The sequence below is a fragment of the Peromyscus leucopus genome, chromosome 7 (genome assembly GCF_004664715.2).
Source record: "Peromyscus leucopus breed LL Stock chromosome 7, UCI_PerLeu_2.1, whole genome shotgun sequence".
NCBI classification, from domain to species: Eukaryota; Metazoa; Chordata; class Mammalia; order Rodentia; family Cricetidae; genus Peromyscus; species Peromyscus leucopus.
The window spans coordinates 61056336-61200514 of NC_051069.1; the positions used below are offsets into that span (position 1 = coordinate 61056336).

At 40.5% G+C, this 144179-nt stretch overlaps 1 protein-coding gene across 3 annotated transcripts; it reads right to left on the reverse strand.

Annotated features, from left to right (window-relative positions):
* Positions 1-5367: 5367 nt before the first annotated feature.
* On the reverse strand, positions 5368-110783 carry Trpc6 (transient receptor potential cation channel subfamily C member 6). 3 transcript variants are annotated; one of them, XM_028890952.2, is made up of 13 exons: positions 110335-110524; positions 53001-53775; positions 45151-45333; positions 41922-42086; positions 29161-29377; positions 23546-23779; positions 20569-20833; positions 19197-19392; positions 17989-18192; positions 16366-16440; positions 8210-8290; positions 6532-6607; positions 5368-5696 (listed from the first exon to the last, which is right to left on the reverse strand). In XM_028890952.2, exons 1-13 carry the CDS (start codon positions 110499-110501, stop codon positions 5545-5547), a joined length of 2790 nt encoding a protein of 929 aa, XP_028746785.1. In that variant the 5' UTR covers positions 110502-110524; the 3' UTR covers positions 5368-5544. The 3 variants fall into 3 exon arrangements, with proteins under 3 accessions (XP_028746785.1, XP_028746787.1, XP_037063660.1); XM_028890954.2 differs by lacking the exon at positions 110335-110524 and adding an exon at positions 61472-61811; XM_037207765.1 differs by lacking the exon at positions 16366-16440 and having other exon boundaries at positions 110335-110783.
* Between the last annotated feature and the right edge of the window lie 33396 nt (positions 110784-144179).

Sequence of the window (144179 nt, forward strand, 5' to 3'; positions counted from 1 at the left end):
ACTTCCTGTATACCCACGCCTATATGCCTTTCTGTTCTGCTATCTCATTTGCTCTCTGTGTTCAGCTACATCACTTCCTCTTCCTGCCCATCTGTACAGACTTCCAGACCTCTATGGTTAGTGCTGGGAATAAAGGCATGTGTCACCACACTTGGCTCTGTTCCCAGTGTGGCTTTGAACACACAGAGATCCAGACAGATCCCTGCCTCCCGAGTGATAAGATTAAAGGTATATGCTACCATTGCCTGACTTCTATGTTTAATATAGTGGATGGATTTTTCCTCTGATCCTCAGATAAACTTTATTGGGCCGCACAAATAAAATATCACCACAGTGGATGAAAAGAGACAGAGCCTTTGGGAAGTATTAGTGCAAGGGTTGGTGCCTCATGAATGGAATTAGGGATCTTGTGAAAGAGACCCCAGAGAATGGCATGGCCCCATCTACCATGTGAGGACACAGTGAGCAGGGGCCATTCATGATGCAGGAACTGGACTCTCTCTGACAGTCTACTTACTTCTTTCCAGAGTGTGAAAAATACATGTGTTATTTACAAGCTGTTCGCCTTAAGGATATTGTTTAATAGCAACTCAAAAAGACTAAGACACATCCCATGTAATGGTATAATTTCTTATGATGTATTATTGCTAATATAAATATTTGGCTTCTTCCCTTTGCTATCAAACAAAATGGCCTCCAACATGTCATCCTCAAAAGAATTTGTAAAATAGGAATCACCATCCTGGTCATCCACTCACAATAATTATCTATAAAATGGTGTAGTATTTAAAAAGGATGATCACACTGTTGGATAGCATAAACTTAATTATGCACAAATCTCCATAAAAGTTGATTACAAAATAAGAGATCATTTTATAGTTATTATGCCCAGCTTCATTCTGAGGATGTGTGCATGGCTCTTCAAAATTGGTTCTGCTGGGATCTGGAAATAAAAAGTTTTAAATAAAATGTATAGTTGAAGTTGATGAAATTGAAATAGCTATACTAGATGGAGCAAGTCACTGCTTTTGAGGATTATATGCAGTCCATGGACATGGCTGTTCGTAACAAACTTTAAAATCCACCCAAAAATCAGTGCACATAAAAGCTTGAAAGATTTGAAGAATGGAAAAAATGATCTCTTGAAAGTTCTATATGTACAAATACTGAATAAATGAGAAAAGTCAAGCAGATACATGAATGATTTATACACACACACACATGCACCTAAACTCACACATACTCACACACACACACTCACACATACACACATGCTACACACACACACACACACACATACACTCACTCATACACACATACACACACTCACATGCTACACACATGCACACACACACATACACATACACACACACACACACACACACACACACACACACACACACACACGATGCATTTGCTTTAACAATCCCAGTTTTTCAAAGTTCCCGGTGTGTCAGCTGAGCATACCACAGCTGAAGGTAAGGACTCAGGCCATTTGCATTCCTTCATGATTGGCTGCCTTTAAAAGGCCATTGTCTGCTTCTGGACTGGACATACAAGGGGAAATCAGGTGTAGGGTACAGCCCACAGTTCCTTATCAAGAGATTAAACACAATATGAGACTACACCTCCAGCCAATGGAGACAACCTATATAGTTGAGGGACATGTACGTTTCACTCCTGACCTTATCACTTCTATTTGCAAATTATTTATACTCCTAAGAACTTCTGAGTTTTTTCTCATTCCCAAAATAATTATATGGTTTTTATAAGGATGAAGTTTGAGCAAATTAGATAATGATGTGGTGATATTAGTCATCAAATTCACACTATTGGATCATCTTGAAAGAGAGTCTCAATGAGGGATTGCCTAGATCAGACTAGCCTATGGGCATGTCTAGGAGAGATTATCTTAATCATGCTTATCAACATGTAAAGACCCAGACTACTGTGGGCAGCACCACTCCCTAGGTTTGGGTCCTAGGCTATAGATTAAAGAGAGAAGCAGAGCAAGAAGGCATTCTCTTCTTTCTGCTCCTGACTATGGATGTGATATGACTAAGTCCCTGCAGCATTGACTTTCTGCTATGATGGATTGTAACTTGGCATTGTGCACTAAGATCAACCCTATTTCCCCACAAGTTGCTTTCTGTTGGGATGTTTTTGTCACAGAAACAGAAATAAAACTAAGGTAGAAAACATGTGTTAGAGCCTGGCATAAGGATCATGCTCAGTGAATGTTTCTCCCAGTTGTATGACATCTCAGCTCTCCATTTAATGTCAGACACTGAGTGGTGGATTCTGGTGATTTGTTCCCTGTACCTAGTGCAGGAGCTAGTTTCTTGTTGCTGTGACTAAACCCCTTACAAGAAGCAATGCTATAGATGAAGGATTCATTTCAATTCATGGCTTGAGGGAGTGTAATTCCACCATGGCAGGAATCTCATGCTGGCAGGTGGCTCATTGCCAGCTGCAGTGTGTGCCTGGGCCCTTCACATCACATCTGAGAGGAACAAGAAACAGAGAACACTAATAAGGTCAGACCTATAAACCTTATGCCTTGCCTTCCAATGACTCACTTTCTCCAGCAAGGTATCCCTTACAAAGTTCTACAACACCCCCAAATAGCATAGTGACCAAGTATTCAAATAAACAAGTCTGTGGGAGATATTCCACATTCAAAACACAACGTCTAGTAAAATCACCCTAAATTTGTGCCATTTCTCAGATTCAGCCATGAAATGAGGAGGTAAAACCATGCATGCACATGCAACAGCTTTTGATCTGCTCACTGGCAATAAAGCCGCTGGTACTAGGTAAGAAGAGGGCAGGGCTAGCCAGAGGGAACAACTATTTGTTATATCAAACTTCTTAATCACTCCTCCAGATGGTACCCAGATCTCCAAGAGGAAAGAGCAACTGGGATAGATACATTTCAACTTTGTTTTAGCAGGTGAGGTGTCTGCGATGTGAATAATGGTCTTTGATGATTTGTGTTCATAAAAACCAGTGATCCTGAGATCTTTGTCATGTTAGGGTCAATCTTTAGCAATATGCCTAAAAAGAGGTTGCTGTTGGAATTTTTAAACTTTTAATATACTTTGGTGTCTTTCTTTAATGTTCCAACTGAAAAGAAACCAGAACACGTTCTTATCCAGCTGCCCTCTGCAGAAACTGCTGAAACATGTAATAGGAGGTGCTTCCTGGGAACCCACAGCCATGACACCTTCTCCTGGGGACCCACAGCCATGACACCTTCTGCTGGGAACCCACAGCCATGACACCTTCTGCTGGGAACCCACAGCCATGACACCTTCTCCTGGGGACCCACAGCCATGACACCTTCTCCTGGAGACCCACAGCCGTGACACCTTCTCCTGGGAACCCACAGCCGTGACACCGTCTCTTGGGGACCCACAGCCGTGACACCTTCTCCTGGGGACCCACAGCCATGACACCTTCTCCTGGAGACCCACAGCCATGACACCTTCTCCTGGGAACCCACGGCTGTGACACCTTCTCCTGGGAACCCACAGCCGTGACACCTTCTCCTGGGGACCCACAGCCGTGACACCTTCTCCTGGGAACCCACAGCTGTGACACCTTCTCCTGGGAACCCACAGCCGTGACACCTTCTCCTGGGACCCACAGCCGTGACACCTTCTCCTGGGAACCCACAGCCGTGACACCTTCTCCTGGGGACCCACAGCCGTGACACCTTCTCCTGGGGACCCACAGCCGTGACACCTTCTCCTGGGAACCCACAGCTGTGACACCTTCTCCTGGGAACCCACAGCTGTGACACCTTCTCCAAAGTGCCTTCTCCAGTTAATCTCCTTGGAGACACAGGAGTCTGACCATCTCTTCTGGAGCCCTTTGCAGTTCAGCCTAGTCACTGTCCCACAGTCCTTGGCACAGAAGCCAATCTCTTGAACAGCACAACACACAAAGTCTGTGGATGTTGCATTATTTTAACTTGCAGACACAGCACTTGGTATGAGGGTGTCTTTTGGTTCTTGTTTTTCACAATTGCTATTTAAATATTGTCACACATGATTTGAAGATGGACCTCTGCTTTATCAGTGTAATTTTATCGATATGAAACAACTACAAATATCAAAAGCACTGAATATAAATTTTCAACTGTGTGCTCTAAGCTGGTTCTACAGATGTTCTTTGATTCAGCCACATTTGGTGCTGAACAGATTTTCTGGTTTTGCCACCTATAAGGGAAGACATACTTCTGCTGAACTCAAAGCAGCATTTCAGTCAGTTAAAGCAGGCAGCATCTGAAGATTGAGTCTTTGGGTAAAATGATGATCCTTAATTGCTGGTTTCTAGTTATTTAAGATACTGGATCACAGTGTCAATAAATATAACAACCACCACTTAGTGAATAGAAATGAATGCAAAACTTTGTTTACACATTTGGGGAACAGAGTAGACTACACTGGAGATAACAGTGAGTGTTTGCCAATTCCCACATGGCTGCTTAAAAGGCTGAATATTGGGTTTGTCTGTAAATGCCCTTAGAAGTGGTGCAGAATTGTGCTATCACTGAACCAAAGAAATACAGTGTTTGGGACTTCGACACTATTGTAACCAAAAAAAGTTCTTATTGAATAGTAACTTTTGGTTACAATTTTAAAAAGTCATAATAAAGGGCTTTTGAGTATTTACATTAGTTACAAAAGAAGGCAATCGTGTTGTGTATGCACAAACACATAAATTCACACACAAGTTCAAGAGTGTATGCACATGCACAAACACACACACACACACACACACAAATCAGAGAGAGTGGGGGGATAGAAACAGAGAGAGACAGAGAGAGAACTGGGTCATGTTTCTGGCATTAGCTGAGAAAACACGTTTTCATTGTTAAATATAATGTTTTGAACAGATGAGGCAGAAAATTGAACACAGGCATAAGCTTATTTTGTTTTGATTTTTAGACATAGTCTCATGTAGGCCATGGAATCTCACTGTGTAGCCAAGGCTGACCTTGAATTCTAAACCTCATTCTATCTGCCAAGTGCTGGTGTAACAGGTGTTTGCCACCACCTGGGGCTCTAAATTCATTTGGAACAGGTAGTATCAATCATATTAAGTAGCTAGATGATGGCTACAATGCCGTATTCCAGGGTTGGAAGTCCCCAACAGGGAAAGAAGATGCCTGAACTCACTTTGTCAGAGGAGCCACACAGGGAGCAAGCTAAACCTGCCCCCTGCCATCTAAGATCCATTCCCAAGACGTTCACAGGAGCACAAGTTACTCTCCCTCCCCCATCTCACCCATCCCCACCCTACAAGAAAACTATCCAGAAAACAAGCTCCAAGGAACCAAGCGGACTTCTCAACACAGTCTGAAATCTTTAGCCTCAACAGTGCAATTTAATCACCAAAACATGTTGACATTAGGACTCTAGATGATCCAAGTTATCATTCAACATACTGTTTATCATTGGCACTTAAAAAAATAAATCAGAAAATAATATGGCTTCGAGTGGAGAAATAAATATGCATTTCTGAGGGGGCTTCACATTATCTGTGACTTTCCTCCTGTTTGGCCTCTAAGGACAATCTCTCCCCCAGTTTTCGAATAAGTTCTGCTAGGTCTTCTGTGTTCTGAGATTTTTCTTCTAGGAGTTCATAACGAAGGCTTGAGATGTCCTGCTTGATCTCCTTCAGTTCCCCTGGAAAGAGGGAGAGAGAAAAGACGTCAACCATGACTGTGAAAGCAAAGCAGTGATTCCAGGGTAGGATAAAGGCAGCCCTGACTGTATTCTGAATCTTTTCAATGGAAATAACTTCCCAATCAGAGTAGGTTTCTATTTCCTCAGGTAGGAAAAGTAATTACAGCAGAATTTTAGTAATTTGGAGAATATTGCACTTGGGGTAGCAGCCCCTCACCTTTTCCAGGGACTTTCACCAAGGACCCCATAAAATAAGGACGTTTTATCTAAGTCTGTACCATCTGCAGACAAAGGACTTGTTCCCTGGTATTTTGTGGCCTTGATGGCTGCGGAGAGGACTAACACTGACTGTCAATTTGACAAGCTCTAGAATCACCTTGGAGACTGACTGGCATCTGGACTAGTACGGGAGTAACCTGTGGGTTGGAGTAACTGTCATGGGAAGAGGCATCGAAACTGTGGGCAGCACTATTCCCTGGGCAAGAGTGCCAGCGGAGAAAAAGGGAGAGCGTGAGCTGGGCGTGGACAGTCACCTCTGTCTACTTCCTGACAGCAGACACACAGTAGAACTTCGCTCTACCCTTCCTGCACAGCACTCCTTCACCGGCATGGTGGACTGACCCCTCAAGCTGCCCCCCGCAAGGTGGGTGACCCCCAAACAGTGACCAGAATAAAGGTCCCTAAAGTGTTCTGTCACGCATGCTGTCCCAGCGATGGAAAAAGCAAACACAGGTGGAGAGAGCCGATTCCATAGGCTGCCCGAGGCTCTCTCAACTCTACATCAGGACACAGCCCCAGCTCACACAGGAAAGCTTTGTCCCTATGTTCAACTCACCTTCATTCACTTCATCACTCTCCTTATCAATTTGAGCCTGCAATACATATCTTTTAATGAGTCTTTTCATGATTTTCTAGACAGGAAAAAGAGAAATCCATTTCAGCAGCATGTTCATGCAAACATCTCATTTGGAATAGGCTTCTGGTCTACCCATCTTTAGAAGTGATAGCTATCAAAACTCAGATAAGATTTAGCCCACAAGGAGTATGTATCTCCATATTTTACTTTTCTTATGAAAGCAACTGTCATGTTACTTGGGCTAATGACTCAAAAGTTAATTCTCAAAAAGAGGAATACCAGAAAGCAAACACCAAATACTTTGTGCCTCTCTTGTATGATTTGAAGGCAGAGCAAAGACTTCCTGTCAGATAGGTCCAAGATTGTGCAGAGCTCTTTGAGGAAGTAAGGAATTAAACAATGCCCAGTTGTTTATTTCCCCTACCCTACCAAGAATTTTAGCCACCTTTGATTGTACAGTTGCTTTAAGAACCACCAGTTTCAACGTAATAAGGTTTCTCTAGTTCTTCGGTTTATGTATAACTATAAAAATATATTAAATGCAATTTAAGAAACACAACAATAGTGCAGGAAGTTCTTACATTATGAAACCAAATCTTACCACAAATTAAAAGGTGACTAATACAGTTCTGTTGGAGAAATTCACATAAGGACATAGTTTGGTGTGTAAAAGGTGATGAATACAATTCTGTTAAAGAAATTCACATAAGGACAGTTTGTTGTAGAGATGTGTGTGTTTTCAGTAGTGTTAACTTGGGCTATTGACTCAAAAGTTAATTCTCAAAAAGAGGAATACCAGAGAGCAAACACCAAATACTTTGTGTCTTTCTTGTATGATTTGAAAGCAGAGCACAGACTTCCTGTCAGAAGTTTTACAAAAGCAGTAAAGGAAAACTTAAATGTTCATCAATGGTGAATTGTTTCAGTAAACTGTCATTTATTTCTATAAAAGAATACATCATAGGTATGTATGTTGTAGAGTGAAAGCACACACTATAGAACTATGTACAGAAAGCCTTACTATTAATTCATTTGTATGATATGCCACAAATATTACAGAATATTAGCATATATAAAACTGTACACATGAACACATGTATACAATCAGTAGATAGATCATTCACAAGTAAGCCATCTTTATTTCACAGTAGGAGACTGTAAAGTAAATTGTGCTCTTTGGTTTTATTTTTAAAGATTTAGTTTTACTTTTAATTGTGTATATGTATGTGTAAATGTGTGCAGGTATATACACAAGAGTGTAGGTACCCTTTGAGGTCAAAAGAGGGGTCAAATGCCATGGAGCTGGAGTTTGAGGCAGTTGTGAGCTGCTGTGGGGTGCTGGGAACCAAACTTGGGTCCTCTGTAGGAACAGTGCATACTCCTAGGTTGAGATATTCCTGTAGCCCCTCATTATTGTTTTGAAAGATTAGCCTTTTAAAAAGAACCTGGTCTCTAAGCTGTATGATTATCTACTTACATATTCCTCACTTAGAAAGTACCAGGCACATGATAGTTACACCATAAGCCGTTGTTAAGTAGATGCATCCTTCTGAAGTTTAAAACATGTCCTGACATTTTATTTTAATTTAACAAAGTGCAGAGCTTGAGAACCCGAGCTGAGCAAAGAGCTAGCCTCATGTCTTGAGTTTGTGCTTACCTGGTACTGCCTTGGAGGGCTACTGAAGCTGTTTAAATGGAAGTCTTCTGAGCTCCTTATGCTTGACTGTTTGTGTGCCAGCTACAAAAGGAATCAGAAATCCTCATTAATTCTCATTGTAAGCAATGTGTAAGAGATTAGTCATATGGGTGCACTAATAGTCTGGTGTATTCAAATGAGCATATCTGTATGGATAGGGCCATTTTTCTTAATTGCTACATTCTGCTTATAAGAAACAAGAAGTGGTCTCGCAAGGGTCTTGAACCCCTCTGTTGCTGATGGAGATTGTGTGTGGAGCCTCTCAGACTTGGTGGCCCTCATGACATTGTTCTATGAGTCTTGTTGCAGCCTTGCAACAGGTAGATGAGTGGTGAATGGAGAAGCAAATGTGTAGGGACTTCATAGTGCTGGTAACCCAGTCACCGGTGAGAAGACAGACACTGTCTGATCGCCACACTCACACCTGCCCTCAAGTCTCACCAGGTCACCAGGGCACCTAACCAGACAGAAGTCAAGTGCCATGGCAGCTCTTACTAAACCATTTCAATTTGGACATCTGGACAGTGTCCCCTCCCAACTGTACTCTTCGCTAAAGCTTCTGCATTAAGTAGAATGTCCACACACGTATCTCTGGAGCAAACATGTGCCCAGGGTTTTCTGCCCAAAGGGAACTGTGTCAGACTCCAGATATTGAAAGAGGAGCATAAATCATGCTGGCCCAGCAAAATGCCACCAGCAGGCAGATGAGCACAGTGACGCTGATGAGCATCACGGAGACGATGTACCATTTGAAAGCAGCACTTCCTCTTTTTTTCATCTCCTTTGAAAATTTCAGCAAAATATCCATGTATTAATTCGTGTTGACTTTTAAAATCATTGGGATACTGTGCTACAATTTACCAAATTAAGCAAGAATATGCAGTAAGGGTAATTGAAAAGAAGACCTGGTGGGAACTTGGAGACAGGTTCTAACGTGGCTTCTCCATCCCTCCCCCATTTGCTACAGAACCCTAGGCAGAACACTTAGCCTTGCTAGCATCCCTTGATAATGAAGGGTGTGGTCTCCTTGATGTCTACTGTCCCTCCCTAACTTAGGAAGTCATGAAATGACAGGAAGTTTCAACACAGCATCTCTGGCCTTAGGACACAATGGCTTTTAAGGTACAGTTCGTTTCTGAAAGCAGCGTTACATTGGGAGCTTGGGTTCAAGCTAGCATCCACCTCTCTACCACCCAAGTTACTAGACAGCATGGACGGTGAGGGCAGGCTCATAATCCAAGGGAAGAACCTAGATAAAAGGAATCCTTATGATTCATGCTTTTGGTTTATTTACAGTTTAGCAAACTTAGGGTCATGATCTTTCTTATCTTAAACATCCCAGTACCACAAACAGTAGGTGGAAATGAGACAGCAAAGTGAAAACTTCTGCATATTAGAACCTTTGAGAACGAGGATCTCTGGTCATGCATACTCTGACATGTCAATCCTCTGTGAAGGTAGACCTGAAAAGATAATCTTTCTTTTAACCTAGTAGTTTGTGAATGTCACATGGGTCATCTTTCACTTGCTCTCCAAATTAAAGGCCATTGTGTTTGCCATCCCTAAAACCTTTCCTTCCTTGTGCTAGCAAAATTGCTCAGTCAGATCATTGAGATTTTAGCTTAAAGCATAAGCTCTTTAGAAAAGCTTTCTTGCCCACCTCATGATAACAAAAATACTGAACTGGCCAGGCCTTTTGTTTTCTTCCTAGCACCTGTCGAACTGCTCATGATTCTCACACTGGCTTGGTTGCATGGTTGTTTTTGTTGTTGTTGTTGTTTTTGGTCTTGGCAGAAGTTTATTTCAGGGCCCCTGTGGCAGCACTGACATACAGCAGGTGCTCAAACGTTGCTGTCTTGTGTAAAGAATGAAATGATGGGTGTTTTTCATCACTAGTGGGATGTACTGGGGTTGTGGAGTTTTTGTTGAGTTGGACATGTCCAATATGAGATCTTAGCCAGGTAGTGGTAGCTTAGCTTCATGGTAAACATGTATTGGAAACACAAGGAGTAGTTTCAGTGAATAAACAGATGTGTTACAGGCTGTCATAGACAGGTTACACAGAGATGGTAATAGTGCAAGGAAGGTTTGTGTGTGGAAGAGCACAGATGTGGCTTTTTAAGGTGCTGATCTTAAGGCCTGGGGGACCAAAACTATGGTATATTCCCACATTTCCTCTCAAATGCATGCCAGGTGGACAAAACCTTGCTTTTTCAGACACAGCAGTATCAAGATCAATATCATGGTTTGGAAAAGTCTTCACTGTGGGCAGTGTCCTATGTATTGTATAGTGTGCCTAGTTCCTAAGCCATAGATGCAGATAGCAGGCCCTACTCCTGTGTAACAAGCCCAGATATCTCCAAACCAAATGTATCCTTGTGGGGAGATCAATGGCAAAATCGTTCCTGACTAGGAACCAACTAAGACTGATGGTTCACAAGCAGGCAGATGTTAATGCATACCAATTGTTTTGTGGCTAGTTCTGTTTTGAAATATCAGGTTTGGGATGAAATGTTATTTCAGAAAAATGATATTGTTATTTTTCCAATATAACGACTCAACAAATTAGTTTTTTAATTGAATAAGGCAACAAAATAATGTGTAAGAGGAAATGTACCCAACGTGCAAAGAAGCATTGTTACCACTTGGTGGCACAAAATCCTCATTTATCATCTGGCTCCATGGCCAGCTTCCCAGCCAGCTTAGAGTCTAGAGAGAGGGCACCGCAGCTTGTTTGCCCTTCAGCTCCTACCAGGGAATTCAGTGGGCAATCTGAAGAATGTTTAAATTTAGATTCGCAGCCCACAGCAAAGGCACAAAGGACTGAGTGTGAGCTTTGTTCTTACTGTCTGTAAATATTTACCCTCCAGTTCAGAATGAAGCATGGGCTGCTCTTTAAAAAAAAACCAACCTATTATTAAATTTTATGCATTTTTGGAAGAGATGGAGCTCAAATTCATAGGGCAGTGCATGCTAGGTAGATGCTGTGTCATGAGCTACACCTGCCCCAAGTCCGTTTCTGCATTCTTTATACCTTTCCTTTCTCATTTCATGTTTTATATTAGCATTTTTAAACTACAGACCACAAAATATGCATGAGGAACATTAAATAAAATGTTTATGATTAATGTGGAGAAGAAAGTAAGTTCCTGCCTTCCTGAACTTACAGATAATTTTGTAAGTCTGTCTTATTTTTGTAAAGACTAAATTACAGGACCCTGGGAAAACACAAGGAAATAAGACAGTGGAGGCGATGTACTCAGGCCTCACAAAATGCAGATGTGAGGTGGACCATAGTGTGCACTGTTGGGAAGCCCCTGCTTTAGAACTAAGTGGCTGTGGACTTGGATTTCAACTGTCACTTGTCTAAGGCTGAAATCTAGGCAAAGTACTTCATCTCTCAGAGCTCAGCAACCTCAGGTACAGAATAGAGAAAATAATATTGCAAAAGAAAAGCTGTATGGATTTTCCAGCTTGGAATGATAGGTATTGCCAATATCCGTTATTATTGTAGACAAGCATGCATATCTACTATATGGTTTGAAGTCTGTTCATAGATGGTCCTGATCTAGTTCATATACACTGGGGATACTCTGCCAAACATTGCTTTTGATTGCTGCATCCAAACCCATGACTAAGTCATTTAGAAAATTGTATAATGTGGTTCCCCCCCCAATGATGTCTTAAAGTCTTTTCTTTTAGACATGTTCTTACTACATAGCCCTGGGTGGCTTAGGACTCACTATGTAGACAAGGTGGACCTTGAGTAGCAATCTTTCTGTCTCTGCAACCTGAGCACTGGGATTAGAGACATGAGCCACCACACTCAGCTTCCCCAGAGCTTAGTGAGTTCACACATTTCCAGGACCCTCTGTCATATTTTAATGTATAAAGGAAATCATATGAGAATCCTCACAAGATCATGTAGAAAGATGGGTCAGCATTGTACCTGCTTGCTTCTTTGGATTATTTCATTTTAAGTAGCTCCTACCCTAAGTAGTGGCTAAAACCATAACACACAAACACACACACACACACACACACACACACACACACACACACACAATATATATATATATATATATATATCCTCACTGAACCCAGGGCATAGCAAACTACCCAAAAGGCATAAAACCCACTGTGATATAAACAACCTGATAGTGACCTGTGCTGAAACAGGAGCAGAGCAGGAATTCAAGACATCACTCTGCATTAGCAGGTTTACTTGTGTAATGGTGAATGGTAGAGACTGGTTTTCAATTACACTCTTCTTTTGCACTGTATGTCTGAAAAGCTAACACTAGCCTCCATCGAAGCCAGGAAACATTTGAAATAAAGGATGTGACAGAAGATGAGAAGGCCTGCTCAGTGAGTACTAAGAAGAAATTTTACTTGGCTCACCCTGTGGATTGTATGGTATGCCTGCAGCAAACAAGAAGACAGCATTTCCATAGCTAATTAAACACTGCCATCTTCAAGCAGTCAGAAGAGGCCTTGTATAAAACACAAACTGCCATCCTAGAGGCCAACTTCATGAAAACACCCAAGCCAAGCTGTGGGGTAATGCAGCCTGAACCATGGAGTTTGAATCTGTACCTACAGAATGGCGTGTTCCCAGAGGAGCCTCCTTCAGCAACTCTGGGAAAAGGTTATTTTCAAGATAAACAGGATAATTTAAAACTATTTTTTCAAGTAAAATCATTTGAAACCAGATGTTCACGTGGTAGGAAAATGGACATTTGTGTTTTTTGAGCATCTGGGATGCAAGTGTCAAAGACTGCACTAGAAGATTGAGATATATCCAGAATTGCATGTATGAGCCTGTCACATACAAATAATGGGTTCTATATATGACCCTTACATATGTGTATCATGTGCTCCGCTCATTGTATCCCTCATTACCCTCTCTCACTTTTCCCTCCATACACTGCTCCCCTCAACACTGAGGGTTGGCTGGCCTGTGAAAGCAGGAAAGGCATGAAGATTGTCTAGAAGAGCAGCCAGCCCCATGGAGTCGAGCCCAATTCCAGCGTCTTGACTTCATGGGGTGGAGGCCACTGTGGGACAGAAGCACTTAGGACCTAAAGGGCACAGTCACAGCAAGGGAGTGACAAGATCTCAAAGACTCTACAGCTAGAAGCTGCCAGGTGACCCCAAGACGACCAGACTCCGTCTTGAAGAAAGATATGAACGCCACATCTCTGTGGCTGCCATAGTATACGACCTCATGAAAAGGTTTTCCAGCTGTTAAACTGACATCAGAATCAACATCTCACCCCAAACTCCACAACTGGATCAACTAAGACACGGCCTATGCTGCCTAGACATTCACACCCTCTTCTTGACCCGGGAATTGGTTACGATGCCATGACCAGTATGATTTTACCAAGGAAAAGAGAGGCAGGTACTAACACAGAAGTAACAAAACAACTTCACATCACATGCCTTACTACATATTTTATTCCTTTAGTCATCGTTTGAGAGTGTAGTAGCTTATGCAACTTTTGCAAATTCTTAGCTGGAATGTAATGGGAAAATCAATATAATGGTGATGAATGTGTGTGTGTGTGTGTGTGTGTGTGTGTGTACTGTCAAGCATACCCAACATATGCTAATGCTGGTGTCATTTCTCAATTAATGTATGCTGGCTTCCAAATGGCATGATGATTTTCCATTATCATTACTGTTTTTCCACTTGCTAATTCACTTATTTCCAATTATTTTTTTCCAGATACACCCACTTACATTACTCAGCTGGACTCCTTTCATTTTCTGTTTGTACCCTTTCTCTAGGACTTTTAGGCCGAATCCCATTTTCGTTTCCCCATGTGACTGTAACTGTGTGCCTGTGTTTGTTCTTCCCACTCTTGCGATGATAATTAAGTAGCTCTGTATTCTACTCTGCCTCAGATATTGTCGTAAGCACTTTATCTGCACGGACTGATTTGATGTTGCAAACACTCTGGGATGGCAGCGTGTTTGATGTCTACATTCTAAAAACAAGGAAAGTACTGTCAAGGTAGTGTTTGTAAGCATCCCTCCTACGGTCATGAAGAATGCCTTACAAAATATTCGATATGCTCTGTGTCTTCAAAGTGTTCTTGTCATAACGTCCCCACAAGCTGAGGAGCAGGAAGCTTCTGCTGTGAACAGATACTAAATACTTTGGAGTTGTGAGCCACATACTGTCTGTGCCACATTCTTCCTTTGTTTTTCCTGTAATTCCTTAAAATGTAAACACCACACACACACACACACACACACACACACACACCACGCACACGCACACGCACACGCACACGCACACGCACGCACGCATGCACGTGCTGAACTACCTCAGTCTGAGCAAAAACAAGTTGGAGAGCAAGCATAGTTGAAGGAAATGCGAGTCCCTCCACTTCCCCAGCCAACACACCAGCTTCTCCACGGAGAAAATGGACCTTGTAGATCTCTTATTATTTATTTCACTCCATGACTCCCTATCTATACCATTTTAAAATGCCTGCTGTCTCAGTGGCGACAGAAACAGCAACTTGAATAGCAAGACTGCCATTTCCCCACAATCCTTAAGGATGGCTGCCTTGAGGACTACAGGTTATTTCACTGCACCTGCTGCTATTTCACTCCCAGCCCCCATTGCTGCAACTAAAGCCCCAAGTTGCAACAGGCCTTCTGGGTTCCTGGGTGTGTCATCACACACACACACACACACACACACACACACACACACACACACACACACACACCTCCTTCCACTACCATCCTTCCTGCTTGGGATCCTGTTCCATGAAAATTCTTCCCAGTGAGATTACTAATGAGAGCAGGGCTGCTGACCCATGTCCTCTTATTCTAGATTTGTCCTTTAGGTTCTGGTTAAAGTGGGAAATGGTTGACAGACTTGTGGCTGAGATAGTAGCAAAGAAAGCTGGGAGGCTGGGAATCATGGTCACACAGACCTTAAGTATACATGTGTTCTGCTATGGGACATAAAATATTCAGTTAAAAACAGAACTCGGTGGCCTCCTCTGGGTCTTTGCTTTCCTTGGAGTAGCAGCACAATTCATTTCTGGCCGATCAGAATAATGAAGTTATAAGGTACTTCTGGAATTCAGCTAGCCAGCCATTCTTATTTGTACACATTCCTCTTTCATACCTCAACAGGGAGTGTAATGACAGGAGGTAAAGCTCTCATCTTGTATCCATGACAAGAAAACTCCAGGAGGGTCCCAGCCACTCACCCTTAACAAGCACCGCACACTGTCTCTCAGGGCAGGTTAAATGAGAGCAGAATCAGGAAGACAGCTGCCTTGCTTTGCCCGCCATGATTTGGGCTTTTTACTATATGCAACTGAACTTGGTTCCTTCCTGACAAAATGCTCTTCTCATTTCTTTTGTGAGTTTCTCTTTGGTGTCTTTTAAAACCCTGTGACTTATAACTGACAGGGAAGGGAGTAAATATCTTATCACTGAGGATTTGGTGACTCCAAATTAGGAGGCTGGTGTATCTCGAGATACCTATCTCATTACGAACTGTACTGGCCACATCTGTTGAATCCTCACAGTACCTCTGCAAACAGCTTCTTGATGCCTGACAGATATTGCTAGCTGTGTGCTCTGCACGGTTAACAAACCCTCTGGCCTGGTGCCTTGTCTCTCACTACCCGTGAGGACCCACAAATTCATGCTTAACACACTGCTTACATGTACACTAATTTCCTTTTGCAAACAGACATAGGTGCATTCTCAATTACAATCTTTGATATAATAGTTGTTAATAGCATAACTGTGTCTGCTACCTATTTCTTTTTTACTTTTTAAAATGTGCATTAGTGTTTTGCCTGCATCTGTGTCTGTACATACCCAGTGTCTGTGGAGGCCAGAAGAGAGCATCAGATTCCCTGGGAGTTACAGAAGGTTGTGAGCCATCATGTGGGTGCTAGGAATTGAACTCAGGTCCTCTGGAAGAGCAGCCTGTGCTCTTAACCACTGAGCCATCTCTCCAGCACCTGCTACCCATCCCTTAATGTTGCTTCTAAACATTGATCTTTTTCTGTGACAAGACAACTGTGATCATAGGCAACCTAAGTGTGGCCTTCTATTTTCAAGTGTTATCTTACCTGATTTTTGTCAAGTGAAAATTTTGAAAGGTCTTCATGACTTCCCAAAATTCCAAATTTCTTTTCTTCATTTCTCTTTTAAAGATAGATATTAAAATGAGTCCAGTTGCATGGCTTTTTTTTTACTCTTCATTTCATATTCCAAAAGCTACCTGCTCTAATTCCCCAGCAAGTTTTAATGAGAGAAACGTATTCTTTTTGAGTCTTCCTTTTGGCAAGTTCTTGGACATTTATTCAAACACTCAATTTTCTCAGGTTACAATTCTAATCAAAGCTGACAACTGTACATTTAGTTACATTGAGTAAAGAAAAATGTGTTCTACTTAACCCACTGATTCCTGCAAATCAGCCATCTGGAGGAAGGCCATCAATGCTGCTTCCTCCAAATGTCTATGCACAAGCATTTAGAAGTTTCAAAGCACTTTTAATATTTATTTTACTTAATCTCTGCAACCCAGACAGAATTTTGATTCCTATTGCTGGAGAGGAAAGGAGAACCCATGAAGCTTGCCCCTGACTTAGAGTCCTACACAATTGGTGCAAAGGGAGCACTAACTTCACCTTTTCCTTCTGTCCAAAGACAGAGTCCTAACATTTCAAGAATCCTCCAACCATTTGGTCCAATGGCCCACCCAGGCTAGAGAAACAGCTTTGGGTTTCTAATGTCAGACATTTGTAGTTTACTGGTTAACTACAATCCCAGGGGCACCCAGCTTCCAAAGATTATCCACAGCTCTGCTGGGAAGATCTTATCAATATGAATTTGTTCTTTCATAAAACTGAGATTTAACTATTTATAACTTTTGCTCATTGCCTTTCTTCTCATTTTTGAAGAGACAAAAAAAAAGCCTTTAATCTCTAACTAAAAAGTGAATGCTCTAAAAAGATTCTTGTTCCTTTCAAATTCCCTTTTCAGAAGAAACTGACAGCTCTGTTAATTATTTGAATACATTCCATTCTATCATACATGTCCCCATCCTGATCCACCTCCACTGGAAGCAGCTAGTGTAACACCCCTCCTTGGTTTATACTCAGCCCATGTCTCCAATCCTATGTATACACAGCATTGTATATGTGTTTGAAATATATCTGAACATACTAAAAGCCTCCTACCCCACTATCTGAGCACCACTCCTCATCTGTGCTTTCTTGAGATCACCTTGCCTACTGAGATTATTATTTCCAATAAAGCACCTTGCTGCAGACACAGGCCTCCCACGTTGTGTGTGAGCAGTCATTCCTGAACTTTGCAATACAGATGCTGTTAGATGGCCAAATTCCTATCAGCTATTGATAACTGCTGGCACATCACTAACAGCAAAGTGAGAAACTTGGGGTGCCAGCAGCACAATAAAGCCTCAAATGCTCTCAATTTCATTGTCTGCACCAGACAATGCATTAATTTAGTTACACTTCATTTCTCTTGCATGTTTTCACATAGGAAATGTCCAGTATGTCCTTTATAAACCATCACCAGACCAAGGAGCACCATATATGTAGTTACTAGGGACGAGAATGGAGGGACATGGCTTATCCACGGAAAGCTTCTTTAAAGGCTATTGCTCAGTGGTTACCATGGTGGTAACAATTATGACTGTAGTGATAAATGATCAGGCTAATCACCTTGTTCATCTCTGCATCTTCTTGGAAGCCTTTCTTATGACCCTGGACCAGGTCAGACATCCATTTCTTAAATTTCAATAGGAGATAGAGCAGGGACTTTGGACTTGGCACAAGATTGAAGGGGACTGGAAGTGTTCTTCCCTCCTCAAAATAGGAAAACCATAATTTGGCCCTTGCAAACTTCCACTCTACGTCAGCATCATCCTGTACAAATAGACATGATTGTTTAGCATAGAAATATGGAATTATCAGGTTCTTCAAACACTGTGTGCATAGAAGGGGCAATGGCCAGAGGTAGACAGCCTGGCTCCTAAGGCTGAAGGCTCCACACGCTCGTTCTGAAGTCTGCTTCAGACTTTACTAGGCTTCCTAGACTGCTGACCTCAAAATTCACATGAGTTTATAAATACTACGCAAGGTATCAAGTGTGCTTTCTAAAACACTGTGAAAATGTATCCTTCATTCAATCACTCATTCATTTAGGATATTTCTGGAATCAATATTTCTAGAATACAAACTTACACAGTCATCATCACCAATTTGAGAAATAATAAATTCTAAATGTAACTCAAAAAAGATTTGGACAGTATATTATTTGTAAACAATATTTTTCCTTTGTTGCTGTTATTTTGAAATAGAGTCTTATTGTATAGTCCAAGCGGGTCTGAAATTCATGTTGCTCCGTCTGCCTCAGTCTCACAAATGTTGGGATTAGAGGTTTAGGCCACCACAGTTGGCTGATAGCAATAATTGTGGACTAAAACATTAATTCATCACTAGGTACAGTAGTAGCATATATACTTGGAAGGTAGAAGTTAGAAGATCCAGAGCTCAAGGCCATCCTCTGCTATATAACAAGCTCCAGGCTAACCTGAACTACATGAGACTGTATCTAAAATAAGTAGAACAACAAAACACCACAAAAAAATAAAATTTCATCTTGATACAGTGTTTTAGGTTTTAAGAAACAGTAATAAATTAGACAGTGCTATGCTATCCCTTATCCTCTGCTGATTCAGCATACTCCATCAATACTCCACTTAAAAGAAAGTGAAGCCTGTCTGCATTCCTAGATCAACACTGTTCAAGCAAGCATGGACAGTGGAGAAATAACAAATCATGGAGAGTACACTTCATTCCACTGATTAGTTGATCCTTAAAATACTTGAAACATGGACATGGGCTATAAGAACATATGGATTTCATACCTCAATTTCCTGGAATGAACTGTTGATCATCGCAATTAACATATTTAGCAAAACAATAACCATTGTGACATTATAGACACCATACAGAACATAGCCAATGTTTTCAATGAACTTGTGATTGTAGTTGATGACCACTGACTTCACTTCTGAAAGCCCAAAGATAGCCCAGAACAGTGTCTTGAAACTTTCCTCAACTCTGGGAGAAAAATAACAGAAAAAGAAATATAAGAAAAGATGTTAATACATAATAATATCATCATAATTTTGAGCGGTTTCAATATTCTTATAAACTATTAGCTATTCATGAGAAAATTATCTTCTTGTCTGAATTTTCAACTTCCTTTCTGTAAAATGGGCAAAACAACAGTTCTAGGTTCATTGCAAAGGTGTAATGTTGAGCATATGGAGTGCATAGCTTAAGATTTAGCATTGCATAGACGCTTGTTAAAGGCTGTGGGATAAGTTCATGACGACAGATGTTGGTATTTAAATGACTGATGGATTTGGCAATAGAAAATTTAAATGAATTACTTAATAAAATTACAACTTGTTAGAGTCATTTTAGTTTCTTGTTCATCTGTAGTTCCATTCACACAAAATAAATAGAAAATAATGATATATATAAGGAAATATGACAATATAAATATAAATATGGCACCAAAATTTTTGGCATGTCCTAGGAAGAATTGTGATGCTTTAGGCATAATCATTTGTCCAGAGTTAAGCTCATAGGTTTAACTCAGTTGGTTTAATTTTCTACTGAAAAAAATGCACTTTAGAAGAATATGAAAAACAGTAGGTTCCTCTTCAGATGTCACTTGTCATGTGCCATAGACACTGACATTTAAGACATCTATCCCAGCACAGTTTATTCAAACTGTATGTGTGTGTGCTGAATGCAAGTCATAATCTTGTCACTGTTGCTACTTATAATCTGTCCAGTGATATAAGTTCTGGTTAACTGAACTAGGAAAAGAGCTGTCCTCACACCAGTGTCCCAGCAGTCCCCATGAAAGAGGAATAGGACAGTGGATGCTACTTAGTAATAATGTCAGCACTTATGCAACATCTAGAACATTGTTTAGCTTTTGTGAGCTTTAGTTTGTTCTTCTTGTGCATTGTCGATAATAAAGGTGTGTGTAGGAGGATTTACCATATAATATAGCTCTAAAAAATGTTATCATTATTTTATATTAGGAAGATTTCTGTATGTTGGTCTTCTTACAAGTCACTCTGAAAACATCTAACTTGCTAAAACAGACTTAGAGAGGGTGTCTGCATCAAAGCATGGGCTTATGAACTGAGTGCTATTGAACAAATCTCCCTTTGAGCCATCATCAAATTCTGTAAGCAGAATACCAGGACCACTTACGTTGTGAAGGCTTCATTCTGTTTTGCGCCAATGTAGTAGGAGTAGAGGTTGAACATTCCAATCATAAAGGCAACAAACACCATGATGAATATGACCATGAATTTGAAGATATCTTTTACTGTTCTTCCAAGTGAAATCTGCAGTGGTCCGAAGCTTTCGTTTGCTGGTAAAATGTAAGCTATTCTGGAGAAACTTAAGACCACAGCAATTGCATAAAGACCTTCAGAGATGATTTGAGGATCAGAAGGGTCCCACTTTATCCTGGCTAGAAAAAAATATTCAGAGACAAGTAATTCCTATGGGTTGCTTATTCTTTGTAAATTCTTTTCTGATAATAATAAGTGTATGCTCAAGTGAAAGTCTCCATTCTGACGAACTTATCAAGTGCCTGCCATATCTTCCAACCTGACTGAGATGGTTTGCTATGAATTCTCCACAGGGTATAATTCTTAATCTGGCAAACCCATGGAAGATGCGTTGAGCAACTGTCCCTATTGATAGCTATGTATCTCCAACTGAAAGAACTTAATCATTAACCCCTCTTAGGTTCACTCCTCTCTCCCTGCTCCCATGGCTCTCAGATGCCTTTGAAAATTCAATAAGTTCACATACAGACAGTGCTCAGAAACATCTGGCACTTACTAAGTTATATCATTTATTGTTCAATCTTGAACTATAACCACAAAATAATGTCATTTGATGCTTATATATTTCTTATTATTTAAACCTACTAGAAATACGGTTATTGGTCAGTAAAACAAGTCTATTTTTGCCACAAATTTTTCTACAATTCATTAATAATTTCTTCTGGCATCATTACATTAAGCCATCAAAAACCACTTAAGAAACCATTATGAAGAAAAATGCAAAACAGTGTGTAAGAATGAGGAAAATATGATTACAAATTTGCATTTGGTTATTTTCAGAGAAGTGGAATTAGGAAAGGATAACACAAAACTTATGAATATGGTTTCTTTTTATAGTGTTTTGAGTAGTGTCTTTAAATAGATGTCTTTGAGTATATTTTGAAACTCCTTAAATAAAAACCTAGGATTGAAATAAATACTAAAATCCATAATGAAAATGAGACTTTCGTGATATAGACGTTAAGCCCACAAAGATGTCAGTTAAACATTAATAGATTTATTTTCCCCAAGCCTTTTCTATGGGAGAGATTATTTTACTTGGGTGAATATTGAAATTTATTTCCTTTCCTTAGTCAGTTTTCCCCTGGGGAAATAAATAGCTCACCATTTGTTAACCTGGGATAGTAACCATGTTGACTTTGATCATGGGGTTGGCATTGCCCTCTTTCTTGTAAAACTTCTCTGGTCCCCACAGAAGCATCCCACAAGATCAACCATTTACATCATCACCATTCTACCCCTCATTGAGAATGCTGCCCTGCTCCACTGCTAGCTGAAAACTGGATGATAGTTCTTACAAATTTGGAGAATCCAGTTCAGGGATCCACCTAGCTCTGATGTATGACATCTGCCCTTTTATCGGGTTTAGAGTTGAAGTCTCCTAGAGACTTCAAAAATTATTTTGCTTTGACACATTTTATATGTCTTAAAAGAAAAAAATCATTCAAAAATAAACTTTTAAAACTCATGTGTATGTGAGTTCAATGTCATATATGTTGACATGTCATGCTGATTAAATTAATATAGTTAATATATAAATCACCTCATCACATACTTTTTCTCTGTGGTAAAAACATTTAAAATTTACTGTCTCAGCAATTTTCCCATGTGTGGTACACTGGTTAACTACAGCCACCATGTTGCATAGCAGAACATCAGCATTTGTCGCTTGTGTCTGAGTACAGCATGTTCTCTCCGGCCCACACATCTCCATTCCTGCTTACCACCATTATGCTTTGCTTATGTGAGATACATGTAAGTGAGTTCATGAGATTTTTCCATGCCAGTTTTATTTCATGTAGCATGATATTCATTATGCTTTTGCAATAATCTTTTGCAATAATCATCTCCTTTCTTATTTAAAGCCAAGTATCATTTCATCATGTATGCATAGTTCACATGTGAACTTTTCTCTTTCTAGTTTAACATTTCACAACTGATGAATATGTTCAATTAAAGAAATGTCTGATGAACTTCTGCCATCAACATGTGATCCTGTCAAATGCTCAGACAAAGCCTGCAGGAAGAGGCCATATTTAACCCACGGTCATTACTAAGAGCTGCTCTTACAGAAGCCCAAATGGAGCTTGTTCAGCTCTGTGCACTAGGCAAACACACAGTGAGTTTTAAAGGCAAAAGAGCTAACTTTACTGAAGTAGATAGGGACACACAATATGGTCTCTGCTTTCTTTACATCGTTACAGACAGAAGTGCAGCCAAAGTAGGAGCTTTTATTGGAGGCTTTAGAAAGAAGGGAATTCTTCATGATATGGAAGACATGATGGGCAGAGTACAGATATCCTATACTAGCATTTTTTGGATCTCTGTCTCATGTGAACTCTCTTAATAGACAAGGAAAATAGGCAACTGTAGAGAGGGCTCAGCAGTTGAGAGTGATTGCTGCTCTTATAAAGGACTGAAGCTCAGTTTCCAGCAACCCATGTTGAAAAGCTCACAGTCACCTGTAACTCCAGCTTCAGTGGATCTAACAACTTCTTCTGGACTCTTTGGGTACTCAGTGTTATATGAGAAACACACACAAAGACTCAGTAAAAAGAAAAAGACAACAGAAAAATACATAATTATAAGATATGGTACATTCAGTTGATTTAAGAAGGAATGGGAGATGAATCCCATTAATAAAGGTCTCCATGCAGAAGATAAACCAAATGTAGAGGCAGAAACCATGAACCTTCAGGTGATGTTATTCTTCAAATACAGATGCCATCAACAAACGATTTTGTGTGAACTGGGGGGAAAAAGCTACTACTACTTCCCCTTTACAAGAAAATATTTTACCTTCAGTAATTTACACAGTAACATAGACTCACCCAGATTGTAGTACTTGACGTTGTCTCCCAGTGTGACTTTTGTCAAGTCCTTCAAAGTGTCATTTGCATCAATGATGCTCTGAGCTTTGGATGCATGCCAGAATGCCATGAATCTCGCAATGAATGATGCTGCAAAGATTGCCAACATCCCAAAATCAAGCATATTCCATAACTCAAATAAGTACTCTTTGGGGCCTTGAGTCCAAATTTCTTTACATTCAGCCCATATCATGCCTGCATCAGTAAAGGATTAATATATCAGCTCAATTTCATTCTAACTTTAGCTCTTCCATGAAGACAAAACAATTGGAAAGGTCTCACCTGATATTCACAGCTCTGTAAATTTCCCCTACCTTCCTCTCCAGTCACAATTTCCCCACCCCCAGAAACCCAGTCCAACTATATCACCATGTTACCTGAAAGCAATCAAATGAAATTAATCAAGAATCTCAAGTGAAAAAAAACACCACATTGATCTTTTATTTCTAATCATGGAAAAATACTTAAGATGTTCTTTTGAATATCCTAAGCACAACATATCTACATACTCAAAATGGAAGTGCTCACACTTTCACAATGAAATTATACAGATATTTGATATGATATCTTATAAATTGTTGTGGGTTACAGATCATGGGAACTACCTGCCGACATCCAACCATCTCCACTTTTCCTACTGTATGCCCCTCTAGACAAAGACTGAGGAACACATAGGACTTCTCTGATGGGGACTTTGATTCAAAGATTAATGGTCTTGCCATACTTCTTAGTCTGAATGAAAGTTTGGACACATCTAACCAAAGATGCCTCCCTTCCATTTCCAACCCTCAGGGCTTAATACGCACCAGGTTTGAGAGTACTTTCCCCTGTCTCCCCTATCTCCACATTTGTTTTCTCACAATAAAATTCTCCTTAATAAAATTACAGTTCTTTCAATGTAGATATTATGTGTTTAGTTTGTCCATGTGTGTCTTGAGGAACCAGAACATACACCATCAAGTAAAATTCAAAAGTTTAAATGGCATGCAATCTGTGAACAAATTTAAAATGAGCATCTTGAAAGAATAGAGGAAATTACAGTGGCTGATTGCATCACTGCACTAACAGTGATTGAGTTTTTGATAAATTATTAACAATATTTCATGGTTTTTCCAAAACCTTGGTGCAGCACTTACGAGCATTGGTTGTGAGATTTTGCTTCTGCAATAATTGGCTGCAGAGTCATTGGCAAAGTGTTTAGACTTTCTGGAATGTTGGTTGCAAAATGAGAATGCAATATGTACCTACTTTACAAGACCACAATGTACAAATGAAATGAGATGTGTAAAATATCGAGCACGGTGCTGGCATTTGTGACAAACACTTGGAGCACTTGCTTCTTTGATTTACTTGTAACTTTCATGCACCCTCTTTCTTAACTTGAAGGATATTACTTGATTAAAAAGAAGTTAAAAGTGCTGTCCTCTCTGACACCCCATGCCCTGCTAGAGCCCTGTGCAGAAACACAATCCACCAGCTCATTCAAGTCTTCTCTCACAAAGAACTTCTACACAGACTTAGAAGCAGGCCTCTCCCCTAACCTTCAGCATCTCTTGCCCCAGTTCCCACATCCATCTCATGTCTATCACAGAACATGCTAGTCCAGTGGCTGAGCAGCCCTGCCAAATGAAGAAAATGCCATGGTCATTACTCTTATTGTTAGGTAATTTCAGGTTAAGGGGACATTAGCATTGACTTATAAGTTTATAACAGGAAATAGTGCAAGACACACATTCACACCAAAACATTAAACAGTATGGGAAAACCTAAAGACATCTATGTTCTTGGTATGATCCCCAAGTTTTCCCAACTTTAACAAAGATTACAATGATTCAGAGTAATGTACAGGAACCAAGTGGACATTGGAACTCACACAGTCCAGTCATTTTGAAACTGTCTCTTTCTCCTCATACCTTTGCTCCACCTTTTTTTCTGGTACAAATGGTATCTTGCTGCATCTGACAAACTACAGCGAACACTCAGACCTATTCAGGAAGCGTGCCTGTCCAATTCCCTCTATGCCGATCCCACCCTCTGGGTTGTTGCTTAAGGGCCTTTGAAATTGTCCACATGTAGTCTGGCTTCTCCCCCATGCAGGAGAGTTTTCCATAGGGACCACACTGCTTAAACAGCGCTGGGTTGAGTGACTTCCTACTTCTAAGGGAGACTTGATCTGTTGCCAACTTGTGAGGACCATCTCTTCAAAGAGAATTGCTGGTTCTATTTCTGTTCTCTAGAGCAGTGGAGAGTGTGCCAGCTCCCTCTGCATTGAACTTCTCTAACGACCAGCCTACTTGTGTGCTCATTGCGTTTGCTCGACTCCAGCAGAGCCATGCTTACCTGTGAAACTAAGGCGGCTTGGGCTTCAACGCCCTGCTTGCCCCTACTTCCAGGTATATTTCACCTTCTTCTCTAAGTGGCCCCACCACCACCACCAATGGAATAAGCCTCAAATTATAATATTGAAGCCCTCCTTTCCATCCCTTTCAATGATGAAAAGTAAACTCCCCCAAATCCTCTGAGGACCACCGTGTGGGGTCACTCTCGAAGTCATGATCTCCACAGCAGAGCAATGACAGCCCTGACCCTGCTCTCACCCTGCTCAAGTCAACCCAGGATCGCTTGTGCTTTCTCAGCAACTCACTGTGGGTGACAAATGACAAATGATCCTCGGACTTCTGAACATGAAGTCCCTCACACAAAACCCCTGCCCTGTGTTCCTGCCAGACCCTGCACCAACATCGGTCTGCAGTTACTCTGCCTGGCCACAGTCTCTTGGAATATCAGTTCTACTCTTTGGCTTTTCAAATTTTCATCAAACAAAAATCACATAGATTTGCTTGCTGTTAAAAACAACAAAACAAAAACCATGTCTTTTCCACCAACACTAAAACACATCTGGCCTGTGACCTACATAGCCTATTTCTCGTTAATATTTCTAGAAGCTTCTGTGAGTTTCTTGCAAGAATGAAAATACAAGAAAATAGATAGTAGTGTCAGAGACTGACCCAGGAGCCCACATAGTCTACATGGACACAGCTGTCTCTTTGATTTATTTTTGTTTTTCTCTTCAAATAAACATTGTAAGGTAATTTCTAACGTAAAACACAAAGGTTATCAGGGCAGTTCTTCCATGGAAAATGTGTTTGTTCATAACGTTAAATATATTCAATATTCTCAGCTTTGGTTTCCCATTGAAAAAGTATCTAAGTCTATACTAAAAATTATATATTACATGAAGAATAATTATTGATAAAGAATGAAATGAGTATTCATTATCTCTAATACTATTAATAAAATTTATTTTCTTTTAAAAATTATGTCTTGTATTTAAAGAGATATCTCTTATCTAATAGGAAATGCTTACCATATTAAAAAAATACATAGTGAAAAGTTTAATAATTATCTGAGACTCTGAGCCTGTTGGGTGCTCTAATTCCTTATTGTATATTTTACTTATACTAATATATTAAAAAAAACCTCATAGCTCTTAGTGTAATAAGATAGAGGCTATAAAATAGTATTTACCCTTACATCATAGAGCAGAGATAGAATACATCTCTTCCAGTTTGTCAATTAAATTAGAAAAGAAAGAGTTAAAGAAAAGTCAGGTTCTGCCATGTGTCCAAGATCATCATTACTTTACTAAAACCAAGGGGAAACTATCTATGAAATCAAGTGGTTTAGAAGTTTTCAATAATTCAGTAGCTGATGAATTACCTTACAAAGGTAAAAATAAGCATACTGTAATTGTTACACTACTTCCTAATATTTCAGCTGGTCATCCATTGGGCTCAAACATGAAGAAGCCCAGAAGACAAGGATGCCCAAAAAGTGACATGAAATGACCGCAGGCACTTCTCTGGGTGACTAAGAGGGACAGCTGATGGAGCAGACCTAACATACTGTGGGAGGTTCTGTACCAAGAGCCTTTGCGTCTTCTCTTTATACTTCACACAGTTCCAGAGGGAATTTCATACAGTCAAGGCCTTAAGAGTCATGTGAAAGTGAAGAATTTCTGGAAATTTATCTATGGCTACTATGGCCAGACTTATTCCAGGAGTTGGTTTTCATATGACTCAGTTGACATTTATCCCTGGAAATGCTAGGACATTTCAGAATTAACATTGAATTTAATGAGCAGTTTTTTATGGTCCCCATTCTGACCCCAGGCATCTCTGTCCCCCCAGCCCCTAGAGGACAGTAATCACCTTCTAATACACAACCCTCCCTGTAGACACATAATAATTACCAAGTTATTCACAGTTTAACCTTTAAGCCACTCCCAGGTCTTCTCCCACAGATGCTGAACTCAGGTAACTCTTGTCATTAGGCTCACTGCAGTTGGACCCAGCCTCTGGGCTCACACCCCCAACCCCACCCCTTCAAGCCTCCCTCTACCTCAAAACCACTGAGACATTTCTAAAATGTGCTCTGACCCATCAGCAGCCGCCACTGGAAATCACCCTCTGACCATTTACCCACCCACCTCTATCAGCCACATCCACAAAGCCCCCAGACACCAGCCAGGAAGAGTTCACAATATTTCAAGTGGTCCAGTCTTATTATAGTTCCACATCTCAACACTTGATGCTCCTATGCCTCTGTGTCCGTATCCCCCAAATGCTTGATCTGGTTAGCATGTCTTTATCCTCAAAGCCTTAATTAAAGGTGCCATTGACATTTAGGGAGGACTTCCCTGCTCCTTCTGCATCCTACCTCACTAATATTTAAATGCCCAATCTGTGCTTCTGTAGTATCTTAACAAGTCCTCAATTGTAGCATTTTTCATGAATGAGATTTAACTATTGACTTTTTGATTTGTCACCCAGATGACTTCCTTGAATGGAAAGACTACATCCCACTCAACTTAGTATCCTTATTACCCAATGACAGCTCAGTAGCTGTTGAATGTGTTTATTCATAAATATCCAAGAGAGATATTTTTCTCACATGCATTGTATTTAGTGACAATCCACAAGTGTAAGTGGATTCTAAAGACAAATCAAATCCTATAGTGCTTCAAACTAAATTCCTCATCTTTCACAAGCACCTGAGGAAGTGAGTTACTTAATGCCCACATAATTCAATAAAATAGATGTTATTATATATATAGAAGATTGGATATCTGAGAGGCTGTGTGGCCTGATGTATGGTAAGGGCTTTGAACAATTCCTGCTACATAATAAATTTTCAATCAAAATGAGTGGCTCCTGGTTTTAGTTTCTCTTAAATCCCAACATAAAATAATGCAGTTGTTTTCAAGCTTGAAATCAAAGCATCCCAAACTGCACATGGGAGGTTGTCCTTACTGGTGGTGGTTTTGATTAATGGTACACTGCTGGTTTTCTTCCTTTTGGAGAGAGGGAATACAATTATCACAGGGCATATGAAGGGACTGACGTTGGTAATAAGGACACCATAGCAACTGTGTAAGATCACAAAGAAAGTCACGGTGCATGGAACACTTTTTCCTACTGCATACATTTGTATAGCTGATTGTGTGGGAGAATCAGCATGATTCAGTCCAACTGCTAAGGCTGCAAAAAGGAACAAGACAGAAAATCAGTCTTTACCTATTACCCAGGATATAATGAGCATCTCCATCCATGAGAAGCAGGATGTTTTCATCCTGAACAGCTGTCTTGCATTATCTGTGCTGGTTTCATTAGGGAGGAGCTTGGTGCCTTCAAATCTGTCAGCTGCATTCATGACAAGCAGCCCCAGGAAAATGGTGAAGGAAGCTGCATGTGCTACAAACTTCATGAATGGTCCACGCATTATCTTCCCCATCTGCCACAACACACAAACAGAAAAATCTTAATAATGTTCTCTCTCTCTCTCTCTCTCTCTCTCTCTCTCTCTCTCTCTCTCTCTCACACACACACACACACACACACACACACACACATACAAACACCTGCATATTTCAATGCTCTCCTAAAATAGCCATATATATTTTTATGATTAGTGACAGAACAATTATTTTTATGTTGTTGTAAAATTTTGGCCGTGCTCTTCTACATGCTGATGTTTCTAATAATTGAAAACTAATTTCACGATCAAGAAATTCTTGGGCTGGAGAGATGGCCCAGTGCATTAAGCACTGTTTACTGCTCTTCCATAAGACCCAAATCTACATCCCAACACCCTCATTGGGTGGCTCACAACCACCTGTAACTCTATCTTAGGGGATCCGATGCCATCTTCTGATCTTCTTCAGGCACTCACACATACATGTCAGACTCACAGATGCATATACAAAATAAATCTTTTAGAAAAAGGACACTTAAATTCTTGAGGTGTTGTTAATGTTGGTTCAAATGAAGAGGACACCATCAGCACACTCATAAGGAGCAAACTCATTTAGTGAGCCTAAGCATGGAAGAAGCATCAGTGAAAACATTAAGCAAATCTGCGTTAAAAAGCATAGACCCTGAGTTTTGTCTTCTGAGTAATTCACTGACATACATGGAGCTCAGACTTGGGATGATGCTGATGTGTTGTGGATACTGTCAGGGCATAAAAGTCATGAAGATCAACACAATGTCTCCCCAGAGGACAGGACACATTGGAGCCACAGGCTCAAAGGACACTGACTTTAAAGTTCAGCATTTGGGGATCAGGCTTCAGGTTCATCATTTTGTTTGCTGGGTGACAAAGAGTACATTTCTTGCCTAGTGTGAAAACTGAATGCTTCCTATGAAATAGATAGATGGTAAAATCTACTATGTCACTGCACTATTGGATTAATTTCTGTCTGAAATGTGGCCTTGGCAGTGGGAGAGTCTAGGTATGGAAATCTCCCAAGATCAACTTCTTGGAGAAGGAGATTATGCTAGTGTAGAAAGGCAATCTCTATATGATGAGCACACCCTGGTTTTATGCCGAATGGCAGCCTTGAATACTTGGGACAGAATGAAGAAGTAGGAAAGAAAATTGAGTCATTTACAAAAGTTATGCAGGGCCCAAAAGAAACCTTCACCAATTTTTTACAAAGGCTGTCTTCAACAGTAAACAGAATGCTAAAAAATTCAGAAGCTAGTCAGATAATAATTAAATATCTGGCTTTTGAAAATGCTAATACATAATGCAAAAGAATAATTAAGCCATTTAAAGGCAAGCTTAGCACCCTTGGAGGACTGGATCCAAGATACAATGAGTATTGAATCTCAAGACCATGATGATACTTGGATAGGAGAGGTGATTTCCAGAGATTTGAAGAAAAACAGTAATGTCAGATGTTTTAAATGTGGTAAACAAGGTCACCTAAAAAGGGACTGTAAGCAGGGTGTTCCTAGAAACAATGTTTTTTCAAAGAATAATCCCAACAGAATGCCCCTCCCTTGTAGAGTGTGCAGAAGGTGTGGCAAAGGTAGATATTGGACTAATAAATGTAGATCAACAAGGGATAAATAAGGTAATCCTTTCCCTTTGCTATAAGGAAACTCCCTGACAAGTCTCTCGCAGGCCCCCATGACAAATTCAGTTCAGTCCTTTCATGCCATCATGGGTGAAACCCATTCTCAGAGCAATTTAAGAACCTATTACAAAACACATACTGCTCAGGATGATACAATAGCTATAGAAGAGAGAACAAAATATTCAGGAGAAACCATGAAGCCAATTTTTTGGCAAACTTCTATGAATCAACAAAGACCAAAATTAAAAATACAAATAAATGACATTATCACTGAAGGTCTTATTGACACAGTTGCAGACATAACAATAATTGCACCAGAATCTTGGCATGCAAATTGGCCTCTTCAGGAGATAGATGTTCAGCTTTTAAGGACTGGAACATTATCTCAAGTAAAACAGAGTGCAAGATGGGTCAAATGTATAGGGCCAGGAGGACAAGAGAAGAAAATTTAAGCCATATAGAGTTATGAATCTATGGGGCCATGACTTATTGCAACAATGAAATACTCAGATTAACATTCCTTCAATCTCAGAAACAAACCATAAACTAACATATGTTTCTGGGAAAAATATTAGAAGGTATTATAAAGAACAGTCACCGACCATCCAGACTGTACAAAAACAGGGCACAACAGCTGCTGATCTTTCAAAGACACCAACAGCCTTAACTTTAAAATGTTTAACAGACAAGCCCGTATGGGTTCAGAAATAGCCTTTAACAACAGAGAAACTACAGGCCTTAGAACAGCTGGTATAAGAGCAGTTGAATGCTCAGTATATTGAATAATTAACCAGCCCTTGGAATTCTCCTGTAATTGTTATTAAAAAGAAATCTGGTAAGTGGATAATGGTAACAGATCTAAGAGCTATTAACAAGGTTATTCAGTCACTGGGCTCTCTACAATTTGGAATTCCTTTTCCTACTCTGTTATCTAAAGGATGGTCTCTTACAGTTATCAATTTAAAAGACTGTTTCTTCTCAATACCCTTACAAGAAAAATACAGAGAAAAATTTGCTTTCACAGAGCCTGCTTATAATAATTCTCAGCCTGTGAAGAGATATCAATGAAGGTTCTCCCACAGGGAATGTTAAATAGCCCAACACTGTGCCAATATTTTATATGACAGCTGTTGGAAGTAATATGTAAACAATTTCCTCAATCTATAGTTTACCATTTCATGGATGACATTTTACTAGCTGATTTAAATGTAGATACTTTAGAAAGAATGTTTGAAGAAGTAAAGAAAAATTTGCCTTGTTGGGGATTACAAATTGCTCCTGAAAAAACACAAAGAGGAGATTTTATTAATTATTTAGGATATAACAGAGGATTACAAAATTTAAACCCCAAAAGGTACAAGTTAGGAGATATCAATTATGGACTCTTAATGACTTTCAAAGATTTTTAGGAGACATTTCCAATCTACAGACCATTATTGGGGTAAAAAATGATGAACTGAGTAATTTGTTCAAAACCTTAGAGGGTGACAAGGACTTAAATAGTCCAAGAGAATTATTAGCTGAAGCTGAGAAAGAATTGGCCTTGATGGCAAAGAAAATACAGGATGCACATGTGGATTGTTTGGATCCAAAGCTTAATTGCATTTTGGTTATTTTACCCTCTAAGCATTCTCCTACAGGAATTTTAAAACAGAGGGAAGATATATTGGAATAGATATTTCTATCAAATAAACAGAGTATAAAATTAAAAATTTATGTAGAAAAGATCGTTGACTTGATTTTAAAAGGAAAATTGAGACTTCTCCAATTAGCAGGAATAGACCCAGGAGAAATTATAGTAACTTTAACTAAGGATGAAATTGAAAAATTATGGGCAGAAAGTGAATCTTGGCAAAGAGTTTGCACTAATTTTGGGGGAGAAATTAACAGCAAATATCCCAAAGAGACAGAATTCAACTTATAAAGATAGACAAATGGATCATGCCTTGTATTATACAGGAACACCAATATCTGGATCCCCTACATTTTATACAGATGTAAATCAAAAAGGAAAGGCAGATTACAAATCAGAAAATTTAAGTAAAGTGGTTCAAAGTCCTTATAATTCTGTCCAAAAATCAGAATTATATGCCATTCTGATGGTATCATTGGATTTTTCAGAATCTCTCAACATAATTATTGACTCTCAGTATGCTGAAAGAGTGGTCTTATATGTTGAAACTGCTGAATTTATCTCTGATGAGTCAGAATTAACTTTGTTATTTATTCAGATACAAGAAATAATCAGGAATAGGAATCATCCCTTATATATAACTCACATCTGATCCCATATGGGTCTACCAGGCCCTCTAGCACAAGGTAATGATGAGATTAATAAACTATTGATAGGAAATGTGCTGGAGACTTCCGAATTTCATAAAAACATCATGTCAATAGTAAGAGTTTAAAAATTGATTTTTCCATAACCTGGCAACAAGTCAAGAAAATTATAAGGAAATGTCCTATTTATTCTTTATACAATCAATCTCCACTACCAGCAGGATATAACACAAAGGGAACTCAGAGGAATAAAATCTGGCAGATGGAAGTGTTTCATTTTGAAGAATTTGGAAAATTGAAATATGTGCACCACATCAATGATACCTATTCAGGATTTCAATGGGCAACTGCTCTGTGTTCTGAAAGAGCTGATCCTGTAATCAAGCATTTGCTAGACGTTATAGCCATCATGGGTATACCTACACAAATTAAACCTGCCAATGCTCCAGTATATGTCTCTAGTAAAATGAAACAATTTTTTGTTTATTACAATATAAAGCATATTGCAGGTATACCACACAATCTTACAGGCCAAGCAGTCATAGAAAGATCAAACTGAATTTTAAATGATATGCTAAATAAACAGGAAGGTGTAACAAATGCCCCCCCCCAGAAATAGATTACATAATGTTTTATTAATTTTGAATTTTCTCAATACTAAGGAGAAAGGAAGCTTCAGAGAGACATTGGATAATAGGAAAAACTATAGAATTAAATCAGCCTATATACTTTAAAGATGCGATGACCTCAGAATAAAAATTAGGATATGTATTTAATGGGGATGAGGTTTGGCTTTTGTTTCTACAGGTGAAGAAAAGCTATGGATACCATCAAAATTGATAAAGGTTCAATTTGAACAAGAGAGACCTCTTAATTAGAAGAGGTGATAGCTCATCAATCAACATGACCATTCAATTTAAATTAACTTATACAACTAATAAATGCTTTTCATTTGGTCAGATATAACTTGCCAAAAAAAAAAACCCTCCAAATTTAGGGTTGTGGAAGGGTTTTGTTTTTGTCTTTCAGGAAAATGGAAGCATCTAACTACGGAATCTGAAGACCACTGGATAAATGAGACATCTGAAGAAAAACGACAAGTCATCCAGAATAAATGTCCCAAGAAAAAGATTTTCTGCAGGGAATCATGACCATGTCTAACAGCAAATTTGAAGTCTCCAAAAATATGATGGGACCCCACAATGACGATTCCATCAGGATGATGGTAATGGTATTAAGCTGAAAAATACCACCCAAACATTGGCATTGGACTACAAACTGCTCAGGACATTTTCAAGATAGCTAGCTGAGATTAACCAGCCTCACAGACTACTTACGCAAGAACTTCAGACAAGCCTTGTACTTTCCAATTATGCAGAGACTAGACAAATGATACAGCAAACTTCCTCAGGACTTGACAATTAACCCCAAATTTTCTTTTTGAGATTTTCTAAGGATGCCTTTGCCCCCTGACAGCAGGAAGTAATTTTAAGAACACAATGTCCACATTCCCAAGAGATAGGATGAATAGGTTTTTTTTTTTTGTTTTGTCTTTCAATGGGTTATGGTTTATTGTCATTGTTTAGGATGGTTGGTTACAAGCTGTTAATTGTTATTGGTCAGAAAAAAAGTTAAACAAAAGAAATTAGATTTGGGGTTCTTATTTAAAAAAAAGAAAAAAGATGCTACAGATATGATAAGATAAAAGGTAGATTAATGAAATCTACTCTGAAAAGAAAAAAGAAAGAATTTGGATATGAAAAGATAAAAAGGTAGATTATTGAATCTACTTTTAGAAAGCAACTACTAGTTTTAAATATTTTATATAGGATTGAATTTTTGTATACTGTATACAAATTATATATATAGATACAAATTTGAGATTGATTTTGTTAGAAAATACTGTACATATGTTTCTAATCTTGTTCACGGTATTGTACCTATACAGCTCATTTAAATGGATAAACAAAACACAAAAGAAAGGACTGCCAAACCTTGCCAAGAGAAGGTAGGAAGGCCCTTTAGAAAATCCGTCTTCACAGATGAGTCTGTCAGATATGCTAGGCCTGTAGGCCAAAGATGGATGCCCCAATGTTGCAGAAAAATCTTGGATAACTGTCCAGGCAACTGGCTGTTTCTGTCTTTTCTCATATTTTCTGGAAGTTGCTTGTTTACACTTCCTGCTTACTTAGGTATTATTATTTCTTTCTTGGGTTTTTGAGGGAGTTGAAGATTAGATAGTTATAGTTTTCCTATTTAACAAATTTAGAAAAGAAACTCACTAAAGATGTGTAAAGTGTGTAAGTTTGGAAGACATCAAAAGATATTTTTGGCTGGTAATACAAGTTAAGATAGAAAGTGAATTAGGTACAAAAATGGAGTATTTTCTCTGAATTTGTCAAATGTTAATAAAATGGACATTGTTAATGTAGTTCTTGACTGTAAATATTGTATATACTTATTTTACTTATTGTATATAGTTTTTCTTATATTAGTTATAACCTTCTATTATTATTTTAGACAAAAAAGGGGGAAATGTGGTGATATACTGTGTCTTCTGAGGATCAGAGGACAGAGCCAGCCACTAGTTCAGACATAGAGGTCAGGCAATGGTGGCACACACCCTTAATCCTATCACTCAGGAGGCAGAGATCTGTCTGGATCTTTGTGAGTTCAAGGCCACAATGGAAACAGAGCCAGGCAGTGGCAGCACATGCCCTTAATCCCAGTACTAGGAAGCACATATGCCTTTAATCTGGCCTGATGTCTGGGCAGAGAAAGGATTATAAGGTGTGAGGAAACAGGAACTCCCTCTTTTTAGGCTGAGGATTTTGTAGAGGTAAGAACTAGTGGCTGGCTGCTCTGCTTCTCTGATCTTTTAGCTTTCACCCTGATATTTGGCTCTGGGTTTTTTATTATAAGACCTTTTAAAATTTGGGTTACACCCAAAGGACTGGACATCCTATGTCACATAAACTTGCTCATCAACATACATAACCACCTTATTCACAATAGCCAGGAAATGGAACCCTAAATGTCCTTCAAAGAGATGAATTAATAATAAAATAATTTGGTATGTATACACAATGTGAAGACAAATGAAGTCATGCAGTTTGCTGGTAAATAGATGGATCTGGAAAAGATTCTATTGAGTGAAGTAATCTAGACCCAGAAAGACAAGAGTTGAATGTTCTCACTCATCTACCTTCCCTAGCTCCAAATCCTTAGGTGTGAGTATAAAATACTGAGTAACCACAGAAAGTAGGAAAGTATAAGGAGACCATGGAGAGATCTTGGAAGGGGACTAGCAGAATGTGAATAACACGAAGTGGGAAACTGGAAAGGGGGTTTGAACTGGAGAGGATAGAAGAAGGTCAATACAAGAAGAATAAGAGACAAAGAACAGATAACACCAAAGATATTTGATGAAGCCTCAAGGAATCATATTGTTTTAATTTACCAAAAATTGCACTATATATACACACAATATATAGGAAATTATAATGCCAATATGCCACCTGAGCTGACAATACTCTCCACAAGAACCATAAACTAAGAAAAACCCAAGTAAACAAGCATAAGAAACTGCCTTTAAAATGTTTACTCAAGGCAGTCCAAACTATTGCCCAAACAACATAGATTGGAGATGCAGACCTTGGTTCCCTCTCAGGGCTGTGGGTGGTCCCTACCCCTGAAAATAGCACATGCTTAAGACACAGGACTTGGATGATTTAAGCTGGGTCTGACTTGAAAAGCCTTTGCTCTGTGATGTAGCTTCCCATATACCGTAAAATATTTTTGCCAACTGCTAAGGGAGGGAAGCAATTAAACAGTCTTACCAAACAGCAATATCTATGAACCATGACAGCTACCAGAAAGGCAAGACATCCATAAAGTTCCAATAAGTGGCACTCACATGTTGGTGGTAACCAGAAACTGTCTATTTGGAATTAAGGACCACTCAGGAGAAGGGAAATCATGCCTGGTACTAGAAACCTGGCCAATTTTCCATAGCTTTTCATAAGTCATGAAGTTTAGAAAAGAATATGACCTCCACTTTCTTAAACTATCATTATTCCTTACTACATCCTAAATTGTATCTTTATACTCACAGGTAAGTGTAGCTACCATCCCTCACAAAAGAAGCCATACTCTATAGCAAATGGAGACCATCACAGAAAACCACAACTGGACACAACACAGAAATCAACAGATCAATCATGGAACCCAGGCCTAATGGATGCACCTACATCACAGCTCCCGCATCCATGGCTCAGGGAACTTCATGGAAGCCAGGCAAAAATATTGTAAAAGTCAGAACACCAGAAAGCCTGCTGTGAAACAGCCTTTCCTAGAAGTGTCTATATAAACAGGAAAACAATGGTACACAAGAACTACAGGCAAGTATTGACGTCTGGGAGAGGGAGAATCAGCCCCTCTCAGGGATAAGGCCTCTTATTGGTGGTTCAAATGCATAGTGGTTGGTCCTGAAATCATACACACACCACCACCATCAAAACAGTATTTCTACATATTTGTGCATATGTATACATATATATGCATATGCACACATATGAATGTATGTAACAATAATAAAGAAAAAGGGGATACCAATTTAGGAAATGTGGGGTCATGGAAGGGGTTCAGGCAGGGTGGTTGGGATTGGATAGAGAGAGAAAGGGAACTGGGGAAATTAATGTAATTCTATTTCAACGAAAAATATATTTTAACAAAAGAAAAATTATGTATTTAAAATAATTTAGAAGAAATGCTTCCCTTTAAGCATTATCTACCACAGTCTTGTAGTTTTTCACCAATGAGCAACTGAAAGACAAGCAAGAGCTTTGTGAAGATATATTCCTAAAATTTTATTTTTGTGGATATGTAAGAAAATCTAAAACATTTTAAATAAAAGCATCAATTTAGCCAAAGATGCCTCTCACTATTAAAATCAATCAGTTCTATGACCCAATAATAATGTTCAGTTCATTGCTGATGAGAAAAGCTACACACTTTATCATCATGATTCTCAGGATAAAGAATAGACAATAAAACAGCTTCAGATATGAGGAAAATGCTTTGATAATGCATATTTAACCTATGCTTGCCTCAGTGTTTATAGATCAGAACTGAAAACAGATATAGAAAGAATTATAACCAGAGAAGAAGAAATGGTGAAGGAAATCAGATAATTAATATTCAATTAAAATTGGAGAAATGTGTAAACCCGAGGCAAACCACAAATGGCCTGAGTCAAAGCTTGAGGAGCTAAGGAAGGTATCATGATCTTCACTTACTGCTTATAAGAAAAGAATATTATTTGCTTTAGAAAAGTTGTCACAATTACATGGCCGCTGTAGTGGGAGCTGTTTGAGCCATGTTCTGAAGCCCCACCCCTAGTGAGATATCAGTTGGGGGTGGATGGCCAACCCATGCTCCCACATGGAGGAGTTGGGTACCAGATAATGGGATTAATCCACGGAGTCTATTTAATGAGCAAAATAATTTATTTGGGGGTTAACTCACAACCACAGGAGATTTATTGTAGGGTCCAGGAAAGTTGAGCTATGTCCCACGCTGACCTGCCTGGTCCAAGATCTCAGCATCTAAAACCACGAGGTAGGAAAGAGAGAGAGCATACAAGCATCCCAGGTCTTAAGGGTGCCCCAGCGGCCACGCCCCAGGGGCATGTACCTCAAGGTCATAGGGAGGAGTAACAGCTACCTGCTACCTCACTGGGAGCGGTGCTTCAGGGCATGGCTCAAAAGGCCACGGAGTGAGAACAAGGATAATTCAGACACTGCTCTAACTCTTGAAGACTTGGGAAAGAGCAGTAGAAGCATAACAGACTACAGACACAGTTGCAACCAGTGTTCAGAAGAGAGTTAGAACACACACTGGCAAGAAATTCTCACTCAAAAGGAGAGAGAAAATAGAAGATGTTGAAAAATAGTATTCAGCAGTTAGCTGTAAACCATATTTTCTGAAAGTTAAATCCTAGATCTACCTATTATCAACTGCAACTCTGGGCAGATTTCTTAACTTTTCTATGCTCAAGTTTTCCTTAGCTGTAGAATTAGAAGTTAGCATGAAAATTCAAGATTCTGGAGGTCTTTTATTAGTATTTGGCTACGGGGGGGGGTGTTTGGGGAATATTTTTTACTATTACTGTAAGGGACCAGGGGAGTTTTAAATATTGAGTAATGTAGAGCTTTCAAATCTTATACTAAAGTAAGGAGGGGGTGGGTAAAAATAACTAAAATTCATTATATAAATATATGAAACTGTCAGACAAAAAAAATTAAATTTAAAATGAATTTATCACTCCTGTAAAAAACAGGAATGGTGCCAACAAGACTACTAAGCAGGGAAAGGTGCTTAGGTTGTTGTTGCTCAGACCTGACTCCCTGGAACCCATATGAGGGTGAAAAGAAAGAAGAAACTTCGCAATGGTGCCCTGTGATCTCCCAACATGTTCTATCACACACACACATATACACACACACACACACACACACACACACACACACAACCACACACACAGAGAGAGAGGGGGGGGTAAATGTTTTTCAATCAATTGGAATGGGAATATAACCTTTATAAGAAAACCTGCACTACAAATATCATTTCTAATAATCTATTATTGTTAATGTCATCAATGTGTACTTTATATATGGTCAAGTTTTGGTCTCATGTCTTCTAAGGGGGAAATTCCATGATGATGAACTTTACTCTCATGAGAAAATACCATGTTTCCAGTAATCCCTAATGTCATCATTGTAAATAGTCAGGAAGTTCTTGCTGTGTAAGAGACCTTGTAGCAGCATCCTAACACGAGTCAGTGTGAGGTTCCTCAGCATGGTAAGACAACGTGCTGGAAATGCTGATGTGTGTTCTCTCCCTCATAACAAATGCCTAAAATGAGTCCTGCCTGTGTCTACAAACTGCACTCATTACCTGATGTGTCTGCCCAGAAGAGATGGAAGAGATGGCCCAGATGACGTGCATTGCTGAATTATTTCAGTCAGCCTCTTAGATTTGTGACTTACAAAGAACTAGAGAGTGGCTTCAAAAATGCGAAGAAAAGTTTGCTAGCAATGCAGCCTCTGAACCTATGTGCCTGTTAGCAGAATGACAAGTCAGTGTTGCCCAGGCTTAGTGGGAGGGACTTGTAGGTCCAGCTATGGCACAATTTCAGGGGAAGATTGCAAGGTCATGGCCTGAATGGGGAACTTGGTGAGGCCATCTCCAACAGTTCAAAGAGAATTAAAGATGCAGCTCCATGTAGAATGTTTGCCTGCCATGTCCATGGTCTTAGATTCAACACCCAGTCCAAACAAACAAACAAATAAAACAAAAAAAAATCCTCTTCAGTCTTATTTGAACATTCACCAGAAAAGCAAGGCCCAGTTTTCACAAAAGCCTGGGCAAACAGAGTATGCTTAGAAAGTGGGTGACCGCTGCTGCATATTTCCAGTGAATTTTCCCCTTGATAGAGCTGGTCTTTACGAAAACACGCCTCAGAATAGCATTTGTACTCTTGTTCTCTGGTTATATAAGGTTATATATACATACATACAAAATATATCTCTTATCTCAAATAATATCTCAGGAAAAACAAAAAAAGGAATAATGATTGAATTTTATGAAACCTTTGATAGATGAGCTCAATAAAACTAGGACTATGTTAAAATGCATAAATTATGTGTATCTATATGCCTAGAGAAAAAATAAGGAAATAACTTAATAGAGTGACATTTTATTTCACACATAAATAGTGACAGTATTTTATTTCAGGTGAATTTTCTGGGTTTTTTTTTTCTTTTTCTGTTTCCCATTGGAAATGAGCAATATTTTTAGAATATTAAAAAGAATAAGTCTGTGAAGCTTGTTCCTAAATAGGATATTTATAACACACTGTCACCTCCCAAGGCTCAGGAATCATCCTGATAGGAAGGGAGAAAAGAGTGTTTGAGTCATAGGTGGTGAATTGCTGCAGCCCAACAGTGTCTTCTGGACATGACAGGGCCATTGAGCATGTGAGCTCAAAGCAGTTGTGCAACTTCCACAAGACCTGCACAAAACAAGCCAGATGAAACCTCAGCATGTTGTTGGGGTGGAGGCAGGAGAATGGCATGGAGTCCTACGGTAGCTGAAGGGCTATTGGCAATTGATGGCTGCTGAAGTGGGACATTTTCTTCAGAGATGGAGCCACTGAGAGGCTGCCCATGTTCCAGTAGACCATCTACACCCATGCTCCAGTAGACAGCCTACACCTGTGCTCCAGTAGACAGCCTACTCCCATGTCCCAGGAGACAGCCTACACCCGTGTTCTAGCACCCATGCTCCAGGAGACAGCCTAACCCTGTGCACACACTGGCAACTCTAAATTAATTCAGTGGGTTTTTAAAAGAACACATGACATGAAGTTGGGAGGGCAGAATGGTGGTGTAGACAAGAAAGGAATGGGGGTAGATTTGTTCAAAAATCATTATATGCATGTATGACATTCTCAAACAAACAAGTAGATTATTTAAACCTGTGTACTTCAATCAGATTTTCATTTTGGAGCTACAACTTTGCCAGCCGGACAGAATTTCAAGTGCAAACAGATAGCAGGCCTCACAGACATACCTTGCTGCATGGAGCACACCAGTATATGAGAGCCAGGAAGGGCAGTCCAATGGCAACCGCAAGGACCACGAGAAACTTGACTGCCATGGTCTGCTGCCGTAGACCAGAGAGGTTCTCATACCATATGGACAGGAGCTGTTGCTGGCAGTTTGGATGAGCTACGAACTAGCAGTGAGACAGCACACAACAGTTTGATTAAAGACAGGTGAAGTATAGGCTAGTCTCTGGAGTCTAATACGTCTTTCTACACTTTCCCATGAAAAATGTGATTAGAATTAACAACCAAACAAGCCATCTAACTAGCAGGCATCAATCAAAACAGTACTCACTCTGTACACAAGTTCAGATATTCAAAGCACAGAAAATGTTTGGGTTTTTAACACTATAAAAAGATTCTCAAGTATTTTTGCCCAAGTGCTTTTATGAATTCTATATAATTTTTTAAACAAGAAAGAGCAAGATTAAGGTCATCCTAGGTTAGATGTGGAAATATTGTTTATGAAGATTTGTTTCTAAACGTGTGTGTGTGTGTGTGTGTGTGTGTGTGTGTGTGTTTGTGCATGCCTATGTTCCTGGTGTGTATGTGTGCATGCATGAGTCCACATGCCTTCAGAAGACAGAAGAGGGAGGCATCAGGCCTGCTAGAAGCTGGAGTTACAGGTAGCTTGTGAGCCATCTGATATGGTGCTAGGAACTGGCATTGGTTATTCTGGAAAAACAGTGTATGCTTTTAACTACTGAGCTATCTCTCCAGCCTCAAATCACTGTTCAAAGCAAACCACATCGTCCCTTCACTTAGCTGGGATGGCGTGCTTTCCACAGAGGTAGCATTCTGTACCTGTGCCAATTCTACACATTCAGCTCCTCTGGGAGACACCTGCTATCTCCTTTACTCTTTCAATTATAATTCTTTTATAGAATTCTTTATTCTCACATATTTAATTTGAATAATGTATTTTCTTATATTTATTTATATTTTATATAAGAGCAGTTAACTCTAGTCAGTATACAAAAAAGCAATCTTCTAAAATAAAAATTCATAAGGAAAAGATCAGGTTATGTAAAAAACAAAAAACATTTCAGATGAGTCTTAAGGATAGTTCATCCCAAAGACAGTGAAAGTAAAGTGTACAGTTCATCTGTTCAGAATGGCAAAGCGTGAGAACGTCACTGGGGGGGGGCCTCTGCACACTGTGGGGAGTGAGCCTCTGCACACTGTGGGGGGTAGTGAGTCTCTGCACACTGTGGGGGGTGAGTCTCTGCACAGTGTGGGGAGTGAGTCTCTGCACACTGTGGGGGTGAGTCTCTGCACAGTGTGGGGAGTGAGTCTCTGCACACTGTGGGGAGTGAGTCTCTGCACACTGTGGGGAGTGAGTCTCTGCACACTGTGGGGGAGTGAGTCTCTGCACACTGTGGGGGGAGTGAGTCTCTGCACACTGTGGGAGTGAGTCTCTGCACACTGTGGGGAGTGAGTCTCTGCACAGTGGGGAGTGAGTCTCTGCACACTGTGGGGAGTGAGTCTCTGCACACTGTGGGGAGTGAGTCTCTGCACACTGTGGGGGGGAGTGAGTCTCTGCACACTGTGGGGGGGGAGTGAGTCTCTGCACACTGTGGGGGAGTGAGTCTCTGCACACTGTGGGGAGTGAGTCTCTGCACACTGTGTGGGGGGAGTGAGTCTCTGCACACTGTGGGGGGGGAGTGAGTCTCTGCACACTGTGGTGGGAGTGAGTCTCTGCACACTGTGGTGGGAGTGAGTCTCTGCACACTGTGGGGGGGTAGTGAGTCTCTGCACACTGTGGGGAGTGAGTCTCTGCACACTGTGGGGAGTGAGTCTCTGCACACTGTGGGGAGTGAGTCTCTGCACACTGTGGGGAGTGAGTCTCTGCACACTGTGGGGGGGAGTGAGTCTCTGCACACTGTGGGGAGTGAGTCTCTGCACACTGTGGTGGGAGTGAGTCTCTGCACACTGTGGTGGGAGTGAGTCTCTGCACACTGTGGGGGGGTAGTGAGTCTCTGCACACTGTGGGGGGGTAGTGAGTCTCTGCACACTGTGGGGAGTGAGTCTCTGCACACTGTGGGGGGTGAGTCTGCACACTGTGGGGAGTGAGTCTCTGCACACTGTGGGGGGGAGTGAGTCTCTGCACACTGTGGTGGGAGTGAGCCCTCTGTCTTTTTTGGAAGAACAGTTACAAAATATTCTGAAATATAATAAAATAATATTATATTATATTATAATAAATATAATAAAATAATATAATAAATATAATAAAATAATACATAAAGTAAAATTCTAACATATTAATTTCACATCCAAGAATTATTTGCAAATTTAAAACAAGTAAATCATTTAAAAATGACTACTATATAAAAATGGTCAGTGTCTTTATGACTGAAGTTTTAAAAAAATATAATAAGCATCATTGCACAATAACTGATTACATGTGTAGAATGACACCGCACAGCCACAGAACAATGAAGATAAGAACTTGTGGAAGCAGACAGTAATGGTCAATTACTCTCTTATTTTAACTGGGCAGATTGAGAGGCACCTGATTTACATGGAATAATTACCATAAACATATATTGCTTTTATATTTTAAAGAACTATTTAAAAAAAAACAAAACCTTTTTTAGTAGCTAGAAATGGCTCTGTGCTTAAGAGCACTTGTGCCTCTTTCAGAAGAACAGCCCCAGTCCTCACATCAGATTCAAGCTCCTGAAACTGCAGCTCCTGGGAGTCCAACACCCTCTTCTGGTTTCATTGAGCACGCACGTACACACACACACGCGCACACACATACATACATACAAACAACTTAAAAAAAATCTTCATGCCCAAGAAAAGAGGTCAGAGGAGTAGGGATCAATGTCTAAAAAAAGAATCTAAAGAATATTCTACAAAGATCCTAGGATTCAAACCAAAAGAAGAATTGAAGCCACTGTTTCAAATTGTAAACTAGTGACTGATTAGAGAATAGAAGCATCTGAAATACTGTAACTAAGTTCGTTCTCTTCATACAGAAAATGCCTTCGGGTTTCCATGTATGGAGTCATTGTTGTTATTATCCGAGTGATGCAAAATGACTGTGATTCTCTGCGTTAAAGACTGACCAACCCTGTGCCATTCTGTGCCTCACTAGAGGCTTCCCTGTTCCTTGAGATGCCTTCCTGCTTTGCATATCCACCCAGAGGAACTGAAGCAACGAAGAGGCCTCAAGCCCGACCTTACTTTTTTTACTTCATATTTAATGGCAAGTTTTAATCGGCTGAGATTCGGACGGCCGAGGTCCCCGGGCTGACGAGTCTCTGCGTCCCCGTTCAGGATGGCCTCGACTTCTTCCGTGTTTCTGCAGAGATCCAGAAGACCAACCACGAAATCTTTGCACTGCATGGACAGCTTCCTGTAGTCATTCTGGGAAGATAGGCACAATTAAAACAAGGAAGAAGAGGCTCATTTTGCCATGCTTGGCAGAATTTTCCAGATATTTGGGGGGGGGGTTGTACATTTCAAGAGGAAAAATCAAGTTTTAGGTTTGCCACTCCTGATTTGTTCTGGCTTTGGTTTTGCTTTGAGAGAGGGTGTCACACTGTAGCCTAGGTGATATGAAACCTACTGGTCTCAGATTTGCAGCGATCCTCCCCCATTAGCTGCTCACGTGCTGAGTCTAGGATGGGCACCTCTGCCCAGCTTGGTTTCACTGTGTTTTATTTTAAACACATTTTGATCCTGTTCTGCTGTCTGCCCCCTGAGCTACATTGTCACCATGAAGATTTTTCTTGAGACTCTAAAATAATGATATTTGCCCAAAGAATCACTAAAATTATTTTGAAGGATTTTGTTGTGCCAAACTCACTACCTGATCTGGGAGAGATAAAACAGCCAGCTTTCCCCGCAACATGACTACCTTGCTTTGCATAGATCTGTCCTATATGGTATAATTTCACCATTAAGTTATAAAATATATGCTTGATAGAACATTGGAAGACTATGTGCTGTGTTGACACACCTGAGACTCAGAGCATTTAACACTTACCTGGACCTTCCTTCCTTTTTTTTTTTTTTTCTTTTCTTTTTATTTTTTTAAGACTAATTCTCAAGTACCTCAAGATGGCTTGAATCCCTGATCCTTTTGCCTCCACCTCTCAGGCACTGGGAATACAGATGTTGTGTTTCACAACAACTGGCTCATCAATTATCTTTTTAATGAATTGTTATTCTTATTATGAATTCAGCACAGGGTCAAAATATAAGATCTATGTACAGATTCTGAAAACTGATATTCTCTTTAGAGAAGAAAAAGTTTAGTCGGGTGTGAGTGTGTATGTGTGTGTGTGTGTGTGTGTGTGTGTGTGTGTGTGTGTGTGTGTTGGGTGTGGGGGTACCTGTAATCCCAGCACTTGAGAGACAGAAGCAGAGGGGTGGTGAATGCCAGGCCAGTGCAGGTTAAACAGTGAGACACAAAACCATGTTCCGTGGAGAAGCCTTTACTGTGGTACTGTATTACCCAGTGAATTAACATTCTTCCGAGAAGGAGTTAGAATGCAGGCTTGAATGACTGCAAACTACTGCTGTCGTTCTGCACAGCATCTCTTCACATCTTCATTAGCCTCTTCCCTACCTTCCTCCCTCCTTATTTTCTTACCCTGAACTAAGGTCATACACATATCACGAAATGTAACCAAGAAAACCTGCTGTGGTGGTCTGAATGCAAATGGCCCCATAGGCCCATAGGGAGTTGCATTATTAGGAAATGTGGCCTTGTTGGAGTAGGTGTGGCCTTGTTCGAGTAGGTGTGTCAATGGGTGTGGGATCTGAGTCTTCAGACAGTCAAGCCAAGCCCAGTGTAACTCTCTCTTCCTGCCCTGGTGGATCCAGAGGTAGAACTCCCAGCTCCTCTCCAGCACCATGTCTGCCTGAGTGCCGCCATGCTTCCCACCACAATGATAATGGACTAAACCTCTGAACTGCAATTCAGCTCCAGTTAAATGTTTCCTTATAAGAATTGTCATGGTCATGGTGTCTCTTCACAGCAATAGAAACCCTAATTAATACACCTGTTATCAGAACCTGCTGTGCAGCAGGTAGATATAATATCATTTAACTGTCATATAATTTGCTGAAAGTAAATAAGATGTCCTAATTCATTCACTTAGAACTGTTGACATCCGACCTTGGCATAAATCTGTTTGGCCTCAAACTCATTCATTGCCTTTGAGGACACCACATCATCTCTTCTTCACAAACGCTTTCTCACTTTGAACTTTGAGATGACAAGCAAGCAGGACAGATGCCATTCCCATCTAGGATGTGAAAAAAAAAAACAACCCTATTTCCCAATTGCACAGTCTTTCCAGCAATGCAGATCTAATCAGCTGTTTCTCCATCCTAAAACTGTCCTGTGCTTCCAATTGAAAGGTCCCTTAGAAAGTCACAAGGGGAGAACACTGGAGAAACCTTGTGGCTCCGGGTGCCAGTCAACAAGATCATATTTTAGCGATGCTGCTCTGGAGCACAGCTTCGTAAGTGATGCATGAAAAACAGCTTCATAATGTGTGCCAAGTGACCCTCAAAACTCTCAGTGACCATGAAATCTGCTGTCTTTGACCAGATTCAGCCCCATAAAAGGTGAGTGAGAAGGGAAACATTCTGCACTCCAGGACCATGCTAGAAGCCACGGTCTTGCTAAACTACGAGACCAGAGGGGCGATGCATCTGAAGATCAGGATAGGGCAGAGTCTTATCCTCCAGATAATGCCAAGTGCCCTGATATGCTATGGGAACTAGTTTCAATCTGGGATTCCCTATCTTTACAATAACAGTCACTAAAGGCACACTGATCATACCTCTGCCATAGTTGATATGAGAAGGGCAAAAGAAAAATGAAGACTACCCTATCGGAAATGTAAAAATAAATTATATACAATCTAAAATAAGAATTAAGGAAAGACACTTCCCAAGATGCTCCTAACTTTTCTGTGTGTTCAGCCTCAGCAGTGGACCCCATTTCACTTAACACCTTTGATGACAGCGTTTATCCTTTGAGGTCCCATGGCCACTGTGAAGTTGAAGGAGCAAGGAAGGAGACAGACACACACGGGATTCCCAGTGCAACAGAAGCCCTGAGGCAGATTGTCCTGACCGTCCTTTCTCTAACTGTGAGCTATCATCTGTTGAAAATCTGTTGGAAGGAGACTTTCTCTGTCCATTCATTTCACACTTCAGCAGGAAACACAAAGGAAAAACACACTGTGTGCACACGAATGAGACACAGGCAGAATTTTACTGCATTTGTTTGTTTACACTTCTGTCTCTTTTCAACAGACTCACAAATTTCCCCATTTTTATTTAATTAAAATATAGTTATGTAATTTTCCCCACTCCCTCCTATTTCCTATGCGTCCTATTTACCCTTCACACTCCCTCCCAAATTCATGGAGCATTAACCATTGTTGTTACATATACTAAATGAATAAAAACATAAATACAGCCTGGTGAGCAGCTCTGTGTTGCCTGTGTGTTTGTTTCTAGGTCTAAAGAATTTTTCTTTCATAACCATCTCAGGGGGCTCATCGCTGAGTCCTCTCTCTGTAGCTGTTAATCTGTGATCTACTTTTGGTGGATTGGTCGTTTTCCCACCCCGAGTCTACCAGTTCATGAGCATGAAAGGTTCCATTGTCGAGGGTCTTCCTCAATCTCTTTCTTCAGATAGTTAAAGTTTTCTTTGTAGAGGTCTTTCATATCCTTAGACAGTTTTTTTTTTTCCTAAAATGTGTTCTGAGACTATTGTGAATGGGAGTGTGTGCGTGATCTCCTTCTCAGCATGTTTTTCGTTAGAAAGGCTACTTGTTTTTTGTGAGTTGATTTGATTATCTTTCCAGACTTCTTACTTTTCTTTTGAGTCTACACAAGCTGGCACAATATGCAATCAGCAAACTTTGCTAGAGAATGTAAAGAGAGGAATGTGGAAGGATAGAAAGTGTAGCCTTATCTGAATTCCTGCTTACTGCCTAATAGACACGTGAGGTAGGATATAGTAGCTCACTGTCTGGTCTCCTGTAGACACGTGAGGTAGGATTCGTAGCTCCTTGTCTGGTCTAGTGAATGCTGTTCTGTCATGAAGTTAGAGTGGGAATCATGAATCTCAACAAGAGTACGTTTTCTCCTTCCTCTTTGGTCAGGACTTCAGCCCTATGCTCCCGGTGCTGTGAGTCTGCCTTGCAGGATGTATCTCAAGTAAGCGACAGCCTCTGTTCACTTATAAGATCTGATAATAGACACATGACTTTACTACTAACCAATACTTCTTTTCAACCCAGCCAGTTTCTTGGATGATACTGATCTTTCAAGCAGGCAAATGGCCCGGCATTTTTAAATGTTCTACAACAGAACATAGCAATGATTTAAAAATAGACACAACAGTCATTTCTCTGCCATTCTCTTTCCCCATTCTGCAGCAGAGGCATCTGGAGGGCCATGTGCGTGTAAGTGCTTGGACCTCTGGGGAGACATAATGGAGCTGGAAAAGCTGCAGAAAAACTTCCTCTTCAGAATTACAAGAATGCTGAGAGTCCTTGCTGCTTAAAGGAAATGAATGGGGAGCTGAGGGGCAGTAAAGGGAATCGCTGCATCACTACAAGCAACCCAAGAGGTAGAGGGACTTAGAAAAGAATTTAGAGACAGAGCTCACAGGAATACATAGAGACACCAAAAGGAAATTGGGACACTGGGGACGTGTACTTGTGGACAAGGCCACCCTGTCCTGACCTTTCCCTTTGAACTCTCTCACTCCCGGTCTGAGCTTTGACTTCAGCTGGAAAATATGCTCTTCTACAGTATTAAAACAAAAGTTCTGGACCTCCGTTTTTTGGTTGTTTGTTTGCTTACTTGTTTGTTTACTAATTTTTCTGTCTGCTGCCATGTCTTAACTCTGATTTTAACCTTACAATAGTCAAGATCTCACATTATTCTCTAAAGCCTATTTTCTTAATATATTTCATTCCTTTACAAAATAATATCACATGTACCAAGTAATAAGGGATCTTCCTCTAATGATTAATCTATTTCTGTAAACCCTGAAGGTGTCCTGTGTCTCTCCACATTCCACCACCTGCTAAAGAGGATGCCTGGTGGTAGAGATGCATGTGAATTAGTGTTAAAATGATTCACATGTGTGCTCAAGTGAAGCAGCGAGAGCTGGGATCATTCTTAATGTATTTACCCTTTTGTTCTCCACCATTGATAAGTAATATACCTTCCTTGAGTGAAACGCCGGCTAGAGTGGGGTACATAGGAATTAACAAGGACCACTGAGCACAGTAGCCCTTCTCATCCCCGGCTTTTACTTTCCAAAGTTTCAGACTCCCATGGTCAATTGCTGTGGGATGGTCTGTATGTCAAATTGCTCTGATTGGTCAATAAATAAAACACTGATTGGCCAGTGGCTAGGCAGGAAGTATAGGTGGGACTAACAGAGAGGAGAAAAGAAAGAACAGGAAGGCAGAAGGAGTCACTGCCAGCCGCCGCCATGACAAGCAGCATATGAAGATGCCGGTAAGCCACGAGCCACATGGCAAGGTATAGATTTAGAGAAATGGATTAATTTAAGCTATAAGAACAGTTAGCAAGAAGCCTGCCACAGCCATACAGTTTGTAAGCAATATAAGTCTCTGTGTTTACTTGGTTGGGGTCTGAACAGCCATGGGACTGGTGGGTGACAGATTTGTCCTGACTGTGGGCAAGGCAGGAAAACTCTAGCTACAGTCAATAGTGGTCAGAAAATACTAAATGGATGGAAAATTCTAGAAATAAAAATTTCCAAGTTTTAAATTGTGTGCATATCCTGGTAATGTGATGAATTCTTTCTTTCATCTCTGTGGCTATACCTCCCCTGTGTCCTGTGTTCAGTAATAATGGCATCAAGGAGCTTCCCAGAAGAGACTGGACTGCAGTCTCTCAAGCTGAGGAGAGACCATCTTCTCAAGGTGTATGGACTAGAGACAATTAAGTTATCATGTGCTTGGATAAAATACTGAGTTCAATGAACTGAATTGATTCAAGCTGCATAAGTTTATTAAATTGAACAGTGATGAGGTGCAGTGGGGCGATAACTCAGTCCATCAAACGTTGGCTATGCAGGCTTGAAGATCTGAGTTCAGTCACAGCACCAACATAAAAGGTCAGGCCTGAGCTAGGAAAAGGTCTAATCCCAATGCTAGGAAGGAAGAGGCAGGCAAATCCTGGGAACTCTCTGACCAAGCCGCCTAGCCAAATAAGGAGCTCCAGGTACAGTGAGAGATCCTGTCTCAAACCTAAGGTCCAGGGCTGGTGAGATTGGTCAGCAGGCAAAGGTCCTTGTCACTAAACCTTATGACTTACGTTCAGTCCCCAGAATATGCATAATAGAAAGATAAAAGAGACTCTCACAAGTTGGCCACTGGCCTCCATATACATTCCATGGCTGGAGAGCATGTGTGTGTGTGCGCGCACACACACACACACACAAATGTTAAGAGTAACTGAGTAAGACACTCAAAATCCACCTCTGGGAATCACATGGTCATTAACACACACACACACACACACAAATGTTAAGAGTAACTGAGTAAGACACTCAAAATCCACCTCTGGGAATCACATGGTCATTAACACACACACACACACACACAAATGTTAAGAGTAACTGAGTAAGACACTCAAAATCCACCTCTGGGAATCACATGGTCATTAACACACACACACACACACACACACACACACACACACGCACACGCACACGCACATGCACACGCACATACAAACATATACACAAAGCAGTAAAAAAAGAAAATGAACATAATCAGACTGGAAACCCAGGAGGAAGTTCAGCAGCATGTGGATGCTCTTTGGCTTGGAATCTGAGCTTTCACCTTCTCCAAATGTGTCAGGGACCATGTAGACAAGGACTGGATCTGATATCATATCTTTTCGTAGCCACTTTTAATAAGAGTCTGCTTATAGTTCGACATGCCTGCTTCCCTCATGTGTACAGGACTATTCTGCTTCTTGTCTCATTCTTGGCCTTCCAAAATCCCATTCATTCTTCCACACATGGAAGTACTGCCTTCCAGGCCAGTTGGCTGAAGCCTACTATGAATTGAATCCTTTTCTTTAACTTCTATAGCACAATTGTCAAAGCTCAACCTCACAGTCATGCTTTATTTTTATGTCATGCTTATTCATGTATTCACTGCCTCTCAAACTGTGTCTTTCTGTCCCAGTGGCATCTGTCATGGTATACTGCACACAGACATAGTATGTTTTAAGAGAAAGAAGCTGAAAATCAGAAGGAAACTGTATTCTGATCCCAGCTCTGCCATTTACCAGTTGTTGAATTCAAGTCCTACTAAACCTTCCTATCCCCCAGTTCTCAAATAGAATAGAAAAATACCTACTTGGGGCTATGATAAACACAAAACATCTGGTAGAAAGTAGATAATTGCAGCAACAATTATAATACACTTATTCAATCAAACATAAATTGGGAATGGGCAAAGGACTCAGTCAATGAAGTCCCAGCTTCACAAGAATTAGGACTTTAATTGAGATTCCCAGAACATGTCGTTAAAAACACAACAACAACAAAAACTGCACACTGACACATCTTTGCAACCCCAGCAGTAGTTCAGACAGGTGGAATCAATGAGCTCTGAGAATGCTCAAGGAAGACACCCCATGTCAGCTGTTGGCCTCTACACATATACACATGTGTACATCCACGTTTGCATAAGCTCACATGAACACATACACATACACCCCACATACACACACCCATAAAGTCCCATCATGCACAGTAATTAGCACATCATGGAAACATGGAAACAGAGCCTGGCTTTGACCTTGCCAACATCATACTTTCTCTCACTCTGAGCCTTCCAAATTCTGGTCCATTCTTCCACACATAGCTGACATGACAGCTTCTGCAGAACTTTGCTGAAACCTGGGAGGAATTAGATGTGCTTTGCTCTAATATTGTGCAGCACACTGCTCATAGATCTACTTAGTGTTTGAACTTTGTGATGTTGCTGCTGCCAATGACCTACCTTGAATTCTTTCTCAATGTTGGCAAGCACAGCCAGCTCATTGCTGAGTTCTAAAGCTGTCATGACTGGATCTTCACTGGACAAAGACAGGTATGCTGGACTTGCCAGGCCTTTGTAGGCATTAATCCTGGATCTGGAGTGACTGAATGAGTCATTCTTTTGTTTCTGGCTGCATTCTGTACACTTGCAGAAGTAATCATGAGGCCGTTCAATCCGGGCACCCTTTCTCAGGAGTGTGTGCACTATTTCATATTCCTGGCAATGAGCAGCCAGAATGATTGGTGTTACATCATGGGAGAACCTAGTCCCATCTTCATCATAGGCATAAAAGTCATCTTGCTGGAGTTCAGACTGGCTGGGGCTTGTGGCTAACCTCTTACCTTCAGCAAAAGCTGGATGGTTGAGGATTGCTTCCACAATCCGTACATAACCTTTACTGATAGCTAAAAGCAAAGCATCCCCAACTCGAGACAAGTTTTCCTTCTTGAGCAACAGCTCTGTAATTTCCAGGTGCTCATTGGCTACTGCCAATTGCAGGGCATTCTGGCCCATGTAATCCACACAGTTAACATTGAGGGAGAGACACTCCTCTAGCATTTTCCGCACCACCGGGATGTTGCCATATTCAGCTGCATCTAGAAAGCGTTCCTCCTCAATAGACAGGCTTGTTGAGTGATCATTAAACATGTATGCTGGTCCTCGGTTAGCCAGTCTTCTTCCCTTCTCACGGAGAACTGTCTGCCGCCGGTGAGTCAGTCTGTTCTCATTACCCCGGCTGCAGTAAGACAGAAAGATGATGAAGAAATCATATTAAGAGCAATTTCTTGTGCCAAATGACCTGTCATTCATCTAATGCAATCCACAAGTATATTAGATGTTGCCTCAGCATCTCTAGACCTACTAGCTGATAAGATGAAGATGAATTTATTTGTTAATGAATTCTAAGAACTTCTTATTTAAGAAAGATAAGTACTTTATAGAGCTTAACTTTCCAATTCGAGGTGGAGACCTTGGCGATGGCCATCAGTTTCCTTATGTCATTCACTTAGAGATATTAGTGAGCATTTCTGAACTGCAGATTGCAAACACTTGGGAAAAGCTATTGGCCACTGTGGTGGTTAGTTTTAAATGTCAACTTGTCACAACCTACAGTCACCTAGAAAGAGTCTTCATGAGGGATTATCTGGATTCACTTGGTCCATCATGACTGTGGGGGTTTTCTTATTGATAAACTGACTCAGCTCAGTGTGAGCAGTACCATTCCCTGTCCCAGACCCCTGGATTGTATAAGAGTAGTGAGGGCAAGCAGAGTAACAAGCAAGGAGGTATCACAAATGCATTTCTTTCTGCTCTTGTGTGTGGCTAGGCTGTGCGCAGCTGTCCAAAGCACCTGCCCCCATGACTTCCCTCCAGGGATGGACAATAACCTGGAATCATAAGCCAAATAAACCATTTATTCCCTAAGTTGTTTTTGGTCAAGGTATTTGTGACATCAACATAAATGAAACTAGAGCAGAGAGCATGAAAATGTTTTAAAACGGTGAATAGAACAGAAAATTCATTCCAAGTCTTCAGTATCTACTGAGTCATTCCCTATGATAGACTAGTACATTACTCCAGGAAAATTGATAGTGAACAATACACTTTTTATTTCTTTAAGTCTTATCCTCTAAAAGCAGAAATAAGTATAATGCTCCATTACCAACTGCTTAGCTGTTGTGATGAGCCTATAACATAGCCATCTAGCCTAGCTGCTAGGAGAAAATGGCATGCCAAAAATGGAACCATGACTGGGTCACATGAGTGTGTGTTTGGGAGCTTAGGCTTGAGGTGGGAGTAGATGGGAGCTTTCTTCAGCAGAGGAAATGTACTGAGGAAGAACTTTACTGAGATAATTAATGCTTGGACTCTGTTAACCTGTAACATCACTGTAAACTTGGAGTCATGATCAAGAATATAGGAAGAAAGGAAATCTTAATGGTGAGGACTGTTTCCAAAGGGGCTGTTGGCCTTTACTGAGGCCTTTAGATTATCATAAGAAACTTAAGTAATCCTTGTCCTGATCAAAATGCTATAAGAAGAAATTTATCCTTTATGGATCCAAAATGTGTCAGAAGGTCTTCTTGAGGTTGAAGGACCCTCATTCAACTAAAAGGTTCAAGCCTTATTACCTACTGGAAATCCAAAGAGGAACAGTGTTGCAGAACTGAGGATGTGCCTGGTTATGGGAGTGGCTTAAATGAAGGAAACAGAGATGACAAATGAGGAGCTTCCTTGTTATAGATGTTCAATGGGCTATCCTCTCTAAAGACTGCCAACAGACCCTCCAGTATAAAGAGAGCACCAGTGGGTGATAGACTTCACAAGCCACATCTCTGAATGCATCCAGGTCTAGGAAACCTAATAACCTTTCCTTCTTGGAATTCATCTGCTTTCCGGGGGTGTTGTCTGTAGCAGTAATGCCCACTAGAGAATGGAACTTAGTGAAACTTCATCAGCTCCAAAATTCATCAAGGAGCTTGTAAAGTGCACTGCCATGTTCACAATGAGCTTCATTTTCATTCATCATTGATTGTCAAAGGCATCTTCTAAACAAACCAAAACTATGCTTTGCTAAAGAAACAACTCAGTTTTTCCAGGTAAGATAGTAGATGCCTTTGTGTTTGGTTGGGAAAAAAAGTATCTTATCAAAACAGATATTTTTGGTAACCTTATTTCTATGAAGAAACAGACAGTAGACATCAGCCTAAGCAGGATTTTCTCTGGTGTGGGTGTGGGGAAAGGGGAACACTTACTCACTGCTAGTGGGAGTGCAAACAGTTGCAGTCACTATGGAAAAAGTATGGTTGTTCCTCAAAAAGCTAGGAATAGATCTACCATATGATCCAGTTATACCACTTCTGGGCACATTCTCCAAAAGACTCTATATTTTACTTATTACAGAGATACTTGCTCACCCATGGTATTTCTGCTAAACACAGAAGCCAAGGAATAGAATCGGCCTAGATGTCCATCAGATGATAAATGGCTCAAGGACTGCTATGGAAGAGGGATCAGAAAGATTATAGAGCCAAAGGAGCAGGAAGTAAGTTGTGACATTTCAGAGAGACTGTGCCCATGAAGTCTCATCAACATGACTGCCTAAACAAGACCTGGTAAGGACAATGCCAATAGATATGCTAACATGGAAGTGGGAAAACTCCTATGTGAAGCCTCAACTCTGGACAAAGAACTGGAGAATGCTGAGAGCCAGAAAAATGCTCTTCCTCATGGAAAGGACTTCTCCCATAGTGGTTTTCCAATAATGTGGTAGTTTGAAGAAAAATGCCCCATAGGTTTGTGGTGATATTTTTATTGTGCTAAAATGTGTTATTATTTGTATGTTAATAAATAAAATTTGCCTGGAGATCAGAGGTCACACAGTGAGGTCACATAGTGAGCCATAAGCAGAAGTCCAGTGGTGGTAGCACACACCCTTAATCCGATCACATGGCAGGCAGAGTCTCTATGTGGTCAAGGACACAGCCAAGCATGGTGACACAAGCCTTTAGTCCCAATACCAACCATAGAGACCTGGAGTTCTGTATAGACAGTAAGTGATGAGGAAGTCATGTGGTTGGGCTTAGAGCCAATGAAAAGGAAGAACAGGAAAGCAATAAAAACACAAGTCACACAGGAAGAAGCTCTCTCTGAGGAAGTGACAATGGCGAGGTGGTGAGGTAAGGCAGTTATGGCTCTTCACTAGTTCTCTGATCTCTTTGACTATTACCTCTGTATTTGGCTCTATGTTTCTTATTTAATAAGACTGTTTAGAAGTTTGACTACATAGGTTCATATATTTATTTGCATGACTGGTCCACAGTAGATAAATTATTTAGGAAGGATTAGAAGCTGTGGCCATGTTGGAGTAGATGTGTCCTTACTGAAGGGGTAAGTTTCAATGTTTTAAAAGCTCATGCCAGGCCCAGCCCCCCTCTCTGCCCGTTGCCTGTGGATCAAGATGTTGCTCTCAGCTACTTCTCCAGCACTGTGCCTTCCTGCCTATCCACCTCCCTGCTGCCATGTTCCCTGCCACCACATTCCCACCACAAAGATGACAACAAAGACTGAAGCTGCAAGCAAACCCCTAATTAAATGCTTTCTTTTATAAGAGTTGCCATCAGGGGGCATCAACATCATGAGGGGAAAACCCACAGAGACAGCTGACCTGAGCTTGTAGGAGCTCAGGGACTCCAGACAGACAGCTAAGGAGCTGACACTGGACCGACCTAGGCCCTCTGCATGTGGGTGACAGTTGTGTAGCTTGGTCTTTTGTGGAGCCCCAAGCATTGGGACCAGGACCTGCCCCTGATGCATAAGCTGGCTCTTTGAAACTTATTCCCTATGATGGGATGCCTTGTTCAGTCTTGATGCTGGGGAGAGGAGCTTGGTCCTGCTGCAACTGGATATGCCATGTTTTGTGGATTCCCAAGGGAGACCTTATCTGAATGGAGAGGGAGGAAGAGTGGATGGGTGGGGAGAGGGAACAGGAGGAGAGGAGGGAGGGGAAACTGTGGTTGGTGTGTAAAATAAAGGAAAAAATCTATTTTAATAAATTCCAACTCTGCTTCAAAGAAAAAGAATTGCCATGGTCATGGTATGGTGTCTCTTCACAGGAATAGAACAATAACTAGAAGAAATATCAAGCAATCAGCCCTGAGATCATATACATGCAAGTAGCATTATACAGACTGAGAAAGTTATATTTATGTATTTAGGATTACGTGTGTGTGTGTGTGTGTGTGTGTGTGTGTGTGTGTGTGTGCGCGCGTGCGAGAGAGAGAGAGAGAGAGAGAGAGAGAGAGAGAGAGAGAGAGAGAGAGGAGAGAGAGAGCAAGAGGGTGCATAGGAGGGGTTGAAGAGAGAAATATGAATGGGAGAATAATGTAATTATTTTATAATTTCAAAACATATATATGGTACATTTATATGATGAAATATTTATTATCCAACTGTTGGGGAAAATGAAATTATGAAATTTACAGGTAAATGGAAGCAAAATTTTTGTAGATGAGCCATGTTTGAAATGACTTAATCATCTCACCAAATGTAACTAACAGTGTGACTGAATGAAGAACTCGGTTGACAGAAATCCTGAAGTCCTGACTCTGTTGGGGTCTAGGATTTGAAGCCACTGCTGAGAAGTACAACGTGCCTTGAATTCTTGCTCACTTCTTTGTCTCTTTTGCCCTCAAATTAAGTGTTGGCTTGTGGAGAGTCCTTTCTCCTCCACAGTGCTGAGGAACATTCTTGTCATAGGTTTTAGACAATCTTATTTCCTACTTTAGCATTCCATTTTCAACTCCTTGTGTTTGGATGTTGGACATTTCATAATTACTCTTTAATTTTATTACCCCTTTTCTCTCATTTCCAATTGTGCATCATATTCCAGATTGCTTCAATTTTATCCTGTGATATAGCTAATGAATTTTTTCTGCCACTACATTTTTAATTTTCAGGAACCTTTTCTCAAATGTTTCCTTTCAAATTTTATTAACCATTATACTGTCATTATTATATTATATTTATTATTACTAATTGTTACTACTACTATTATTACTGCTGCACTGAGCTATCTTGTGGCCCAAATGTTTCTTTAATCCGTTTTCCAATGTCTTTTTATATTCCTCTGCAGATACTAAGAACATAGGTAATGCAGATTGTAGTTCAAAGAATTTACTCCGGAGTTGTTCACTTCGATTTGTTTGCCTCGGTCTCTGTATTTCACATTGCCTTTCACACATAGTAAGTGATCCTTAGAGGATATGCTTTCCTATCCTCCAAAGAAGTACTTTTAATGTGCATCCTAAAAGGATGCAACCTTTCCCTAGGAGAACTAGACTAACATTGGTTTGCCAAAGTGTGTTTTCCTGAGTGGGACGGATGTTTCTTTCTTTTTTTTTAAATTTATTTATTTAGAAGAGGGTGTCAGATCTCACTACAGATGATTGTCAGCCACTATGCGGCTGCTGGGAATTGAACTCAGGACCTCTGGGAGAGCAGCCAGTGTTCTTAACCTCTGAGCCATCCCTCCAGCCCCCGCGCCGCGGCCCACCCCCCACCCCCCCACCCCACCCCGCTCCCCTGGACAGATGTTTCTGAGAGAGGCTTTATTTCCATGTTAACAACATGCATGGGGAGAAGGCAGGGGACCACTGAGGCACTTGTGTGAACAGTCATCCAGCATCTTCCCTCGGGAACTCCTAGTCTTCTTCACTCAGCTGTCACTTTTCTGACCTCTGACAATCTCCTCGAGCTTTCACTTTCTGTGTTCTTATTTAGCATCTTCAATGACTTTTGTTGTATACAGGAAGTTTAAAGATGGGGGAAGGGAAAGGTGTCAGCTGAAGGTGCAGTATAGTTTCAAAAAGACAAAAAAGTAAAAATAAGTGAGAAATCAGACTTGAAAGGATGAGATGGAAGCATTGAAAGTGAAAGCTTGCAAAAAAAGCTCTTATGAAACAAAAAATAACAAGAATAGGAAAGAGGCATAAAGTAGAATTGGGTACCAAATGATCAAGAACTAAGACTCTTTTTGTTCATTTTAAAAATATTTATCTTTTAATTAATTAATTTGTTTGTTTGTTTGTCTGTTTGTTTGTTTTTCAAGACAGGGTTTCTCTCCTGGAACTCACTCTGTGGACCAGACTGGTTTGAACTCACAGAGATCCACCTGCCTCTGCCTCCTGAGTGCTGGGATTAAAGGTGTGCGCCACCACTGCTCGGCTAAAATATTTATCTTTTTTTTTTTTTCTGCATGTTCATATGCCACATGAGTACAGGTACTCATGGAGACCAGAAGAGAGCAATAGATCTCAGGAGCTGGAATTACAGGTGCTTGTGAGCCACTGATGTGGTGCTGGAACTGGACCAGGGTATTCTGGGAGAGCAGCAAGTTCTCTTAGAAACTGAGTCACCTCTCTAGCCCCCAGATTTGTTCTTTGTCTGTTACAATAGGAACAAACAACTATTCCAGCTTATCTCAAAGTATTCCTTTAGGAGTCTATTAAAGTTAGGAACGTGGAAAGCACTTAGATTCAGATTGCATTCATCCTGCGTCCTCACAGGCACTTAAAGAGAAAGACACCGGGACTTCACCATTTTCCGATTATTATTTAAATAAAAGACCCTGACAACGCTCACAATATGACAATAATTAACACAAGAGGCTTTCGCTTTTCCAAAGAAAGAAAACATCTTATCAGTAAATTCATTTATAGCTCACTTTTTAACTCGGTGCCCATACTTGTGTTTGCTCATACATGTTTAAGTTTATATTCAACTAGACTATGCCATAGTAGAGACACACTTATTCTAAAATTTAAGAAGGACAATTTATTATCTTACTATTTATTTGGGGGGAAAAAGTCATGTTCTATTTCGGCAAGCCATTAGTCCTGGGACACGACCTCATGCCCTCCCAACTCTGCCTTCACACTCAGACTCCCTCTGGAAGAACGACAGTCCCCTGGGGAGTGAAAGCTGTTTTCCAGGAGGAAGTCACTCTCTTTTGTCCTAAAGGCTGTGCCACAAATACATGTGGAATACAGTGACATTAGTTTCTGACACATTTTCATTTAAAAACCTGGCTTTTGGTTTTGTTTTTTATGTTGTTTCAACAGAAAAACATGGAGTATATCATGTTTACATATGCATAAGGCCATTTCTGTGGCCTTACAACAGCAATAACTACACACATGATAAAGCCAGTTCCCAAGTCCAGGGCAGTGAGGCACGAAGGGCTGCTCCGAGCTGGAAGAGCCCGTGGCTTCCTCTGCCCCTGCTCCACCTAGCCACAGTGTAACAAAGCAGAGGGCAGCTCTGGCCTTCGGTTTGGTTTGGTTTTGTGTTTGAGTTTGTGCTGGTTCCTTCTTCCCTGACTTCAAACTGTAAATACAAAGTAGGTAAAGTAACTTTTAAAATAAGGTGCATTTCAGCCCTTTCAGAGAATATAAAAGGTGTTAATAGACCACATTATCTCTCTGATAATGGATTTTATAAAGCTATCTTGTAGAACTGGATTGTAATAGAAAACACAGCCTGGAACAATCACCCATTTAAAAAACAAAAACAAGAAGAAAAAAAGAACCGCCTAACTGTGTCAACAAGAGTTATTTTCATTTCCACTAAAAGGTAATTTTGCAAAACCAGCTCTTCTATTTTAAATATGTACACATGCACACATTCACTCTCTCTCTCTCTCTCTCTCTCTCTCTCTCTCTCTCCCCTTTCTCTCTCACATACAGTTCTTTCTGTCCATTGAGCAATATTTAGCATAGTTAAATGTTCAATAATCCACATTTTCATCTCTATTTTAAAATTCTTTTCACCACAGCATATAAATAACAGTTCTAAGAAATAATCCAAACTAACCACTACCTCCCATGATACTCGGCTCTCAAATCAGGTCATGAAAACCGCTTTTTACATACCTCATTTCCGTGACTCCTTTCTCTGGTGAAATAGTGCCTGTTGCCCCAGATAGTGAGCGATGGAATAATCCATCTCAGCTGAAAAAGCCAGCAACGTGAATTAGCTGCTAACAGAACAGACTGCGTGCTGGAGCCAGAGCATGTGTGGTCATTTTCTCTACTTCCTGTTCCAAGATGATGTGCTTTTATCATCATCAAATGGAAGTGCCCTTGTCCAAATAAGCCCCACGGCAGTGCCTTGCTTAGCTTGCAATTTTTGTTGTTGTTTTAGGGGGAAAGATTTTTCTGTAAAATCCTTCTGAATATATAAATTCAAGCACAAATCTATCTACTAAAGCAAAAGTTAGCAATCACATAAGAACTCCATATAGTCAGCCTAGGAAAATGGAAATAAAGGAGATTTTGGGAATCTATATTTTATGAGACATACAATTATTCAACAGAAGAATTAGACTTGGTTATTTGGAAACTGTTGATCAATACAAGAAGTGAGTTTGCAATCATCGTTGTTTGGGATGCATGAGTGACAGAAGTCATTTTATTATAATTTTGTAACATTAACTCTATTTTGAACATGTCTATTTAATCTCTCTCCCTCTGTATTCCAGGACCTCTCTGGGATTGAGGAAGTAATAACTATTTGAGTGATGTTCGCTTTTGTCTTGTGGGAGCAGAAACTACTTCACTTTATTCTTCCATTAATCCACACCCTCAGGAGAGCACTGCCCTGCGAGTGCTCGTACAATACCTGCCGAAGAGTGACTCCTGCCTGTCCAGGGAACCAAGTTCACAGCTTTAAACTCCGCATTAACCACGATGTACAACGCTACGGGAAAAAAAGGCAAAGCATACAAGCAAAGCACGCTGTTCAAGGAAACATCAGACTCTCTGCAGGGTTTTTAATGCCACAAATCCAGAGGATTTTTTACCCTTAGAGATAGAATGAATAGCCTCCTAGTGTGCTCTGCTCTTCCCAGCTGGACTTGACTCTGCACAGAGTTCATGGCCACCCCTCACAATGCATCACCAGACCTGTCTGGACCCCAGACAGTGTTCTAGGTAGCAATTCTTGACCTGCCTCCACTCAACTGGCTTTGATTTTCCCACCAACTCCTTTCATCTCATGAAACCCGAACTTCCTACTCCACCACTGCCTGCCTGAGATGTTTGTCACCTTTAGTTCTGAGGTACAAAAGTGTGACTGCAAAATCATGGTAGAGATTTGGGGTTGCATGTTTAGGTTTTAATCATCAATTGTTGTCTTGTTTGAACCAGTTAGATTCCAGACTGCTAGAGGCCAAACCTAAGTAACACCTGGAAGTTATAGAAAGTCAGCTTTTTATAGAACTACATCTGATATGTATGTGCTGTTCTCTCTTTTCAGATACCAGTTTGAGTTCAGTTAATTTTTGTATGCCTTGTCTTCTTTGAAATGCTCTTTGGTAGAGTTCTGGGGACAGGCATTCAGTTTTTATCTATTTTGATGAGTGTTCTTGGGACTATTAAAAACTTGGTGTATAACATAAGCAAAATAGACCCCAATTATGTTGTCAAAGAAAGAAGTTTAAACCCTTTGCTTCTATTATCAACAACTTCATAGTCCTGTATATTTCACACAGGTCTCTTCCCAGTCCACAAATAATATCTCTTCTATAAGGCAGATTCCAGGGCAGAAAATGAGAGGGCACTTACAGTGGATAAAATAAAGGAACCACTAGGAGTATGGAGAATTCAAGCTCAACACAAAACTGCCTACACCAGGACAACAAAGATGCAAGTATAAAGTGACATAAGGAGATGTCCAGCTGTCAGGAGTGTGAGATGCAGAGATCCCTAGAGATAAAAGCACTCACTGCTCTTGCACTGTGCAGGAATTCAGTTCCTGTCACTCATGTTGGATGGCTTATAACCACCTGTAACATTGGCTCTGGGGATCTGACATTCTCTTTTGGATTCTGCAGGAACCTGTGTATGTATTTGTGGGTGCACATGTACAGAGAGAGAGAGAGAGAGAGAGAGAGAGAGAAGAGAGAGAGAGAGAGAGAGAGAGAAAGAGAGAGAGAGAGAGACAGAGAGACAGAGAGAGACAGAGAGAGAACAACTTCTTCTGCCCTCTGGAACCCACAAATCCCTCACATATGTTGAATCCAGGCCAGTGACAGGAAATAAAGGAACCACATATGTAATCTACACAGGTCTGCATTGATGCCCCCACACTGGTTGCATGGACTTCTAAGATGGAGAGCGGGACAGGGGGCACCTGACCACAGCAGCCCGAGCCCCATGGTGGACTCCCTCAGAAAGGACTAGTGGGAACATGGCAGAGGAGATGCCAGGGGATCTTTCCTGTGAGTCATCAGTGTGTCATCATTTCTCACCTCTCTGGGCTCTGTCAGGAAAGACACCCACATTCAAGTCCAGCCAAGTTCATTATCTTTTTTAAAAGTGAGGCTCCAAAACAAATTTAATCCATCTGAATTTTAAGTTCCTGCACATGGTCACATGAGGCTTTGAGTGAACAACTCAAATTCTAAAGTTGAGAAGGAGGTGCTCTGGTGTCTCAGATTTGGTGTAAATGTCTGTGAAGAGCCTGTACTGAAGATGCTGGCTCCCCAAACAGTCAGGAATGGCATACCTGGAGCTTGCTCCTGGGGGACATGTAAACAAAGTTTACTAGCCTGTCCATCAAAGAGTTAAATAAAAAACTGAAGAAGCTGCTTGGCAGAAATTCTAATTCCTCTAGGGTCATGACTTCTTGAAATCAAAATATGTGCTTAAGGTTGCCCACTCTGCTAAAAAAAAAAAAAAAAAAAGCATGTGTTTCTCAACTCCATCTTTTAAACCAGCCAGTCTTGTAAGGATATGAGCTGAAGTTCTGATCACTCAAAGTGGAGTATGGGATCCCTTTGCATTAGGAATAAAGCTTAGTAGAACCCCACACATACTTACACACTGCACATACTGGGGTGCTTGCCTGCTTCACTCAGCATGGCTCTGTACCCTTCTAAAGAAGTAATATTTTTTGCCTTAAAAAAAACTTTGGGTTGTGTGGTCCTTTGCTTAGACTCCAGAACCATTTCTTACATTCTCAACCTTCACCACTAACCAGGGCCAGATCCAAGAACTCACTGCAGAAGCTCCTGTCTACAGGAGCCTTTGTGTATCAGCAAACACAGATATGAAGGATAGAAGGTAAACCAAGGAGCACATGGCTTCCATTTACTGAAACCAGCATTGCAGAGTGCCTTCATTCACTAGTCAGGTGAATTTTAAACACGAATTACCAATTGCCTTGATTCAGTCATTCAACAGTTCAAATATTTTTCCTGTCAAGTTGTGTGTGTGTGTGTGTGTGTGTGTGTGTGTGTGTGTGTGATGTGTATGTGCCACAGCACACATATGGAAGTCAGAAGACAATGTGCATGAGTCAATTATTTCCTTCTAGAACCATATGGGTTCCAGGTATCAAACAGTTTGACAAGCATGATGCAGGTACCTTTACTCCATGAGACATCTCATTGGTCTAAGTGTTCCACTATTTGCCAAATACATAACCAGTATGTTCTAGTTCCTGTGCTCAGCACATGGGAAATAAGAAGAGAAGATGAGGTAGAAAAAAAAGAGAAGATTAAATGTGGAGCCTCTTCTGCTACTGGCATGGTATGCTTCTACTGGAAGGCAATTTTCAGCCAGCCCGTGGGTCAGGTAAAACCTTCTGAGGAAATGTTACTAAACCTAAGGAGGAAGGAGAGCTAGCAGGAAGGGGACATCACTAGAAAACAGCAACAAAACAAAACAAAAATAAAAAAGACAGAAAAGCCCTTGCTGTGTGAGTCAGCAACCTGAAATTGTCCTTCATTCAGGAACTAGAGTACCCTTCTTCAAAGAGAAATCTAGTCTCTTCTGTTTAACTGAAGGTCTGGGACCAGGGTTAAATGCCTAACATCAGTTGACCTTTTTTGTTGGATTTTCTTTTACTCTAGCCCCACGCTGGGTGCCAAAATATTGTTGATTATTTTTTCTACTCTTTTGCTCTTTGGGGGACCTGCCAATCAGATCTCAAATAAATCACACATGAAGGCTTATTCTTAATTTTAATGCCCGGTCTTAGCATGGCTTAGATTCTAGCCAGCTTTTCTTAATTTAAATTATCCCCTTTTGTCTCTGGGGTTTTACCTTTTTCTGTTTCTGCAGATCTCTCTTTCTTACCCCCCCCCCATTGCTGGTTATGTAACTGGGTGGCTGGCCCCTTGCATCCTCCTCCTCTCACTCCCCGCCCCCCAGATTTCTCCTCCTGTTTATTCTCTCTGCCTGCCAGCTACACCTATCCTTTCTCCTGCCTCACTATTGGTCCATTCTTTATTAGACCATAAGGTGTTTTAGACAGGCAAAGTAACACAGCTTTACAGAGTTAAACAAATGCAATATAAAAGAATGCAACATATCTTTGCATCATTAAAGCAAACATTTCACAGCATAAACAATTATAACACACCTTAAAATAATATTCTCTAACAGACTTTCACTGTTTAGCACTTAGGACTTAAAGTTTAAGGTAGAAATGGGCTTGTTTAGGCCACTCTAAAAGCTCAGGATAATGATTTAGGGAATTTAAGTTTAGAACTCAGGTTCTAAGTATCCAGCCCAGCAGGTATTGTTCTGAGTCAACTGGGGCTTTTGAGAGTCCAATTCCAAAGCTGGAAATCACTCAAGGAGAACTCATTATAACTGAACTCTGAGTTGTTAGGATCTGGACTTTGTGTCACTTGGGGCAATCAGGCAAATCAATTGTGAGAGCATGGAATCTTAGTCCTACAGTTTACTGTAGCTGCTGCTGAGCCTTATATTACTTAATGGAAGAAATGGGATGAGGGCTAACCCTATATTTAGGGTTATAATGAAGTTGATGATTTGTGGAATTCAGCTTAATGGAACTCTGCTTTGTCTACTATGGTCTACAAAGCTTCTTGATCATGATTGGTCAAGTCCAGTGACAGACAAATAATGTGAAAAGAGATTTTCAAAGAAAATAATACATACATGAAGAAAATGCTTAGCATCACCCACATCAGAGAAATGCATATCCAAAACACAATTAGAATTCTTTTCCTTAATCTAGTCACAGTCATGATTAAAAAGAAAAAGAATGTGCTGGTGAGATGCAGAGAAAATGCAACATGCATTGTTGGTGGAATTAATAATATCTCTCCAAAAATCAAACATAACTATAGTATGATCTAGTGATCCCACTCCAGCAAATCCCCAAAGAGAATATATATATATATTCATAGTTATGGCAAAGATATTTACAATAGTCAATAAATGGGATTAATCTAAGTACCTACCAGCTAGAGTACATAAAGGAAATGTAGTACATGTACACAATTGAATACATTCAACCATAAATCGTGTGATTTGTAGCAAAGTGAATGAACCTGCAGAACATTATATTAAGCAAAAGAAGCCAGGCACAGAAAGACAATAGCATACATTAGTTCTTGCTCATATGTGGATGCTGAAAATGTTTATCTCATGCAAGTAGCAAGTATAATAGTGATTGCAAGAGGCAGGAAAGGTCACAGGTAGGCAGAAAATAAAAAGACTAATTATGGGTACAGTGCTACAATTGAGATAGAAAAATAGGCCATATGATTACAATTAATAATGACATACATTTTATAATCATTTGAAGAGAGTTTTGAATGTTCTTACTACAGAGAAACAAATATTTGAGGTGATAGATCTGCTAATCCTAATGTGATCATTATAAATTGTATAGCAGAACCCATGTGCAAGTGTGAAATTATTCTATGTCAATTAAAAATAAAGTAAGTGTGTTTTAATACACTGTAAATTTAGTAGAGTAATAGTATTGGGTTCTGCTCTAGGGCCTATGACAAATCTAGCCACATGTTTTTGGCCCCTTTAATGGTGCTGAATATGGATTCCATCTTATGGAGTGGGCCTTAGATCCAATCTGAAAGTGGTTACTCCCATAACATTCATGTCACTATGCACCAGTGAGCTTATCTTATCAGAAGAGTCATCATGACCAAAATGACATCTTCAGTGCCTTATGTTTTCTTTTTTATCTTCATTCCATCTGTGCCTTGACCTTGAAGGCACTGTTCTTAATACGAATTCCATTATTTTGGCTTCAGCCTTCATTCTCTTCTTGTACATGTGTGTTCTAAAGCCCTGAACTCTTCTTTGGATTCCACAGCCAAGTCCAGGCATCATGAAACAATTCTCTAATGACTATAAATAAGTAAACAAATAGAAACTATAAGAGATGACTGAATAAAGATCATCCTGGATGATGGGACCACAGCTTAGCTGTAGAGTGTTTACTTGGCTCTTGTGAGGTACTGGGTTCAATCTCCTAAAGAGTTGTGGAAATGCTTTTTTTCCATGTCAGAAAGCTTTATCCAGTGATAAACTGATTTATGGTCAATAGCTAGATGGATAATATTCATACTATACAAGCTTCCTGTTCCATCTGAGAGCTTCATTTTAAATGACAAAAGCTGTATACTATCGAGAAACTGTTGAGTCTTCCAGACGTCTTTGCATGATGATGCTTTGGGAGGGAGAGGAGAGAGAGAGCTCACTCCATACTGCAGCCATGTTTGCTTTAATGCACGTGAAATTACGGCTCACTTAAGGTTCCACTTATCAGAAGAGTGTGACCTCACTGAGCATATACCAGGTATTAAATCACAGGTCTTTGAAAGTCAATTTTACAATTGTCACAAGACTAAATTTATGAATCTTTATGCACTCTCTTGAAACAACTAAGATCTTCCTGTAATGCAAATTTCTGTCTTTTAAATGAGCTAATGTCCTAGACATGCAGGGTCAAGTTTTAAGTATTATAAACAGTAAATAAACCGCAAAGGGTTTCAAAGTTGATCCATATTCTATAAATTGGTCTTTATGATATTCTTAATATCATGATGTAAGATTCAAGGCATTGTGTGTATTGTATGTTGTGTGTGCATATGAAGCACATATGTAGGGGCTATGCTGGCTGGCCCATGGGGCCTGTGGAGGCCAGAGGCTCATGTCAACTGTATTGTTCAGTCACTTCTTTACCTGACTCTTGAAACAAAGTTTCTCACTGAGCCTGAAGCTCCCTGATTCTTCTAGTCTGGCTGGTCCATGAGCTCCTGGGCTCTCACTGCCACCATTTGGATTCCATATCTACCCTTTACATGGGTGCTGGGGATCTGAACACTGATGCTCATGCTTGCTCAGTGAGATGGTTATGCTTGGTTGTCAATCTCATTACATCTGGGATTAACTAAATCCCCAAATGGAGGCCACATCTGTGAGGATTTTTGCTTAATTTGAAGTAGGAAGATATACTTCTAATCCAGATCTTTTGAGCTGGGAGAAACAAGCCTTTAATCTGAATCTTGATGCAGAAAGACACACCTTTAATCCAGATTGTTCGAGCTGGGAAAACACATTTCTAATCTGAGCCACACTTTCTGCTGGAAGCCTACCTAAGGACATGGAAGAAGGCAGCTTTTTCTCATTGCCTGCTTGCTCCCACCTTGCTAGCAAGTCCGTCCTTTCACTGGCATTGAAGCCTGTGTCTTCAGGATCCCAGCACGTATGAAGAGCTGCTGAGACATCCAGCCTCGGGGACTGAGAACTGCTGGATTCTTGAGCTTTCCATTCACAGCCAGACATTTTGGACTATCTGGGCTGCAGCCTGTAATTTGATCTAAGAATTTCCCCTTTTTTATATGATTCATTCTGTAAGTTCTGTTTCTCTATAGAATCCTGACTAGTACACACAGCAAACATGTTACTAACTGATGCAGCTCTGTTGGCCAAGACATTTTTATTCTTTGCCTTTATTTCCTCATTCTATGCTCAAATTTTTAATCAAACATTTCAGAATCTGCCAACTAAAAGCAAAGATGCTAGAGTGAGCAGACATAGATTTTGGTTCTGGCTTTTCCATTTGTTGACTGTCTGGCTGCCTGAAAATGAGAATTACAATGTTCCACTCACAGACGTGGTGGGAGAGCTCTGTGTGAGTGTGTGTGTGAGTGTGAGTGTGTGTGTGTGTGTGTGTGTGTGTGTGTGTGTGTGTGTGTGTGTGTGTGTGTTTGGAAATATTCACTCACAGCTCCAATATAATGTGGATTTAATGAAGACAGTCACTTCATGAACAGCAAGCAGAAATGTAAGATTGTAAGCTCAGGTTTGCAGATGGTCATATTTCACCATTTAAATATTTTTCTTGCTGTGACAGAAATAAACTACAATTTTAAAGCAGTGATGAGTTTGGCAACATTTAACTCCCTTCCCCACCTAAGAATTACTTCACTGGTTGTTTTTAGGTCTATTTGCTTCTCAAACCCAGAAAGGTAGCAGGTGTTTGGCTCTAGTATTAAATATTATCTTTATTTTATAGTTTTAAAAAACTACATATACAATCACAGCAAAACAAAAAGAAGAAATATTGCCAGTGTGGCACACTTGGAGGGAGCTTTCCTGAGAACAACATCCCAGGAGCCAGTCCTTGGACTGTGAGGATCCACAGAGCTGCACCCACCATCTGGGAGGCTGGCAGGGCACCTGTCTATACATCTACTTCTTGTTGTTTGTTTTGGCTCTTTTGGGGGGGCGACAAATAAATCCCAAATAAATCACACACAGAGGTTTATTTTTAATTATAAATATCCAGCCCTAGCTTGACTTGTTGCTAGCCAGCTTAACTTTAAATTATTCCATCTTGATTTTTCTTTTATGTTTTTACCTTTCTTTATTTCAGTATACCTTTCATTATTTCTTACTCCATGGCTTGCTGTGTAGCTGGGTGACTGGCCCCTGATGTTCTCCTCCTTCTTTGGCTACCTTCTTCTCTCCTCTTCTTTATTCCTCCTTCTATTTCTTCTTTCTGCCTGCCAGCCCCACCTATCCTTTCTCCTGCCTGGCCATTCAGCTCTTTATTAGACCATCAGGTATTTTAGACGGGCACAGTAACACAGCTTCACAGAGTTAAACAAATGCAACTTAACAAAAGTAAAGCAACTTAAAATAATATTCCCCAGCATCTACTGCTCTTTATGCTGTCCCAAATGCATAGGTCAAAGAACATCCTGGAGAGGTTCATTCTCTTCAGGCAATTCCATGTCACCTTTAGAAATAAAGGTGCTAACCACAATTTTCTTGTTTTATCATATGACCTCTTTTGTCTGTATTGGTTTTTAAGTTTTATTTTGAACAGGTATGTGTGAATATATGCCGCATATGTGTGGGTGCTCTGGAGGCCAGAAAGGGGTGTTAAATCCCCTGGAACTGGAGTAACAGACAGTTGGGTGCCATCCAATGTGGGTACTAGGAACTAAACTCGAGCCCTCAGTAAGAGCAGCAAATGCTCTTACCTAATGAGCCATCTCTCCAGCCCCTTGTCTGTATTTTTTAAAACCAGTTCTACAAAACGAAACAGTGAATTATGACAAAAGCTGTGTTAGTGTAACCAGCCAGTGGCTGCAAAGCAACCAGCTGGGTTGCTAAGAACGAAATACAGCATCTTCATTCATTCAACACTCAGGGATAAAAGTGTTACTTACAATGAGATTGACAAGGTGTACCAACCTATGATGCTTTGAGACTTCTCTAAAGTAAAGTGGAAAGAGAAACACAAAGCTGAGTCAGCAGAGCCGTGGCTTGGCACAACATGAAGGGAAGTCTAGTTGACTACATCTTGCATACATAAGCCAGAGATTTGGAAAAACTAGTGCAAAACAGCGTCTTCTGGACATGACAAGGTCATTTCACCTGTGTTTGCCTGCAAAAAACTTAGTCAAGATCAAGCCAGTAAAAAGTGGAGTGTAGATGGGGGAAGGACTCGTAAAGCTCTACCCCTAGCCTAGAAACTTTGGCAGTTGAAGACTGCTAGGGTAGGGGGGAATGTGATCAAAATATGTTGTATGAAAAATATAAATAAAAATGTAAAACTAAAGAAAATGTGGCAGACCAACCAACCAACCCACCCACCAACAAAAATGCGTACATATCCCACTAGCAGACATATCTGTGGTTTTTGTCACTACTTTAGCCTTAGCTTAAGGCTGAGGAGCATGAACTCAGCTAGCCTTGTGGCCTAAGACAATTCTGCTTTTATATATTAATGATATTAATGAGGAACATTAATATCAACTAAAGGATTATCTGGGGAAAATATGTTGTTTAAATTTGATCTTTGCCATAACAAAATGCCTCTTAATAGGATGAGAAATGAATTTACTTTAAAAACAATTGTTGTGGATAGTAGCACTTCAAAGCAAAATAAGTCAACAGTTCTGGGTTACAAGCATCTGTTCAACACTGGTTATGTTACTTTGGGCCTCTTGAAGTTCCACTTTCTAACTGAAGTTTTCTATCTAGGAAAATGTAAGACAGATATTTGACAATGTTGAAAGAGACCATTTTCAAGTCTCATGCTGGCACTTAAGTTTGTGATTTCCAAATGACTGTAACTCCATTCCCACGGGAAGCAACATCCCTTTTTGTTTGGTGGGTAAAGAAGTGATGTGGAATTGTATTCAATGCCAGCAAATACCGAAGTGACTGACACCCTGCGACCAGCGGCATTAATAAACTATGGCAGAGGTGACTGCGCAGAGGAAACAGGACCTTCAGCAGAGTTCTGTTTGAAACTTACCAGCAAGCAGTGTAATGCAGTCAATAAAAGTGGTATGGGTTGTTTTGGTAGGGACTGACGTTCAGTTTTTGACATAAAGAGAGTAAGATAATTATCTCTCTATGGAAAGCCAGAACTTTTGTCTTTTTTATAACAGGGCTATGTGTATTGTTTTTTAACATATGTTTTTGTTATATCACATTCCCCCTCCCAACTCCCCTCCCCCATGTTTTTGTTTCTCTCAATCTATCTATCTATCTACCTATCTATCTATTTATCTACCTATCTATCTATCTATCTATCTACCTATCTATCTATCTATTTATCTACCTATCTATCTATCATCTCCCCAAAGAAACAAACAACAACGACTAAAAGACAAAAATATATCAAAGCAAAAAGTACACACACACACACACACACACACACACACACACACACACACACCATGGAACATGGACCAACTGTTTCTGGGCACGGAATACCTAGAGAATGGTTGATATACTCAGTATCACTCCTTTGAGGAAAACTGATTTTCCCTTTCCTATCAGGTATTGATTGCAAATAGTTTTTCAGTTACTGGTGGAATGTGTCCACTTCCCCATCTCGGTCCTGAGATTTTGTCTGGTTTGAATCTGGGCAGGTCCTGTGCCTGCCATCACAGTCTCTGGGAGTTCATATGTGCATCACTTCCTTTGTGGGTAAAGATGCTATTTCTTTTGCTCCTGGAATGTTACAGGGCACCTAGCCAAGTAGGTCAGCCAGATTTTTCTTTCCATTTCAACAAAAAAGGAGGAAGGAAAGAAGAGAGAGAGGAAGGGAGGAAGGAAAAGAAGAAGGGAATAGTTTTCCTTCTTCAGCCTTCTGGTTTTGAAGCAACATGTCCCTCAAAGATACATTCTCAGTGCATGGAATGCACCCCACACTTAAGTGGATTCATGATGACTTCCTCTGAATGGATGAGCACAGGCATAAATGGCATGGGGGTTGACATCCAAAAGGAAACATGAGGTTCACACTCAATGTAAATGTTGTAACAGAGTTCTTCAAAGAGGTAGATGACATTTGTAAATCTCTGTCAGGATGATTAGAAACAAACAAACAAAACAACAACAAATTACACAAAACACTAAAAAATGAGAGAGTTAATATTATTACAAGTGTAATAGACTATGGACTACTTTAACATTTAATAATGTGTACTAACAAGAAATTTTTAGACAAGACACAGACAACATGATTTGTGAAAGACACTAAGAGAATCAGGAGCTAATCCAGGGTCTGGGAGAAAATGTATGCATGTAACAACCTGATGAAAGACATATAGAAAGAATACAGAAAAGACTCAAAACACACAAAAAGACTTGAATTAAAATGGCACAGGACTACAGGTGTAGCTCAGTGGGAAGGGGTTTGTCTGCCACACTCAAGTAACTGGGTTTAATCACCACACCAGAAAAAAAGGAAAGGTATGAAGAAAAACACAATAAAAGAATGAATTCAATTGAAATGTTTTCAACTTGTTATTTGTGTGTGTGCATGCTCTGTGTGAGTGGGCATGCATGCAGAGATCACAGAACAACTTTTCAGAGCTTTTCCTCTTCTTCCACATTTATGTGGGCTAGAGGGACAAGACACAGGTCATCAGACTGGCTTGGCTTTGGTGTTGAGCCGTCTCACAGAAGAATTCAATCTAAAATAAATATATTTAGCAGATCCTTCATCAGAGCATATGGATAACAAATATCAGTCCTTTAAGAAACTCAAACTAAAACCTTTATAAGAGGTCACTGCAGACTCATGTGATGACTGGAAGTAAGGAGAATGATGGTACCATGCTTGATGAGGACTGGGCATTTGGGAACTGCATCCCCTGGCTGGTCTGCATAGAGTAAGATTCCCAGTTCAATGGCGCCCTCTTCTGTCAGTATTGCAAAGTTCAAGCACTCCCTGGGCCTTTGAGCTGTTCCGGTGGTGAAAGGGGAGTTTGCATGCCCTCAAATTGTTTAGTTGTCTGTTGTATTTGTTAGAAGGATCCAGAGAAACAGAACCAAGGAGATTTACTGCACAGAAATGGCCTTTCAATTGAGTGGGATGAGAAGGACCAGAATCTGCACACAGAGAAACTGATGATGTCCTTCAAGTCTGAGTCTAAGGACATGAGAGCCAAGAAAGCAGAAGGTGGGGTTTCCAGTGTGTCTCTCTCAGTGCCCTCTTGTTTTGGACTCTCCACAGGTGGTGATGCAGGCTCACACTGGGGGAGACCTTCATTCCTCAGTCCATCAGTGAAAATCTTCTCTGGAGACACCCTCACAGCCACACTCAGCACAAACTGAGTCACATACTTGGAAGCCCTGTGGCTCAGTCAAGCTGACACAGAATTAACTGTCTGCTGTCTTCCTGGACAGAGACCCGTGTCCCCTTCCCTTCTTTGCTCTTTCACTGCCTAGAAACAAAAAGGCACCTTTAAAAGAGTCACTTTGCCCTTTTAAACCAAGTGTTATACCTTCTGAAGAATGCTCATTTAAATCATACATGCTTTTAAATTATCTCTTCATAATCCATGTTCTAATTTACCAGGACACATGTATAATCTTTTCCAAACTTAGGGTCACCTCATTCTTCCTGGAAGTGATTTTATATGAGCCAAATACACACAGTTGGCTTTTGTTGTTGTTGTTTTCCTCCTTTGTTCCTTGTGATTTTTTTCTTGTTCAGGGTAGAGGGAAAAGTCGGAGGATGAGAGAGCAATAGAACCATCAGATGGGGGAGCTTACAGAAGCATCAGATTACAGCTGCTTGGAAGTTTGCTTGCCCCCAGTCTCTGCATTCCTTAGCAGGAAGCCCTTCTCCGGAGCTTCACCTCTTTTCTGGTCTGCACCATTTTCAAAGTGCATTGCACAGTGGACTGAGCAGACGGCACCATTATCAACTACTAGAACTTTCTCTTCTTTTGTCTTTCTTGTAAAACAGTTTATATCAACTGCAGTAAAAGTTTAAAAAAAGAACCAACAACACAGATTCCATTAAAAGTTGGAGTCTAACTTTGTAATGCAAACATCAATCTTCGGTAGAGAGTTTTAAAAAAGAGACAGAAAGAAAAATCTATATTTTCCCTTAAGTTAGATAACAGTTCATTCACAGATGGATATTGGATGAAACAGAATAGAAAAATATTGAAAATATTAAGCAATTTCAGTGGTTTTAAAAATGCATCCAACATCTACCCCATACTCTGCTCTGCTGACAGCGATCATTTGCAAGAAGTACTTGTAGGAAATAAAGATGTCTGTGACTAGAAAACCAGTCAAGAAGGGACATTATTACTCCATGAGAAAGTTCTGCGCCTTCCTCTAACAACCTTGGACAAAGCATGCCTCTCTGCTATCCCTCCGACCCCTGTAGCTGCTGCAGTTTTTGTAACTATAATGACTGCTGACTTGAGAAGCATTTATCTTCAAGGAAAAGCTCTGTCCTCAGCACGATAAACTCAGAGTTGCTCAAAAACGGCCCTGCATGTGTCTGCTCAGTGAGTCAGCACTCTTGGAGCTAAGTGGCCAGCTATCCATGCGCTCCCTCCACAACAGCGTTCCCTTTACTGGGCACGGTAGGGCCACTCAAGTGAGTCTCCCAAGCTGTGGAAAGACAGGAGCTTCATCCTCTGCCAGGCCTTCTTTATTCACTAAGCTAATGTGTAAATCCACTGTAATGTTATGACACAACTCTACAGTCCTGCAAGAGCTTCAGTTTCCAGACTGGGTCTTTCAATGTCATCCATTTCTCAACACACTGACCGCTGTCATGATACACATGTATACAGAATTACTCATAATTCTTTGTCTATAAAGAGTGACAGGAAAACTGGTTGAAATGGTTATTATAGATGGCAGCATTATAAGGTCTGCAGCATACTGCTTTGTCATTATCTTATGAATATCCTACAGCTTTGCTACAATACTTTTTAACTAAAATATTTTTTGATACAAAATTATACACAGCCCAGCTATCCCATTCCTGGGGTATGTGAAGAACTCTAAGGTCACCACACCACAGAAATATATATATTTATATATATATGTGTGTGTGTAATTTATATTATATATATATATATATATATATAATAGAAAATTCTCAGTCATAAAGAAGAATGCAATTATGCAATTTATGGGAAACTTGGTGCAATTGGAGATCCCATTGGGCTAATTAAGCCACTCTCAGAAAGAATAGCATCATATGTTTTTTCCTTGTTAGTGGTTCTATCCATGTATGTATTATGTGGAAACAGAAATGAAATTGTCCATGGGAACAGAGGGGTAAAAAATAGGGAATGGGAGGAATAGGAAGATATGTTCAACATCCAATGTGCATCTCTGAGAAACCTTTAGAATGTGAAAGCAGAGGTGGGAGGCCACTACACCAAATTGTTTCCTGGCCACAGCAAGGCAGTTGCACACAGCCTCACAGCAATTCTGGCACATGCACTGTCATTTCAAGTTGAAGCCAGGAAAAAACTCCTATGGAGGTGGGAGACAGGCTTGAGGTCCTTCCTTAGCTGAGGAGTCATTGCCATAGACGGCTGCTGGGGAAGAGAAGGTTAGTTTTTCTTCAGGGTGTGACCCCCGGTAGGTGAACCATACTGCAAGATGCCTACATAGTCAATGCCTGAGCAGCACAAATAGACTGGATGGGTTAATTTTGGTGGGTAGGGGAGAGTGGATCTGAGAGAAGTTAGGAGAGAAGGAGGAAAATGATCAAGTATACACTGCATAACATGCTCAGACAATTAATAAAGTATTAAAAACAGCATTTTAAATGATACATTGCTTCATTGACTTTCTAGTTGTTTCTCAAATCCCATGCCTTGGAAATGAAAAGAAACTGTTACGTCATTGCTTCACTCCTAGTAACCAGTGATTTAAGAAGGAGTCTTGGTGGAACAGTTGAAGAGATGAAAATATTCCAATGCCCAGTGCCAATTTTGTTAGTCACTGATTTTATTTTAACAGTGGAGGAAATATTAAAACAAACTGAATCTGAGTGAACATGTGTAAATGGTGTCACTTTCAGCCTTCAGCCACACCACCTGGAGTGTACTCAGTCTCCTCAAGGTGATGTCATTTTGAACAAGCATATATGGTCATTAGCATCCTCCTCACCTGGGAAAAGGTCATGAAATTTGGCTTCAGTCTTAGCTTTGTGACCTACTAGGTACATGATTTTTAGCAAGTGATTAAAGGACTCTTGGCTGCAATTCCACCAACTGTGGAAGAGTATAAGATGATCAGGGTAGCAGGCTTGTCTTAATGAGTAAGATTAGAAAGCAAAATAGTCCACAGCAAAAACATTTCATCTAGAGTTTTCAGGACGTAGTGGCAGAAGGACTGGAAAGGAGGTGGCAAAGGGGGGACAAGAGCGCCTGTTTCTGGTGTGGGCAGATAGAATGAGATGAAGACTATAAGATGTATATGAACTCGTCAGGTAAAGGTTCAGTAATATGAAGCAAATATTCTAGAAAGAAGGAATGCAAGATAAAAAGGTTGAAGGTAAGACAATAGTTCTTGGAACTCAAGATAGTTTAGAACAGTTTGATGGGGCAGGGTGCCTAGAGAATGGGTTGAGAGAAAAACTGGGCAGTTGTAATGGAATTTTCTATCAGGATGCAATGTTTAGACTTTATCCTGGAGTGATGAATAGGCCCCCAAAGCTACTAATTCCATTGTTACAAAGGACAAGGGACAGAAAGCAGAATGACCAGTTAGGGGTTGACAGCCAAAGGTTGATTCGGTACAGGGGTGGCTGAGTTTGAGAGCGACAATGGGAACTGGACCACACACCAGGACTGTTTTCAGAACCCAAAGCACTCTACACGCCCTAGCACCACCCCCTCCCCCAGTGCTTACACACTAACTCTAACTGTACAATAGGAGGTAGTTCAAAAGGACAGGTGCCCGGGCTTGTTTGCAGTTCTCCTCACAGCCTCTGGCACGTGGAAAGCACTCAACTGATGTGCACTGAGTATACAAAAAAAAAAAAGGCTATTCTTTTAACAATTCATGAGGATGTGTGAATACTTTCAAGTACTAGAATGATGCAGTATTAGTCTCACAAAGACTATCTGCACTGATTTCATTCAAAATTGTATTAAACATTGAACAGTAACTAAATATGACATCAATTTTGCCCTTAAACCTCATATGTAAGATATGTTTTTAGACTTTCAAAAAATAAACTTCAGTGAATTCAAGTTGTTCTTTTCTCCTTTCAAGTGTAAAGCTATTTAACCAACGGTGTTTGGGGAATGTGTTACTTCCAAATTGTATCATTCTTTGTAAAATTTCAGAATGTCCTCTTTAGGATTTTTTAAATCGTATGTGAATGTGTGTGTCTTGGTGTGGGTGTATGCACAAGTGCCCACAAGGGACAGAAGAGGGAGTTGGATCCTATGGAGCTGGAGTTAACGATGGTTGTGGGCAGCCTCGTGTGGAAGCTGGGGACCAAACCCAAGACTTCCACAAAAACAGTACATACTATTAACAGCTGAGCCAATGCTCCAGTCCCAAATTCCAGAATATTCTGAATGTCAAAAGAAAACTTAATTGAGTAGACTGAGTCCCAAACTGTAGTGACTATGTTATAAAACTATAACAGGTGACCTCAGATTTCTAGGGAACTATATTATTCACTATGTACATGAACGATGAGTGAGTGAAAAGGAGCACAAATTTAAAAGATACCATATAGGTGCAAAACTGTGCAGTGTTTTGTAAAACAGAGGACTAGCACTGAAGAAGGAAAGAATGCTACCAATATATGTGTGATTTCATTTTTTAATTTTAGAAGAAAATGATTTTTATCTCTTATTGTAACAGATTTATTTCCAACTGAAATTTATACTTTGCCTGAAATGTCAAGTGTGGTTTCTTAGTTTTGCAGAGCCCACTTAAATACAGTTTCCTGATTTAACAGGCTTTCACTAATTACTCAAGTTTGAAGAAGAATATTGGAAGATGCAATGTTCTACTGTAATCCACGCCTCGATAACACTTAAAATTTTTGTGAAGCAAAAGTTTGCCTACATAGTCCCACGCCCTGTATGATATAACTGAACAAGCGAGTGTCCCTGTGCAATGTTGAAAGCAAATGTTGACTTTCATATAGGAAGGAGTGCACTCTAAAAGAGCAGTAAAAGGCAAAGTCAATACACAACCAGCTACACAGTGATTCCTAACTATTATGGAGTACCAGGCACTTCACAGAATCACCTTGCTGCACTTCTGTAGGACTGGCAGGGAGGCAGGACTGTTTCTCAGCACCTCCAGGAGTGTGAGTAACACACTGTACCATGTGACCATGGCTGTTATGTTGGCAGGAAAGAGGGGTTTTGCAGCCCCTGTGTAACCTCACAGGACCCCATTACAGTGTGCACTTTGCTCTTGGCCAGTCGGCTGCTACCCAGAGCATGCTACATAGGAGACTTCACAACTCTCACAAGTGGTGTTTATGTGGGTGTATCTATTATTTTTTCACAGGCATTTTGTTTGGGCTAAAAGAGCAATGATGCACATTTTTTTAATTCACTAATAAACTACATGGAATTATTTATGTGCCCAAAGGAACTTTAATAAAATAGCTAAATAATTGCTGCTGCTATTTTTTTCTTTTCAGTTTTGTTCAAATTTATGACAACATAGATTATTTCTGAAATGTAAGAGAGTACATAATATATTTGTCTGTCTCTGTCTTTAGACAATGTATAATTCCATGTATAAATGTTTTAAATTTCTGTATTCTTTATCACCTTAAAGTACATGTAATGGAGAAGATAAAAGATCAATGGAGATCTTGAGATACTGACACTGAAATGTGTCTACCATATGTGGGCTGCAAAAGGAAGTACATCAATACTAGTAAATGATGTATGATCTCATTATGAAATATTTGTTAAATTTTATCTTTAAAACGTAGATATTGCCAGAAAGTGTCGTCATGTCTGTCATCCTGCAGGAGGAAACAGATTGCTGTACTCCTGGCATACAGAGAAAGTTACTGTCATCTTATTATTGCTGTATCACTAACTCATAATTGATCATGTCAATAAATATTCTTTGACTCAAATGAATTTTTGACTAACTACAAGGTTCAAATATTTAATTATTGGATTTATTTATTGTGTATGTATGTGTGTATATGAATAGGTACACATGTTTCATCTCATGGCACACATGTAGGAGTCAGAGAACATCTTGTAGGATTTGATTCTCTCTTTGTGCCAAGTAGGTCCTGGGGGTTGAACTCAGGTCTTCAGGCTTGGCAGCAAGTGCTTTTACTTACTGAACCATCTTGCCAGCTAAGAGATTGCAAAGTTCTTATATACAAAGAAACAATTTCTCTTAAAAGACATTATAAATCAGTTGGCATCTAGAATTATGAAATATTAATGATTCCCTGAAGTAATATATTCTGGGAAAGTTCAACTAATAAATACATAGTCATTTTAGTAAGCAGGAGTATTAGTGATGGACAGGTGTCACTCTCCTTTTAACAGTTAGTAGGACAGACTTGACCAAAGGCTGGGAAAAGCTCCAGGCTTAAGTAAAAGCTGAGGTTGAACAGAAGAGATTGAGTGAGTCCATCGCCTGAAACTTACTACTGCGGGTGAGCATAGGATAATGCATGCACAGCATCTATTACCCAGGAAGAGTGGAGACATAAAGGAAGCAGTGTCTGGTTGAAATGCCAGAGCAGCATCCTGGTGAGGAGAGGCCTGCCCTCAGAATGCTCTCCTAAGGGAATTGATAGATGCTCTAGTGTCATTAAATGAATTAAATAGCCTGGATAAAAGCTTGTGTGTACACTGAGTGGTCTTTTATCCATCAACACAGTCCTCTGATACACATGGTGTTTTAAAATCATTTGTCCTGTGTGGGCTCATGCAAAGGCAAGATAAACTAGTGTGGAAGTCTGCAGCATATCGGTTGCTCTGTAGAACTATAGAGCTTCAGAATGCAGTAGACTTTAAAAATCATGAATTATTTTCTAGGTATGTGCTGTGTGCAGTCCTAATTATTATTTTCTAAACAAGCACTCAATCAAAGAAAGTAATGTATCAGAAGAGGTAGCCCTCTTGCTCGTATCTCATACAAGGACAACAATTTAGCAGCTCCCCATAAACCCAAGTATCTCTGTAGGGTCCTTGGGTCTAGGGAGGAGAATGTAAACTCATGGGTATCAAGACAACAGTGGTTCCCTCACACAGATCTAAAAGTACATCTTGCTTGGGCAGATACAGCTTTATTGCGTAATGGCGCAGTCTATCTTGTGTAACTAGTCAGTTCCACGGGTTACTGGTCACCTCTAAAGACAACAGCCAAACCCAGATGATAGTCAGAAAGCAAATAATATTGGCGTCATGATTTTCTTAGAATGAAAATTAGAGTAATATGAGTAATTATAAATAAAGAAGTGAAAAATATCTAAAATTGAAAAGCCTGTATTGTGAAGGTAAAAAAGAAATGTATTCTTGAATGAAACATAAAGGAAATCTCCGAGGCCAGCCTGGTCTCCAAAGCGAGTTCCAGGAAAGGCGCAAAGCTACACAGAGAAACCCTGTCTCAAAAAAACAAAAAATAAAGGAAGGAAGGAAGGAAGGAAGGAAGGAAGGAAGGAAGGAAGGAAGGAAGGAAGAAAGAAATCTCAAAGGTGTAGACCTATTTTGCCTCTGTAAGGGCCAAAAAATAAATTTTGGATGTCATTAGAGCTATTCATATATATGCTATCTGTATGACTAATGAATTTGATATATAAACAGTTATAAATGATGAAAAGGGAAAATGAAATGTAAGCATAAAGATGATAAAAGACTTGAGACTTCAACATAAGAAGTAGAACTTCAGAAGAAACCATGAGATAAGTTTGTGATCATTAGTTACACAAAGATTTTGATAGGGTTTTAAAAATATGAACTCTTTCAAAATTGGTAAGTTTTGTTTCATTAAAATTAGAACCTTCTAACCAAGCATAGTGGTGTACTTTTCCATGAGCTACACAGGGAGACTCTGGTACAGTCCCAGCACTCAGGAGCCAGAGGAAGGCCAGTCTATATTAGCTGGAGGACACCATGGGCTACACAGGGAGATTCTGTCTCAAACAAACAGAATTAAAACCCTCTGCTCTTTGACAACCATGCAAGAAGAACAAAGGCAGAGCAAAACAAAACACTCCAGAGAAAATATTTACAAAACAGTTCCCTAGTAATGAGCTTCTACAGATTACAAAATTCTACAGATTACAAAAACAGTTCATAACAGAGAGCATAAGATACAAGATAAGATTATAAAATAAATACACAGGAATTGCTCACCAGTAAGAATACTGGTTGCTCTTCCAGAGGACTCAGGTTTGATTCCCAGCACATGTGGTTTTCACTGTCTCCAACTCCAGTTCTAGGGGATCTGACACTCTCTGATGGGCTCCATGGACAATGAGGCACACATATGGTACTCACACAAGCATGTAGGCAAGCACTCACGCACATAAAATAAAAATAAATCTCTAAAACCAAATAAATATTCAAATTTCCTGTACATACATAGAAAGATTCTCAACATAATCATGAAGTGGTTAATTGAAAGTTCTTACTACACCAGTCTGATGAGATTGCAGACTTCCTGGAGCTCACACAGGCTGGCAGGATATAAAATAGTCTAGCCACTTTGGAAAGTACATTTATAATTTCTTATAAAGTTAAGAGCACATGTACCCTTTGACCTATCAATCATACTCCAAGAGAAATGAAAGCATGATTGCTTAGTAAACTTAAGATTAGTTGGTGTTTATTTGTTTGTTTGTTTGTTTGTTTGACTTCTCCAGGGACATATTGGGAACACGCTCACCCAATCTGCTCTGTGAAATGGCCCCCAGGAATTCATTCATGTAATGAGGACCACCTACACTCCAAGCATGTGATTCTGGTAAAGCGGGGTCTCAGAATGGGCTCGCTGTTGGTCTTTACATGGTACATACATGTTCATAGTAATTGAAACCAGCAAAGCATGTGTTTGTGGGGTGCACAGACCTGTTTTAAGCTAGATTTTTTTTTAAATCTGTTTGTGTGTCTTTTAACTTGCAACCCAATGCTCTGCTAATCACTTGACCGAATCTCCTCATGCGAATAAATCGTTGTATAAAAAGTTCACTCAACCTTAGGACATTATGACCAGATGTTTGCCTCACTACTTAAAGTAAGTTCAGGCAGAAGATGGAAGTTCTATAGTTTTTTCTTCCTTTTGCTATGATATCTCCTCATTTTTTTCAAGGAAACACTGAGATTGCTAAATAAATATCCAGCTATAATGTAACTGATTATTAATTGACCCAGAGAGAGACGTGAGTTTGAATCCCACTTTCTCCACTTAGCATCTGGAAATCCAGGGTTACTCCTTAGCTTTTGTGACTCACAGCTTCTCGAGTGACAACATGAAGATAATAACACTCATCTGTAAAACTGACCGGAGATTATGGCTCAGCGGTTAAGAGCACTGACAAGACATATCCAAAGCACCCATCATGTTCTCGGGGAAGCAAAAGATGTTGACAAAAAGTTTAGTATGGCTGTAGGAAAACAATTAATACAATTCAGTTTCTATCAGGGTACTTCTCCCCATCCAGGAATAGAGAGGAACTTATTCTGATAAAAGAAACTATTAAAAACTAGGAAATGCAATGGCCAATAGAAACTGGGAAACTCTTAAAATAAAAAGAACAGGTTAGTCAGACTCGTCCTGCCAGTGAGACTTAGAATGGAGCTTTGGTAGGATAGAAAGATGAAGAAGAAACACCAAAGCAGACAGCAGAGGGGAATGAACTGTGAGGCAACCCCTGAACACTTTGTGTACAGCAAGGATATTGCTACAAGCCTTTATATAAAGAATAGAATTGTCAATAAACACTGCTGAGAAAATTGGTTTTCTTTATTGAAAAAAAGCAAAATTTTACACCTAATAAAATAAACCAAAGAAAAAAAATTCAGGCATTAAAAACTACTTAAATGAGAAAAGCAAAATGCCAAGATTCTAGTAAACAATATAGAGAAAATAAATCTCAGCTCTGAGCAGGGAAGAGTTACTTAACAAGACACACACACACACACAAAAAAAAAATCAGCCACAAAGGAGATGGTTGTGAAACCAGGTGGACTGCGTTTAAGAACCCTTTGAATTTTGTTTTCCATCACTGTCACCCTGGCTGGCTCAAAGTTCTCTGTCAGCAACAGGCTGGCCTCAGATTTAGAGATTTGCTCATCTCTGCCTCATGAGTGTTCACACTTAGCATGTTTTTAAATAAGTAAGCCCCAGATTAGAGACCATAACTGCAACACCAAATAAATGAAAGTTCATAGCATAAAAAGGAGTCCAAAGAGGACAGGATTAAAACAGTAATTAGTGACAGAGGATGGTGATGGACAGGAACAGGTACTGGAGGGAGGGTCAAAAGTTAGACCAGCCAGTGGTTTTTTGGTTTGTTTGGTTTTTTTTTTTTGTATGTACGTATGTATGCATGTGTATGTATGTATTTTTATTTGTGTCTGTGTTTGTATGTGTGCCACAGCATTTGTGTGTGTCAAAGACAGCTTGCAAGTCTCAGCTCCCTCCTTCAACTATATGGGTGCCCCGGAACGAATTCAGGTCATCAGGCTTGGTGGCAAGTACCCTTAACCTGCTGGACTATCTTGCCTGCCCCAGTCAATGTTTTGCATTGTTTTGTTTAAAGAATACTAAATGGACAAGTATGTAGGAAACATGCTCAAAGTCTTTGATAAATAAAATTCAAACTATAATTTGATAGCATGACATTTCTATGAAATTTGAAAATATTGACATGTAAAAAAAAAAAATCTGTAGTGGGTCAAGTTGTGTTCCTTACCCCCAAAATTGACACACTGAAGTCCTAAACCAGTCACTAAACATTACCTTATAGGGACAGAGTCTTAACAGAAGTCATCAAATGAGGGTGAGATTACTAGAATGGGCTCTAATCCAACAGGATAGGCATTCTTAAAAAAACAAAGAGAGAGAGAGAGAGAGAGAGAGAGAAATTTGAGCTTGGAGATACCTGCACAGGACAGACATCCCTGAGGAGAAATTAAGATTGCTAACATCTCAGCGTCTGTAGCATGCAGAAGTGGAAGGCAAGAGAGCTCTGTTGTAGAAGGCACCCGATTTGAGACACCTTGTTCCAGCATTACCCACAGACAGGCATTGTGCAGGAAGAGTTGGCCAAGGCAGATGTCCAGGTCCTTCTGGATAGAACATAAACTGGAAAACAGCTTTGAAACTCAGTTCAGCATTATCTGGTAAAGCTCGGTGTACAGGCACTAACAGTCCTCTCAGATACCTACTTGGTAGCCTGGGTGTGAAATAAAACTTTTCAAGGTAAAGTTATATTAATTAGTCCTATCTCATGCAATAGATCCAAGTCAAATATTGTTATCAGGTATTTGAAACATGGTTATCACAATTATATGACGCTCATGTATGTGTGCATGCATGAGAGAGAAATACATAGATAGAAAGAGGTGTACATGTGGACATTTTTGCACAAGTGTGTGGAGGTCAGAAGACAACTTTGGGTGTCATTTCTCAGACACTTCCCTAAGGCCTGGAACATCACCTCATAGGCCAAACTAACCAGCCAGAGAACTTCAGAGATCTGCCTGTCTCTGTCTTCTCTTGCACCATGAGAGGGATCACAAGTGTGCACCACTGTGCCCTGTGACTTCCTGAATTTGGGCATCAGGTCCAGGTTTTTAAGCTTATGAAGTAAGTATTTATTGACTGTATGATCTCCCCAGCACCTTTTGTCTTTATTTTTTTTACTACATGTACATGTATGCACATGTATATAGAGGCCTGCATGTACATGTATGCACATGTATATAGAAGCCTGCATGTACATGTATGCACATGTATATAGAGGCCTGCATGTACATGTATGCACATGTATATAGAGGCCTGCATGTACATGTATGCACATGTATATAGAGGCCTGCATGTACATGTATGCACATGTATATAGAGGCCTGCATGTACATGTATGCACATGTATATAGAGGCCTGCATGTACATGTATGCACATGTATATAGAGGCCTGCATGTACATGTATGCACATGTATATAGAGGCCAAAGATAAACCTCTGGTGTCGTTCTCAGGAATGCTGTCCTCCCTTGTCACTCACTGACCAGGAGTTCATCAGTTAGGCAGGACTGACTGGACAGTCGGCCTGGAGAGCCTCTTGTCTCTTCCTCCCCGCACTGGGGTCAGAAGCATGCCACCACATCTACTGCAGGGGGAAGCTTCTTTGATGATGAGCAAGACACTGATCTTTGGATATAGCACATGGTCATCAGGAGTCATTTTATTACTACTCTTTTGTTGTTTTTGTTTGTTTGTTTTAGAACAGTAGTATTTAGTTTTATGTCAGATCTCTGGGCTATCTAGTGTCAGGTTTTTGGCCACTCAAGCAGTACTGGGTATGAGTAGCATCTCGTGGAGTGGTTCTTAACTCAAATAAGATATTGGTCAGTTCCTCCTACAGGATTTGTGCCACCATTGCACTAGCATGTCTTGCAGTGTAGATCATAAGGTTTATAGTTGTGTTTGTGTTTACATTTCTCTTTCAGTAGTATGCTAAGTGACCTTCTGTACCAAAGACGATAGCATGTAGGGCGAAGACTCCCTGTAGACACTAGTTGGACTTCTCCATGTCCAGTGAGTTTTGTCAGTGTTGTCTTCCGCAATGGGGCCTTGTCATCAGTCTGTGGAGAGCAACCTGTAGTCTTGGCAACAGCGTGGCTTATTTGGGAATTGCCATGGGACCTCTTTGGTCAACAGCTCAATTAGATATAACCCAACCTCAGTATTGAAAGCTTCATTTGGTAACAAGCGTTGTCCAGTTGGAGCTCTGTCTACCCCATTATTTGGCAATTTCATTTTGATAGCCTTCATATATGTACATATTTTAGGAAGCTTCAAGTGTATTTAGGTTTCCATATTAGTCCTAAAATGGACCTTAATTTTGTCTGTCTCTCCTTGTATTCTCTCTCTTGTCCTACTTTCCTCTTCCACTCCCCCTCCTGACTTGATCCCCTCCCATTCCAGTGCCTGCAATGCATCCATAACTATCTATTCTATTTCCCTTTCTTACCTAGGTCTATCTGTCCCACCTCATCCTTTACTCTATACCTAACTTCTGTGATTCCATGGATTGTAATTTAGTTATCATTGACATAACAGCTAATATTCACATATAAGTGAACACATATCATATTTGTCTTTCTGGGTCCAGGAAACCTGATTTATGACAATTTTTTTCTGGTTCCATCCATTTATCTGTATATTTTATGATTTCATTTTTAAAAGTTGAGGAACATCTAGGTTGTTTCCAATTTCTGGCTATTATTACTATATCAGCAATGAGCATGGTTGAGCAAATGTCCTTGTGGTAGGATGAAGCATCCTTTGAGTGTGTACTCAGGAGTGGTATGGCTGGGTCTTGAAGTAGATCTATTCCCATCTTCCTGAGAAACCACCACACTGATTTCCATAGTGGCTGTACAAGTTTTCACTCCCTCCAGCAATTGATGAGTGTTCCCCTTACTCCACATCCTTGTCAGCATGAGCTGTCATTTGTTTTATTGATCTTAGCCATTCTGACAAGAATAACATAAAAATCTCAAAGTAGTTTTGAATTGCATGTCCCTGACAGCTAAGGATGTTGAACATTTCTTAAAGTGTTTCTCAGCCATTTGAATTTCCTCTTTTGAAAATTCTATCTATATCCCAATTTTTAATTGAATTATTTGTTTCCTTGATATCTAATTTTCTAAGTTTTTTATATTTTGGATATTATCCCTCTATCAGATAGCTTATTACTCATGTGTGAGTATGCTGTCTCACAATAAAAAATGAGGCCAAAAATGTAGTTTTAATAGCTACTCTAAGGCATTCATTTTGTTTAGTAATTAACATCACTTTTCTTTCAAACGTATAAGATCTAAACATAGAAAATTAATCAGCGATTTTCAGTAGAAATTAAATCCTGATTTTCTTTTCTGTGTCTGAGTTCTTCAATTTAAAGGCCCAGCCCATGGGATCAATATGAGAAGGCCACGTAAGTGACCTTGCTGATCCAACTCTGAGTTAACCCGTGTCCCATTTATAGAACACACTCCCTGGCATTTTACTGTGGTTATGTCCTTCTCTCTCAGCTGTGTGTACTCATTAATGGGATTTAAATAGAAAATGAGAGTCACTGATTGTATGAGAAGTCATCTGTATATTTTGGGAAGATAACAAGGAAGGGTATACAAAGAAAATGACTATTATTTAATTAGGATGGATAGATTTGTAAAAAGATGGAAAAATCAAAATCTAGAAAATTTCTGTACTTGAGTTGCTTTGAGAGAGTCTTTAATTTCTCATTCTATAATTTAATTTCTCTTTACACAATCAAAAGATTAAAATTTTTACACAATCAGAAGATTGTGTAAATCAAAGATGATGCAGTTGACTGTGGTTGGTGAGAGACAGATTAAAAAAAAATAATTATACCAACAGGAAATCTACACAAGGCTCAAGGAAAATACATTATAGTAAAACAGTGGTAGGTCTATCTGAATTTATGGTTTTAATTATGTTCTAATTTAATATATTGATTTTAAGCATCATTTTTTATAATTCTTTGTCAAATCAACACTTTGGGCTTAACTGGTATCTACCAATGCTAACAGTTAGAAGGCATCAATTTGACTGTTATCTACTGGTATTGTTAGAAGGTACTTGATGTGCTTAACAGGCCATATTGGAGGAAAGAGGCAAGCAGAGTCTAGACAGCAAAATCTTTCCAAAATGCTGAACAGTCCAGCTGCCTCCATTCTCTCCACCCAAATTTTCTTTATCAGAAAGACATGTTTATGCCACTGAACACTTGGTCAAAGCTATTATTGACTTTCATACTGCAAATTCAATGGCCAGTTTATTCATTACTGCTTTGATTGTTGTCCCAGGATTGATGTCCTATCTATTCTACCTTGACTCATGCCTCTGAAACTCATTTAATATTTGATTTCAAATAATAAGTCAATATCACCAGGTCTTGCTGACTCTTCTACTCTGAGCCTATACGGAAATCTAAGAAGCATTTGCAATTTAAATGTCCAGAGTGCTACTCAGATTCCATTCTCCCCTGTTCTCTGGCTCACTTTAACTCAGCGGATGTCACCACATCTGCTTTGAAGTAGTCTTGGTCTCTCTTTTTTCCCCCTACAGCTAATGTCTATACAGTAAGCTTTGCGTGGTCCTTCATATACCTGGAATCCAATCATATAAAACAGAGATTTCTATTATCACCACCGCTGCTATTCTCTCTAACAATAGGTAACCTAACTGGTCTCTAGTGTCTATTTTATCTCCTACTCAGAACTCTATTTTTCTCAAAATATAAAGTGAGACTGTAAATTTGCCTTGGTAAAAGATAGACAATCCCTAATCATTTTGTATAAAAAGCCTTTTACAAGTTTATGAGGAGAAAAACTAAATAGGTAGCTTGCAACTTGATTATACATGACTCACTTCTCACCATCTTCTACTATGCTCTGGAGACCCTGCTTCGTTTCCTTGTCATTTCTGGAATATACCAGGCATACACCTGGAAGGACACTCCTTCATCCATAGCTTTGGTTCAGTGGGGCCTGGAGACAATCATTAGAATTTTGGCTGGCTTGGTCTTCTTCAGGTATTAAGCAAGTAATCCCAGCTTTTTCTCCCAGTAAAACCCTACCAATTAGCAGCTCAAAGAGATCCCCAAGAATTCAGTTATCTACAGGTGTGTCTGGAGTCTCTAAACATTTTATTGTGAGGCAGTGTTATACCTTTTACCCAAACTTTGTTTTCAAGGGTGGTTCAGCAAGCAGTCTTATGAGATAGAATGCCCCTCCTCTGAGCAGAGGACCTGTCAAGATTCTTGCTCATCGCAAAAAGTTTAATCACAGAAGTTTTCTATCACACACCTCTCTGGAGGAAGGGGAAGCATCTCATGCTTTTGTGTCTCCTTGAGGAAATCAAGGCATGGGGAATCAATTCAAAACTGAAAACACATTGGCTGCTGCCATCACTATAATAGAAACCTGTTTACCTAAGACCAAGAAGTAAATTAGTGTGTTTCCCCAGCATATATGAAACTATGACAGGTAATCTTGTAGATATTCAATTGGAAATCCCAGGCCATTCATCATGATTGACACCACTAACATTGCAGACTTTACCCATATCCATTCATTATTTTCAGGATTCAGTAAGTTACAATTTTCTTTAACCAAACAAAACCAAAATTAACAAGGCCAAAGTTTGGGTCTCTTGTAGGCATCAGAAATATGTAAGAAAAGGGGTGGGTAAAAGGAAAGCAATATTACCCATGTTTGAAGTACATGATGACCCATATTTGAAAAAAGTCATATCACAGCCACAGGAGGACAACTTTCATATCTGTCAGAATGACTTGGCTCTTAACATGTCTATCACCTTCTGTCACAGTAGTTTGTATATCAAGAGAGAAAAAAATGTTCTGGGAAATATTTGTACCAAACAATTAAGGACTCGTCAACACCTTCTTAACACTGAACAGAAACTAAGCCACCAAGTTAGAAAACACATTTTGCTCTGGGGATTTCTTTTCTTCTCATTTTTATATCTGTTTATTCATTGCCCAGATGAAAAGGGAAACATCATTTATTTCTCCACAAGAAATTCTAAAAGAAATGAAGTTCTAGCTCTATTAAGTTGTGTGATTTTATAAAATCTGTATCTTGTGAATACAGTAAATGTTTCAAACTCTGTGTATCTTGTTCAGAACTTCTGCATTGTTCTTTTCTGCTGGTGTGGAGAAGACATTTTACCCCAATGCACAGCATCGAGTCTAATTCTGGGTTCTAGGAAGGGCTGAGAATAACAGATGTGAACATGACAGGATGTGTTTATGAAGGGCAATAATGAACCTCATTGGACTTTACTCAGAGTGGTTTTTCTGTTTCAGATGGTAGATGTAACATGAAAATATCAGAACTAAGGAATCGTTTGTGTTTTGTTTTTTTTTTTTAATTAGATACTGGAAAATGTCTTTATTCTACACATGTAAAAAAGAGAAGCTCCCTTTATGTCTGGGTTTGCAGAAATTCCAGAAGCAGATTCTAATGGGGAGTCAAATAGGGCTATGAGATAAAGCACAGTCAAAAAGAAATAGTGTTCATCCCTTTCTGCCGTGGCTGAGTCAGGAAGATGTACCTGAGCTGGTCTAGGTAGCCAAAGTAGCTGCAGCCTGCAAGGGACATGACTTACGCCCTATATTCTGACCCCAATGCTTTTGTTTCAAATGTTGGTTTTGTTTCTTCCACATTTGACATTGTCATTCTCCTGAACCTCTGTCATTACCAATATTCCAATCAAGCTGGATGAACAAAAACATACAGATGCCACCACAGGCTGGATACAAATTTTTAACTGCCCACTAAATCCTATTGCTTTGGCCACCCATCACATCAGCCTCTTTTAACACCAATGTTAGCCTAAAACAGTAATACCACCTCATGCTTGGAACATTAGCCTCCAGGAAAATACTTTAGAATCCACCTAGACTATGCTCCTAAGAATTTCCTGTGGGTAGGTAGCTGAACAAGATTACGCCCCTCAACATTTCACCATGGGTGGTAAGGGGCCCTAAAGCCCCTCCCCCTGCCTTAGGAACTGTTAGCAATTAATGACTGCTGGGGAAGAGATGTCATTTTCTCCAGTGGTGTAGTCACTAGTAAGCTGCTCATGTGCTGAGACAAGAAATTCCAATTAAACGCAGGGACAACATATAAAAATAACTCATGAAAATAGGAGGGGGCTTGTTGAGAAGAAGGGCTCTGACGAGAGCAAGTGAGAGAAGAGAATGTGGGGTGAAGATAACTAATATTGTTATATGGATATTTTAAACTATAAGAAAATAAAAAGGAATTTAAAGAGGTTTCCAGGGCACTTTTGCCTTCAGCCAGTTCTCCTGCAGATGCCTCCATGTACACAGTGCCACAGCACTAAGAACTACCCAGTACTCCTCACCTGTCTACATGGCCTCTGCTTACCCTTTTGGCTGCATGGTTAGCACTGCAGTCCCTCAGGAGTCACTCACTCCACCAGCACATGAGACCTACTCTGCTGCAGCCAGCAGACAGTGGCAGGAAGTGGTGTTTAAATGCCTCACTTGGACCACACACTGTTGCGAGTATTTGTAACTTAGCAGGGCAATGTTGGGAAAGTATGTGTGTGTACTGTATGTGGAATAAGGAATTGGAAATGTTGGTGTCTAAGCTGAATTTAGAGGGAAGCAAATGCAATTGATTCTATAAATAAGCAGAAATCAGCCTTCCAGGCAGACAGACCAGCGTGCAGTGCAATGGATGTGTGAGACAGTGTACTTCATCCTGTGCGGTTTCACCAGGAAGAGCTGAAAGGGGAAGCTCCCTCTTTCCACTTCTGCTTTTCAGTAAAGGGGAAGTTGCAATGAAATGGAACCAACGCTTAAAATTTAGTATTTACATACTCTCGTTTATGAATCCTTCGTTTGCATAGATGCTGTGCTTGTTGGGTTAGCTGGGCACTTGTGTTATTCCAAAGTTGAGCAACAGTGAAACTGAGCCTCTTGTAGGAGGCCTGACTGTGCCTCACTCTCTACCATTCCCAGGCCTGCAGGAGTCTGGGTAAACCCATGAGGACTGGGAATATGGTGGATGAGTTTCCCTGGCAACAGTGAGGCATATCAGGGACCTCTATACTCCCCTTCCAGCCCTGGCCTGTTTCAGGTAGTGGCTGCCCAGAACCAAGCAATTAGAGGAGACAAATCAGAACCCTCACATGTAGAGTTGGGGTGGGCAGAACCAAGCAATGAGTGGAGGGAGATCAGACTCCTCACCTGAATAAGGCAGAAAGAAACCAAAGAACAGCATGAAAAACAGCAAATCCACTAGAATGCAGCGGGAAGTTGCCTCTGAACTCCCGGCTGAGGTGGATAGCCACTGGCCTTACAGAACCAGACCGCCCCCTTTCGGCTCTCTACCTTCCCCCCCCCTGCCCCTCCCCCCGTCTGTTCTCCCGCCAGGCACCCCTACATCACCCTTTTGACTCCTTCTCTTTGGACTTGCCTAAGCTTGTCTTTTTCTCTGTTTCAAGCTCTGGAAACAGCTGTCATGGCCCCATTCCATAGCTTGTGTTCTTTCCGGGTAGGATTGTAACCTTGCTCATGGTCAGGTCACAGATCTCTGAGCCCACACTGTGCTGGGCCACAGACACAAAGCCAACAACAGAGGCACTGCGGGTTTTGGAGTTCATTCTCTGTCTTGTGACTTATGTACTAACTCCCTTCTGGTGAAATAAGCCTTTCCCCCTGCTCTTCAAAGGCAGGATGCTTTAGGCTTAGGGTCAGCTGGTCATGGACCATATGGGGGCTCTGTATTATTTCTTCCGTTCCAAAGTATCTTCCTTTTCAAGTCCATGACATGGCATCCTACTCTTTCACCAAGCACTGGCCCTCTCTGCCATTCCATATCTTTTAAAGGCTTTCTCTTAGCTCCCATAACTTCCTTTTCCTGTCTGGGGAGGGTCCTGTGGGCTGTGTGTTTGTTTATGGTCTGAGCTTGGAGAGTAGTTAAGCTGACATTTTCTGTTCACAGTCATCAGTGTGAGTCATAGGCTTTTCCCTATTTTAGAATGAATACCCCTGAGCTTGTGGCACAGCCTAATGACACACAAACTTATAGATAAACAGATTACATCTCTCTGGGAGAAGTTAACATGGGAACATTGTGGAATTAGATGCAAACTTTTAATACAAAACAAACATCAAGGAATATTTGTGCTTACAGCACACTGTACCAGATTTCTATGAGAGTAAGTCATTTTTATTCTGCAGTGGGGGGACATAAAGCACTAAGAATTTTATATAAATAAATTTTCATTTGTAAATCTTCGACACACTCTACCTCAGCAAGTCCTCTGGAATGGTTTCCCACGAAGTTATGAGCACAGACATTTAGCCTTAATAATTATGAACTGCTGGAGACATAGCTTGGATGTTTTTCCAGGGAACTTAGAGGACTTCTTGGCGATAAGAACAGGATTTTATCAAAGTGATGTTTTAAGATTTACTTCTCCGTTAACTTACAATTATCTACATTAATTTGATCTGTCTTTTTTTTACAGTTCATTTTTAAAGTGATGGGCTCACCATCTTGTGAAAAATAAACAGTTGTTTGCCCAGCACCAGAAATAAAATGAAACCCGTAGAACATGGGGAATGATGTGACTTAGCTTTTCTTCCAATCGATGGAATCATAGATTTCATTATGTTAGCTTTTGAGAGAACAGAATTTATTCAACCTTGAATTACAGTCTCACGGAAACTGACCTATTGCTCATTCTAGGTCTTTAAAAATTATAGGCTAGGAGTTATATCTGGTCTATTGTCCTCTTGGATCATGCAGTGTTTGATAAATCAGAACATTCTTATTCCTGGCTTCTCTTTAACAGTGATAGAATTTAGGAACACAAGTCTCTAGTGCTCTATAGCAATTATTGATCAAAACCAAATAGATATTGTCATTTTCATGAAGGGCAGCTTCACAAAGTCAGTATGTCTCCTACCCCTCCTATTTTTACATCAGATCTCTTTACTTATTTTTTGTTATTGGCATATGAATTTGAGTTGGCAAGACTGATTTGCTCAACCATTCACCCATTCATCATGCATATTTTAGATATCACATTGTTCTAAAACTTAAGAGCATAGTAGCAAACTCTCGAGCCTGTCCCCAATATTCAAGTGCCTCAAACATGGAGTCTTTGTACTGCAATGTCTAAAAATTCCCAGTCAGTCTCTCCAGAGCATGATGGGAGCTCTAAGGGGAAGTAATGTGGAGTTCAGAGAAAGCAGAAGAAAAGATTCTCTAAGGGGCTTCCTGATAGAAACAAGGCAAGCATGGCCTGTTTCAGGGAAGAGAAGAGCTGCAGCAGCAGGGGCAGCTGTCATTTGTTGGTAAAACACAAAGATTGGAAAAATGAATAGAGCTGATGTTGAAGACTGACAGAAGTCAGTTGCCAGGAGCCAGTAGACTACACTTGTTCCCCTTGGAGCACCTCATTGATTTGATTGTTAACCATGAGTCAATCCACAGAAAGGAATGTTCTATTCTATTATCATGTCTCAATGCATGAACATTTTTATTAACTTAATGAATTAGATTTTAAAACCTCTCTAAATGCATTGTGTGCATCTCATCTTTGATACATTGTGCTCCCAATGATCAAGTTTGTTTTGATGACTACAGGATACCCTTATAAATGTCAATCATGATACCTAGCTGCCAACAAAACATCAATATTTTAAGTGGGTTTGGTGGCTATGGGACATTCCCTCCTGCAATGTAGCCTGTTTGAGTAGCTCATCTTTTACATAAGCCTGTTAGACAAATTGACAGGAATGAAAATTACAAAGTTTTAGGGGCTGTCTTTCTCATTTGTTGTTTCTCTTGTACCATAGGCTAAAGGTAGAGAACCAAACTCATGAGAATAGAGAAAAAGCCTTTGGTTTAGATTAAGGTGAGCACTTACAAATTCTATACATGAACTCCTTGCAAGTCTTTGATTTATACAAAAGCCATGCATATAACACTTTTATTTTAAATTTCCATGCAAACTGAAGTACATTCAAGAGTAGTGAAACTTGTTTTTAATCCTTTTATAATATATGTGATCTGGTCAAAATCTAAACGGAAAAAAGTTTTTTGCCATGAATAGACATGGTATGAGCTAGTAGATATAGACAGACAGACAGACAGACAGGTAGTTAGGTAAATAGATAGAGATATATCCCCATTTCTCCATCTTTTAATACAAGAAGACTGCCACTTTCATAGAGTCCTAAGGCTAAATTTAAATACCTTAAAAATATATAATAGTAATAGTGTTAAATGGAAAAACAAAATATAAAAAAGAATGTCATCATTGTTTAAGACATGCACCATAAATTAACAGAAAGATATGAAAGTATATATATGCATATTATATTATGTACATATACACATAAAAATATGTGCATTTAATGTATACATGCATATAAATATGTTAAGGAATATCTATGAAAACTTATTTGAAAATTAAAATTTTAAATTTATGTAATTTTTGTTAGTATATCACCTGAGACATACTCCCTAAAGGCTAGAGCATGTCATATTCCAGAAAAATGAAGTGGTCGCCTGGATGAACAAAGAGAACTCGAGGTTAAAGAATATCCTGAGATAGTAAAAACTCAAGCTCTTTGATAGTGTCAGTTTCTAGTGTTTGTGTGCCTTCTTCCTCTAATTCTCCTTATGAAAAATGATAAAAGAAAGAGAGAGGGGTGTATAAATAAAGATGACAGCTACAGAGAGAAATGTGCACAGGCTGAGGGGGACCTACAGGAAGTCCAGTTTAACTGACTGTAAGAAGCTGAATGAGAATTACGTGCTTAGTGTTCAGTTGGGGAAGTTCTGTCCTTCCAGAGAGCTATGACCTCATCCTGGATCCTAGAATTTTCCCAGGGCAAATCCTTTTCAAGTTGTGCTGTCATCTTTTTCTCTTTTCTCTTTATTTTTTTATTTATTGCACCATATGAAAATGTCCATTTCTGTAAAACTTCCAATTTTAGAATACCATTATAAATGAAGACATAAAAAGGAAATGACCTTTACCCTTCTTTCTGACCCCTTTGGTCTGAGTTTAGAAGGCAATATAAAATTCACCTTATTTACCCAAGATCACAGAGAGAGCATTGAGGATCTGTACCCTGGCATCAAACTACTTGAGTATGAAACCCAACTCTGACTTTTGAAGGGTTATGTCCTAAGTTTAGACTTTCTTTTTCTCATCTGTAACATGGAGAGAAACAATAAAGCCTACTTCATAGGGTTGCTTTGGGATATTAAAGAGCTTGGATATACAAAATGCTTCATCCTTTAGTCATGTTTCCTCTGTCAGGCCCTCAAGAAACTAATCAACATGGTGGCCCTTGTGGTAATCTCATCCACACAACACATTGTAAATTGTTCAGGATTAAATAAAACTAAAATTTGAGTTTCTCAGTTTTACTATCATATTTCAAGTCCTCCATACCACAGAGGACTACCATGTTGAGCAGAGAATATACAGACCATTTTCCACCATTGCAGGGGACACTATTACATGTTGTGTTAGCACCTGTCAATAACCGTAGATGAAACAGCAAAGACCCACAAGACAGGATTGAGGACAGGGTTGTGATGAGACAATCAGCTGTTCCTGAACTGCATGTAATTCACTCTGAAACAAGTGACACATAAATCTCTTGGAGTCTTTGATTCATGTAGCCCTTGGTTGACCCCCAGAGGTTGAGGGTAAGGCCCTATTGCTGAAGACATCCTGCACTTAAGCTACAGGGCTTGGATGATTTGAGCAAAATCTATGTCAAAGCCTCCTTACTGCAGTCTAGTTTCCATAGAACTAGGAAGTACTGTTGAAGCTGCTAAAGGAAGGAAGCAAGATCTATTCAGCTGCAACACCTATGAATCACAATGACCAGCATGGCAAGACGTGCATGAAGGTGCAATAAGGGGAACTCACATGTCGGTGGTAACCAACAACTCTCTAATTGGTTTTAAGACCCACTCAACAGAAGGGAAGTCATGCCTCGGACTAGAAACCTAGCCAGTTTCCCAGAGTAAGTGCAGTCATAGACCTTAGAAAGAGTCACTGTTTTGCTAGGTCATCATAATTCCTTATTACATTCTAAACCTTATCTTTATACCTACAGATAAATGCAGCTGTCATTCCTCATCAAAGAAGTATCTCTTTATAGCAAATGGAGATCATTACAGAAAACCATCATGGGGTCCAGAATGTTGCTTAATGAACCTGGCCCAGCCCCAGTGGATACATCTACATCATACCTCCTGCATCTATGGTTCAGGAAATACCAAGAAAGAGAGAGCAGAAAGATTATGAGAACCTTAATACCAAGAAGTCTGCTGTGAAATGGTCTCTCTGCATAAACAAGATCCAAACAGTGGCAATGTCAGTGGACACCTAATGTGGAGGGAAAGTTCCAGAGTCTCACCCCTGGAATGGGAACTATCGGTAACCGATGACTGCTGGGAGAGTTGGCTTCTCCCAGGGATGAATCCCTGTTTCTCCTACTTTAACATCCCTAAAACTGCGGGTGGTTTGTATTGTAAGCTTTCTAGCTATAGCTCTGCCGGCTGTCAATCATTGCCATGACGTAGTTTTGATCAGTAGTGCACGTACGAACATTATAGCCTCCAAAGGTTCAGCATGGGTGACAGTAGTTCAAAAATAAATTCTAGAAATAGTGTGAAATATTCTTTTCAAGCATAAGAAATAAATAAATGTGTTTTTCTGTGTATGTCAGGGACTATAGAGAGACCATAAGGAACAGCGGTGAATCAGGTTCTTTAAGCAGCATTCTGGAAACATATAATTACGAAGTCAATTTAATTGCATAGCACCAAACAATTGCATTATTTGCTCCAGGGATATTCTACACCCTCTCATGTTCTCCACTGGCATCTGCATACATGTGCACAAACAAACAAACAACAGATAAATAAATCTTAAAATTGCTTTTACACCAATGTTCTGCTCACCATTTAGAGCAGCACAGTGTTGAAAACAAGGTCACTGAAGATTCTTACTTAAAATGGGACTCAAGGGAGTCACTTCCTGAAAGTGAAGTGTTCATGATCAGATTTTTAAAAAAGTTATTTTATGTATATGCTCTTTTCATGTGTTTCTAAGTTATACATAAGCCCTATCTATATACATTTATGCATAAAAACCATTTCAACAGATATGAAACAAAATCTAAAACATGGATTCTTGAAAATACATAAATTAGAAGGGCAGGCTACAAATTATAACTGTTGAGAGTTAATAGATGTGGTGGTCCTGGCTTTCAAAGACAGTGTCTGATGAATCTAAAGAACTTAAACAACTATTGAAATAAATTAATGAATGTTTCATCTTGGAGTAGTGACCAGCCCTAAAGGTAAGCAACAGGTCCCGGAGAAGGTATTCCCTCAGCACTATACAACTGCAGAAATTTTCACACAGCCCAGAGCCCAGGCAAACTTCTGTTTTAAGAATGCTAATATTGGGTCAGCTGTCTCTGTGGTTTTCCCCATCATGAACTTGACCTCACTTGCTCCTGTGATCCCTCCTCCCTCTCTTCAACTGAAATCTAGGAGCTCAGTCCAGTGTTTGGTTGTGAATCACTGAGCTAGGGAACATGTATGGGACTGAACTAGATCCTCTGAATGTGGGTGACAGTTATGTGGCTACATCTGTTTGGGGAGCCCCTGGCAGTGAGACCAGGACTTATCCCAGGTGCATGAAATGGCTTTTTGGAACACATTCCCAGGGTGGGACACCTTGCTCAGGCTTGGTCCTGGCTCAACTTAGTATGCCAGACTTTGTTGACTCCCTAAGGGAGACCTTACCCTCTCTGAGGAGGAGTGGTTGGGGGGTAGAATGGGAGAGGTAGGGGGCAGTAGAAGGGGAAGGAGGGGAACTGGGATTGGTATGTAAAATGAAAAAGAAACCTTTTTTAAATAAATAAATATAAACATAAAAAGAATGCTAATATTGCAATAACAGGGTGAGTTTTATTTGCAACAGTTTAATTCCCTGAAAGAACTTTTAAACTACCCTTAGAATTCACCTCATTTCCAATTCTTATGGTAATTTTGGTAATTTGGAAGTTCATTTTGTTAGCAAGCCCTGTGTGGAGTCCAGTTCCTCCCTAGTGCAGTGTCGGACAAGATGCTCCACACAGTAAAATCAGAGATTCAGAATGGAGATGTGAAATCTGCCCTGAATAGGCAATCAGTCTTAACATGGCCATTGACTCGATTGATTTCAAGCAGTGCATACCTCTGGGTAAATATTGTACAAATGTTTTGTTAAGGAAGGCAAAGCTGGTTTTGGTTTTTGAGCTGTTTTTGTTTTTGTCTTATTGATTTTTTTTATTTTGTTTTTGTTATTAGTTCTGGTTGTTTATTTTGAGAGCAAAAGAAAAGACATGAAGTTGGGTGAGGAGAAGTTGGCAGGAGTTGGGAAAAAGGAAAAAATATGACCAAAATATACGAAAAAATTAAATTAAAATTTAAAAATAAATTATGCAAATCCTACAGTAAACTCTAATTTCACACTTTTTTTTCAAAGATTTATTGTAGTTTTAACTTTAGGGATAGGCTTGTGCCCGTGTGGGTGTGGGTGCCAGTGAAGGTCAGAAGAAGGTGACAGATCCTTAGGACTTGAGTTCCAGCTGCCCTGGGTGGGGTCAGAAGGAGGATGAGCTCCTAACAGTGGAGTCATTTCTTCAGCCCCTCACACAGTCAGTCAAGCCCGTTTCCCTAACACAACTGGATGTTGGCACAGAAGCAATTTATACACATTTTAGAAAAATAGCACTTTATGTCTGTAATTTATTTTTTATTTTATTTTTAAAATTATAATATAAATACATCACTTTTCTCTTTCCTTTCCTCCCTCACAAACCCTCCCATGTATACCTACTTACTCTTTCTCAGATTCATAATCTATTTTTTCATCAATTGTTGTTGCATGCCTTTATGTATATACCTAAATATAATCTGCTCAGTCTGTTTAATGTTACTTATATGTATGTTTTCAGGGCTGACTATTTAACCAATTGGTGTGCTCTTCACTGGGGAAGACTATTTCTCTCACTCTCTGTGTTCTGTAGGTACCTGTAGTTCTTTGTGTAGGCCTGAGGCCTTGTGGCCTTTTCCAGTCCACTTTGGCATGTCTACTGTTGTTGAACTGATTCAGTACATGCTAGGCAGCCATGTTGGTAAAACACCATGGTACAGCTTCTGACATTTCTAGGATCCACAGCCTTACCGCGAACTCCCTGATCCTCTTGTGCAATGTTCTCTGAACCCTATGTCGGAGTGTTTTCTAGATGTACTCATTGGGACTGGGCTTCACATCTCCACACTTCTATTGGTTGTGGTTTTCTGTCATGGTTTCCATATGTCACAAAGAGATATTTCTTTGATAAGGGGTAAGGACTCTACTTACCTATTACTATTAGGACAAATAATTCGAGTTCAGTGAAGTGGTTGTTTTAGAGTCTCCAAGACCTATGACTTCACCAATGGGTAATTGGCTAGGCTTCCAGTATGAGACATGATTTCCCTATTTCTGAGCAGGTCTTAAGCCCAATTAGAGAGAGCTGTTGGTTATCGCTAAGGTATTAATGCCACTATGGCATTGTTAGGGTTATCATATTGTGTTGTTCATTGTGGTTCGTAGGCATCATATCTGGGTAGGACTATTGATTGCCTCTCTCCTTTGAAAGCTTGCGTGACACTTTCTGGTACCATGAGACCTAGTCCTTAGGGAAGAGGCATTCAGGACAGTTTCAGCTCAGGGGCCTCTTTGCCCTGTGTCTGAAGCACATGTGACTTCAGCAATAAGAACTTATCTTCTACCTCTAGGGGAAGGGGTGACAAATGAGGGCAATAGTAATACCCTGTGTATTTTGGGGAGTCTCTTGGACAACCCTATATCAAAAGAGGGCTTCTCATGACTAGTTTTGGGGATTTTGTTACTTGGCCCTTGGCTCTTGGAGGGAACATTGCCAACCCAGATAAGAAATTTTTATTTAAATTATATATGTATGTTTCTACATAATGTCTGTAATCTTTAAAGAGTTGTGATCAATTTGTAGATCTTGGTTAAATTTGCAAAATATCTACAGAACACTTATTTTGGTTTACCAATCTTTTTGGTGAAAAAGATTGGCCATATTTCAAACCTTCATTTCACTGTTGATGGAACTAATGATGAAAGAGTCTTTGGTTCCTTCCTTTAGTCCCATTCAACCAACTGCAAGCTGTGTAATGCTGGGCATGCCCATCAACCTCTTCTCTTTAAGTTTTTTTCTTATCAGTAAAATAAGAATTTTGAATGCTCACACCTCACAGCTTTTATTCAGTTTGCATGACTTAGTATCTATGAAGCATAGAAAAGTCCACAATAAATTCTCCTTACTAAAAGTAATCATATCATGCCAACAGAAATGACTAAATAGATTCAGCAGTCAATTAAAGGATGGGAGTATGCAGGTTGGCCCTGATCTTCAAAGATGAGGAACACCTTGATAGAAAGAGAAAGCTAGAGTCAAAGATGTCCAATTCTGTGTAGATTTCTGGTATTTCCCCTCCTGTCTGTCTTCTCTTCTCACCTGGGTATTTCTTGGATATAACAAGCACAGCACAGGAATCTTGGCTCAATATAGCAGAGCCAGCATGTGGCTCTCTAAAGTATCTGTGGCAAGAAGGAAGAAGCAGAATGGAAGGATGATGTTATGCTGAGCCCTCTGTATGGGTACAAGAATGATTATGTGGGGTGCTGAGAGTGTTGAGGACCCTGCTAGCCCTTCTGCACATGCATTCCAGATGTACTTTTGAGATGTACTGGTTTGAGCCCATGTGAAAACTTAACAGCCTTGTAACTTTATGCTAGTAGCTTAACATCTGTAAATTTCAGCATCGTTATTTGTAAAACAAACATTAAAAATAGACAAGCGGCTGCTTTCAAGAGTCTACTACATTTGTACAACTAGAAAAAGACTTACTACAGAGTAGGTATCCCAAAAATGTTAGATCCCCAGATGTTAGTAAATATTTTGGATTACTTGTTTGTAGAAACAAGAACGTGTTGTATTGTATATAATTCTTAGTATCTCTTCTCCTCTTCCTGGAGCCTCAATTAGCTGAATTTGAGGTCAGGTGTGCCACAACCATGTTATGGGACAGCTGGAACTCTTGTTTGTGTAAGAATGTTATTCAGCCAATTGCAATGGCTTGAGTCTTGAGAAGTATAACAAATTTGACTGCCAGAGTTTAATTAAAACATGGTGCACAGATGAAGATGACCCCTTACACTGAAACCAACAGAACACTCCTAAACAAAGAGCAATCATAAACGGTAACTTAACTCACTGGATCCAATTATATCTAGCATTTTAATAAAACAGAAAAAAAGAGTGAAATCAACAAAATGTCCCCTTTTATAATTTTTACTCTCTAAAAGACAAATTGCCCTGAGAAGTTGCTTCTAATGACTCAGGGAAGATAACCCTGTGAAGAAAAATGATACACTGTTTCCTTAGAAGTAACACTCTAAACAAAATGAGTGTCGACCTTTAAGCACATCCGAGGATCATTCATCTCATAGTGTTGGCACCCTAAAGACATGTTCCAGGACAATCAGTGTTTCCTGGTGGTTATTGATTATTTCAAGCCATGGCAAGTTTTGAAACAACAGGTGTATCTGTCATGCAAAGCGCTCTCCATGAGGTCAAAAGTGAGGCCCCCCTGTGCTGCAGTGGCTGAGGGAGGGGTAGGAGGGGGAAGATGATTCTAAATGAAGTTGGAAACCAAAACCAACAGTGATTTCCACACTCGATTTTCCCCTGAGATGCAGCTTCAGAATGTATACTTTCCACCATTAAATAATGGTGAATAATAATTGTTGATATTCATCAATATTTCTTTATATCTCTGCATTTGGAGTATTATCAATTATTCTATATACAAATCGCATTTTTAATTTTTTCATTGGGTTTTTTTCAATAATTATATTTTTCAGCCAGGTATGGTGGTACACAACCATAATTTCAACACTCAGCAGGTTGAAGCAAGGATTTCAACCTATACTACATCATGAGTTAGTTCAAAGTTAGCCTTGATGACCCAGTGAAACTGTCTCAGAAATAAAAAAGAGATTATATTTCTCATGGACAGATGATCTATTGGCCTCCTATAACTAAAGTTCAGGATTTGTCTTTATGTTACTGATGTCATTGCAAAGGACATAACAGATATTAGGATTCTCACTGAATTCAAACACTACCTATTTTTTTGTTTGTTTCCCTAATAGGAAATAGAAAATAAAATTAAATTTCTCTTTGGGAGTTGAAGAGATGGCTTGGTGAATAGAATGTTTGTTCTGCAAATGTGAGGCTCTGAATTCAAATCCCTTGAACCTAATCCAAAAAGAAAATTAGGTATGGTTGCATGAACCTGTAAGCCAGCATCAGGAGGTAAAGACAGGCTGATCCCAAGAGCTCCCTAGCCAATCAGCGAGCTGAAAGATAAGCATATGTGCCAGTGAGAGGCCCTGTCTCACTGTGAGAGGCAGTAAGAAAAAAAAAATCAAAAAAGATAATCAAAGTCTTGCTCTGTCCTGGATATGCACCCATAGGAGCACAAATCTGCATACAACACACACACACACACACACAGAGAGAGAGAGAGAGAGAGAGAGAGAGAGAGAGAGAGAGAGAGAGAGAGAGAGAATCTCTTTGGATTTTTTCCTAAAGTTGAGACCCAATGAGGTTATACTTTAAAAATATTTTGTTCATAATTATGTTCCAAAAGATTCTGTCAGCCTTGAACACTGACTGTATGAAATGTTGTGTTCACAAGTGGGCTGCAAATGATGCCTTTTATGGGGGGGAACAAAATAACACGGCTCTCACAAGCCACATATCACCTATGGATCAGAAGACACCATGGGAGAATTTCCACTGTAAATATTTTAAAATATAAACTCACTTCAAGTCCTTGTATTTTTGTTAACTTTTCATTTTAATTTTTTGTCTTTCATGGGCATTTTGCAATTAAAATGACAGGTTTTATTTGTCTGGCTTTATGTGTCATGATAATATTGTACTTCATGAACATAATAATTTGTCATTTCTGGAAATCATTACCCATTATGTATTCAAATATTGGTGCTTTTCTTTTCTTGTTATTTTCTTCTGGAATACCTACCTTCTTATTCTATGACTCTTATTAAAGTCTATTTTGGGGGCTGGAGAGATAGTTCAGTGGCTGGGAGCACTGGCTGCTTTTCCCAAGGACCCGGGTTCCCTTCCCAGCACCCACATGGCAGCTTACTACTGGAGTCCGTAGCTCCAGCTTCAGGGGATCCAACACCCTCACACACACATACATGCAGGCAAAACACCAATGCACATAAAATAAAAGAAAATCATTTAAAAAATCTCTATTTTGTCTATTTTTTGTGTCCCTGAATTTTTGCTTTGTTTTCTTTTTTAAGTCAGAGTTTCTCCGTGTACTCCTGGCTGTCCTGGAACTTACTCTGTAAGCCAGGCTAGCCTCGAAATCACAGAGATCAGCCTGCTGTGTCTCTGAATTTTAAATATTAACCTCAGTTATACTATGGACAATCTGTATTATCTGCATTATACAAACTTAATGTTGTATTTTTCCATCAAGTATTACGTTATTTGGGGTGGGAAGGGCAGTGAAGGAGCTCTGTGGGTCAAGGCAGCTGCTGGCAAGCCTGAGAATCTGAGTTCAACCTCTGGGACCCACAGGGTGGAAGGCAAGAACTAAGTCCAGCAAGTCCTCGGACTTATACACACACACACACACACACACACACACACACACACGCATAATTATGATTAACTTTTAAAATAAAATTGCATTATTTTCTTTTATGGGTGTATCCTCACACATATGCATACACAAAGTAAGTCAATAATTGTCATTTTTAAAACTTTTTAAAATGGAACTGTTTTCTTTTTCAGATATTCTGTCCGTAGCTCTTTTGTGGATGTCCCCCCTGTTCTTCTGAGACTCTTTCTTTCCTTAAGGTTTTACATTTTTACATTGTGACATTTTATACAAGCCAGCTTTATGCCTTTCCCCCTAGTTACACTGCTACCGTAAGTTCCTAAGGACCTCACAGGGCCATCATGCTTGCTGTGCAGTGGATTCTGCTGTTAGCTCACTCTCTCCTAGTTAACTGTTTCCTGTGTGCTTGGTCACTGGCTGTAGTGAGTCTATTTTTAGCAGGCTTGCTCTTGGATGAATTTCCTAAGCAGTCAACATGGACAGGACACTTCCTCTTCATGCTTTAACATTTTACTATACTGAGAGGCCCAGGCTTGAGGACCTCTGGGTCAACTAGGCATACAGAAAGTAAGAGCTCACGGGGCATATAGGCCCTTAAATTCCCAAGGGGACTTGTCTTCTTCCTGGTATTTGCAACTGACTCTGTGCTGGTGGGCATCATTTTTTAGCCTAACTTTTCAGTATTATGAGAGTCCTGGTTTCTTTCAAGGTATTTCTCAATTCTAGTTATCTGCCTCATTTGCAACTAAGACCTTCCCACATTATATTCTCTCTAGCATCTTTGTTCCTGACACACGGCAATCATTTATAATTTTTAAGCAATTTATATAATGTTATTGTTTTGTTTCTTGGTACTTTTGATCAAATCCTGGACCTTGAGTATGCAGGTGAGCATCTTACCATGGAGCTTTTCCCCAGCCACCAAATTAGTAATGCTTTCAAATATTTGAAAATATATTACTACGACATGCTGGCTACCACAGGGTATTTTTCGCATTTGTTTCTTGGGGGTTCATGTACTCCACAGCACACATAGAGAAGTCAGAGGGCATCTTTACAGGGTCTGTTCTCCCCTCCCACAACATGGGTCCTGGGGATCAAACTCAGCAGGCAGCAAGTGTCCTTACCCCCTGAGCCACCACACCTTGTGCTACCACAAGTTTTTGTAGTTGCTTTAGACTTATTCTAGTGGCTGCCTGTAGCTTTGATTGTCATGCCATGCAATTATTCACAATCTGAACAGCAATAAATGTCAATTCAATAGTTTATAACTCAATGGTCAATGGAACTAAATCAACTCATCTCCACTGCTTTGGAACCCCTTAACATATGTGTACATGTCTGAGATTCTCCTTCATGTTCAGGGTCATAGACTAGAGACATTTCTTTAAATAAAGGAACTCCTGGGGTCTTGGCAGGATGTGGGACTTTCTTGTTACTCATCATTCAAAATTAATTATAATAGAATGTAGCATCTGCTTTCTAATTGAAAGTTAGAAAAAGAGGAAATCTTTCTTTCAAAAATACCATCTTTAAAATACTAACACTTAGACTTACCAAGGCCTGAGAATGTGCAATTGGTTTCCCACAAGATAATTTCCCACAATCTTCAGTAGTAAAAGCTCCAAAACTTCATGTAAAAATATTCTTTTTAAGAAGATAAACATGAAAGAGAATTTCTAAGTGAGAGTGGGTGAATTTATCTCACAGAAATGGCCACTTACAAAATTCCAGAATCTTACAGGGAAATGTCGGTGAGTTGAGAAAAATAGCCACTCTGCACCTAAGGTGTACCAATGATTGCCACAATGACACCAGTACACACTCTACTAAAAAACACAAAAAAAATCACTCTCATCACAGTTTAAAAGTCCATGAAGTGTTCATTTGTACTCTGTACCAAAGGGAAGTCATTTTTTTCTAGCATTTTCTCCTGCATCGTTTTTATTCAACTGCAAAATCCAGAAACCATCAGAGAACACGTTGGATGAAAAATAACCCTGAACCCTTTGGGAAACAACAGATTTGGAGGAGAAAAGCTTTAACTCTGGTGTGCGGTTCACTCTCAACTTGACTCAACAAGTGCCACCCGTCACCAACTGGAGCCCATTACCATGTTCCTCTGCATCCTGTTTTTTACCTGTCCTCATCAAGAGCAGCTGAAATTCCTATACTTTTGCTCTAAAGAGTATATTTCTAGAGTTCTCTAAATACGTAATTACATATTAATTACTATATATAATAGTAATTTAAAGAACTCCATGATTTAGACAGTAAATCACATTTGAAGACATTATGAAAAGTGTTCAAACAACTTGGAATTCTTACTTTATTTAATCTCACTGCTGATAATATAACCACGGATTTTTAAAGTAAATAACTTTCTTTAAGACAAAGAAATCAATTAGAATAGAGACTGTAGAATAAAAATGTTTAGTTAATGAGACCATCTAATTTTTTGAAGATGCAGATAGTTATCAAATCACTTAATTTAGCCAACAAGTAATGTTACTAAACAGCATTAGAGCTTAGTGAAGCTCAATTCAAAGACAAGGTCTCCCTGTGCTGCCCAGACTGGCCTCAAACTTGAAGCCTTGAAGTAGCTGAGATCACAGATGGGCAACACCTACCCTGGCTTCAAAGCAAATTTGCAAACAGCTATCATCAGAATGCCAGCATTTTTCTATCATTATTTTTTCTTGCCATGCATCTTCTTGTTTTTAGTGTGTACTGTGTCAACAAGCAAATACAACATCACTAGAGACTTAAAAATGCAGACTTTCCAGTTGCACCTAAGACCCGGGAACTGGAGTCTTAGCAAAGCCTCTGGGTGGTCACACACCCACCGAACTGGGAGAAGTCTAAGTCTGTCCTAGGAAACAGAACTCTTCTGGCCTGGGAGGCAGCTCAGTGGGTAAAAGTGCCTACAGAATAAGCGTGAGGACCCAAGTTCAGATCCCCAGCACCCAGGTAAAACCTTGGTGCAGTGGCATGTATCTACCAGTCTAAGGAAAAAGATGAGCTTCAGGGTCAGTGAGAGACCCTGTACCCAAAAAAGTAATGTGGAGAGCTGTAGAGGAAGACTTCCTATGTCCATCTCTGGCCTCCACACACAAACCATGGGCGCGCGCGCGCGCGCGCGCACGCACACACACACACACACACACACACACACACACACACACACACACGACCACAGATATATACCACTCCTGCACAGAGGGAGGGAGGGAAGAGGAGAGGGCAGGTGGAGAGAGAGACTTATAATTGGACAGCAAACATAACATTGACAAAAATGTCCTGAAATTAACTATTGATGGTGGCTGCAAAGCATAATGACTATTACATGTGCGATGTTGTACTGTACAACTAAAGAGGTGAATTTCATGTTGTCTGAATTATATCTTAATTTTTCATAAATGAAAAGAGGTTTTCATAGATGCGTTTGGCTTGCACAGCTCAGATGAATGGAACCACTTCCAACTTTTTTTTTCATCCTGGAGAAAAATGTAGATGCCCCATTTCCTGGGGCTCAGTTCTCGCCAGGAAAGTAAACCACAGAAGGTTTTGACTCTTCCAGCCCTGGACACTGTCCAAAAGCCAGTCTGTAGTCTCTGTCATGAGGGTCTGCCAGCCCCCAGGGAAAGGATAGAACCCTCCCTCCACTAGAAGGGGTCACCCAACTGAGAAAGGTTTTCCTAGGAAACAGCTTGGACAGCTATGACAGGCCAGGAAACCTGGGTATCAGTCAAGCAAGATCAAGCAAAGTACACAGAGCCAGAAACACTATCTGCCTGCTGCACACGTGGTCCCAGCCTGGAGTGGGGAGAGGGGAGCGAGGGAGGAACTGAGACTGTGTTTCTCCACTCTGCTGTCTGCTGTCTGTCCCTCCCCATCACCACTGTCAGCAACCTGGAATCTGGAGGTTTTGTTGTTGGTTGTTGCTGTTTTAAATAAGGGCTCCTGGTTATTGAGAGGCCACTAGGAAGGAGCCGATCCCTATTTTTCTGTCCCCTAACAGGCTCTCCCATGTCCTGCCATGGGTACAAAAGCCTGAACGGGTCTCCTTCCGGGTCTTAATCTCAACTCCAAGGTAAGAAGGAGGCTGTCCAGGGGATAATGGATAGGTCTGGCCTCAGAACCTCCCTACTTGCTTTCTCCCTCAGCAATCCTTATGCAAGACCAGAGGACTGAGGCAGAGCTGGAGAGTGCACTAAGTGGGTTCCTGTCCCCAAAGTGCCTTCAAAGACCCAGAGAGTTCAGTACATCACTTGCAGAAAGGCTGAACCACTGGAGCGAAAGCTGGAACCCATTCTGAGTTCAGATCGTGCCTGTTGAGCATTGCCACAGGATGGCAGGGACTGTAAAAAATGACCCAACAAAGGTGACCAAGCACTAGGTCCCCTGTGGTGACCTGGCATCTCTCCCCACATAGTGGAGCGGGAACCCAGCGGGCTCATTCTGAGGGTGAGCGCACCCCTGGAGTGCTCACAGCAGCCAGCCCAGCCCCACGCGCGCGCCCCTGGATGTCTGGAGAGACATCGCTGGTGGGACACGCGCGGTACCCACTCCTGCAGCCCATGCCGCCCGCGCCGGTACTTACAAGCTGGGATAGTAGCCATAGGGTGGCAGCGGGAGCTGCGAGCAGCCGTCGTCTCCCAGCTCGTCCATCAGCAGATAGTCTTGGCTCTCGTTGCGCCGCGCTCCGGCTCCAGGGGCAGCCAGCGGAGAGCCGCCCCTCCGGGCCACGAACCCGGGGCTCTGGCTCATGGCACAGCGCCCAGCCGGCCTGCACCCTGCTCCCGCAGATGGGGACCTGGGGATAAGGGGCCGTGTCACCTACTGAACTGGCCCAGAGCAAAGCGATACCGGGAGAGGAAGATGAGGGATGCAGAAGCCAGGCTTACTGGGCTCTGCCAGTGGCTTCCCTGCCCGCCAGGGTGGAAGTCACTTCTTGGGGGCTTGGCGGACAATGGCCAAGGGAACCTTGACCTGAAAGCATCTGGACCGCGCCAACAGGCGGCCTGGGCTCCCAGGCAGAGGGCACAGGCGGGGCCTCGGTGGCGGCCGCCAGGGAGAGCAGCTGAAGAGTTACTATGTCAACCACAGACTCTCCAGCCTTCGCCTCCCGCCTCCCCGCCCCCCATCCTCCGTCACGATCCCCACCTTTAAAGGGATCGAAAGGACGGTCCAGAAATCCACGGACCCCTGTCGCGAAGCCACGGCTTGCAGGACCAGAATAAACCTTAACTAGGCGGAGCCAGGCACACTCTTTATTTGGGGTTGGGAGGGCTAACTGCTCCCAAAGTAGGTTTATTAAGTAACGCCAAGGGAGGGCTTTCTAGGAAGTTTCTTTTAAGTAACACTAAGACAAGATCCTCTCCATGCACACCTCCTTGTGTTCTTTCCTGTTCCCAAGCTCCGAAGTGATTTGGACTTCACTTTGAATTGAGGAACCATCTGCGTTCTCACCATCGAATGTTTCTGGTTCCTGAAAAACAACAACAACAAAATGGGCATTTTCCGATGATGCCTGCTTGCTTGAGGGAAAATCCTTGCTCTGTAATTCGAATGCCAGAACTGTTGCTCTGCCTATCGGCTTTCTCCTACGTCCTAACTTGTTTCAAAGTTGATTAAGTGGCATACATTGACAAGTTAAAACCTTAACAGGAACGGATAGGAATTCTCCCGGCAGTTGAAGTGCTTGCTGCATAAGTATAGGGGGCATGAACTGGGGTCTCCAGCATTTATATAGCAGTCCTCCTTAGTGAAGGACATCTCTAACTGCAGCTCTAGGGTCTCTGAGGCTTGCTGGCCAGCTAAAACAAGCTCCAGGCTCAGTGACCTCTCAAAACATCAGCTGGAGAGTTCACAGAGAATGACAAGTTAAGACCTCTGACCGCCACATGAGCATGCAAAGCCTCCCTGTGCCTGAACTCTTTACACACACACACACACACACACACACAGAGAGAGAGAGAGAGAGAGAAGACAGAGAGAGAGAGACAGAGAGAGAGAGAGACAGAGAGAGAGAGAGACAGAGAGAGAGAGAGAGAGAGAGAGAGAGAGAATCAGTATTATAGTAGTTCATTTAAGAGAAGTCAATTAAGAATCCATTCATTCATTCAATCATCAATACTTAATGAATGCCAAGCGTATACCAGCCACCATTTCAGGATGCAGGGACAAACAAACAGTTAAAGCCCCTGTGTGGCACCATAGTGCTCTCATGAAGGAAAAACAATGGTTAAATATTTACAGTGTGTCGCTCACACTTCTAAAGCCTGCACTCAGAAGCCTGAAGCAGAACACTGGAAAGGGTTGAAGTCTAACCCTGACTGTATATAACTTCCAAGCCAGCCTGGGCTATAGAGTCAGACTCCACCTCAAAAAAATATAAATTAAAAAGCAAATAAAATTCACAGAAATAAATCATGTTGATGTGGTGATGCCAAGAAGATGACTACAGGATAGCTCTCTGAGAAGCCGATAATTGATTCGAGACACACACAGCAAGGAGCTGGCCTTGGAAACAGCGGATGTGCATGCACCTGGGTTGAAGAAAGAGTTTTGCTACCCAGAAACAACACAGCAATGTCAATTGCATTGAAAGGTGGAGGGGCCCAAAGATGCTATAAATCAATAAAATATTGACTTTGCCAAACACTAAGAGGGGTGGAGAAAAGGAACAGAGCTTTGTGTTTGACAAATGTCCTTTGGATATAAAATGCCCCCCCCCAGAAGACTCCTGTGTTAGAAGTCTTGGTACCTGAAGTAGGAGAGATGACTCAATGGTTAAGAGCACTTGCTGTTCTTCTGGAGGACCAGAATTCCATTCCCAGCATCCACATTAGTCAGCTCACAACTGCCTCTAACTCTAGCTCCAGGGGATTCAGTGCCATCTTCTGCCTTTGGTGGGTACTACACAAGTATACATGTATACAAAACACACACACACACACAAAAAAAGTAATTTTTTCTAGGCTTAATAATCAGTGCAGTGTTCAGAGGTGGGGCTTTGGGATGCAACTGGATCATGAGGCTCAGGATGTGTGTGTGTGTGTGTGTGTGTGTGTGTGTGTGTGTGTGTCTGTCTGTCTGTCTGTCTGTCTGTCTGTCTGTCCAAGGACGGACTGGTAATTTGAGGGGGTTATTGGTAGGTGTTGGAAACTTCAGGTGGAGTGGAGTTGGAAGAAGTGAGTGTGGAAGGCATGCCATTGAGGGTATACCTTGTACCTCCCTGCCCTGCTCTTTCTTCTTCATGGCCACCATAAGGTAAGCAGACTTTTCTTCACTACAGGTTGAGGAACATGGAGCCAAGAAAGAATGGACTGAAACCTCTGAGATGGGAGCTAATGTGAATCTTTGTTGTGTTCAGTTGTTTCTCTCTGGTATTGTGTTACAGTGATAGCTAGCCAATACATCACAGGGGTACAATGCGCAGTCAGATGGGTGGGGGGTAAAAGAAATCAAAGGTTCTGGCCCTGATAAACTAGAGCTGGTTGTTTCTGATTTAAGAGCTTCCTATTAATCTCGCAATATGTGAAACCATAATTTAAAAGTGTTACTACTTCATAGTTTTTATACCCAGTGAAAAGATTCTGCTTGGAGTTTCTTGGTTTGGGGTTATTTTAGTTTGTTCTTTTGCCATGATAAATGCTGTGACCAGGAGAAACTTGGGAGGGAGATATTTGGCTTACACTTCCACAGCAGTCCATCACTGAGGGAATTCAAGCAGGAACTCTCTAGCAGAGACCTGGAGACAGGAGCTGGAGCAGAGACAGTGCAGGAACGCTGCTTGGGGCTTGCTTGTTGTGACTTGCTCAGCTTGCTTTCTCATACAGCCCAGATCACCTGCCCAGGTGTGGTGCCACCCACGGTGAACTGGGCCCTCCCACACTGGCCATTAATGGAGAAAATGCCCTAATCTGATGGAGAAAATTCTTCACCTGAGGTTCCCTCTGCCCAAGTGACTCTAGTTTGTGCCAAACTGACAAAACCTAAGCAACATGGTAATCATCGTTATCGGTAAGTACTCGGCAGCTTTGAGACTTCAAAAAACTAATGAATAAACATTTCATTTAACAATGCCCAGGTAATCTCTTTGGGAATACCACTGTGGGAAATGATAGAGTTGGTGATGTAACATTCAAACATATTCTACTCAACTCAAATTCTGTTAAGTGGAAGCAAAGTTGGAAGAATCCACATTGACTGTTGAAGTGCTAGGTTTTGCTTTGAAAAATTCCCAAGGAATTTGCTTTGTTGTTGCGGTTAGTTGAGCTGTGTGTGCCTTTTCTCAACACTGTTTTCATTTGCACATTAGTAAGTTTTCACACTGAACAAACTTACTAAATTTATACTGTAACATTAATTTATCATTTGGTGGAACAAAATACCATTTTTTCTCTTATTTGAAATATAGTCAGCACTAGACAAATAGAAGGGCTTTTCTGTGGTAGGACAGGGGTACATAAATGAATCAAGGGTTCTGAGGGTTGTATATGATGAAATAGAAGACCATGTGATGTTTGAGTATGAAATGTCCCCACAGGCTTATATGTTGGGATCTTTGAGGTCAGCTGGTGGGCTTTGGGGGACATGATTGCACCCCAGGGTCCCTACTACTCAGTAGATTACTTCCTTAATGGATGCAGACTGTGATGGCATTAGGGGGGAAGTGAAAAGTCAAAGAAGAAGCCTGGTTGGAGGAAGTAGACCACTGTCTCTGGGGAGTCCTCTAGTCTCCAGTCACTTTCCGGCCTGCCTGCTCATTCAGTCTGTCATGAGATAAGGCAACCCCTGCCACATGCTTTCCTGACCATGATGCTCTGCCTTATCATAGGCATGGAAACAACAGAACCAGTCATAACAAGCGGATTGAAACCCATAATAATGTGGATGGAAACAAAGCTTTCTTTGCTTCATCCCAGCAACACAAAGTCTGACACAGACAAGCAGATAGAAGTGCAAGAGCCTACATTTATTTCTTCTTTGGGGGGGGGCGGATTAGACAGCTCAGAAAGGCCTCAAATTCACAATATTCCTGCCACAGTCACTTTGGTGCTGGGCATACAGGATCAGACCATGGCGCATCACTGTGACTGAGCCTCACTAAGCTGGATGATATCGATATCATTTGATGTCTCTACATCATCGATTGCTAATCTGTGAGGAGATGTAATTACTGAGGACAACTCTGTCTCTAATGTCCCTCATTCTTTAGTCATGTATGTAGTGATTCTTACATGGTTAATCCAGTACAGAACAAGAGAGGATGCCTTCCCCACCAAATGCTTCTGAATCACGTATGCGATATCGAAGAGATCTGGAAGAAGGAAGAAAGTGGGAACAGAAACAGCTCTCAAGATTAAAAATTGTTGGATGAAAGAAGAACATACAGTTCTCAAAGTTGGACATTTTAATTCAAGTATGTAGCTTTATCTCATGTGTTTAGGTGGTAAATTCTAAAACATGAGGGTGAATATGAGCTACATATCTTGAGATGAAACTTTGCCTTTACACATATCTGAACTATGTGATTGATTTTAAAAAAAAAAAAATTGATATTACAGGGGTGGACGACACTTGTTGCTCTTTTAGAGGATCCAAGGTTGGTTCCCAAAACCCACATGGATCAGCTCACAATGACTGTTACTCCAGCCCTAGGGTATCTAATGTCTTCTTCTAATCTCTACAGGCACCTGCACTCATATCCTCATACACATACAATAAAGCAGAAGTCAATGAAATTCACTGTTGAAATATAAAACAAAGTACAATGTTATATTATTTGAGCAATTGTTGAGATAGATAGATGATAAATAGAGACAGACAGACAGACAGATAAATAGATGATAGATCTCTTTACTTCTGGTTTAATATATGGTATATTGTTTTCTTCATGTGTCTCATTCTACATGATGTCAGAGAATAACATACATAATTATGTTTATTTTAGGTTCTTATATTTGTAAATCCAACTACAAACAATATGTGTAATACTAATTTCTGATCATAGAACACAAATATAAATGGTACCAATGTAATAATAATGATCTAAAAGTTTTTTAAATGATATCTGTGTGGAAAAAAATCCATTTGATCTCAAACAATAGGAATAAAAGGCTTTAATATAAGACCTAAAACATTGAAACTACTTGAGAAAAATATAGGTGAAATATTTCACAACATAGGCATATGTCTTTCTGGATAGACTCCAACAGCGAAGAAAATAATAGTAATAATTAACAAAGAGACAGTTTACAGATTGAGAAAATATCTTTTCTAAGTATTCATCTATGGGAGATTAATATCTCAACTATATAAAGATCTCAAAAACATAAACATCAAAAGATGAAATAATGCCATTGAGAGCAGGCAATTGAACTGAACAATTTTGAAATGCATAAATACAAGTGGCCAATAGGTATATAAGGAAAATATTTAGCTTCCTCAGTCATCAGGGGAACACAGATCAGAATTACCCTGAAGTTCTGTTTCATCTCAGTGGCAAAGACTATAATCAAGAAAACAAGCACTGGAAGTTTTAAAACTAGTATTTACTATCCTTTGTTAACAAAATACACTGTTTGTATCAAATAGCCATGTATGTATGTGTGTGTGTTTTAATGAAAAATACTATTTGGTATTTTTATCTTGCCAAGAGAGGCTTCACTGAGAGATGTCTTTAATGAATTCACTCAAGTCAATAGTGTGGTCTTCAGTTGCAATGTCAGACATGGTCTAGTTTCTACACTGTCTTAGGTGTTCCTTTTGATTTTTTGTGTGTGTGTGTAATATTAACACAAACAATTAACATACAATATGTTAATATTTTCTGTATATTAATATTTTCAGACAAGTCTATGGATCTGTGAATCACATCTAATTTTAAACCATTCCCATTAAAATCTTTTATTTAAAAAAAAAAAAGAAAGAAAACAAGCACTGGCTATTGCTGAGAAACAGTGGAAGGGAACCCCCGAAACCTGATACACTGTTGGGGGCAATGTAAGCTAGTCCATGGAAATCAGTATGAAAGCTCAAAAACTAAAAGTGAAATTACTACACAATCTAGCCATACCCACTCCTGGGTACATCAAAGGCCATATACATTAAAGATTCATGCACACCCAGTTCATTGTGACACTATTTACCCCAATCAAGTCATGAAATCAATGAGATGCCTCTCTATGGATGAATGGACTTTTGAAATGTGGTATTTATAAATAGTTTTATATATCTAGCTGTGTTGGTTTGAATGAGAATGGCTCCATATATTTGAATGCCCAGTTGGTGGAAATATTTGGGAAGGACTAGGAGGTGTAGCCTTATTGGAGGAGGTGCATCCCTGGAGGGTTTCAAAAGCCCACACCATTCCAGTTTCCCGTTCTCTCTCTCTCTCTCTCTCTCTCTCTCTCTCTCTCTCTCTCTCTCTCTCTCTCTCTCTCTCTCTCTCCTCACATTTATTATCTCAACATGTAAGCTCTTGGCTACTGTTCCAGCATCATGTCTGCCTGCCCACTGGCATGCTCCCCACCATAATGGTCATGGACTCTACAACACTCTGGAACCATGATCCCCAGATTAAATGCTTTCTTTTATAAGTTGGCCTTGATCATGGTTTTTCTTCACAGCAATAGAACAATGACTGACACACTAGCCCTTAAGAACAACAAAGCCACGTTGTCTGCAGATAGAGGAGTGGAACAAGAGATCATCATGCTAAGGAAAATGAGCAGTGGGTCTTTCAACTCTGAAATGCCTAAATTTGATGACTATTCTGTTCCAGTTTTAAATAAAACTGGTATAGGTTCATCAACAATCACAAGTAGATTTGTCTTTGAGCAGTGGGCAGGTTCTCGGAGAACCTCTGCTGTGACAGGGGTAGGAGGTGTTTGATGTGTTGGTTCTTTCCCAATTTCTATTCTGAAATAATTTCAAAGACAAATATAGAGAAGTATCTAGAAAATAAAAAGAACTCATACTGTTCACCTAACCTCCCCAATTATTTATGCTGTATACTATAAATATTTTAGCATCACCTCTGTACAAAAACTACACTAGATATTTTCCAACCCATTTTATAATACATGGAAAATCTCGAGTCTTTTACCTTGAAAGGCTTCAATATTAATTGCCTCAGAACAAGAATAGTAAAGTACTGAGCTGGGGAGATGGCTTGACATTAAGAGAACTTGCTGCTCTTGCAGGGGATCCAAGTTTGGTCCCCAGCACCCACATAGAGGCTCACAGCTGTCTGTAACTCCAGTTCAGGAGATCCTACACCCTCTTATGAACTCTTTGAGTATCAGATATACATATGGTGCACATGCATACATGCAGACCAAACACATACATAAATAAAATAAACAAATTTTTTTAAAAAGAATAATCAGGTATAATTATCAAAGCCAACACACTGTATTATCTCATCTGCAGGTATCTAGTCCTGTTTTACAAAATGTTCTAATAATGCCCTTATCAACTACCTTAATCTTTGGTCCAGTACAACCCAGGCTCATAAACTGTCTTTAGTTTCCATGACTCTTTGATCTGTACATTTTCTGTCATACTTTAGTGCAACATTGGCCTTTTTGAAGGGTTCAGGTCAACTGTTTTATAAATCCCTTTAGTTGAGTTTGTTTGATATTTTATCATTAGGTTGAGGTTTTGCATTCTGGATAGAGATACCACAGAACTTGTATCAGGACACAGGGTATCAATTTGTGTTTAGTAACATTTACATTGGTCAGTTTGTTTAGATGGAGCACTGTGGAGGCATCAGTTTCTGTCTATTCCTCTTATGCAACTTTTTCCATCTAGTTTTAGCATCCATTGGTAATTCTGCCTGAGTCAAGCAGTACTACCACAGTCACAAAACGGTGATTTTTCTTTCTTCCTGCTGTTCTTAATGTTTGTGTATTCATTCGTTTGATTGTTCATTTATTGATCGGTGCAGGGTCTCACTCTGGAGACCAGACTGTCTGTTCTTTCTGTGGACTCAGACTGGTCTCAAACTTACAACCATGTTACCTGTCTTTCAAGCACTGGAATTAAAAGTTTGTTCCACCATGTCCGGCTATAGCTGAAGGTTTTCCTGTGTCCTACCCAGTCTCCAGCCACTCAGACCCAAGTGAACACACAGAGGATTATATTAATTAAAACTGCTCAGTCATTGGCTCAGCCTTACCACTGACTAGCTCTTGCACTTAAACTCAGCCCATTTCTGTTAACCTATATGTCACCATGTGTTCCGTGGCTTTACCTGTGTGGCATTACATGCTGCTCCCTGGATGGCAGGCTTGTGTCTCCTGACTCAGCCATCCTCTTCCAAGAATTCTCCTTGTCTGCTTGCTCCACCTATACTTCCTGCCTGGCTACTGGCCAATCAGTGTTTTATTAAACCAGTGTACAAAAGCATTATCCCACAGCATCTGGCTCTTTTTTAAATTAGTGTATGTACTGTTCATATCAGCCAAGATATGGAAAACAGTGATGTTTCTAAAAGCATCCGTTTCTTCTGTATTCACTTGTTGGTTGCCTATTGTAGTAGAAGATCACCTTTCCTTACCATTTATTCATTTATTCACTCACTATGACTTCATGAGTATATTATTATTCAGAAGATTATCCACTATCGTGGTGGACTATTTTAATGCTGAAATGGTACTAGATTTGATACTTTCAATCTGCTTCAAAAAAAATTACTCCATGTTAGTTTATTGAGGTCCTCCTCAGTTTTTCTAATATATAGTTTTCCACTCACTAAAGGAGAAAGTTATCAAGTTATAACCTGAAAATTTTGACCCAATATCTATTTTTTTAATGAAGTTTTATGGTCACAGAGCCATGCACATTGTTTGCATGTCCTTTATGGATGATTTTGTAGTATAAGCACAAAATTAAGTAGCTGCACCTTACTGTGGGCCATGGTCCTTTAAGAGTAGTTTGCTGTCTCTGGGTGAAAAATTAATCACAATTTGTAAAACAATATCCAATGTAGTAATATTGAAAGTATATCCATTAGATTTAACCTATTAATAATGCCATTAATGAATTAATATTGGGTGGATGGCCTTGTATTTAGTCTCACACTGTTGGAGACACATTTTTGAAGTAAATTCTGAGGCGTAAGACTGACGGATTCAGAGCAGGCAGGGTTTCTTGTGTCTAAAACTCCTATCCCTTGTTAAGTTTGGACAAATTTGCAATTTGCAATATGCAATTCAGTTGCATATCTGAATCCTTTTCAACCCATCCTCTTATCTCTTGCTCAAAGTTCAAACACATACCTAATGTTTTACTGAGGATTGTCTTGAGAATGGGTTCACTTTAAACTATTTGTGTTTTTCAGATGCACTTTCCGTCTGGCCTGTACGTGAGCTCTGTGCCTTGTTCTGCCATCTCTGTCACTAGTGACTGCTCAACACCAATGTTGATTTTCACTGCTCTGTTATATCTATAGCTCCCTTTGAATACTTGTTGATTAAATTTTTTTTTTTACTTTTTTTTAATTAAGAATTTTTTTCCATTCATTTTACACACCAATCAAAGATCCCCCTCTTCCCTCCTCCTGCCCCCATTCTCCCCCTCCCAACCCATCCCCATACCCCCTACAAGAAGGCAAGGCCTCTCATGGGGAGGCACATTCAGTAGAGGCAAGTCCAAGCCCTTCCCCCTGCCTCAAGGCTGCTTGAGGTGTCCCATCCTAGGTAGTGGACTCCACAAAGCCCTCTCATGCCCCAGGGACGGATACTGATCCTACCGCCAGGGGGACCCCCAAGCAGATCAGGCTACACAATGTCTCGCCATGCAGAAGGCCTAATTTTAATTTTAATTTTAGCTTACAGAGACTTGCTTCACTATGGCATTTTCAATCAAATATTGCTGTGTTTGTTTATTCTCTCCTCCCACTACTGGCCAGGGTGTCAAGTAGCACAACTGCTATAGACATCACTCTGGATATTGCTCAAAAAGCTCAAAATAGAACTTACTGTAAGACCCAGGCGTGCTACTCCTAGACATATACCCAAGGACTAACTATATCGTACAGAGACACTTGCATATCCATTTTTTTTTTATTTTTTAAGTAAATTTATTTTACAACATCATTTAGTTCAACATAATAGCCACAGATTCCCCTGTTCTCCCACTCTCGCCCCCCTCCCCCTCCCCCCCATCCCACCCCCCATTCCCACCTCCTCCAGATCAAGGTCTCCCCCGAGGACCGGGATCGACCTGGTAGACTCAGTCCAGCCAGGACCAGTCCCCCCCTCCCAGACTGAGCCAAGTGTCCCTGCATATGTCCCAGGATTCAAACAGCCAACTCATTCAACAAGCCCAGGACCCGGCACCAACACACGGCTGCCTCTCAAACAGATCAAGCCAAATGACTGTCTCACCCGTTCAGGGGGCCTGATGCAGTTGGGGGCCCCTCAGCCTTTGGTTCATAGATCCTGTGCTTCCATTCGTTTGGCTATTTGTCCCTGTGCTTTATCCAACCCTGGCTTCAACAATTCTCGCTCATATAAACCCTCTTCTTTCTCACTAATTAGACTCCCAGTGCTCCACCAGGGGCCCAGCCGTGGATGTCTGCATCCAGATTCCTCAGACCTTCCTTGGATGGGGTTTATGGCACAACTAACAGGGTGTCTGGCCATCCCATTACCGGAGTAGGTCAGTTCCTGCCGTCTCTCGTCCATTGCCAGCAGTCTTTTCTGGAGGTATCTTTGTGGATCTCCGTGGGCCTCCCTAGCTCTCTGCTTCCTCCCCTTCTCATGTGGTCTTCATTTACCATGGTCTCCTATTCGTTGTTCTCCCTCTCTTTTCTTGATCCAGCTAGGATCTCCCACTCTCTTTCCCTCGACCGTCGCTCTTCATTGTTCCCACTCATGACCAGGCTGTTCATGTAGATCTCATCCATTTCTCCATGTCTTTTTTGGGGTCCCGTTTTCCAGGTAGCCTCACTGGTGATGTGAGTAGCAGTTCAGTCATCCTTGTTCCACATCTAGTATCTTCCTATGAGTGGGTACATACCATATTTGTCTTTCTGAGTCTGGGTCACCTCACTCAGGATGATTTTTTCTAGATCGATCCATTTGTCTGCAAACCGTATGATGTCATTGTTTTTCTCTGCTGAGTAGTATTCCATTGTGTATATGTGCCACAATTTATTTATCCGAAGGCTGCAAATAGATCCATATCTGTCACCGTGCACAAAACTTAAGTCCAAGTGGATCAAAGACCTCAACATAAATCCAGCTACTCTAAACCTGCTAGAAGAGAAAGTAGGAAGTAATCTTGAACGCATTGGCATAGGAGATCACTTCCTAAATATAACACCAGTAGCGCAGACACTGAGACAAACAATCAATCAATGGGACCTCCTGAAACTGAGAAGCTTTTGTAGAGCAAAGGATATGGTCAACAAGGCAAAGCGACAGCCTACTGAATGGGAAAAGATCTTCACCAACCCCACAGGTGACAGAGGACTGATATCCAGAATATATAAGGAACTCAAGAAATTAGACATCAAAACGACCAACAGTCCAATTGAGAAATGGGCTTTAGAATTAAACAGAGAATTCTCAACAGAGGAAACCCAAATGGCTGAAAGACATTTAAGGAATTGCTCAACATCCCTAATCATCAGGGAAATGCAAATCAAAACAACTCTGAGATACCACCTTACGCCTGTCAGAATGGCTAAGATCAAAAACACTGAAGACACTTTATGCTGGAGAGGTTGTGGAGCTAGAGGAACTCTCCTCCACTGCTGGTGGGAATGCAAGCTTGTACAACCACTTTGGAAATCAATATGGCGCTTTCTTAGAAAATTGGGAATCAATCTCCCCCAAGATCCAGCTATACCACTTTTGGGCATATACCCAAGAAATGCTCAATCATACCACAAGAGCACTTGCTCAGCTATGTTCATATCAGCATTGTTTGTAATAGCCAAAACCTGGAAACAACCTAGATGCATATCCATTTTTATTGATGTCTTATTCATAGCTGCCAGGAAAGGGATCTAGTCAAGATAAGACACCCACCAAGAAGAAACAAAAATATGGCAAAATAAACAACAGAATTTTATTTAGTACTAAGAAAAATGAAATTCTGATAATTGCAAGAAAATGGGTGGAACGGGAAAAGAATATAATAAGTGAGGTGACCCACTATGTTCTCTCTCACATAGAGATCCTAACTTTTAATGTTTCTCTGTGTGTAAATAAAAGGTAGTGAATTAACTAGGAAAACATAAAAGACAAATAAGGTGTTAAGAATTGGGGTTTAGCAAAAGGTCACATGTGACATGAACATTTAAAAGAGGCAACTGGGGAGACACAAAGAAGAGAGATGGGGAAAGAGTGAAGATAAACACTAGAAAATTTTTAAATAAAATGATAATAAATATGAAAGAAAAGATGGCTTAATCTTGATTTCTACGTGTGTGTATGTATGTATATGTGTGTGTTGGAGTTACAGGTGCACATGCCATAGGCTGACATCAGGTGTCTTCTTCAATCACTCTCCACCTTAGTTTGAGAAATAGGGCCCTTCACTGAACCTGAAATTCTCCAATTTAGCTCACCTGGCTGGCCAGCAAGCCCCAAAGCTACTCCCTGTCTCCACCTGTCCAGTGTTGGCATTTTTTCCTAAAAATGGATATAAATTCCTTGTCCTTAAGAGAGATCCCAGCCACTTCCCGAGACTTAGAGACTGGCCCCCAGACCCATCCTGCCCTGGACTTCCCTCCCAGACAAGAACTCTCATCCTGCCCCGGACTTTCCTTCTGGACAAGAGCACCCATCCTGTCCCGGACTTCCTGTCTGGACAAGAGCTCCCATCCTGCCCCGGACTTCCTTTCTGGACAAGAGTTACCATCCTGCCCTGCAGTTCCCATTTGGACAAGAGAGCTCCCATCTGGACAAGAGAGAGAGACTTCCTGAATCGGTCAGCTCTGTCTGAACCAAGTACACTGATAAGAACAAGAATGAACCACAAGGAGATGGGCAGATGTCAAGGCAGAAGTACATACAACAAAATGAAGAGCAATACAGCATCATCAGAACCTAGCCCTCCTCCAACATCTAGACTGAACATCAAAAATTGGAAGAAGGAGAAGAAAACAGCCTTATGAATAACATCATGAAGAAGGTAGAGGAAAAGACAAACAAAAAATGGGTAGAGGAAAAGACAAACAAAAAAATGGGAAGAACACTATAAACAACTAGAGGAAAGGACAAATAAAGTAAAAGAAAACAATAAAGTCCTGGAAGAAAACAATAAAGCACTGAAAGAAAATCATTAAAAAGCAATGAAACAAATGAAGGAAACAGTCCAAGACCTGAAAAGAGAAATAGAAAAAATGAAGAAGACACAAACAGAGGGAATGCTAGAAATAGAAAATCTGAGTAAATGATTGGGAACTTCAGATGCAAGTATAACCAACAGAATGCAAGAGATAGAAGAGAGGATCTCTGGCATTGAAGATACGGTAGAAGAAATAGATTCATCAGTCAAAGAAAACACTAAAGCCAACAAAGTCATGAACCAAAATGTCCAAGAAATTTGGGACACCATGAAAAGACCAAACCTACGAATAAAAGGGATAGAAGAAGAAGAATATCAACTCAAAGGCACAGAAAATATATTCAACAAGATCATAGAAGAAAACTTTCCCAACTTAAAAAGGAAATGCCTATGAAGATACAAGAAGCCTATAGAACACCAAACAGACTAGACCCCAAAAAAAGTCCCCTCGCCACATAATAATTAAACAACTAAACATACAGAATAAAGAAAGAATATTAAGAGAAGCTAAGGAAAAAGGCCAAGTGACTTATAAAGGCAAACCCATCAGAATAACACCCAACTTCTCAATGGAGACTTTGAAAGCCAGAAGGATCTGGACAGATGTAATGCAGACACTAAGAGACCATGGATGCCAGCCTAGACTAATATACCCAGCAAAACTTTCAATCATCATAGACAGAGTGAACAAGACATTTCAAGACAAAGCCAGATTTAAACAATACTTATCCACAAACCCAGCCCTACAGAAAGCACTAGAAGGAAAATTCCAACCTAAGGAAGTCAGATACACCCTTGAAAACACAGGCAATAGATAAAACTACAGCAGTAAACCCCAAAGAAGAGAAGTACACACACACTACCCCCAAAAAATAACAGGAATGAACAATCACGGGTCATTAATATCCCTTAATATCAATGGACTTAATTCACCTATAAAAAGACACAGGCTTACAGAATGGATACGAAAGCAGGACCCATCTTTCTGCTGCATACAAGAAACACACCTCAAATTCAAAGATATACACTATCTAAGAATAAAAGGCTGGGAAAAGACTTTCCAATCAAACGCTTTTAAGAAACAAGCGGGTGTAGCCACGCTGATATCCAGCAAAATAGACTTCAAACTAAAATCAATCAAAAGAGATCAAGAAGGGCATTACATACTCATCACAGGAAAGATCTACCAAGATGAAGTTTCAATTCTGAACATTTATGCCCCAAATACAAGGGCACCCACATTCATAAAAGAAACATTACTTAAGCTTAAACCAAATATAAAAACCCCACACATTAATAGTGGAAGACTTCAACACCCCACTTTTACCACTGGACAGATCTCCCAAATTGAAACTTAACAGAGAAATAAAGGACTTAACTGATGTCATGACTCAAATGGACTTAATCAATATCTACAGAACATTCCATCCTAACAAAAAAGAATATACCTTCCTCTCAGCACCCCATGGAACCTTCTCTAAAATCGACCACATACTTGGTCACAAAGCAAATCTCAACAGATACAAAACAATTGGAATAACCTCCTGTGTTCTATCAGACCACCATGGTTTAAAGTTAGATTTCAACAACAACAAAACTACAGAAAACCTACAATCTCATGGAAACTGAATAATGCTCAACTGAATCACCAATGGGTTAAGGAAGAAATAAAGAAAGAAATTAAAGACTTCCTAGAGATCAACGAAAATGAAGACACCACATACCCAAACTTATGGGACACTATAAAAGCAGTGCTAAGAGGGAAATTCATAGCACTAAATGCCCACATAAAGAAGTTGGAGAAATCTCACACTAGTGACTTAACAGCACACCTGAAAGCTCTAGAACAAGAAGAAGCAAAGTCTTCCAGGAAGAATAGACGCCAGGAAATTATCAAAGTGAGAGCTGAAATCAATAAAATAGAAACAAAGAGAACAATTCAAAAAATTAATGAACCAAAGAGTTGGTTTTTGAGAAAATCAACAAGATAGACAAGCCCTTATTCAAACTAACCAAAAGACAGAGAGAAAGCATCCAAATCAACAAAATCAGAAATGAAAAGAGGGACATAACAACAGACATTGAGGAAATCCATAGAATCATCAGGTCATACTTCAAAAACCTCTACTCCACAAAACTGGAAAACCTAAAAGAAATGGATAATTTTCTGGATAGGTACCACATACCTAAGTTAAATCAAGACCAGATAAACTATTTAAATAGTCCAATAACCCCTAAGGAAATAGAAACAGTCATTAAAAGTCTCCCAACCAAAAAAAGCCCAGGACCAGATGGTTTCAGTGCAGAATTCTACCAGATTTTCAAAGAAGAGTTAATACCAATACTCTCTAAATTGTTCCACACAATAGAAACAGAAGGAATATTACCAAATTCCTTCTATGAGGCTACAATTACCTTGATTCCTAAACCAAACAAGGATACAACAAAGAGAACTACAGACCGATCTCCCTCATGAACATTGATGAAAAATACTCAATAAAATACTGGCAAACAGACTCCAAGAACACATCAAAACAATTATCCACCATGATCAAGTAGGCTTCATCCCAGGGATGCAAGGGTGGTTCAACATATGAAAGTCCATCAATGGAATACACCATGTAAACAAACTCAAAGAAAAAAACCACATGATCATCTCACTAGATGCAGAAAAGGCATTTGACAAAATCCAACACCCCTTCATGATAAAGGTCTTAGAGCAATCAGGAATACAGGGAACACACCTAAACATAATAAAGGCAATTTACAGCAAGCAAACAGCCAACATCAAATTAAATGGAAACTCAAAGCAATTCCACTAAAATCAGGAACGAGACAAGGCTGTCTACTCTCCCCATACTTATTCAATATAATACTTGAAGTTCTAGCCAGAGCAATAAGACAACATAAGGAGATTAAGGGGATACAAATTGGAAAGGAAGAAGTCAAGCTTTCCTATTTGCAGATGACATGATAGTATACTTGAGTGACCCCAAAGATTCAACCAAGGAACTGATACAGCTTATAAACACCTTCAGCAACAGGATACAAGATCAACTCAAAAAAATCAGTAGCCCTCTTATATACAATTGACAAAGAGTCTGAGAAGGAAATCAGAGATACATCACCCTTTACAATAGCCACAAATGACATAAAATACCTTAGGGTAACACTAACCAAGCAAGTGAAGGACCTATATGACAAGAACTTTAAGTCCCTGAAAAAAGAAATTGAAGAAGATGTCAGAAAATGCAAAGATCTCCCATGCTCATGGATAGGCAGGACTAACATAGTAAAAATGGCAAATTTACCAAAAGCAATCTACAGATTCAATGCAATCCCCATCAAAATACCAACACAATTCTTCACAGACCTGGAAAGAATAATACTCAACTTCATATGGAAAAACAAAAAACCCAGGATAGCCAAAAGAATCCTGTACAATAAAACAACCTCTGGAGGCATCACGATCCCTGACTTTAAGCTCTACTATAGAGCTACAGTAATAAAAACAGCTTGGTACTGGCATAAAAACCGACATGTGGACCAATGGAATCGAATTGAAGACCCTGACATTAATCCTCACACCTATGAAAATGTAATTTTTCAGAAAGAAGCCAAAACTGTACAATGGAAAAAAGAAAGCATCTTCAACAAATGGTGCTGGCATAACTGGATATCAAATGTAGAAGGCTGCAAATAGATCCATATCTATCACTGTGCACAAAACTTAAGTCCAAGTGGATCAAGGACCTCAACATAAATCCAGCTACTCTGAACCTGCTAGAAGAGAAAGTAGGAAGTAGTCTTGAATGCATTGGCATAGGAGATCACTTCCTAAATATAACACCAGTAGCACAGACACTGAGAGAAACAATCAATCAATGGGACCTCCTGAAACTGAGAAGCTTTTGTAGAGCAAAGGATATGGTCAACAAGGCAAAGTGACAGCCTACAGAATGGGAAAGGGTCTTCACCAACCACACATCTGAGAGAGGACTGATATCCAGAATATATAAGGAACTCAAGAAATTAGACATTAAAATGCTCAACAGTCCAATTAAGAAATGGGCTATAGAACTAAACAGAGAATTCTCAACAGAGGAAACTCAAATGGCTGAAAGACATTTAAGGAATTGCTCAACATCCCTAATTATCAGGGAAATGCAAATCAAAACAACTCTGAGATACCACCTTACTCCTGTCAGAATGGCTAAGATCACAAACACTGAAGACACATTATGCTGGAGAGGATGTGGAGCTAGGGGAACTCTCCTCCACTGCTAGTGGGAATGCAAGCTTGTACAACCACTTTGGAAATCAATATGGCGCTTTCTTAGAAAATTGGGAATCAATCTCCCCCAATATCCAGCTATACCACTCTTGGCATATACCCAAGAAATGCTCAATCATACCACAAGAGCACTTGCTCAGCTATGTTCATATCAGCATTGTTTGTAATAGCCAGAACCTAGAAACAACCTAGATGCCCTTCAACTGAAGAATGGATAAATAAAATGTGGTACATATACACAATGGAATACTACTCAGCAGAGAAAAACAATGACATCACAAGGTTTGCAGGCAAATGGATGGATGGATCTAGAAAAAATCATCCTGAGTGAGGTAACCCAGACTCAGAAAGACAAACATGGTATGTACTCACTCATAGGAAGATACTAGATATGGAACAAGGATGACTGGACTGCTACTCACATCACCTGGGAGGCTACCTGGAAAACAGGACCCCAAGAAAGACATGGGGATCACCCAATGACAGAGAAATGGATGAGACCTACATGAACAGCCTGGACATGAGTGGGGGTAATGAAGGGCGAGGGTGGAGGGAAAGAGAGCTTGGAGGAGCAGGAGATCCCAGCTGGATCAAGAACAGAGAGGGAGAACAAGGAATAGGAGACCATGGTAAATGAAGACCACATGAGAATAGGAAGAAGCAAAGTGCTAGAAAGGCCCACAGAAATCCACAAAGATACTCCCACAATAGACTGCTGGCAATGGTGGAGAGACAGCCCGAACTGACCTACTCTGGTGATGGGATGGCCAAATACCCTAATAGTTGTGCCAGAAACCCCATCCAAGGACTGAGGGAACTGGATGCAGAGATCCATGGCTAGGCCCCGGGTGGAGCTCCTGGAGTCCAATTAGCAAGAAAGAGGAGGGTTTATATGAGTGAGAATAGTTGAGACCAACATTGGATAAAGCACAGGGACAAATAGCCAAACGAATGGAAACACATGAACTATGAACCAATGGCTGAGGGGCCCCCAACTGGATCAGGCCCTCTGAATAGGTGAGACAGTCGATTGGCTTGATCTGTTTGGGAGGCATCCAGGCAGTCCTGTGCTCATTACATGAGTTAGCTGTTTGAAACCTGGGCTTATGCAGGGTCGCTTGGCTGGGCCTGGGAGGAGGGGACTGGACCTGCCTGGGCTGAGTCTACCAGGAGGATCTCAGTCCTGGAGGAGGTGGGAATGGGAGGTGGGCTGGGGGGAAGGGGAGGGGGCGGGAGCGGGGAGAACAAGGGAATCCGTGGCTAATAAGTAGAACTGAAATGTTTCGTAAAATAAAATTAAATTAAATTTTAAAAAAACAAAAAAAATTTCCTTGTCCTTTATTCATTAGTTAACTTGTACTGTTTTATTTCTTTTTCTTTTATGTACATTGGTGTTTTGCCATGGGTGTCAGGTCCCCTGGAACTGGAGTTACAGACAGTTGTGAGATGCCATGTGGGTGCTGGAAAATAAACCCTGGACCTCTGGAAGAGCAGTCAGTGCTCTTAACCACTGAGCCATCTCTCCCGCCACATAAGACAATGAATCTGGTTGAATTTAAGTTGCCAACTACTTTTTCTTGAGTGGCAATTCAAATTTCAATCCTATCTTTCAATATTTGGCACTGCTACTTACAGTCTGCCTATTCAGGCACAGTTCATGCCAGAGACTTGCCCAAGTTTATTCACAGAATTTGGGAATCATCTCACTCTGATGATCTTCTTTAAACTTCAAAGAATTTGAGACTTCCCCGAATCTTTTCCAGTCATCAACAATCCATAACGATGATAAATTTCCACTGGACACTTACACCCTCCCCTGTCCTCTGGTGAGTTATAAAAGACATAAATTTACTCCATGTGGTCAAAGGTGAGCCCATGTTCACTCATGCTCAGATGACTGCTGTGTATATTTTCCAGAGTTCAGAGCTGTTATTCGTGGCAAGTCTTATGCAGAGCTTATTTGTCTTGTAGCTGTAGACATATCTTAGTTAACTGTTGAAAACCAAAGACAAGAAGCTCATGAAATATGGTGTATCATACTCATGGAACTGAAACACTAGGCAATTACCCAACAAGGCCAAAAGACAGTGTATAACTTATTTAAATCTCACTAGTCAATTACCCATTGACTTCTCCTTGGCTGGCCAAGAGACGGCACAATTTACGTAAATCTCATCATGCCCCAGTACTGAGTCATTACTTTTTTCTGCATCCTAGGTTAGAGGAAGTTACACTTCCTAGTATGGATGTGACTTCATTTTTCTATCTACATACCTGGTTCATTTAATAATATGTTTGGTGTGAACTGTGAATTGAATATTCTCTTTTTATAAATAGCTGTTCACTTATCCAGTAGTTTTCATAAAAACTACACTCCCATCTCAATGTTTTTAGATACCAACTTTATCATACTTTGAATTCAAAGCATTCATGGGTTTATACCCAGATATGTTGTTTTAAATAAATGATGTGCTTATTCATTTGTGAGTTCTGCATTTTTAATTATCAAGCAATCTTATTTTAATATATTTCTGACACATGTCTCATTCCCTAGTGGTTCTCTCTCATTTTCCAATTATTCTTATGTGTTTATTTTTTTAATACAAACTTGAGTTTTGATTATTTTAACTCCAGAAAAAAAGGTTTGTTGGAATTTTTACAAGTGATCACAATTAAAATGTGGTCTTTATGTTGAGTAACCATGTACAAATACCACGAGTCTTTCTAGTGGCTGATTTCAGAACATCCTTTTAAGTGAATTGAAGAAAGTTGTGGCCAGGCATCTACATGACCCCTCTTGCTGCTTCTCAAACACCCCGAGGATACTTCCGCTTTGGAGACTTTATTCTTCCTGCTCTTTGATCTGGAGGGGTTCTGTTGTGTTTTCTGTCCTAGATCATGTCTTTGCGAATGTGGTATCCCATAATTTTGTTGTTTTATTTCATCTCTGTCTCTGTGATAAAAACACCTTGACCCAAAGCAATGTACGGGAGGAAGGGGCTTGTGCAGCTTACCATTCCAGGTTACAGTCATTATTGATGGAAACCAAGGCAGGAACTCAAGCAGCTGGCTCCATCCTAGTCGGGAGCAGAGAGAAGGGAACGCACCCACACTGCTCACTGCTACACCGGCTTTGTCTGCCTTTCTCACATCATGTATATCAGAGTCCAGCCCCAAACGGGTACCATCCATGGTGGTCTGCATCTTTCTGCATCAGTTAATCATCACAACAGTCCCCCTCAGACCAACCTGACTTCTTCTTCAACTGAGGAAGCTTCTTCAACTTCTTCTCAAATGACACTGGTTTACAGCGAGTTAGTCATAGATGGCTTCCCTGACTATCCACGATAAATCATGTTTTCTTGAAAAAGAAGTTTAAGACACACTTTCTACCCTGGTTTCTTGGTTTCCTTTCTTGTACACATCACCGCTTGATGTTCATAACCATTCACTGGCTGTCTCTCCTGATTGGCTGTGAGATCTAGGAATGAGGAACCTTTTCCACTCCCACTGAATGCTCGGTGCCTGGAGTAGTGTCTAATGCACAAATACTATTGGATAGATCTTTGCCGTTTCAAAACTATTCCTTGGCTCTTGCTGACTCAATCACTCCATACTTCATTCATTTAGTAAAAAGCATTGCTCAAAACCTGAGGCACATGGGAGAGAGAGGGGTGAGTGAATGAAGGAGAAATTAAAAATTGCTGAATGGTTAGTTCAGCACCATGTACTTAAGGTGATAAAAAGACAGTTGCTGCTTTTCTCACCAGTGTATACACACACTGAGTCTTCTTTTTTTTTTTTAGAAACAGTAAGAAAAATATTAAAGGCAGATATATATTTGGTAGAAATTGAAGGTATTTTGAAGAAGAACTTAAAAGTTTCAATGAGTAAGGAGTCTTACCAAAAACAAAGTGCTAATGAGCAGTGACAGCATGCAGTAATAATAATGAAGAAAGCATCATGACTGATGTGAAAAGTGTGTATTTCAAAATAAAGACACACCACTCAAATGTGTACTATTAAATGAGCTATGAAATGTTCAACATAAGGTGACCCATGCAATCTGGAAACCAAACAAAAGGAGAATATTTCAAAACCTAAGTTCTTTATTTATGAGCAAAGTGTTTAGATGATGAGAAAATCACCGTTTGCGAAGCTGCCTGCACTGTCTGTAGTCAGATAGATGACAAAAGGCTTGATGATTACCGGATCTGGGAGCACGTGACTGGAGAGACACAAGTGTGGCCCCCAAAACCGAATTCTGAGGACAGCTTGCAGAGAAGAGAGTCGGTGCTGCCAGTGGCCTAGTCTGTCTTCCTCACACCACAGAGATGCTTCCATGGCATTAATGGAATAACTAGACCCTTGGAAAGGAAAACAAGCTATGTATAACATGAGAAATGGCTGCTGAGCTGGGCCCAAGTTAGTCTCAGCTATTTTTAGTCTGTGATTCTGTCCTAGTAGGCCCTTGAGAACTGGAGGGAAATATGGATAGAAAAAAAATTTGCTCTTTTCCCAGCTTAATGATGCTGAGATAGTCTTGAAATACATTTAATGCAGTCTTATGTTCTAAAGATAACTCTGTTTCTGTCCATCAAAGAGGAACTAGGAACGTGGAAGGTTTGTTCCTGTGACATGGCATTTTCTCCAGGGTGCCTGCCCTGCCTTCCTGCAGGCAGTGGAGACCTACCAGGACATCGACTGTGCATAAATCAAACAGGTAGGTTAGACACACTCCTGGCTTGCCTCTGCTTGGGATAAATGCTTGTAAATCTGTCTGGATGTCTCTGGCCCCCTTCTCAGACCCAATGCTAGATTGTTTTGAGTTCAGCACGGCTTAACTAATATTTTTTTTTAATGTATTTTGCTTAGTGTTTGGCATTGTCGGGAGGCAGTGAGGATGACGAGCAGCTGTCTCTATGGTACCAGTTCTGAGAGGCTCGTGCAGCTTTGGGCCCTGGGAGCCAGATGACGGCACTCATACACACCTAAGAGAACTGTAAACACAAGACAGCATGGGCCTGGAGGGCTCAAGGGCCTGCTCTGCTTTTAGTATTAGAGGTGACGTCATAACATCTAACATCAGGAAACTGGGATTAGATAAAGAGTTGTGCCTATTCTAGTATGAGAAAAGATGAAATGGAAGGTTCTGGGCTCCCGGAGAACTCAATACAACTGGGACAAAAATTTGTAGAAAAAGATGAAGAAAAAAGGGCCACCTCACCTTCTTTTTCTGAGGCGTCCTCCTCTCTGTGTAAGTTCTCATCCTTCTTTGAATGCTGTCTGGACTCAAAGTCTTTTTTAACTAACTTTTCCTCATATTCTCCTCCATGGAATTTGATTGCCTTCATTCCTCTTATTCCAAAATCTTAGTAGACCTTCAGAAATTAGGAAAAAATGTTTTCCACAGAATATAGATAATCCACCCTTCTCTCCATCTCCCAGTGGTCCGTGTAATGTGAGGTGAGCAGGTGCCCATCTGCCTTCCCTCCTCAGGTACACAGAGCCGTGGAAGAGAGGGAGCCCACAAAGGTAGCAACAGTCTGATGTATAAAGATGGATATGGCAGGGCCACTGCTAAGATCATCAAATTTGAAAGAAAAATGCCTGGAATTCTGAACTAGTCTGTTGAAATTCCACATGATGTTTTTCTAATCTAGACAAGTGCGATGGAAATTTGCCTTTTATATTACAGGGCAAGTTTTCATACGAATACAAATAAGTAAAACACTACACAAAGAACGGAGGAGGAGAAAACCACAATACTATTACAAAATAGGTATTAGCAGTTGATATGTAATCTTTTTTATAAAAATTTTATGTGTTTTTACTGGAGATGTAGCTAAGTTGATACAACACTTGCCTAGTGTGCGTGAAGCTCTGGCTTTATCCCCAGAACCACACAAACCAGGTGATACAATGATACCTGTCATCCCGGCACGCAGGAGATGAAGGCCGGAGGACCAGAAGTCAGAGGTCATGCTAACCTGAAGAGTGAGTTCAAGAACCAGACTGAGATGCATGAAAAGGGCCTCAAATAAAAAAATAACGTTTAAGAATGTAGTGTGTTTATATACTATACACTATTCTGTATCTCACTTTTAACCTAACAACAGTTGGTAAATATCTTCATGTGTAATATAAACATTATTTTATAATACCATGGCATTCTATTTACAGCTTTATTGTGCTTGGCTAAGAGTGATATTCATGGTTCTGTTCGTTTTCTATGATCTGGTTATTCACAAACTCAAGCTTTTGTTTCTATGGTAAGAATGTGGGATGAAGATAGACATGGAGGAAAAGCCTTGAAACTTGCTGAGGAGGAATAGGAATGTGGATTCCAAAGTTATTACATAACTAAAATGAAATATTAATATCTGACCTACGGCCACATAGATCTGGCACCAGTTAATGGGCGCTCTTTAAATACAACTGCTTGATCCAATTTAAAAGTATCTGCTATGGTTTAGATGTGTCACTTGGTCTCTTGTTCTGAATATTTATTCTACAGATGGTGGCATCATTTGGGGAAGTTGTGGAAATGGAGGTAGAGTCTGGCTGGAGGTTCTGTTATTTCCTACCATTTCCTTCCTGTGGTGATGTCAACAGCTGACCTCTGCCACATGTCCCCTCCTCAATAATGTCCTGCTCAAGCACAGGAAGCCAAGCAACAACGTACTAAACCCTCTGAAACTTTAGCCAAATAGATCTTCCCTCTTGTAAGTGGTAACAGATATCATTTGTGATGCTTCAGAAGTATCAAACATACATACAAAGTCCTGATTCCATTTTACCCACTTGACTTTTAACTCACAAAGCATCTGTGAAAGAGTTATATCTACTGAAACCTGGAGTCCTGGCCTCTGGCAGTCTTACACACACACACACACACACACACACACACACACGCACGCACGCACGCACGCACGCACGCACGCACAGCCTTTCTTGTGAGGTGAGTCTCTCATTCTGAGGAGAGACTCGGGCCAGCAATGATCCATGTGATTCCTCACAGTGCTAACAAGGCAGGGAATCTCAAGTGTTTCCCTCTGTGAATTCTCCACCAGAGAAAACACATGAAAGCTTGAGAGACAGTTACCACAGGAGTTCTTAGGCCAGTGATGTAAACACCCTTACTCTCTTGCCTCCCTGACCCCACTGGCTGGCTGAAGTCCCGTTGCTCGCCATACATTAAACTTATTTGAACTTGAGCCAGAATCTTATTTTCCCAGAGATTTTTTTCCATTTTTTTTCACTGTGACACTAAAGAGCCTGTGTGTTTCTTATAGAAACTCAAAGCTGGATCCAAAAGCTTTGCATTTGTTTGGAGAAGGTCTTGAAACCCATCAAAGTCTCTAACTACCTTCCTAACATTTGCTTGCTACAAACGTCCTGTGTGTTTTCAGCTTGATTTCTCATTTACCGGAATCCTGTGTTCCCATATTTTGCTGCTAATAATTGCTTATTATACTGCAGAAATTCAATGTTCAATTTTAGGTTTTATATCACATTAGATTTGAGATCTTTCAAAGCCATAGAAGGAGGATTCTAAATAATAAATACTCAGAATAACACTCAGCTCTTTAGTGTGGCTGAGAACCTCAGGTTACCTCTTCTGCATTTTCTTATTATCGTTTTTCAACCATGTGTTGTATACTTTCCCTTCAGTTTGTGTTCTTCGCTCGTAAGCATGCAGATACCTCAGCATTCCCCAGTCCCCGATACACATTGTCTGTACCAAGTTTGTCTCTCCCTGAACTTATTGCCAGGACAAGAATGTGCATAGCTCAGGTACTCAACGCTTCTGCCATACTCAGCAATGAAAATATACTCACCTGTATTTTCCTCATTTTCATTTTTGATGAAGAGTAAGTTTGGTCATGCTAAGACAACTGTGTATTAGATTGCCATAATCTAGTGTAGGGTTCCCTCAATTTGACCAATAGTCAGAGGAGTAGATTTCAGTTGGCTATGTATCAAAGACATGCTTGCAGCATTTCCTGTAGGGGAGACGGTGGAACCTCAGGATTTGAGGCTCTGCTGCCTACCAGGTGTCCGTGGCTTAGAGAGAAGATTATCTGGATTCTTCTAACACTGTACTGTCTGACACACGTGTCTGCTGTACCACAGACCATAAAATATATTATCATTTTAATGTATTTATGAATGCATTTTGTGCCTTTATCTGTCTCTTTTGACCTCTTGTGACTTCTTTCTTGCTACTATGAAATGAAAATGTTGGGTTATTTGATTTTTAAGGCTTCTGTAATTCTAAAATTACATGAGCTAACAGTAAATCTTTCTAGAACTCATTCCTATCCTCATGCTAAACCCATTTGAACAAAATGAAGTTTATAATTAAACCAACTAACCTTATAAACCTCATTTCCAAGATGTGGATTTTGCAAGAGGAGAACTTGGTGATCTCGCTTCCCTGATAACTGTTCGAGCCAGTTTGCTGATATAGCATGCTCTCAGAAACAGAGTCCTCTATCTCACACTCTGCTTATCTATTCTCCTCACAGCTATGCATTATCTTCATGGCTTAAACTCTAGCAAGACAGAAAAGATTCAAGGATGACCTTCCTTGACTCATGATGGGGACAGACCAAAAGTGATGGAGAAATGGCTGCAAAGTTGTTGATACATCCCCTCAGGGAGGTATCCAAAGGAACGCAAATGTTTTCTAACCCCAGCTTATCTTTCTTCATCATTCACAAAGTCCTTGGAAGTTCCATGGTACAGTGCTCTTGACTGCTTACAACCACGTGCTTTTCCACTTGCTCTGAGCTCTCTTTAATCTGTCTATGTCTGACCTAATATCCCTTCTTCCGCCTAAAGGATCTAGAGCTGGGGAGAAGAAAGGGCTCAAGCAGAAGCCGGCTCAGCAGGTCATGTGGTGGAGGGACGCGCCTTTAGTCCCAGCACTCGGGAGGCAGAAGCCAGCAGATCTCTGAGTTCTCTCTACAGAGAGAGTTTCAGGACCGCTATAACTACACAGAGAAACCCTGTCTAGGAAAAAAAACAGCTCATCTTATATTCTGATCAAAGGGAGTTGTCACACTTAATCCTCTTCTCCTGACACTTCCTTTTTAATTAATAGTTATAATAGCTGCCCATTTGCACACATTCATAAAGTCAGCCACAGGAGACCACATCACTGAAGAAAACTGACTTTCCCTGGCACAGCCTTCATCAACTCCTCAGCTGAGGGCAGGGACTCCTGACCTTTACCCACCCGTGCTGGTTCTCTTCATCCCACTCCCTGCTGGAGTGGCGAGTGACCACCTTCTCTCTAGTTTCCCAGTCCTCACACCGGCCACTCCAAAAATGTCTCCTGTTAATGCAAAACCACGGCTCTCGTCTTAAAGGGAACAAGAGAGAGTTTGTTCTGGGGCCACTTTGAGTGACCACAGCCCAGGAACACGGGTTTAGGTTACTCCAGTTCCATGTTCCAACTTGGAAGCAGTTTCATGGCATCTTATAGTTTAACAGAACAAAGAAAGTCATAAATCAAGGCAAGTTTAAAACACGGTGGTGGACACACCAGAGAGGCGTTACAGCACGATGGGGAAGGTTTTCTAGAGGCCCAAAATGCTGTCTGATGACATCCCGGGCTTTGGGTTCGGGGGAAACTATAGTAGAGCACTTTCATCTGTTAGTCACAGATGTTAATTCTGCCAGGGAGGTGGTCAGGGAATGGCTGCTCTCTGGATAAAGCTAGCCTGCGATGATGTGATCCGCCTCTGGCCTGCAGCATTCCAGTCTCGCTCTCATCAGTCAGTCTCGAGACACAGCTTCTCTTCATTCCCACCACTGTGCACATGTCTTACATACTAAACAAATCACTGTCTATATTAAAGTTTCTTCATTCTAGTAAATGGATATGAGATAGAAGTGTACCCTTGTGCTTCCATGTATCAAATTTTCTTTCTTAAGTACTGTCTCAACAGTCACTCATCTGTGATTTTTCAGGAAAAGACCTGAATGGGCTTACACTGGCGCTGGGCTCAGGAAGAGCTTTGCTTCAGGGCGTGTGTGCAAGTGACATTTACACATGCAAAGTCAGACACCCTGCTCAGTCTTGTTCCGTTTTGACTTGCTTCCCCCCCAGTCTGGGGCTCCTGTTTTCTCAGTGTGGAATTTCAACATTTCATACAGATGGACTCTGTTTAGAATCCAGTGGAACTCTAAGCCTGCAGCAGTCATATAACCCTGACATTCTCAACTCCATTCTGTGCTAAGCCTTTAAGTATATTTAGGTCTGCCTTTTCTCTCTCTGAAGGAAAAATCAGGCAAGGGTGACCTTTACTATCTTGCTTGGGCAGAACCTGACTGTGGTCTCTGAACTTCTCTCTGGGGAGCAGCTGGACATTCCACCACCAGTCCTGTGTCCGGGATTTGTTTGTTCCGTCCCATTGGCTTCTCTTTTCATGGAAACAAAATGAATACTTAAGGGAAGAATTAGATTGATTTTTGTTTCTCTGAAATAACATGATATATTCCAATGAATTGAGCTCTAGTAACAGCTAAGCAGACATTAGGAGATATTGGGAATTTATTTCTACACATTGGTAAGAGAGTGCAGCTAGAGCAGATATTAGGAGACATTGGGAATTTACTTTCTACACTTTGGTAAGAGAGTATAGTTGGTGCATTGTACGGTGGAGACAAATGAATAGTGTTTAAGTGATTGGAGAGACAGGAAGTAAAAGAGATGACTCAATCCATAATTCAGTTCTGTGTGTGACTAAGCACCTATAAACAGCTCCAGAACAACAAGTCTGCTTTCTCATCTCAGTACTCGGATCCTAAAGTCGGGTTATAATATGACAGGTATGAATGATTGGACGATTATTATGCATCAGAAACTGTGTTTACCAGGTATTTGCACTGCAATGTTTTAAGAAATGTGCCTGAGTTTGGAAGACACAATAAACCAATGGTTTCTAATATGAACTACTTGAGGGCAAGGCCCATGATCTGAGATGCGTGGTGGGTGTGTTTTTAACCTGTCCCTGTAATGAGCCAAGCCAGGTAGTAAGATTAAGGATGCTGAGGATGAGAATCTTCCCAGGAGAATGAGTGAGTGGTGAGAGGAGACATTTCATTAGACTACGGAAGTAAGGGATGCTGCAAATAGATGATGCATTCTGCAGAGTCGATGGAAGAAATTATTTCCATTTCTTATTCTGCCCCCTCAACTGCCTCAGTTACCCAACAGGCTATAATTTTTAGATTAGTCTTAGCTCCCAATGCCTATCAGAGAAGTATATTTTAATGTTCCTGTGTACTTACATATGTTAAGAATTTTATGATTCCAGGTAAAACTAGAAAACAGGACATTAATGAATTTTATATAAACTAGAAATATAAAATTAATTTCATATCCTATATTCTAAAGATTTCTGTCTTACCATTTTTATTTTCAAAATCATCATATTACACATTCCAAAGGAGAAAATGCCTTTTTGCTTTGAGTTTAATGTTTGTTTGAGATGAAGTGCAAATATTCTCTGGGAGCAAACATCATCTTACAACCACATTCTACACAATGCAAGGTTAAATGCAGGTGATCAAAAAACTTAAAGACAGTTCCGGAAGGCATGGCTACAGTGTAAAGACAGAGATATAACATTTATGAGAGAGTAAAGCAATTATCACTATAATTCTATCTGGAGTCAGAAGCCTATAGTTAGATGGTGACGACTGTAGCAGGAATATTAAAAGGTCTTATTAATAAAAAAACAAACCCGGAGCCAGGTATTGAGGTGAATGCTGAGAGATCAGAGAGACAGAACAGGCCACAGCTTCTTCACCTCGCCAGTTCCTCAGCTGATCCTGTTTCCTCAGACTGGAAGTCTCTGGGTCCTCATGCGAATGGATCTCAGCTGAACTGCTGCTAAAAGCTTAAAAGCCTAGCCAGGCTCTAGTTCCTAGTCCTCATGTCTTATATACCTTTCTGCTTCCTGCCATCACTTCTTGGGATTAAAGGCATGAGTCACCATACCTGGCTGTTTCCAGTGTGGCTTTGAACTCACAGAGATCCAGATGGATCTCTGCCTCCAGAATGCTAGGATTAGACATATGTGTGCCACCATTTTCTGGCCTCTATGTCTATCTAGTGGCTGTTCTGTTCTCTGATTCCAGATAAGTTTATTAGTGTGCACAATATTTTGGGGAACACAATATCACCACAGACAATGAGAGCATAAAAGACCAGGATGTAAGTTTCCTTCAGAGGAAGTAAAAGGGGACTTTGTGGCTTCAGTGGTTCAGAACTGACCTGCCCCTCAATGGCTGCCACCAGCGAGAGAGCCTGTCCCATCCCCCGCTGACCTGCAGCACCAGCAGTGATCTGGGCACTGGGGAGCCAGCCCTGCCCCTCAAGGCATGGATTCAGGAGAGCTGGCAGGTCCCACTCCTTTCCTGAGCAGCACAACAGAGCTGGCCCTGGTAGTGTGGGTATGGGAAAGCTGGCCCCATCCCTTGCCAGATGCCACACACAGGTAAGATGGCCCTGCTCCTAGCCTGGGCAAAACAGGAGAGCTGGCCTAGTGGTGAGGGTGCAGGAGAGTGGGCAGGCTGACCAGCTCAGCTACAGCCCAGGCCCAGACCCAGGGCTTTGAGTTGGCCCACACCAACATCTACCCCATCCATGAACTACTGGAGCATGTGAAGGCACTGATCCAGCAAAGCCAAAGCTGCAGGATCTCTATGACACAGGGCAACAAGATGTCCAAGAGGAGTCCCAGTGAGGCTCCAGTGTTGATAGTGCAGCTGAAGCCAGAGGCCTCGAACCAGTCTAATGACTCATTGCAGTGAACATCTGCAAGTAAAGCTCTTTGGGCAAAGGGGTCTCCTTTTGCTTCCATGGTGAGATTTTATTTTGGAAGACTGCTAGGGCAGAGGGCAGATATGGAAGGACAAGGAGATAAATGGGATTGGGGTACATGATGTGAAATTAACAAAGAATCAATAAGAGCTTAAAAAAAGATCAGCTAAAGTTACATAGCAAAATCCTGTCTATAAAAACAAGGGGGTGGAGAGTTAGAGAGAGAGGAAGGAACGAACAACGAACTTAGTCCACTCAGGGTAAGTATTGCACAGTGTGGAACATAATAACATTGCAATGAGTTGCCAAAAACTGCTTCAGAGCAAATTTTATTTTTTCAACACAGAAATCACAAATATATGAGATAAGCCATGTATTAATTAGCTCAATTTGGCCATTCTACAATATATATTTCAAAGCACCATGACATTTTATATATAAACCCAGTTGTGTCCAGCAGCTTAGATGTAATCTGCTTGTGTTTCCACACAGTCCGTGCTCACATGCCTTTAGATCCTGTCATTCTCCTGCTGTAGCTCTTGCAAATATTGGGCATGATAGCTCTTAAGTCCTTTTTAACCCTTGCCTTTCTGGGCCTATATTGCAAGAAGGTACCAGAAACTGAAATGAACTTTCCTGATGCAACGCACGAGTCCTGAATTCAGCCAATGACAGGGCTCCTCTGGAGACTGGGGATGGGGAAGGACCTAGAAAGGAGAAGTGAGAGCAAACCTCTGTCTTCATCAAGAGCTCCTTCGCCAGCTCTCACTCCATAGCCCCACCCTTCCACTGAGTGACCCTCCCCCTCCCCTCCAGGTGATGGGAGGAGAGGCTTCCTGCAGCTGGTTCTTGGGTGCCTTCTCTCCCCGTGGTCTTTGTAGATTCTCAACCAGCACAGTAACTGAGTCTAATTTGCATAGTTTAATAAAATCATTTCATTTTCTGTTTCAAATGCTCAAACTAGTTGGGCAAAGACTGGTACAGTGTTCAAAACTGGGAGTTTCATATGTGCAAGGCACTAGACTATTTATATCCTCTTATTACAATGCCAGGAGAGTTCAGAAGTGTGAGTGTTCTCATACATACACTATAGGAAAGTGAAGTTTTCACCCATGTAAGCCTCAAAAGCACATAGGAGATGATAGTGCCCAGCTCCTTCTCATTCTCTGCCACTTGCTCGTTCATCTACACCATTAGGCCACAGCTCCTGTAGTCTGGAGCTAAAGATTCCTTTTCCTCTATCCTTGCGTCTGGCACCATTAGGGATGGATGATGTGTGATGGTTAGCACTAACCGGCAACTTTACAGGATATGGAATCATCTAGAGGACATGTGGCATATCTAGGAGAAAATTTCTAGGTTGGGCCAGCTGAGATGGAAAGACCCATCCTAAACATGGGCAGCAGCATTCCGTGGGCTGTGGTTCTAGAGTGAATTTATGGGAGCTGAACACCAGCAGACATCAGTCCCTGTTTCCTGACTGTGAGTAGCCTGTCATCATGCCTTCGCCACCATGACGACTGCACCTTCCAACTGTGAGCTAAAGCAGAACCCCCTCCCGCCCCCCAATGAGTTGTCTTTGTCAGACATTTGTCATAGCTAACACAGAGTTCCAATCGTTCCTACCGATGATTAATTGCATAACAAATATTCTGCAATAGAAAAGTTTCTTTTCAGAGCAAACTTTGACCATTTCTGCTATTTTCTTTCATCCCTGGATATTTTCTCATCCTGTCTAACAGACAGGAGACAATTGATAGGAGAGATGAGGCACCAGGGTAGGAATGTTGACGTAAGAAAGTCAGGCACAGCAAATTCCGGGGGTTCGAGAAATAAAGTTTCTTTTTGGACTGATAAAACACAAACAAGAATGGGTACTGTCAGTCAGAGGCATGTCATGGATAATCTATGAGATAAACCATGATGTGCTCAGAATAGGGCTTAATCTGAAAAAGCCAAGCTGGGCAGGAATGAGAGAGGAATGTGAGTCTCAGCCAGCTGGCTTGGGTGAAGTACAGGATGATTGATGGAGTTCCAGGACTTAGAGAGAGAGAGAGAGATCTGAAAGACAGCATAGACTGTCCTCTGTGGACGTAGCCATTAATTGCTCACTGAAATCCACACTGAAGAGCTAAACTTCTTCCAGTGGGTTAGTCCACTGGTGAGGGGCAAGCACACCAGCTCAGCTCCCTTGCAGTGGGACAATTGTTCACATAAAAGCTGGCCTGTAAGCAGACAGCACCCACTCAACTCAGAACTGAGTAAACTAGACTTGTTTTCCCTTTTCTGGAGGAATGTGTTGGTTCTATGAGGAATCCCACTGGCATTCACATTCTTTTTTTGACACCAAACGCGGGGTGAGAGATATGTTCGACTACAACCAAAGAGCGATTATTGGTGATATTGGGACCGGCTTCTATTCCTGAATTCTTTTCTCCTTATCAATAGCTTTAGCCCTGGGCTGGAGCAGTGTCTCAGTCATGATTACTTTACAAGCATGAGAACTTGGTTTTATACCCAGGACCCACATAAACAAGTTAACCAAGGTGGCACACACTTGCACTATCAGTGCTAGGGTAGTGTAGACAGACAGATCCCTGGGAGTTGCTAGCCAAACAGCCTAGCCAAATCAGTGAGTTCCGGGCAAAACAGAGTCCCTGTCTCGAGATAAGGTAGACAGTTTCCTGAGGAATGTCACCTGAAGTTTGGCTTCTGGCTTCCACACATACACTCAGATACATAGAGAGATGCCACACTATGAGATGGCATACTTCCTCCTTAAACCCAGAAAGGAAGGAAAGTTGAGAGGGCCTTGTCTCACAAAGATGTGTGAGGAAAGAACTTGAGGGAAAGATCAACAGAATCAAATCCAGCAGACAAGTTTTGTAAGGGGAGGTATTACTGGATTTGTAGGATGTGTTCCTAAAAATCCTCACTGCGTTTAAGGATGATGAGGGTAAAAGTCAGATTAAGGTGAAGTACGGTAAGTGGA

What these genes read in the sequence shown, in the direction of transcription:
- Trpc6 (XM_028890952.2), bottom strand. Translation starts at nt 110,501, where the DNA reads ATGAGCCAGAGCCCCGGGTTCGTGGCCCGGAGGGGCGGCTCTCCGCTG. An exon ending in GTTCATTCCAGGAAATTGAG is followed by an intron (nt 18,193 to 19,196) that starts GTATGAAATCCA and finishes CTATTTGTACAG; the next exon opens with GATGATGCTGACGTAGAGTG. An exon ending in AAGATGCAGAGATGAACAAG is followed by an intron (nt 16,441 to 17,988) that starts GTGATTAGCCTG and finishes TATCTTTAAAAG; the next exon opens with AGAAATGAAGAAAAGAAATT.